At 36.0% G+C, this 105,864-nt stretch overlaps 4 protein-coding genes across 5 annotated transcripts; 1 reads left to right on the forward strand and 3 right to left on the reverse strand.

Annotated features, from left to right (window-relative positions):
• Positions 1-4,150: 4,150 nt before the first annotated feature.
• On the reverse strand, positions 4,151-43,417 carry LOC147069985 (WASH complex subunit 1-like). 2 transcript variants are annotated; one of them, XM_085949505.1, is made up of 6 exons: positions 38,102-39,048; positions 23,368-23,824; positions 21,518-21,832; positions 11,957-12,399; positions 7,635-7,752; positions 4,151-6,949 (listed from the first exon to the last, which is right to left on the reverse strand). In XM_085949505.1, the coding sequence occupies exons 2-6, from the start codon at positions 23,746-23,748 to the stop codon at positions 6,749-6,751; spliced, it is 1,458 nt and encodes a 485-aa protein (XP_085805631.1). In that variant the 5' UTR covers positions 23,749-23,824; positions 38,102-39,048; the 3' UTR covers positions 4,151-6,748. The 2 variants fall into 2 exon arrangements, with proteins under 2 accessions (XP_085805631.1, XP_085805630.1); XM_085949504.1 differs by lacking the exon at positions 38,102-39,048 and adding an exon at positions 43,328-43,417 and having other exon boundaries at positions 5,932-6,949.
• On the reverse strand, positions 28,922-31,161 carry LOC147069986 (cytokine receptor-like). The gene is made up of 2 exons (XM_085949892.1): positions 31,015-31,161; positions 28,922-30,937 (listed from the first exon to the last, which is right to left on the reverse strand). The coding sequence occupies exons 1-2, from the start codon at positions 31,159-31,161 to the stop codon at positions 28,922-28,924; spliced, it is 2,163 nt and encodes a 720-aa protein (XP_085806018.1).
• On the reverse strand, positions 38,102-43,136 carry LOC147069987 (cytokine receptor-like). The gene has a single exon (XM_085949503.1). The coding sequence runs from the start codon at positions 42,621-42,623 to the stop codon at positions 38,505-38,507; it is 4,119 nt and encodes a 1,372-aa protein (XP_085805629.1). The 5' UTR covers positions 42,624-43,136; the 3' UTR covers positions 38,102-38,504.
• A 166-nt stretch (positions 43,418-43,583) lies between the features above and the next one.
• l(2)k05819 (transmembrane protein 94-like protein l(2)k05819) lies at positions 43,584-104,972 on the forward strand. The gene is made up of 25 exons (XM_085949339.1): positions 43,584-43,761; positions 46,876-47,129; positions 48,306-48,413; positions 49,888-50,036; positions 51,774-51,926; positions 52,975-53,189; positions 54,144-54,357; positions 59,801-60,040; positions 60,934-61,118; positions 66,519-66,642; positions 70,884-71,018; positions 71,723-71,868; positions 72,528-72,664; positions 72,777-72,853; positions 73,171-73,370; positions 80,825-80,975; positions 83,459-83,614; positions 86,363-86,571; positions 90,192-90,315; positions 93,919-94,041; positions 99,454-99,621; positions 100,349-100,682; positions 101,784-101,877; positions 103,416-103,589; positions 104,790-104,972. The coding sequence occupies exons 1-25, from the start codon at positions 43,643-43,645 to the stop codon at positions 104,860-104,862; spliced, it is 4,062 nt and encodes a 1,353-aa protein (XP_085805465.1). The 5' UTR covers positions 43,584-43,642; the 3' UTR covers positions 104,863-104,972.
• Positions 104,973-105,864: the final 892 nt, after the last annotated feature.

Here is a 105,864-nt window from a genome sequence, read left to right on the forward strand (position 1 = left end):
TCTCTTCTAACCAAGAAGAACCGTTGAAGACCATCAGACCATCCTAGTAAGGAAATTTTGATGCTTTGGATTATTATAGATGTTTATATTATGTAAAACTAATGATCAGGTAATTTTTGAATACTTACATTTTTCAGTCATACATTTGTCAAATTTTTCATATCATTATTTTTAGAGATTAAATCAATGAAGGAAAATAACATATTAAAACAGTTAATTTCATTCAAAGTTAATCCTATATGGATGGACGTACGGCAATTACAATAAACTAGCGTGTCTTTACGACAAAAGTCCCAATCTAGGGATACTGTCTTGACTTAGCCATACGTTGTTTTTAATACTTTTTATTTTTGGACTTGCTTGGGATAAAGGTCTTTTATTAAAGCCATCAAACATCAAAATCGGTTTAGTGGTATTCGCATACCTAATTCCAAGTATAATACGAATTAAAGAAAGCACTGGTGTACCTTTTTTACCATGTCCGATCCTAAGATAATATATATGAGAAATGAATGTTAGTCATTCGCTCAACCTATAAGGTCCAAACACATGAATTTGTCAGACCCGTTATTTGAATTCGGGACCCATGACATACGCTGACACAGTAACCGCTCGGCAGAATATCAACAATACAGAATACCAACCTTACAAAGAGCTGCCCTGAGAATGATGATGTATTTACACTTATCAACATATTCACGCCACACACAGATATGTTATAAATATTTAAATTATGTGCACACATAATTCAGTCTTAATACACTCACCGCACATGACATATCAATATTTATCTTTTATTTGAAAATAATTGTGCAAACATCAAAATACACATTCGTTTTACGATATACGAAAAATATGTAGGTACAGATTGATTGTAAGGATTAAAAATAAATAATACACGTGGTAATATATAATTCTGTATAATTAAATGATGAAACTTATTACACGATGAGGAACAATGGTTGTACTTGAACTAAAATGATAAATAATGGATGATATTTAATAGATTTTTTTGTATAATATAAAATGTTTCCATACAATAATTTCATTCGTTAAACTTCTCCGACGCAGTCCCCGTCCCCGCCCACAGTTGATTAATCGTCACACTAATTAATAATATTAATAATTAATTTAAAAAAATGGTAATCCTAATAGTTAAGAGTGGACCAGGCACATATCTATATAAGCACTAAGGCGTTATTGTATAATAACATTCATAATCAGCTACCTGATGATAGTCAAGTATTCTAGAATTCTTCATAATTATTCCAGAAGTATCAATCTATCGTGGGTATATTATAAAGTACAATAAATTTTTCTATTATAACCAGTACTGGTTTATACAATTGAAGCATTATCAACTGATGAATAAAATCACATAATATTATGTAACGCACATTTTAAAACAAATCAGATATATTTTCTAAAAAGCTTTCGAATACTTTAATTCCTTAAAATCTCAGTTAAAATAATATGAAATCGAAGATGATGAAAAAAAACCTATTTCACACTTCAACAATGAAATTTATTTGTCAATTTGTAGGGCGTATGAAAAGACAATCTGTCGCAATTGAGTAGATTCGCAGCCAATTACACAACACTTCGTCATTGTTATTTAGTTAAAATAATCCTGTAAAATTGTTTACATATGAATACGTAAACAGTATACACAGCAAAGAATTTTGACTATAACTAGAATGGGCCTTATACGTTATTTCTGGTACGACGTTTGAAATTATTTAGCAAACGCGTAAGCATGGTTAAGTTGGTAAACAACACAAATAATAAAATCACTCAGTTTCCGCTCTATTTTTTTATTCACATATGGCGGTGAAATTTTATGTTCATTATGATCACTTACTCGAGTGCACTTATAATTATTAATGGTTTTACACAAATTTTACAGGATTTTTCAATTAAATAATACTCCCTAAGTTTAGTATTACTGTATTATTACTGCTTATTTAATCATCGTGGCGGACTGTCTTTTTCAACGGCCTGTAAATTGGCAAATAAATGTGATATATCAGTAGTGTAAAGTTCTTTGCAAGTGAACGTGCAATGTGAAGTCATTTGAAGCTAACTTGATCAGTAGACCAGTGGTCCCTTTTTTTCTGCTTCGATTTAATACATTTAGGCTCCATTTCTGAAGGTGGTTTTCAATATCTTTCATGCACAATCAATAATCAAATAATAACAGAAAACATTAAAACAGAATTAAATCATTCATAGGCGTATTAATTATTGCATGCTTGAATATTTCGTGAGTAAAATCGGTAATTATTATCAGTTTTAATATAATACAAATAAAATTACATTCATCGGTATCAAATATTAGACCGAAATTAAAAAATACCCCTCTGTCGGGTGGGCCCCAATCCAATGTTTTGCAGTCTAACAATGAGATAACTATTGCCGCAGGGTTGTTCTAACATTTTAGTATCACTTCATAATGCTTCAAAATCAAATCAATTTTAACACTGGACATTTCGATTTTGAATCTGAATAACATATATTATTTTTCATTCATGGCATTATTATTAATATGGACCGGCAGAGATGCATTCATCACTAAACTAACTACATACCTAGGTATAACAATACAAGAATCATCTCCATACCATAATTAATTGACATTTATAACAAATATTCAGACAAATACATCATCACTTCGTTTCGATAGCTTCAATATCATTCTTAATTATTAATATTCACTTTCGAGAAACATCATTACAAAAATATACACTTAAAATAATCAGATTTCTCAAACAAGTAAAGATTATGTTTATTTTCCTAGTATACAATAATTCATTTTAAAATATTTTAACAATATATATTTATTTATATTATTATTATTACACAATAAATAAAACATAGCATTGAGGGTTACTTGGTATCAGGTTTACAATGGCAATAATAAATGAGGCATTGATGATTAAACGAGTATACGTGCGCGGGTGGCGAAATGAGTTAAATCAAGTTCAAAAGTTGAACATGCAAATTTGTAATTATACATAACTGTTTTGAACATTTTGTTAATAAGGCCTTGTTGCTAAGTGATTTTTTTTTTTGTTTTTAGTGTTTTAAGAAGAACAAGTAATTTATATGTAACATTTTAGAAACAAGAGTCCACCGAACGGAATCCAATGTTGGGATTAAACCGCTCTATAACTTTTCATACAAAACCGTCATATGTTTGAATACTGCATAAATAGACATTATATCATGGGGTTACTGCCAAAAGTTGGTAAGTTCATAATTCAGGTATTTAGAGTTAACAACGGATTATGTGTCTATATATAAAAATGTATGCTAGAAAAAACATTCAAGGTCATCCGATGTATAGAACATGCACATAAATCACAAAGAAATTAGTATTATGCCTGATTTTGGAGGACATGTCCAAGTTTCAAATTGTAATTACTCCATAACATGATTTCGACAATTACCAACTTTTGGCAGTTTTGGATATATAGCGGTGTGAACACTTGAATTTTTTTTTTTTAATTATACACTTAAATTAGTTTAATCTTCAGACCCTCAATTATTAATACATACGATTTTTGTTTAAAAGTTACCAAAATAATATCGAAAATGTTGTATCAAACTCTGAAATATTGTTTAATCAAATAACTGTATATGTGTATGAATTAAAAAAATACTATCGATTTCATGTAACCTTAACATCATCATTTTAATTAAAACTTTTAAATAGTAATAATTATTTATGCGTGTGAAAATTTAAGCTCATGTAATATCAACTAAAAACTATCAAATGAGTAATGTGCATAGCTATAGCTATCAGTTATACACTAAAACTGTTGATTATTTTTACCGAAATCGTTTAGACAATTTTTTTTTTTATAATACATATTAATATTATAATATTATCAAGTTATTCTTGACATAAATGACATCTATCTACATTTCGATAGGAATATATAAAAAGGCAAGATAACGGGGAAAATTACTATAAAAATGGTCTTTGCAAAAATATAGGAAAAAAATGTAAAAATTTCTTAATCAATTTCGCTTTCAGACTAATTAGCATGCATTAAAGGTCCCTATACATCACGGGAGTGGAACTAAAGTATATAAACCACAATAATTCGTAAGACACTTATTTATAATATAATATATTTTTTCTATTCTGCAATATTTACAAATCGGTCAGAATTTGTGACAAGTGTCAATTTGTTAACATCCGGGGAACATATTATCACAATACGGTGTCAATTCGCCAATCTATTAATGAAGTTGATTTTGTATAATATTTTAATCCATGCCGTCTTAAACTGACAAGCGGTTATTTGAATTTTTCTACATTAAAAATTTAAATAACACTTTGGGGTAAAAAAAATTAAATGCTTTTAATACACACAATCTAGAGGGATCGAATCACCATCGCTTGTCACTATTCAGTCTCTCGATACTGTTCCCACATTTTGTTAAATCGCAAGCAAGATTGACAGCACAACATAATTATGTACAAAAAAAATAATACTTCAAATCGACAGAGACCCACTGTGGCGACGTATTTGACAGCATAACAGCACCTGAACACGTGCATGGATATACTCCTAAGTGATGACTGTCTCGCCAATGGCATTTTTTAAGTATAAGGGAGACGCTTTGTCGTTGTGTGGTGCTACTATTTGACATGTCAAAATGCTCTGTGTCATTTACTTTGTATTTTTTCAGGGCAGGTTTGCCACTATTGTTGTACTGCGCCACGTGAAAATTCAGACATCCATGAATGCAATCTTACAACTTACATGCACGATAAAATGTGTTTACATTTGCATTTTATTGTTATGGTCATGACAATACGTACTGCCGGCAGTAAATCCATGCATGTGTAAACAGGCTATAACAGGACACAAAACATGATTTCAATGGTATTCAGATAAGACACATTTCAAAGTCTAAAACTAGAAAAAAACTTATCAGGCTCTATTGACATATAGAACTGAGACAAAACATCGGGCTAAAGTGCTTTGCTAATTCTTAATAATTTAACCTAAGATAGCTGTAGTGAAAAATTTGTCTTTATTGAGAGAAAGCTGAGATATGGCGAGCAAGGTACAACCAGGATCTATCAGTGTCAAGGATGGAAGTGTGCCAAGGATGAAAGACACTCAAAAGTCTTCTCATCAATATACCGGAGCGGTATAAGTCTGTCGGGAGACAAAAATATGCAGAAAGAGCCACATGCTGATGCTAAGGTGGAGCTAGCAGATATAAGATGACTGGAGACGTCTGCTGTAAGCAACCGAGACCCACATTGGCTTGTAGTGCATATCATGATGATGACAAATTACTTTGCTTGAAAATAGGATGATACTCAAAAACTTCAATCCAATTATTTCAATGGCAAACTTCTCGATTAAAAACTACTTCTCAAATCAAAAATGAATGTCAAAGAGCAAACGGTTTCAGATAACCATGGGAGTTATAAATTCAGGAACACAGCGAAATTGGAAAGTTTCAAATGCCTTGCAGTTACAGGAAACCCATGGATGCTGTTGGCAATCAAACATCTATAGATGAAGACTGTTTATTTCTGTTGCTATGGTAACCGAATCACAAATCTGACTAATATTCAGTTTGAAGACATCTCAACAGTCTTGCCTTTGCTGTGTTCCTTAGCTTAATCGTTAATTTATGCATATATTTAGATTATGTTAGCGGTTGTTCGATATTATCAAATCACTGTTGATGAGATCAATGAGAGAAATTGTAGAATAAGATTCGACGAAGAGTTAATATGAAACTCAAAAGATAGGTCACTTCCATTAATTATACATCACTATGCACAGAACAGGTCACATTATTTTGAATGTTTAAATGAAGTCAATAATAAGCCAGTTACTACTCTTTACCGAAACTAAATCATTTTGGGTTTTCAAGATTTTAAAGTAATTTATTTTTATACTTTCCAAGTGACGATCTCATGGTAGAATTTATGTATGTCAACCATTTATGAGATAATTGCACAAAACCACTTTCGTGACACGTTTATCAAGACGACAAAAATTCGGCGTGATTACAAATTGTCGATTTTGTGTATGTGACTCACAAAACACATGTAACTTAATGTACTGGCACACACAGAATCGATACACTAATATTTGTTAGAAAAAAAACAACTATTCGCTCTTGCAACAAACTTGGAAATCGCAAAATACACAGAATTCATAGCGAATTGGCTGCCTCCCCCGGTCAGGTTTGTCAAATTACACAAAGCACGAAAATGCTTATAGTCGGAGAGTGTATAATCGATTGAGAAATATATTTCCAATAATTGAAACACTGTGCATCGAGTATATTTCTAATTGTTGATGGATTCACCAAACATCTCCACGTATACTTTTCTGAAGTGCCAATACAAAAAAAACACTTTCGTCGTTTGATCAACAATGTTTAGCTGATTTGAATATTTGACAGTTTTTTGATACTGTGACTACAAATGCGTGGGCAAGAATGCAGTTTTGTTGGCTTTTTAGAGTTTGGATTAAATTGATGTCGCGCCAAATGCCTGTGTGTCTGAAACCCATCATCCTACAACACAAAATACACACATTCTTGCATAGCTATCCCTTAATTGTAGCCAGTACAATTATAAGAAACTCTTCGACTATGACATAGTGTAAATCCGGAGAGATTTTACATTCAGTCATCATTTGGCCCGGTAGACACGGAATGGTTAAGTCTAGGTAAGCAGCGATGCAGGAGAAAGTCGTTCCGATCAGTTCCAGTCTTCTTCAGCGGAAGAAGACAGGGAAGAGGAGGAGTGGCTGACGTTGTCGGCGTTGGATACAGGCGGAGAGATGGCATCCTGCAGCGCCTCCATGATGCTGCGGTTGCCCGAGATGCCTTTCCGCCGCATGGACAGGTTGGCGTAGAGGTCCGCCATTAGGTCACCGCCTCCTGAGCTCGCCGCTTTCTTCTGAAAGAGGCGGAGATTAATGAAACAAACAAATTTAAAAGAAAGAGAACATAAAGATACATATAAGAAACTGATATATTAGAAAAGTATCATTGATTACAACCTTGTAAAAAGTGATCGCATTATCTCGACCTATTGTCCTTCTCATTCACTCCACAGAATCAAATAGGCGCTCAACTGTTTGACCTAAATGATCTGTAGGGCTAATCTCGTTTTTTGCAAAACAAAAGGATTTACAAATGATATTGTCAACTCAGAAATTACCTCTATCTCAGGAACACAACAATACGAGAAGTGGGTTCTCTTCCGAGTGCGGCTATAAGGAGGTAAAATTCATGAGTGTGAAGAAATATGGGATAAACTTCATGTGCATTAAAGTTTGTCATGAACGAAATGTGCATTCAATATTGCTAATATTATGTAACATTTTGAAAACAGTCGGCGGGCCTTGTATTTCTTCCAGCATTAAGATATCTGGCTTTAAAGCTTTGTCTATGGTGACTAGGTTTCGTATTTCAATCTTAATAAACTGTTCTGCGGTCACATCCCTCATATCACATGAAATCGACCATATGGTCGTGATTAAAAATGGTCTGTAAAGTGCTACATCGCTGACCACATAATTGACGGTTAAGTTAATTAAAACAATAAAAGTGATATTATTGACGGATAAAAATAAAATTACAGTTTCTTCCGCGGTCTTGGTGGTCCTCAGCTTGGCTTTCTTGAGTCCGCCAGCGTTTCGAATATCAGCCATTAAGTCGGCTCGCTTATCAGCGGCAGGTGGCGGCACAGCCTTTGCACTGAAACAATAATAACATAGTATGTGAACATCCAGTTGAATTTCAATTTGTTATGGAAGGTTCGTTATTAGCAAAGACGTTGACGAATTTGGTTAATTTAGTTTATTTTTACTATGGAAGAATTTTACTGTAGGTGATCAACAATGGCCACGCAGCTTTAAGCATCGGACTATAGAGTTGTGGGTCCCAGGTTCGAATCCTTGGTCTGGCAAGTACACATATTGTTTTTCAATTTGTTTAGTATGAGTCAGAGTATGGACCTAATCGGTTGAGCAAGTGGCTGACATCCATTTCTCATAAAAACTGGTCTTAAGTAAGTACGTTAAGACCAAAACAATTCAATGCATACTTTAAATTGTCAATTCTAGTGTGAACTTTGATGAATGATGAGGATTATTGAATATTTTCTTTAGTCATTCTCCATGAAAGACAATCTACACGAAGGGTTTGATTCTGTAGTCATTAATCTACAATGTCCTCACTGCTCGCTTGATTTCATTATTATAAATTTCAAGAATTCAACTTCCACTTAGTTAATATAAAATATATTATTCCCATCAAAGATAACATCCTGACAAAAATAACTTGTTTTCATGTTAATTATACCACACCCTTCCGCTCCTCCCGAGAATTAGATATACTGTGAATTTATGTGAATTGATGAAAATAAATAACATTATGAAAACAAACATATTCAAATATTATTGTTTTTATTCTAAAACAATTTAGGTCATCATTAACAAAAAAAAACACAATGCTAAGAAGTGCGATGTTGAATATTATATCGAAAATATTTTGGAATTGTCTGCCAAATCAACAATGGCGCAGTGCATTTCCAAGGAGTTGTAAACCAACAGAGACTGCTTCAAAGAAGTCGTAACACGATACGGAGCCATTGTTCACAAAAATAAAATCAATAATAGCAATGTGGAATGCTAAAGGAAATGCATTATTGTTAAATGGAATTTCTAAGTGGTCCCATGCACTTTATTAGTGCAATTATTAGTTTTACGATCTGACACTATATTGCCATAATTAAAAATGTCAGGTTACCGATAAAAGTCTCACATAATACAAACCAGCGGCGAACGGTGGAGGTAGGCTGTGAAGATCTCACATAAATAGTGTACGCTAAACATCGTCAGATATACTTATTTGTTGCAGACGGTGTTAGTTAATTTTTAAACCCCTACTTAAAGCATGCTGAATGAAATTTCAACGGGATTTTTATTCCTAAAATTAGAACTATACAGAAATAAATGATTCCATTATGCGGTATTCTACTTTATTATCAACTATCCAGGAATATATCTCAGCCATAAAATATTTACAATAAAAATTGTAAAATTAACAAAATCTTTATTTCAATTTCAAAGTGTGTTGATATTTAAGTAGCTTTAACATGAATTTTAACATCAGCCATACACTTAACCCCTTTATATAGTGAGTAAGTAAGGAGCGGAGAGAAGATTGCAGTGGAGAATCTTGACATTTCCAAGTCATTTGTATTTCTTATATTTATTTTTTAATTACACTGGGTCTAGACTCTAGACTAAAATAAAATACCAAGAAGTTGTACTTATCTTATCTAGTATTTCTGTGAAATTTTAATATACTTACCCTTATCATAATTAATTACTATGAATGTTCGCTTCTTCACATAGTAAGTCAGAGAATGGACCATCTTCTGAGTAATTAGATTTGCATTTTATTTCAGATAAGAAATTTCCTCTAATGCAAAACAATAACTATGGTTGATTGTGAAATACATTTTTTTTTTAAATTTATTACGTTACGTAAATTTTTTTAAATACTAAGCCATTATGATTTGGTTTACGTAGGGCTTAATTTAATTTTAAAAACAAACCAACACTATCTGCAATTTGTAGTCTCAGTTCAAAGAAAACAAATACGTATGAATGACAAAGTTTAGTGTGCACTATTTATGTCAGATATTAACAGCCTACCTCCACCCTTCGCAACTGGTACCACTGTCGGTGTAAACTGCGCATACCATTTCTTCCTATATTGCCCCCAATGGGTCTATTCTATACTTATCGAACACTAAAGTAATAAATAGTATCAAACTTAGGGTAGGTTTGTATCAAAATATTAGCACTTATTGTAACAATTACACGAAGCTGGTTTTTATTGTTGCAATAAGTGCGATATTTTAACAGCAGCAAGATAGGTGCTGTTAAAATATAGCACTTATTGCAACAATAAAAACCAGCTTCGTGTAATTGTTACAATAAGTGCTAATATTTTGATACAAACCTACCCTAAGTTTGATAATATTTATCACTTTATCACTTTAGCGGTCGATAAGTATAGAATAGACCCACATAAGGATAAAGGCAGCTTTTTGACAAAAATCACAAAGTGTGCGGCTAATGCTCTATGTGAAATTCTGAACCATTTGACATAAAGTCAAAAGCAGTAGAAAATTAATTTCAGTATAAAAATCGACATTGTTTTTAATTTTTTTTGTGAAAACGGTAGTTATTCATTAGCAAAAAAACAGCATGGATTAATATATAATGGTTTTTGCTTATGCCATAAAACAAAATTAAACAAAAAAAAATTGAAAAAACGTGAATGTCTCATTGTCTCAAAATGTGACTTCGGCAGATAGCTGCCTTTTTGCTAATGGCGGCAGTATAGAAGTAGACTCAGCGGGTCAATATCGCCAAAAGTATTTGCAATGCTTCTGCTTAGTTCGGCCTCCTCCAGCTTTAATTGTTGCCAGAACTATCGTAACATTCTTACAATGTTTTACATTTACAGTATAAAATCAAATAATTGGATTACAGTGTTTACAGTATACATAGTCCATTTAATTGAATTTTGTAAATATTGCAGGCAATATTATATTCCCAGAAAATAGTTTCAGAAAGGAAATAATAACAATAATAAATAACTCCAGAGATGGCAAGAAGCTGCCAAATAAAATAAGATTCAAAATAACTCAACAAACATGGCACTAAATGTGTTTCAATCAATAACATAGAACATCAACACTGTTCAGATTAAAATCACAACCCCAATAAATTTGAATTCCGGTAAATTCTTATATTTTAAATGACAACATTGGCGGAAAGTTTTCTGGGAAGCCTACAAGTATTAAAATATACGGAAAGATTGCAGAGAATGTATACTTGGAGAGATATTTCAAAATTAGCGAGAATTTCACATCAATGTATTGAATATTATAATAATTATTTTATTTTCTGTGACCAGCGGTCTTCAAACATTTTAAAACAACCAATTTCAGATATAATGAAAATAAAATTACGGCTTTCATTCCACAAACTTATACGGGAACATGTGAAATTGATTTAACTATGTAATATATTATTATTGCAGCTACATCCTCAACATTAATTAAGAATTTCTGGTTATTATATGTACTTTGAAGATGGTTAGAATTGTCAATTGGCATATGAATGCAGGGGGCATAATGGCAGGTTGAGTAGTTCTGCGCGTAGGGAGGACAAACGATTCATATTCCCGATTTCCAAGATAGTTATCAACTCCCATGCAATGGCAAGAGTTCTCATTCACATTGAAGTCTATATAAGTGCTACGTAGCCAAATATAGAACCCTTCTAACTTTTATAGGTGCCTGTGATACCTCAGTTATATAAAACAATTACGATGACCAATGGACGGTCCCAGTTGCCTTACGATATGTTAAAAACTATAACGCGTCAAACCCACACGAATTTCATTTAAAGTCTTATCTATCTTATCAATTGCACAGCCTTCGTAGTCCAGTGCGTAAGGCGCTTTAAAGTCTATCCTATCAATTACACAACCCTCGTAGTCCAGTGCGTAAGGCGCTTTAAAGTCTATCCTATCAATTACACAACCCTCGCAGTCCAGTGCGTAAGGCGCTTTAAAGTCTATCCTATCAATTACACAGCCCTCGTAGTCCAGTGCGTAAGGCGTTAGCCTTTCATCCGGGGGCCCTGAGTTCTATTCTACATGAGGTCATAGTATATTTATGTGATTTTCTCATATTCTGGATGTATGTGATTGTTTCTCTTCTATTAGTAAATAGTATTGTTTAGTGAATACACTACTGTTTCACTACACAACTATTATTGGACCTCATCGCCTGTTGTAATGCTAAAATTTATGTAAATAAATAAATTTTAAGTGTATATTTTTATAATTATGTTGAAAAAAATGCAATACTCACGTAGGAGGTGCAGCTTTAGTTCCTTTTTTCCCCGAATCCGGTTCGGTGAGGTTTTGCATGGGCGGTGGGACAGGGATCGGCGGTGGAGGAGGAGCAGCCATTAGGAGAGGGGCAAGCGGCGGAGGCATTGGAGGAGGTGGCGGAGCTCCACTAGCTTCCCGCACTTGTCCCTGCTTCTTCACTGTGACAATTTCTTCAACCTTCTTCACAACGACTTCCGGCTGTTTCAGGACAACAGACTTAGTGACCTCGGCTTTCGAGACTGGGGTGACTTCTTGCGCGAACTGTGCGTCAGGCTGTTCGGTTTCCGGGAAAGTTTCTGAAGGCTGGACGGTGAGGGCCGCCGATGGGGCGATGGCTCTTTCAGATTCCGAGAGGAACTGCAAGTCCCCGGCCACACCCGGCAGGTGCGGTAGATCTTGTGGCACATCCATATCTGGCACCTGCAAAATTACATAATTTTTAATAATATTATTCTCATCTAATACAATACATCAATCATACTGTCTAAGTAAGGGTGCATACGGTGAAACCATCCAGAGGAATAAACCACCTCGATCTTTAATGAGTGTCAAATCAAAATGGCATAGGACGTTGGTGAAACATTTCTCTACCAAACAAAATCTAAATATATGAAAGTGAAGGTAGAAAGCAAACTTGCTCGCCGTAATTACACCAATTCTTACGTTAATTAACAGTGTACAGAGTAGTATCATTTGGAGCGAACTCCTCATTATAATTAGGGAGCGGATATATCTGCAAAAAAAAAACATGATTATATGCACGCACGTATGCACTTAAAATCAATAAAATATGCACTAAAACCGAAGAAATATGCAGTTAAAAATTGACATTTTTTGATTTTTTGTGGAAAAAAATTGTAAATACCGATTTTACCCAATATTACTGACAAAAAATCGAATAACTAGTTAATAATTTTTCAACATAATACGATAGCAGAACAAAATAACACAAACAATGAATATAAAGTTAATCAATTACAATTTTCAAAATAGTTTTTTCACAAGTACAAATAATTGAATAATAAATGCAATGTAAACCAAACATAACCTCAAAAACAAAAACAACACACTTAACTATTCCTAAATACTATTTTCGGTTTCTTTTATTTTGTTAACTGTCAATTCATGGTGGAACTGCATTGTATTGTTGTTTTTATTTAATAGAAACAACAATACTATTTTCGGTTTTTTGTCTGGAAAAAAAATTACGATATTTTTTTCAATATTATCTCTGACATTAAATTTTTCCGCATAGGTATTGTCATTTCCCTCCATTTTCGAAAGTGAAAAGGTGCTGTCACTTTGTTTCTTTGTATAGTTTTTCGTCTGGATTCGGGACTTGGAGGTGGACAAATAACACACCGGAATTGTGATCACAAACAACGAGTTTTATTTGGGTTAATATATACTAATGGTTACATTTTTAATAATTTATTTTACGGAGGACGAAATGTGCGTTTACGATTTGGCTGTTTGCAGCGTTCTGACACACCAAAAAAACGGCTGCTTACAAATCAATGCGGCGTTGCCAATATGAAATTTTGCCGGCAACCATGTACAACGTTGTTTGCTTATATGCGGAAAACGACCTCTCAACGTCCACAGAGGTGGTTGGGCAAACTTTAAATAAAAGTGCCCGAGTTGACTTCACTTTTTCTGATAAATCCATAGCTCGGAGATGGCATTAAAAATGCAAGTGTATCTAAACTATCTACCTTCCTAACTTAGTTATATTTCGATAAAATAATTTAAAAAAAAAACTAAAATTATAAATTCAAAAGCTCTAAAATATGCATTTATTTATTTGAAATATGCACTAATGTCTCAAATATGCTCTAAAGTCGCAAATATGTATTTATATGCACAATAAAATTTTATTTTTGGATTCTGTGTGTCTTCCAAAACAGATTTCGGTGTAACTCGCATAGCTGTGCATACACCCTAACAAAACATGCACTAGCATATCGTCGGTGTTTTGTAAAAAGGGCGAATCAACCATTTTGGCGAAATCGAGATTTTAATGAAAATACAATATGTATCTCACTAGCTTTGTTGTGTAAAAACGGCGAATTTTTATCTCCACAGGAAAGTACTTAAAAATGATAATCAACTAAAATTAAATTAATTAAAATTACGAAATAAAAAACAAATGTGACATATTAGGCCTTTTAAAATATTATATAATAATACCTATTATAATGACAGTATTCTTTCTAAGCTTTATTATAAACTTGTTAGATATTTATAATCATCTACAGGTAAAAAGCAAATAAATGTCAAAAGTTAAAAATCCTCCTCCTGTAAAGTAGCATTTTGGTTAATTCGCCCTTTTTACAAAACACCGATGATATAAATCCGGGCCCTAATTATTATAATCACCCTTATCTGTCAAACACTTCAACCATTTCAACACAACTTTAGAATCACTCAGTCAATCCCATAATGACTTATAAATGAGAGATCTGATGCAGATATTGCCAAGTGGCCCATCTTACGCCCACAATGTATTTGAACATAAAGCATGGACCTGATAGGTTGAGTAAGTGGCTAAGATCCATTTCTCGGAAAAAAAAAAAGTTACAAAAGCCCTTCGTGAAGCGGCTAAGATTCACATCGGATCTGTAAGAGTCAATTATTGAAAAAAAAAAATTGACCATTTCGAATATGAAACATGTGCGTCTTGTACCAAAACTAAAGCATTCACTAACTTACAACCGTCTGTGAAAGAATAGACAGCCAAATACATTGAAATATTATTATTTAGAATTATTTAAATGAAAATGAATCATAAAAAAATCGTATATGTAAAAAACCACCAAAGATTTTTTGCTTTGACTACCAATTCAACCACGCTAAAAACGTTTCAAGTGACGTAATAGAACAAATTCATAAGGCTCTGGCTCTGACTAGTTAGCATACCTACATAATTTGAAACACCTCAGAAGAATACCTAAGTGATTAACGATTGCATTGGTAGCATAATTGGTAAATCACAACACTCGGATTGTGAAGGTTGCAGGTTGAAACCACGTTCGGTACATATATTTTTAAATTTTCTTTCTAATAGGTATGTTTCTGAGGCGTTCCAAATAAATTATAATATATGTTCAATAAAGAATACTACATTTGAATAATGTAATCAATACTGAAAATAAAACAATTGTTGTGAAATACGCAATTCATGCGTAGGCAGAATACTAAAATAGTTCAACGTAAAATGCTAGATATGCAGTTTCACTAGAACTCTGAAGATAGCAAATAATATTACTACTATTATTAATTAGCATTGATACTAAATATTATATTGTTTCCGACCAGATACTTCGTTTAATCAATGAAAATCCCTACACCACAAAATTCGTCAGTAAATCTGACTCATTTAATTGTACGTAATAATATATTTAATAATAAAACTACTATGTGTTTGCCCTTTGATAAAGAATACTAACTAAATTTGTTATCAATAATCTATGCATGTTAATTGTTTTATTCACAAAACACGTGTGTTACTCAGAAAGCAGCCATTGCCACAAAGAGTTTTGAGATAACAGGCTTTGAGAGCCGTTTCACACGGGGCACCGGTATCTCTGGACACTGCATATACATATAAATGAACGCGAGACACTAGTAAGTGGCTCCGTCTGAACACGCATTCATCATTATTTTATTTATTTATGTGAATCTGCAGGGGCTAGTTACCAGTTAAGGGCTCCAATTAATGGGTCCATATTTAAGAATACTACGTACTAAAAAGAAAACAGTAAGATATTTAGATCATGGCTTAGTTTATCTCATGATGAATCCTAAAAGTTTACTTGCAATATGTATGTATCATATTATTATACTTGTCGTACTGAATTCTTTATAGTGTTGGAAGTAATTTTTCTTCATAAGAGAACCATTAATCAATCTCAATGTTGGCTGTTATATTTTTGCAAAGTCACAGTCCCTCTTTTAGCATACTATATACGAGACCGCAGATAGAAACTCAACAATCATAACTCATCTACTTTATCAGTCATTTTGTTGACATCCATTAAACAAATGTTACTTATAGCGCCTGTACACGTGCATGGATTTACTGGCAACAATAGTGTGTAAGTTCAATTATAAGATAATAACTGTTTACACGTAAAAGTGCTGACTGTCTCGCCAATTTCATTCTTCAAGGTGCTATTTGATAGGTAGTGAAAATTCATAAATGTCATAATGCTCTGCGAGGAGTAGTTCAAATTTTTTCAGGCAGGTTCACCACTATCGTCTTACTGCACAGATGCAGATATCGCACAAGTTCAAACCATCGCGTGAAAATGCAGAAGCCGCTGAACTTTTTTGATCCATGCATGCAATCAATCTTGCAACTTGCACGATGATATGTGCTTACATGTGCATTTTCTTGTTATGGCCGCGATAATACGTACTGTCAGCAGTAAATTCATGCACGTGTAAACGGACTATAAACGCAAAAAATCACAGGGTTTGGAGACACTCTTTCGCATAGTTGAAGAGACCAAAATTTCTATTTTTTCAAAAATTGATATATTTCAGCGGTAAGATGAATATTTTGCCGAATTATCGTTTAGTTATCATATGTTCAGAGGTTGTTTAAAAACCGTGTCAAACGAAATATCAAAAACTTGCGCTGAGAAATGTGATAGCAATATCATATTATTTTCTCCTTCGCTAAATGATCGTGTAATCACGCAATCTAAGCAAGTCCGCTAATGCGGCTTATTTGACGGATTTATAGAAAACTTTCAAAAATTTTATTAAAAAACTCTGTGCTTGAAGTTGAAGAAGAAAACATTAGTAGGTATATAATTCATATTAGACATATTAGGAGACATATTAGAGACACAGATTTTGTTTTTACGAGAAATGGATGTTAGCCACTTGCTCTACCTATTAGGTCCATTCTCTAACTCAAACACAAATTGAAAAACAATATGTGTATTTGTCAGACCCAGGATTCGAACCTGGGACTCACGACACCATAGGCCAGCGCTTAAGCCGCCCACATTAGAATCAACAGTTATTAAAGCACGAACGTGACCGATAAAAAAATATGACTATTTACTTGAAACACGATTGCCAAAATTTTTACATTTGTGCATTTGGGTCCATTGAAAATGAGCATTATACTAGCCTCGGTCGATTGTTTTAGATAATATATTATACACACACTGCCATCTCTTAGAATCATAGTGAAATACTTAACCGAAATACAAATCTTAATTGATAAGTATACTTTTAAAATGTCTCCAAAAAAGATATAGAAAATCGCACTCCGCAAGGAACCACCATGTTAATGGGTAAAAGGCCCAGGTGCTCTAATCGGTTTAGGTCTCTAACATACTCTTCATTGTGCCACCCGAACTTCTAAGCCATCTCGCACGTACTAAGTGGAGGCGACCGCAACTCACCAGCTTTATTCGTTATAATTGACATTATTTCTTCCGAGTTGTTTGTTATTCATGTGAAGGCTAATAATTAGAGCATTATCTACAAATGAAAATTTTTTATTTATAGATTCCTACTGTTCTTTGGCGCCATTTCCGCAGGTCAATTTGCATAGATAAACTTTTGATTTTCTTGGAATAGCAAATGAAAAATATGTTTGTAAATGTTTAAAGATAAACATGCCAAATGTTTAAAAAACATTATATTCATCATACGTCATGATATATTATTAAGAAGTCCACAATTCAAAATTTGAGACAAACCAATCAAACCTCGATTGCAATAAATATAAGCAAAATATTAATTATTTATATGTTTTTAATTTATCAATTTCTGTGAGCTATTGAGATTTAAAAGAAATATCATATGGTTTTGATATGTTTTGGAAGTTATCCACTACATATTGTGTGAAATTAGATGTAGCATAATATTGTGTGTAATTTTTTGCTAGATCTATGGATGTTTTACTCTGAGCGGTGTTCGCTTTTGCCAAATGGAGTTCCGCAGACTGGTCGAACGCGACTCAACTGCCATCAACAAATCAAATGCTTCTCGGGCTGTGAGTCAAAGACGCCAAAACGCATTCAGACACCTACGAATTGGTCATTCCTATACCGGCTCGCCGCATCAAAAAATCTATACGTTACAAGAGGTTACATGCGACCATCGCAAGGTAGATGTGCGCGGTCTTCATATCCAACATAGGATCGACGTTCCTAGAAGGTTTGATTTATGGCTGTGAGACAGACGAGGCGAGTTTAGATGTGAGAGCCGGCTAACAGTGCACTTCACTATATTATCTCTTCAGAATTGGCTCTGCAATAAGCCCAAAACGTAATGTGAAGAAGGAGGAAGAATACACGGTGATAATTTAAAAACTCAAAGTTTATACATCAGAAGCGGAATAATTCGAAATCCTCAGCGGCAAACAAAACTAAATTTAATGTTATCCAAAGATGTATCCAAAGGAGCCTAAATGTATGAAATTGAAACAAAAAAAGGTCCACTGACTTCGCATCGCAAGTTCAATTTCAGAAAACTTCACAATACTGCTATGACATTTATTTGCCAATTTGTAGGATGTGTGAGAAGAAAATCTATCACAATGAGTAGATAAGGAGACAATTATTATGATTTAGACGTTTATAACTGCACTCGAGTAAGTAATCACAGTGAATATAGAAAATGGCAGCCATTCTGTGAGTGAGAGGATCAGAATGCCAACTGAATGTAGTTAATATTTGTCGAGTATACCGACTTAACCATACTTAATGCGTTTGCTTTTGTTTCTTTCATTTGAGTTCAGTTCCTTCTTATTGGAGGCATTATTTCATCAGTGTTATTAATTAGACAAGTCATGGTATGACAAATACAGTAGTTTTAATATTAATACTATCGACCGAAGGTACTTGATGGAATTTAAATTCTAATGAATTTAAGTTTTGCACTATTCCATTTGAGTCGTTTTTTTGCGACCCGGGTTTCGCGTTTTGGCATCTTCAGGCACTGTGTAGAGTGCAGGGGCGGGTCTAGCGGTAAGCGGACTAAGCGGCCGCATGGGGGCCCCGAGATCTTGGAATTGTCTTACAGACGGATTTTGATAATTTCTGATAATGTTTGGATAATTTCTGTGATTGGGTGCAGTTCATCGTTTACTTTATTATGGTCTTGCTACTAAGTCTTAGTTTCTGAACAATAAAAAAATGCACCGAATTTAAGAAAAAAAGGTACTATAGTGGAGGCTTCTTCACTATGAAAAAAAATGGACAAATACAAAACCACCCTAATGACAGTGATTTGGAATACTATATTACAAAGACTAAATGCTACTAGTAAATCACTGCAAACAGTGGAATGCGAACTATTGAAAGGATCCTACTGAAGTCATAAGAAAGTTTCATCAATAATTTCCGAGAAGAATATGAAAAAGTTGAAAAAGAGGCAACTAATTCATCAGGATTATCCTTTAATGATGAATATGGACAAACTCGCAGACAACAAAAAAGAAAAATGTTTTTTGATGAAAACAAAGAAGTCAGACATGAATTTAAACTAGAGAAGATTTCAAAGTAAATTCATTTTATGTCATATGTGATAAGACCAAGGCAAAACTATCGCAAAGAAAACAAACATATGAGATAGTTATAGAGCCTTTTCGATTATTTTTTGATTGGAATCTATCAATGGAAGAAAAAAAGAACGCGAGAAAAATGTTCATGGATATTTACAAAGAGGACATTGATGTTTGTACTTTTGAAGATGAATTCGACCATTTTTAAATATTTCTTAAAGAAAACAAGGATACTATTAAAACCTAACCAGACATCTATCGAGCCACCAAAGCATGTAGAAATATTAGTGAATTTTTTTTTTAACAATCCCCTTATCTAATGCAGGTGATGCATGTCAGGTGAAAGATTGTTTTCTGTTTTAAAGCGTGTAAAAAATTATTTGAGAAGTACTGTGGGAGAAGAAAGATTAAATAGTATGGCCATTTTGTATATAGAGCAAGAAATTTTAAACCGAATTGACACTGCCAAAATAATTGACGAATTTGCAAGAAATAAAGCAAGACGAAAATTTATTTAAAAAATGTTTTTTTATTTTATTTCTATTACCTTTGTTATATTTTATGTTAATAAATTAATGAGAGTTTCTATGTATAAAACTTTTTTTTAACTTGAATTTGGGGGCAACAAAATTTTTACCGCTCAGGGCCTCCACTTGACTTGATCTGCTACTGGTACAGTGTACACTCACCTAAAGGCAAATAAACACTGACACCGAATACTTTAACTCTAACTTATATAACAAATCTATACAATAAAGTAGGTAAAAACTCCATTACCTACCTACCTATCAAGTCAAGGGTCACAATAAAAAATATAACAAACAAATTATGAATAGTTGAAGTGTTCATAAAAGAAAACCCCTACCCTATCAATAATAATACAACCGTCAAAACCTAATAGATCATAAGTAATTATAAACAATAAAAATACTACACTCAAGAGGTGTAAAATCATCCATTCTGTGAACAATGGTAACGTACTGTGAATTAATGGAGTTAACTAATCGCCAAGATTTTCCAAACCCTGTTCTATAATATTAATATGCATTTATGTGATATTGATTTATCAAAGCTTTCTAACGAAGAAATCCACCGCAAGTCTATTCCGAGTACTATGGAATATACATAATACTAATAATTCAATTGTTTATTATTCTTTTACGGGATTATTGATTCAAATAATTCATTTGATTTTCGTTGACGTCCGAATAATTCCATATCACTTCACCAAATTTAAATGACATACTGCAGCGTGCATGTTTCCATTTTATGAATAATTCATGTCTCTATCAATCATTCAGATTCTGTCGTTTTGCCGACAATAGTGACAAATGTATTTTTCACGGAATCGAGAAAAACAAACAGGGCACGATGAGTTTTTTGAACTCATACATGACCGTTAAGTGCACACTTCGAATGGATGCAATGTGGTCACTTTCCAGAGCTTTCCAACCAGTATGACACGACACACCAGTGTGCCACGAGCGATTGGGCAGTGATGTAATTTAAAAATTTATTAACCAGAAACTACAAGTAGCTCTTTCAAGCATCAAGACATAAAAAGGTTGTGTCACTTAAACAAGCGTAAGTATTATACTGAAAGAATTGATTAATGATCATTTTTAATGGCAGTCCATAAAAAAAATCTGGTCAATTTAAATGTCTTGTTTTTTTAATCTATATGTATTTTCTTAGCTTGGGATGTTATATTATTATGCTATTACGAAAAAACCTTTATGAAAGACAAAATATGTTAACAGGTACAAGAGTTTTAAAAAAGTTATAAGAACCTACTAATTGCTAATGTGCTGAGAAAATAATATTAAGGTATATTTTTTATAGTGTGCCTGACGTGGAAAAGATTGATAAGCACTGACACATAGATGAAGGGTACAATTTTGTGTGGGGAAGGAAAATGGCAATGAGGACTCATGAAGGACTGTAGACATAATGACTACTTTTTAGGAGAGCAAAAAGAGAAGCATTATCTATCGAAAATGTGCTTACCTCTCCCATTCCCGGCGAGTACATGTATGGCTCGGCTGCCTTTCCCGTTCCTTTCTCTCTGCTGGACATGGAGACAGGTGCTGCATCCAACGCCGCATCTGCAGTGGCTTGCACCAGCGGCAGTTGACCTCTTGCATGTCCGGGGGCCCGCTCAGTAGCACCGTAAACTGTTTCCCCGGTGCCGTGGAGGAGCAGGCACCCAATGGAGGGAGCATTCCAAGGCAGCGGGCCTAGGCCTTTCGGGGGACGAGATTCCAGTAAGGCTCGGCGAGCATCCGGCTGGGAAATCTTCACGTGGTAGAATTCCAACTTTTCCTGAAATACGGAAACACGTAACTAAAAATTCCTGTGTAATAATCAAAAAGGTTTGACTACTTCATATTGAACAACTCAATATTCTCTGTGTTAGAAGCACAGTTACAACAGTATTTCTTTTTATGCATTCCTCAATAATGCACCATGCAAAAAAGATGAGAGGAAACCGGACATTCTTGAAATGAAAATATTGCGAATGGTCTTCAAAGGCGCAGACAACAAAAATAGCATGTGTCAGGAAGGTACAAACATCAAATAGACACATTGTACAATGTGAAAGGAGGGAGACTCAGTTGGGCAGGCCATATTTCAAGGATGGAAGACATCCAACCACCCAAGAAGCTTGTTCTTGTATTGAACTTATTGTATTGAAACAATGCAGCACCCGTACAGAAAACAATGAAATGGAAAAAGAAATGCTAGTAATACAAAAATAGAGCTTCAATATTTGTCTATGGTCGATTATTATTGTCCCCTCTAAATCAATATGAATATTATTGTTTTAGTCTATGTCAGAAAAACAACAAATAATCCTGTATCAATGAAAATAATATGATTATAACAGGAAAATATATTTCATTAAATGGAAAATTCGTTGATGTTTATTTGAAATCGGCAAGCAGGTTAAGGGTTCACCGGTCGCGAGTTCACCGCCACTAGTTTAGGTTTTAAACTATTTTTTTAAGAAATCCAAGACTGATCGCGAAAAACTATCTATTACAAGCAAATCATAAATATTTAAATAGTGTTGTCGCAAATGCATCAGTAAGGCTTGTGAACCAATGTGATTATTATATTTAGGATGTAATATGATAACACAATATCGTCTCTGTTCTGGCAGAACACACTAACTGGAGAATACTAGTTTTGAGTAATTTGACTTTGAAGTTGTTAAAATGTTTGAAATGGTCTATCATGTGAGTTTATTAAGTAATCGTAAAAAGGATGACTTTAAAATAAACATTGTTTATTTATTAAGAAGGTTTTCAGACGGTAAAGTTTGAAATAAGGAACATTTTGGTATAACTAACTCAATGTCATTTTTTCGAATTAGTGTCTTCTGCCAGAACAGTGACGATATGAACCATTTGATTTTTTAATATTATATTTTTCACAAGCCACCGTTGGTAAAAAGTTTCTCTTGAATACTCATAGATGCCATTAGGCCTATTTTGATAAAAAAAAAAACTAAATGGCGGCAGTTCTTGAAAGCAGCAAGGAACTCCTTTCAAACTCATCATGCCGGAGAGTAACAACGTATTGATGAAGTATATCGTACTCTTAGCCGGCTCTCACATTAGAATTCGCCGTCGATGTGACGTCATCGTCATCTACATTGCAAACATTGTCAAATGGAGTTCCGCAGATTGGTCGAATGCGGCTGAAAAACATCTATGTTGTTCATATATTTAGATTAACGGAACTTGTTGGCCTACCGTGATCTCTCCGCTGTACGGACAGGTCAATCCGCCCCTGATAGCACAGAGAAGTATATAAAATTTTCAACAGTAAATTAAAAATAAATATGTGCTGACCTGATGCTCCTTGTCCATGGTGATCAACGGCTTGCTCTTGATTTCGCGGTCGGTCCGCACCATGGTGAGCGCGCCGTCAATGTCACTGAAAAGACCCTCATAGTTTTTCCGACAATCCATCCCGGGGTACTTGGAGCTGCTGAAGACTTTGGTGGCTTTGTTGGTTCCGGTGAGCTTATCCACTTTGGTGGCGCACACGGCGATTCTCCCGGCTATAGAGCGGCTCCTGACGATGTTGTCGTTTATCCTCTTGTCGATGCGGCCGAAAATGTCATCTATCACCCGGCTTAGATGCTCCAGCGTGTCGGCAATCTGTATTATGTTCTCCTCCTGGCGGAGGTCCTGGGCTATCGCGGGTATCGTGTACACGGAATCCATCATTCGCAGCGGGGTTATTGACTTTAGAATGAAATGTGTTGTAGGGATCGATCGATCACAGGACTATTTTTTTTGTATTCTGAAACGAACAGTGAAAAAAGCAAAGTTATTTATAATGTAAGTATTTTTTTCACTAATCTGCCCCAGAGAGGAAATGAACTCAGTGTGAAGCATTTTTGAGAAATTTTTATGGAGACACCGATTATTAGCCATTCATCCAAAGACGGTGAGGAAGACTTTATTCTATAGCAAGCATGTCACACTCTCCAATTGCCATTCTTCAACTTGAACAAACATATTATATTTGACTGATGACACTGAGACGGTACAAATTAAACAATATTTGTCTTTCAACTTCATAACTAACTATTCAATTTCCGATTTGTCATGAAAATAATAAGTGTTCGTCTCCTTTTGGGCACGCGTTGTACTCATAGTAAAATTATTATCCTACTATGCAAAGAGCCTACTGCGCGATGGTAAGAAGAAACTATACCTAGTTTAAAGCGGGGAGGCACATCTTCTCTTTCTCTCACTCCTGCGGCAGTTTGAGAGTGATTCATTACGAATCAAGTGATACAACTAGGCCATGTAGGCCTTCCTCATAGTTAATGCTTCCCCTTCAAAATCTCAATGAAATCATAATATTACACAACTGGATGTACACATCGAGTCAAGCATCTCTGATGGTGGATGCGAGAAAAACAGTGTATAACCAAACTCTAGTAATAAGTTTCTTGTCTTCCCAATTATTACAAATACATAAAGGTAAGGCATAAAGCCCACCAAAAAAGCGCTCAGTGCGCTCACTACTGAGTAGGCCCCCTCCCACCCGCGCATTATCCTTCACCTATGTAATAAGGGGCCCAAGAAACACAAAATAATTATTATTATCAGTGTCTCTCATAACAAAGCAATAAAAATATTATATTATTTCTCGGGGCTTGTAATTAATATTCACGATGACATCATTCTACCAGCGAAATATTGGACACGCAGCAAACTAAACAATGGGTTCACTGTTATTAAATAATGGCTTCTCGCCCGTCTATCGACGACGCTTCCAGGAGCGTGATTTTGCTTGCCGTGTTCAATAAATGGACTACGTTGTATTTTCGTTAATTCGTATCGCTGAGAAGCCAAAAAACGATGAATCTTGGGGCACGCGGGCACAATGCGTCGTCAAATCCAGTGTGCGCTGCCGTATTTGATTACGTTGTATTTTCGATGATTCACATAGAATATGCGCGAGCGCCCCGCAAGTCCGCTTTAGTGGACTTTATGCCTAAGAGAAGGACAGAGGATAGCCACATTAGAAATACAGACAAACGATTTTTTTCATCAGTGAACTTAACATTGCCATTGTGTTTGCCGACGTCGAATTTTCCATGTTCCGATTTTTTTTATCATATAGATCAGTGATGGCGAACCTGTGACACGCGTGCCAATATTGGGAATGTTTTATATTAAAGAGAAAAAAATTGAAATTATGTACTTATAATAATTTAAAAAATATTTTTTTTACAAAAAAGTTTTACAAATATATTACTTAAGTAGGTATATGTATAATATAAAAAAATTATGACGATATAGCCTTGCGTATATTCTTCGGTTATTAATAATATTTTTACCAATAATTTTTACCAATCGATGCGCAAACATAAACGACGAAATTCATGCTTTAATTAAATGACAGATCGTATTGTAAAAAAATATTGGGCAGATACTCTTCAAGCATAAGCATTACGATTTATTTAAATTGCATAGGTTAGTCCTTAGGCTTTATGCATCACACATGATATTATCGCACTGACCTCATCAGGCGGCGGAGGAAGCCGCGCCGCGAACCTCTGATTTTGATCGATTTACAATCATTTTACAATGCTTGAGACCACTGTAGCTATAAAATGCCTTATCTTTACAATGTGTGTGTAAAGATCCAAACTAAGTAATACAGAAATACCTAAGAACTCAATTATAATTTTTAAACTTTTTTATAATTCTTATAACTATTTTTTTCCCCATGAAAAACTGCTCGGAATGTCAGTCAAAAAATTGTATTTGGAAAATTTTGGCACGCTTACGTAAAAAGGTTCGCAAACCCTGATATAGACTGCAAAGAAGACGATTCTGTCATGTGGAAGATCGGATAGGACGAGGAAGAGTTCTCCCTCCAGATTAACACCCCAAATCAAGAGTTTTGTTACTGATTTACTGGCGAAGTCGCGTGGATAAGGCTGACAGACTGTCAAATCATCCGAATCATCATCAATTTAGGAAAACCTTTATAGGTCTCGCGCAATTTAAATGAATTGTATAAAACTTTTGTCTGCGGATCGGACCTTCGACAAGCCTGCATTTCAAACAAAAGTGACTCACAATTTAATTCTTCGAAGAAATTGAGATAGGTACATACCATAGATTGTTATCGTATTTTTAGAGCATTACACGTTTTTTTTCGACTAATTAATTCGTTTACAAACCAATGGCAATAACCGGTGAAGATTGGTTATTTTTGGTATGGAAAATGGTTACATGTAAATTGTACGTATTACATTTCACCGTAGCACAGTTCGCCGTGTGCTTTCTTATAGGAAAGAGATGACCGCATAGTAAACGGTCCAAAAATAACAAATCTTCACCGGTTATTGCCATTGGTTTGCAAACGAATTAATTAGACAAAAAAACGTGTAATGCTTTAAAAATACGATAACAATCTACGGTAGGTACCTATTCTATCTCAATTTCTTCGAAGAATGACCTATAATATACGGTCATCTCTATAACACGCGTTGTTCGTGGAGAATCGCAGACAATAATGTTCAAAATTTATTAGATCCTAACCCAACCTAACAAATAATCCAGTATATCGGCTATTTTCAAAATTTGTTTGCCGCTGGTTTCCTGTAAACCGACAATAACTGTTTTATTTAGACATGAATTTTATCTCAGTACTATACGACCCAAAGAGGTTGGACGGCCTTTAATATACGACCATATATCGTCACTGTTCTGGCAGAAGACACTAATTCGAAAAAATGACATATTGAGTTAGTTATACCAAAATGTTCCTTATTTCAAACTTTACCGTCTGGAAACCTTATTAATAAATAAACAGTCTTTATTTTAAAGTCATCCTTTTTACGATTACTTAATAAACTCACATGATAGACCATTTCAAACATTTTAACAACGTCAAAGTCAAATTACTCAAACCTAGTATTCTCCAGTTAGTGTTCTGCCAAAACAGAGACGATATTTCCGATACAACATTTCACGGTGAAGTGTGATACGGCGAACTGCATACGTACAAATTTCCGGAGACGATGAAAAATTGAACGGTTTTTTTCGAAATTCTTTACTAGTCAGAACCCAGAGTTATAGATTAGACAGAACGGAATTGGGAAATAGGGCGATGGGCCTTCAGATGTACAGGCCAAAGACCAAACTAAATGGGAAATCGTACACGACTTTGTATATTTTGACTAGTATTAGTCAATAGGAAATTGATTCCCAGCCGGGTGACAATTTAAATTTGCAACCATTTTGGTTATAAATAAACAATGTATCATTTTGAAAATCGTGTCCTAAAATAATATAATAATTACAATAGCGGGTGTGAATGAAGGAATTCAGATTTCAGTAATGAAAGTCACCGCCTACTACGCACTGCTCATTCTATGTCTACAAATGCATTTGTTCACGTTACAAAGTGAAATCAGGTCGGGCATTGTATTTTTTCAAAGGTGTTATCGAGTCATGTATGTTCAATAACATATGGAATGTTACATTCTCAAATCTTGTGAATTATTATTCTTTGAATGAAAGAAATGGTTTATTAATTACAAAAGTTGTCATGTCAATATAATTCGCGATTGCACCATATCTATACGAAACAATCGCACCTTATCAAAAACACATTGAGCGAATGTTTGTGCGCGTTTTGTTTTAGGTATGAAACAGGTTTTACGAATGACAGTAGGTACACAATAATTTCTTTAATACGTGAAATGCATTGCTACAGTATGCTCCATTTCAATATAAAAAGTCCACTGAATTGATCGGACATGTTTTCCATAATAAATCAGACAACTGAGAAATATTTTCAAAAACCTCCCCTATTGCTATGTAGTTAAGAGTTAATTTTGAATTACATGCCATATTATGTACATATTAGCAAAACATTACAATGTGAATATATAACCGTACGTTTGAAATCCTTTTTGTTTACATCGATTTGAGCTTTGGTATTGAGTGTTTCAACAATTCATGAAACATTAATAAAAACAAAAATATGATTGAAATAATATTTATTCATGATAATTTACATCGAAAAACATTAATATTTATTACAACTGGTGTTACATTATAATTATTACCACAGTAGAACCTCGATTATCCGGACTCTCTTCATCCCTAACCAGTCCGAATAATCGAGGTTCTACTGCACTAAATAATTAACTACTATTATTATTATTATTATTATACAATGCCATTTATTGACATAATGATATAACTAGAAAATTTGATCGCGAAATCCCGTAACAAGAAATAATCAGAAATGGCGAATCTCGAATCCAGAGAAATAAATTAACGAAATTTTGAGAATAATTCTCATTTCTCGAGAAATCAACAACGATAATCTCGAAAATTCGAACAATTGTTAGGTACTAGGAAAAAATAAGTAAAAAAAAAACTAACAAAGGGAATTCGAAACAGAAAAAGAAAAAAAAATAACTGATAATAATATCATATTATATATTATATATATTGCCAGTATATCGATATAACAATATACTGGCAAGAATGGCAAATTCGGCACTTAAAAAGTTAAAATAGGTGTCGATTATGAACCAAACGGAATTTTCTAAATTCGCCGATGAAAGAATATTTTGGCAAGAAAAGCTTTTAAAAAGTCTCGAATTTTATCTCAAACGGATTCGCGGCTGACAAAAAAATTGGACCGGATGAAATAATGATATTTCTCAAGATTCTCGAGAAATTAATAAACCAATCTCGAATTCTAGAGGCAAAAAAAAATGAATTCGAGAACTCTCAAAATGTCAGAAGTCGATAAATCGCTAATAATTATAACGCATGTAAACAGCGAGGTTTAATAATATGGTCTTGCACTTTACATCCCGCTACGAGGATATGAGCATCAGGTCCATTTTTCCTATAGTGTCCTCACCATGATCATCTCGGAAGGAGGAGAACAAGATACCGTGCAGGCTTCAACAGATATAGTATAGTTAGTGTGGCTTGTCAGATTGATGAGCCTTGCTTCGGTGAGACTTTCAGTGCTCTCTACGTTGACAGAGCCGACATTGATGCCGTCACAGTAGTTAACCTGATAATTACGAAGAACTCCATTGATGAAAGTGGGCGAGTCCCAGGTAACGAGCATTCGTGTTTGGGAGATGTCAGTTATTCTGACGTGGCGAGGGGCCGAGGGCGCTCCCTCAAGCGTCGTGTTGTAGAGAGCGTCGCTAGAAGCCTCCTCGCCGAATCTGGTGATGGCGGCGATGGAAATGGCGTAGGTCGTGTATTGTTTCAGGCCTGTCACATTGCTGTAGACGTTTTCAGGTGGTCTCACCACAGTCTGTCTCTGCGCCGGCTCTTTGCAGGAAAGGTTGCGCAGTCCGACGATAGGGCAATAATAAATTCGGTAACTTTCGATGATACCTATTCTGTCAGAAAAATCCAGCTTCCATCCGACTTCTATGTACGTGGAGCCGACTCTGTTAATCCAGACATTCCTCATTTTGCCGATTATCTTATTGGGGATGACGGTGCACGACGCCCACACCATTCCGCTACTGAGACTTCCGCGATTCGCGGATATCGCGAATTGGTAAATTTTGTCTTCAGCCACTGTTATGTTTTTAGTGTCGACAGATGCCGGCACCCTTTCCCACTCCATTTGACCGTCGCACTGGAAAGGTCTGTCTCGTGAGCTGTCACACCAGTAGATGGTAAAGCTCTCCACCTCGATATGCTTCGCACTCTTGGACTCGCGCCACGATAGCTCATAGATATTTTCTTCGAACGCTATTTTAGTGAAGGCCGAAGGCTCCGGTAACAGATTGCTCTGCTCGGGCACGACCACTCGAGAGCTCTCCGCGGACTCTCCTTGGTCGGAGACGGAGACGATCGTGAAAGTCACGTTACTGTGGGGAATCTTCTCGAAAAGGGCGTAAACCTTAGTGCTGTTGACTGACTGAATGGGCTTCGAGGATCCTTCTACGTGTGCCGATACCATGTATTTGAAATTTTCACCGTTTTGTTCATCAACATTTATCTGCTTCCAATAGACGTACACGTCTCGATTTTCGATATGGTTAATCACTTCGAAGCTGCCATTGTCCGTCTGGGGTGGACAGTCTGGACGCTTTCCCAGAGTTCTGAAATGAGTGGAGGCAAAATCGGACCACACGTCTTCGCCGACGGCCAGTTTTGAACGAATACAGACACGCACATCGTACCGCATATTTGCGTATGCCAGAGGTACGTCATAGACATAGTGAGCGCCTCTAGTGGGCAGAGACGACACGTCGGCCTCTTCCCACTCGTCCTTGGGATCAATTTCGCAGCGGTATCTTATCCGGTGCACCAACCCTACGGGGAAATGTTCCATAGGTTCCGGGACACTCCAGCGGAGTATGACGCCGCGATCCGTCTTGTTTGTGGCCAAGAGGCCGACCGGCCTCGAAGGCTTCACACGTTCGAAATGGTTCAACTCGAACGTCTGCCGCTCGCTGCCGAAATCGTTAGAGGACGTCAAATTAAACTGGTAGAAAGCCGGCGCTCGACGATAGTGCGGTTCTGTGTTCTCGTCCCAGAAGCAACTGTAGGTGTTGTGCGGTTTGAAAGTCATCGTGGGACATTTGAAGAGGTAGTTTCGACTGGCTCGCCCTTGCAGCGTATACGTCAGCGTGTACGATGTGGCGACGTAGTTGTGAGGGGAGGTCCACGTGCAAGTCATGTTATTCCAGTTGAGAGACAGGCAAGTGAAATCGTTCACCTTCTCCGGAACTGTGCCGATGGTGACGGAGTTCATGCAGACGACCACCTCGACCCGGGTTTCGTTTATCAGCTTGCAGGTGTACCAAGATTTATGAGCGGGCGACTCGTCAATGTGCAATTGCAGCGCGGTGTCGTTGACGATCGTGAGGTACTTCCGATCGACTGGCTGGGTTCATTGTAGAATTGCAAATTCGTGGAATTGTATCCGGAGGCCATGTGATGAGAGGGATCCAGGACGCATACGATGTTTAGAGGGGTTCCCGCTAGCAGGGTGATGTCGCCGCGGGGGAAAGTGGCCCCGGGCGATGACATTCCCGCCATGCACTGCGGATGGTCTTCGGCGGCGACGGTCCACACCGCAAACATCAACAACAACGTCAGATCGACCATCTTCTACTTCCAGTCTTGATGAGAAGACGCGACTTCACAATCACTATAAAATATTAATACTCCGAGACGGTATTAGTCGACAGAATACGAAATTAACTTAAGTGACCGACAGAATATACTACAGAATATAAGATAATAATAATATATTGCTCATTACGGCGCAAAGTATCCAGTACGACTAACGAGACAAATCATTGGCTGGTGATATTTATTATAAATTATAACACATATATGTGTTACACCAAATGTGCGAAATTGACTATTACATGAAACAGGCAAAATTTTGGCTAATTCATGTAATAGTCAAGCCTGTTGCCTTATTCATGAATTAGGTAAATTTTCTGATGAGTACATGAATTCGCCAGGGTATGGAATTCTTAAACCGTCAACATGACAGAAGAAAAAGTAAATTTAATACGGATGGTTTTATTAGTTATAATTGGACATAATATAATATTATTATTATTAGGTTAGGTTAGGTTTTGTAATTCTGAATTAAATTATTCAACTGAATGTCCATTTTGAGGTTAGCTAACAAGTGTCAACAAACTATCACAAACATACAATCGACCATCGACCGAAATCGCGAAAAATAGTTCTAGTTTTTTTTTGCGCATAGTAAATGGATATGACGTCATTGTAGTTATTGATTGGTATATTTTTATATTATAATCAATGACATTTGACACATTTGGTTAGTTTGATTAGTTGCAAAAAACACCACCGGAGCGCGATCATCTATTTTGACCATAGATAATATACGTACATTTTGACCAATGCATGAGCATTTGACACATTTAGTTTAGTTGCAAAAAATACCACCGTAGCGCTATCTAATTTATCCAATGCATGAACTAGGCAGAAAAATTACTGCCGAATTCACGCAATCGCCAGATATTTTGTCTAATTCATGAATAAGGCAATGGGCTTGCATTTTTCATGATTTAGGCAAAATTTTTCCCATTTCATGTAATAGTCAATTTCGCACATTCGGCGTAACATATGCATTGCCAGTGAAGACCGTAACGAACCATAAAGGGTATTTCCCCCAATTAATTATAAATTAATTATCATCATCATCATCATCATCTGACTGAATCTATCCACTGCTTGATGAAGGTCTCTCCAAGTTGATTCCACTTTTCTCGGTCCTGTGTGTTGCGTTGCCACGTACTTACTTCCGCAGAACTTTATCGTTCCATCGATCCAGCGGCCTCTAGGTCTACCTTGCGCGGACGTTTTGTACCTCTTGGATACCACTGGATGACTGGATTGTCCAACGATTGTCTCTTCTTCGAGCCCATCTTCATTTGAGGCTTTTGATGAACTCTATCACATCGCAAACCCTTGTCTGCTTCCTTATCCACTCATTCATACTAAACTACTGTCGGCACTTCACATCACCAATTGAAGGGTCCCGTTATACTCTTGATTAAGACCGAAGGTGGTGCGGGGCGGGTTTGGTGGAGGGCTTTTAACTTCATTGTCGGCACGGAGACCAATACATAATATATATTGCACGTTGAAAGAATTTCGCAATAAGTATTTGTCATGTATTTAGGTATGTGTACTGGCGTACTACGAAGTGGAAGCCTGGGCGTTAAAGACACGGATCATCCATCAGAAGACTGGAGACCTTCGAGATGTGACTCGCGTGACGAGCGGCGTAGGGTGGTGGTGTTAAGTTGCGACATAAATATTGCACTTTAGACTTTGTCAGTCATACGTATTTGTTTTTATTGAACTAAGACTAGGGAATCCAATCCCGAGCCAAAATTCTGATCCCGGGATTTCGGGATTACAATTTGACAATCCCGGGACTGGTCCCGGGATTGACATTTTTTTCCATTGTTAATATAAAAATTTTATATTTACAAATAACATTTATAAGATTGGTCAAAAATAAATCTAGTATAATTTATAATATTTAAGACATTTATTGTTAATATTGTATACGTTCAATCTTGGAAATACATAAGTTTAATGGAGTAAATAATATTGTAATATAAATAATAATAGAATTTAATATGATTGCTGTTTCTGAAATAGTAAAGAAAATCATGGTGTACTCATGGCCTTTCCACTTCATAAATCTAATTAGTCAGTCAAATATGAAACTGCCGTAAAACGTATGAGATCATGGTGGAATTAGGTACTTTGTTAATAGTGCTAAGTATTGTTTTTTTCCAATCTTTCTCATTTTTATTAATTTATGTGAAAAAATAAAATGAATCGGCAACTTACACATGGGTATAAATCAAAGTTCATTCAAACTCAGTTTATTTCTAATGTACTTATATTTGTTATTAAAAGTATTTTTTCTGTTATATTTTCGTTTTTATTTTATTTTCCATAAAAATTGATAAAAACTAACCAATACCGTCTGTAAATTGTAATCTTAATTCAATAAACACAAATACGTATGACTGACAAAGTTTAGTGTGCACTATGTATGTCTGATCTTAACAGTCTACCTCCACCCTTCGCCACTGACTACCTACCTAGTGCAATTTGGTCGCCAACCTTCGGTAGAAGTGTGAATTTTAAATGGTAAACATGAGCATAAAATAATGACATTTTAAATGTCTGTAAAAATAAAGTGACCTATATGTATCAGTTTGCCTTAGGAAGATAGACCACCCTCCACGTAACCTTGCAATTTGGAATAGATTTTTTTGAATTATCTAATGAAATCAGCCCTATCGGGCGCCTGGCATTTACTAATACATTAATACGCAGTGCGTATTACACACAAATCTTGTCACCAAAGAACAGATAATAATTATTTCTGAGTTCCCTGCTTGTCACTGTGTACAATTGCAAATTTACGTGGAGGATACTATAGGAGACAGAGAAAAATTAAATCGAATATTGGCATAAAAAAAAATATTATAATCACCCAGCACGTGACCCGAGTAAACTGAGTTCCGCAGAATTTGTTTTGCGAGCGATCGAGGAATCGAACTGTTTTTTTTTATTTTCCACAGTTCGAAGAAATCAATCTATTTTTAACAAAAATATTCTTTTTATCTCTCCCAACATCATTAAATAATAAATTACGATACACGTAGGGTTTCTAGATAGGCGAAAACTTTCTAGATAGGCGAAAACTTTCTAGAGGCGGTCATTCATGCATATTACCTACCAGTGACGAAGGGTGGAGGTAGGCTGTTAAGATTCGCCATAAATAGTGTACACTAAACTTTGCTGGAATCGAACCACCATCTCTTGGGGTTTTTTCTATTGGTTATAATATTTCTCAGAAGTGTTTTTCAAAATTATGTATGTTCAATAATTAGAGTGGTACATTCTTAAATCTTGTGAATTATTCGTTGAATAAAATAAATAGTTAATTAAAATTATTAGCAAGTTCAAGTAAGTTACGACAAAAAATCTTGGAGAAATCCGTGGCGTCGGTTAGTAATTAAAGTAGTAGGTACCTACTTTGATTTAATAAACAAAAACCGATTGCCAAAGTAGCTTGATTTCGAAGAGCGCTGGTGAGCAGGTATTAAAAAGGCCAATAGTTAAAATTTGTCGCAATTAGTACGTCGTCTTGTAGCATAGAGGATAACGCGCGGACGGGCGGGGCGTAAAACCAAGAGTTTGTTCGCTGTAGAGCTGGTTCGATTCCAGCCGGGTGGCTTACTTTTTTCAAAAAAAAAATTCTATTGGTTATAATATATTTTCTCAGAAGTGTTTTTCAAAATCATGTAGGTGTATTATAGTTTGGTTTAGGCAGGGCTAACTGATTTAAAAAAACGAATTAACAATATGAATGTGTAATAACACTAATAACTATGTATTCTTAATCCAACGAAAGTAAATAGGTATGAATGAAAAAGTGTGCACAATTTTATCGTATCGCCCAATATATACCAAAACTATTATGGTTTGGTTTAGGCTGAGTTTAATTGATTTTTAAAAGCTAACCAACACCATCTGTAAATAATTGTAGTCTTAGTTCAATTAAAACAAATACGTATGACAAAAAAATATTAATGTGCACTTTTTATGGCGGATCTAAACTGCCTACCTCCACCTTTCGCTACTGTTACCTACTTACATAAGTTTACAAATAATACCGTTTAATGAACAAAAATAACGTAGGACGTCGATAGGTACCGAAATATTTTCAATGTTTCACTAAATAGTTTAAGTATATGCGGCAATCAATTTCTAAGGTACACTCTTTTTACGTGGATCTATTTGTCAAATTAATATCAGGCTGCAGGTAATTTCACTTAAGTATCTAGTAGGGTACAGTGATTCCCAACCGTTATCACGTTACGGCACACTGAAAAATGTACATGCGTAGGTACCAGAGGCGAAGTGTGGGGGTAGGCTGTTCCGATCTGACATACATAGTACACACTAAACTTTGTCAGCCATACTTATTTATTTTCAATGGACTCGTAATACAAATTGCAGACGGTGATGGTTGGTTTTTCAAATTCAATTAAACCTTGCCTAAACCAAACCACCGTAATCCACACAAATCAAATTTCACAGAGGCACAAAAACGTTTTTGTTATGGTTTTCGGTAGAAGTTAAAATAGACACCACCTTCAACAAGTGCATGATAATTAATAATTTGGTTTTTATAACCTTAATCTGATATTCATTATTGCGTTAATTAAAAATCAAACCAACAGAAATCATGATTAAGTCGTTTTTCCCACGTCATTTCTTTTTTTTTTGGTACTGTTCGGTAATACGGAATACAGCGGAAAACGCATTTTGAAAACAGCCGATAAACTGGATTATTTGTTAGGTTAACCTAACCAAACCTAACCTAAACTAACCCAAACTAACAAATAATCCAGTTTATCGGCTATTTTCAAAATGCGTTTTCCGCTGTATTCCGTATAACCGAACAGTACCCTTTTTTTTAGTTGCCAGCTAAATTTAGATAATAAATCGGCATTTGCAGCTTTCATCCTTTAGACACAAAGGGCATTTTTAGTCGTGTACAACGTTATTATGCAATAGAAGATATTTTGAAAAAACTGGGGGTTACGGCCTTTTTCCTTTCTAAGGTCGATATGATGCCCCTAAATAAATAAATAAAGCATGATTTATCGACCCTGCACTGGACATCACTGTCGGTATTCAGTAAGAGTAAATGATAATCTAATAACTAATAATTTGATTTTTTCTCGGATTTTAAAGTATTTGCAATAATATAAATCAATACTTTTTTGTACATCACTGTAAAGCTAGCGTACACAATATTTGAACCGATTTTACAGAGAAACTAAACATACAGTGAATAGTTAGTTATGTATAATAGCTACGTGCATTACCAACCACTCAATTCGTCAATTTGTATTGCAATAAATTTTGACTCTATCAAATAAACCTCTTGCTAGGCTGTTGGTACTTATTTGAAAAGATATCTACATATCTCAGTCAGTGGCGAAGGGTGGAGGTAGGCTGTTAAGGTCCGACATAAATAATCTACAATAAACTTTGCCAGTAGTAAGTATTTGTTTTCATTGAACTAAGTCTACAATTTACAGATGGTGTTGGTAAGTATTGTAAAATTCAATTAAAAACTGCAAAACCAAGCCATAATGGTTAATATTAAAAAAACAAACGTTTATCTATCAAAAATGATGCCATTAAGATTAAACTATACATAATGTTGGATATTTTATAGATATAATAATAATTCTATCTACTATGGTTTGGTTTAGGCAGGGCTTAATGAATTTAAAAAAAAACTAACCAACAACATGCGTAATATGTATTCTTAATTATTCATTGAAAAAGTATGAATGAAAAAGTGTGCACTATTTTCTTGAATCGCCCATAGCATACATAACCTATTATGGTTTGGTCTAGAGCATGGGTGGCCAACCTGAGGCCCGCTGGATGTCAACTTGTGGCCCGTGGAGCAGTGAGAAAATAAAAATAATATCAAATGCTGCCGCTAGATATACTAATTTAATTACAAATTGAGATTCGATATTGGCTCAAGATTTTAAAAAGCACCGTTTGCTTTTTGCTGCATTTCTACGCCATTCTCCGTAGACGAGAATTTATTACTGGGAAATTTACAAATGGAACATTGTGAATTAATTAATATGTTGCGATGAACAGTTAAAGGAGAAATTTCATAAGGTTGGTTAGGAAGAGTTTTACAAAACTCATTTGGACAAGGAGAAATATCCTGCATTTTACAAACATGCTCTAAATATGACTTCGCTATTTTAGAATCATTTACATGTGTGAACAGCTTTTTAGTCGGATGAAGCATATTAAATCCCGAGTGAGAATACGAATAATTACTGATGTGCATTTGCAAAACTGTTTGCGTGTAGGAATAACCTCACTCGATATCGATATTGATGCACTTAGTTCTGCCACACAAAATCAAAATTCTCACTAAAATTTATTATTTTTATATTAGATTCTCATTTTTGTTTTATTTTATTAATATATATTTCTTTTTTGTTTTGTATAATAAAAAAAAATCGGTTGCGCGGCCCGGTGGGAAATCTCTTTTTTAGAATCCGGCCCGGCTGCTGAAAAGGTTGGCCACCCATGGTCTAGAGGCAAGGTTTAATTGAATTTAAAAAAACTAACCAATACCATTTGCAATTTGTAGATCAATGAAAAGAATCAAAATGAAACACTGTGTATTGCGATTTTTTGAGATCGTTCAATTAACGCAATGCGCCGCAGCATACACTCCCAATCATCTCGCCTCGAGGAATCTCAAGAAATAATGAAGAAATGTGAATCTCAAATCGGGAAGTTGAAAACGGAAAAAAAACTGCCGACCGGAACCGGAATTTTAAAAAATCACCGTTGATTTTTTTTGCTGGCAAAAAGCGTCAAGTGTCTTGACTTTGAAGCGCAACGTATCAATGAATCAATATCACAAACAAGTTATAATGAGGAAAGAAGTGTAAAAATAATGTAATGTTCTTACCTAAGCATATGATTTTGAGAGGCGGCCTTCCAATGATACCATGTTGTGATGTCTCCTTTTGAATTGTCTTGTCTTACGATAAATCCACTGTCTAATAATTGTCTAATGTCCACGAAAACTAATTAATCACGTTAATATTCTTAGCTCCTAATAAACTTTTCACAAATTCTTTACAACGCTTTTGTGTTATGTAAACATAACAAATACGTCACAGGTTAAAAAACGTTTTTATATAGAATAGAATAACGACAGTCATATTATAATTTAAATCCAGTTCTATCACTTTTATATTTCGTTGCGAGTTTCAACAATGAATGATTAGTCAATCGGTTGAAACTTTTGTTTAATTTATTAATATTAGATCCGACGCTATTAGATTTAGTTTCGATTTCAGCAAACACGTTCAGCGTCTGCCAGCGCGAATGTTGCTACCGTTATTACTACTGTATGGCAAATATGAGTCGACATTGGACATGTCTTCGAGGGCGACGTCGTCTCCGGCCCGGCTGAAGTCGAACTGCTGCGGGGAGGACTTGTTCAGTCCCAGCCGGCAGTAGGACTCGGGCGAGAGGGACGACTCGGCGGATCGGGGACCTCCCGATTCCGCGTCGGACAGCTTCGGCGAGATGTAGTTGTGACTTTTGGAATAGTCCGAGGACCTCCTGTCGTTCGGCATCTTCTCGGTCATGAGAGGCGGCGCGCTTATCCTCATGGAGGGGACGTTGGCGTGCCTGACGTAGCCCGGGCTCGCGGCCGCCTGCGGTACCGCCGCAGTAAACCTGGCATCGTCGCATTTGACGTATCCCGGATCGACGTCCGGGCGGACGGGGGTCGGATCCTGCTGGCGTCGGACGATGGGGTCGTCTATGCTGACGTAACCCGAAGGGTTGCCGACGGCGGGAGTGTCTCGGAGGAGCGGTCTGAACGCGACCTCCGGGGCGGTTTTCACGTATCCCGAAGGCAAGTCGACGACGGGTCCGAGTCCCGCCAGTCGACGGGGCGCCGTCTCCTTCGGGCTCATCAGGGTCGACATCTCCGGGATGGAGACGTATTCTCCGGCGCCCCTGTCCGGAGCGGAGTTCACGCCGAGGGCGGCGAGATCGATATTCGGATATTCGCCGTCCATCTGAAAGCCGACGCTGACGTATCCTTCCTTCGGAGCGGTCGTTTCGAAAGGAGACGGCGGATCGCTCTTGATGAGGTAATCGCCCGGCATCCAAGCTCCGACGGCGGAGTAGGGTCCGATGGCTGACGCGGACTCCCGGACGGAGTCGCGTTTCGTGTAAGGAGAGTTCCAGGTCGGCGGGTCGGACGAAGCGGCGGAGGCGGGTCTCGATCCGCCCGAGCTCTTGTTTCGCAGTCTGAGGGAAGAGTCTGCGGACGGAGAGCCAGAGTCGGCGGGGGCCGAACCCTTGCCGCCCTCGGAGGAGGGTCTGCCGGACGACGTCAGGGAGAGGGTGGTGCCGTCCGTGTTGACGCTCAGGTCGGCGGCGTCGCCCGCGTTCGGCGAGACGCGATGCGAAATTTTTCTGTTGGGCAACAGGGAGACTTCGTCCGCGGACGACGCCGTGTACGACTTGTCGTGGTCTTTTCCGTGCTTCGGCTGATGAGTCCAGCCGCCGGAAGATAGTTTAGATTCTTTTTCGGGCAGAGGAGTCTCCAGGCCGATGGGCAAGCACACCGCTATGTTTTTCATCTTCTTGTAGTGAGACCACAGGCGCCTCGAGACGAAGGCGGTGAGCAGTACGACGAAGAAGAGGGCGACCCCGATGGCGAACCACGCGAAGAACGGCATGTCGGAGTGGGCGGACGTGCAGATATTGTCGGCGGCGTTACTCCACGGGCTGGCGTACGCCACGACGTTCGTGTCTCCCGGCGGTCGCCTGTTGACGGTGACCGCCTCGATTCGCGTCAGAGCGGCCGCTCCGTGGTCTTCCGCGCTGTCTATGTTTATCGCTCGCACGCTGTACAGGTTTGATTTGGCGTTTTCAGATTGGCACGCCGAATGCGGCACGGTGAATTCTGTGGCGGTCGTGTTGTAATCGTGAGTGACGTTCGTCTGGTCCATGGCGATTTCCACCACGCGCACTTCGTACACATCGATGGGTCCGCCCGGTATTTCGGGAGGCGCCCACTTCAGATGCACGCCATCCGTGACGTTGTTGTCCCCCACTACGGAAGGTTTGGACACCGGACCCGGATTCCCTATCGCCGTCCTGACCATGATCGTCTCGGAAGGACGAGAACAGGTTACCGTGCAGGCCTCGACGGATACGGTGTAGTTAGTGTAGCTTGTCAGATTATGGAGCTTCGCTTCCGTGAAACTTTCAGTGCTCTCTACGTTGACAGAGCCGACAGTGATGCCGTTATAGTAGTTGACCTGATACTTACGAAGAACTCCGTTCATGAAAGTGGGTGCATCCCAGGTAACGAGCATTCGCGTATTAGAGAGGTCTGCTATTCTGACGTTGCGAGGGGGTGACGGTGCTCCCTCGAGCGTCGTATTAGTAAGAGTGTCACTCTGAAGACCATCGCCGTGGCTGGTGATGACGGCGATGTTGATGGCGTACGTCGTGTACGGCTTGAGGCCCGTCACGTTACTGTGGATGTATTCAGGTGACCTCACCACAGTCTGGTTCTGCGCCGGCTCTTTGCAGGAAACATTGTGCGGTCCGACGATCGGGCAGTAATATATTCGATATCCTTTGACGACGCCTATTCTGTCAGAGCACTCCAGTTTCCATCCGACTTCTATGAACGTGGAACCGACTCTGTTAATCCAGACGTTCTTCATTTTGCCGATTATCTTATTGGGGATGACGGTGCACGATGCCCACACCATTCCGCTACTGAGACTTCCGCGATTCGCAGATATCGCGAATTGGTAAATTTTGTCTTCAGCCACTGTTATGTTTTTAGTGTCGACAGATGCCGGCACCCTTTCCCACTCCATTTGACCGTCGCACTGGAAAGGCCTGTCTCGTGAGCTGTCACACCAGTAGATGGTATAGCTCTCCACCTCGATTTGCTTCGCGTCGCGCCACGACAGCTCATAGATATTTTCTCCGAACGCTATTTTGGTGAAGGCCGAAGGCTCCGGTAACAGATTGCTCTGCTCGGGCACGACCACTCGAGAGCTCTCCGCCGACTCTCCTTGGTCGGAAGCCGAGACGATCGTGAAAGTCACTTTACTGTGTGGAATCTTCTTGAATAGGGCGTAAACCTTAGTGCTGTTGACTGACTGAATGGGCTTCGAGGATCCTTCTACGTGCGCCGAAATTATGTATTTGAAATTTTCCCCGTTTTGTTCATAAACATTGATCTGTTTCCAATAGACGTACACGTCTCGGTTTTCGAGATGGTTGATCACTTCGAAGCTACCATTGTCCGTCTGGGGTGGACGGTCTGGACGCTTTCCCAGAGTTCTGAGAAGAGTAGAGGCGAAATCGGACCACATGTCTTCTCCGACGGCCGGTTCTGAACGAAGAAAGACCCGCACATCGTATCGCATATTTGCGTATGCCAGAGGTAGGTCATAGACATAGTGAGCGCCTTTCGTGGGCAGAGACGACACGTCGGCCTCCACCCATTCATCTTTAGGATCAATTTCGCAACGGTACCTTATTCGGTGCAATAGCTTTTCAGGGAAATTTTCCATCGGGCTAGGGACGTTCCACCTGAGTTTGACACCGTGATCGCTTTTGTTGGTGGCGATTAGGCCGACCGGCTTTGAAGGCTTCACATGCCCGAAATGGTTCCACTCGAACGATCGCCACTTGCTGCCGAACTTGTTGGAGGACGTCAAATTAAACTGGAAGAAAGCCGGCGCCTGACGATAGTGAGGTTCTGTGGTCTCGTCCCAGAAACAACTGTAGGTGTTATTCGGTTTGAAAGTCATCGTGGGACATTTGAAGAGGTAGTTTCGACTGGCTCGCCCATTCAGCGTATACGTCAGCGTGTACGATGTGGCGACGTAGTTGTGAGGGGGGGTCCACGTACAAGTCATGTTATTCCAGTTGAGAGACAGACAGGTGAAATTATTCACCTTCTCCGGAACTGTGCCGATGGTGACGGCGTTCATGCAGACGGCCACCTCGACCTGTGTTTCCTTTATCAGCTTGCAGGTGTACCAAGAGTTAGAAGCGGGGGGTTTGTCAATGTGCAATTGCAGTGCGGTGTCGTTGATGATCGTGAGGTACTTCCGATCGACCGGCTGGCTTCCATTATAGAATTGCAAATTCGTGGAATTGTATCCGGAAGCCATGTGATGAGAGGGATCTATCACACACACGATGTCCAGAGGGCTTCCCACCAACAGGGTGATGTCGCCGCGGGGGAACGTGGCCCCGGGCGATGACATTCCCGACATGCACTGCGGATGGTCTTCGGCGACGACGGTCCACGCCGTAAACGTCAACAATAGCGCTGTCACTGTCAGATCAGCCATCCTCGACTTTCGAGTCCTTCTAGGAGATCTAATCAGCGAATGTTTACAACTCACTTTTTCGTTTTCACTGATCATATTCACTGGTATCTCTTTTCACTCGCGCATTTCTCGAAAACGACTTGGGAAATTTTGAAATTCGCCGAATTGCCTTATAAAAAACGCGACGACTTCTCTCGATAACAGAACGCGAACGTCATCGAATCCGAAAATCGCTACACGAGGAATACGCGCTTCCTAGGGAGGATATGTTTAACATCGCACCCTCGCCGCGATTGGAATCTTTTGGGTTGACATCGTATCACTGAGCGGGCGAATACTTTCTTTATTTTTTTTTCATTGTCCTCGAATGGCGTTTCCGATAAATGGGAAAGGCCGACGGAATTACTTTCGGTAACTCGCGAAATCCTAGCGCAACATTAGTATCCCGCCCGATTGACGGGGAGACGCGGTCACACAATCACCGTATTAATCTTCACACGCGAGTTTTATTCGCCCGTTTATCGACAGATCGCAAAATATTATTCAACCGAGATGATTTTTACTAGTGAGCCACGGTGAGCGTTGCCAACCATTCAGTGTAAATTATCAAAATATGTATTTCCAAGAAATCACAACACGGACATGTCTACCAACGTAATAAAATGCGGCGATATTATTGAGAAACTTACAAAATGGGAAGAATGAGAAACGATAATATTATAAATGATTCAAAAGTAAAGTTAATACAATACATGGATGATGAATATTGGTCAATTGAAATGATCTCGAAATATGCTTACCTTGTTTCTTCCCAAAATAATTTGACAGTTTACAACAGCACCGAAAAATAATCCTGCCTTATTATGACGTTTATAGAGATACACCTCGGTGCTAACTTCATTCTTATAGGACGACATGTTTTCTCAACCAAATTTCATGTAGACACTTTCATAGAGCGACACTGTTATCTATAATACAGGTCCATGTATACCAGCTTTAACACTTTGGCGACACTTTTGACAGTCAGTGGTTGTTTCATAATAATAAATAGAAAAATAAAAGTAATTCTACAACTGACATTTCAATAATTATTTCATTTTACATTTTATTGAAGAATGGGTAATAATAGTATTAATAGTGAACGAATTGGTTTAATAACACAAGATGCTCTTAGGCAGTTAAAACAAGATATCAGCGCTGAATTGACGAGTTTTGAATCTAACAAAGTTTCTAGGTTAGTTTTAACATTATTTATTTTTGCATTTGCTTATATTTATTTGTCTTCTGTGGCTGTGACACAGAACATAATGTAGTGTCTGGTTAGTTGCACACTGATTGTATTTTTTTGTATTACAATATTAAATCTACATAATATTATCTTCATTCCTAATTAAAACATTTATATACAAATCGAGCTTTTCATAATAATTATGCTAGCTGGGTGTCTGTGATAACCAACCTTTTTAGAACCATCTCTTTAGCTAATAGATATTATGGACCAGAGAGATAAATTATAAAATATATACGTAAAGCAGAAGGCATTGACACACCTAAGTAAAGTGCCACTCTTAGGCTAAGGCCACATAGGTAGGTGCTTTGTTAGTGTTGAGCTATGTGCTATTCTTGTCTACTAAAAACACTACTGCCACATTGCACGCTACGTGCTTAAGCCGCGTTGACACGGTCCAAGTACGATCCAAGTACACTTGGATCGAATGCCATCCAAGTGACAGCTTCATACTATTTATGCCTATCCAAGTGCACTCGTATGAGACATCTTCATACTAATTGTTCCTATTCAAGCTACTTGGACCGTGTCCTACTCATCCGAGTTAACTTAGATAGGAATAAATAGTATGAAGCTGTCACTTTGATGAGACATCTTCATACTAATTATTCCTATTCAAGCTACTTGGACCGTGTCCTACTCATCCGAGTTAACTTAAATAGGAATAAATAGTATGAAGCTGTCACTTTGATGAGACATCTTCATACTAATTATTCCTATCCAAGCTACTTGGACCGCGTCCTACTCATCCAAGTTAACTTGGATAGGAATAAATAGTATGAAGCTGTCACTTGGATGAGACATCTTCATACTAATTATTCCTATCCAAGTCTACTTGGATCGTACTTGGACCGTGTCAACGCAGCTTTAGGTACAAATTCATTTGACATTTGGGAGCACTCAAGTCAACAACGATGTCACTCTCAAAACTAACCAGAAAGCTACTTCTCACAGAGAATTTTAGTTTAAAATTTCGAAAGTCTCAAATTCGAACTTGTGGGTGCATAATGTCAATTCATCCCATGCGTCATTATTCATAACCTCAAAATATGTGGTGTTTGACGTTTGTCATACTGAAGAAACATCCACCATCTTGCAAAATCACTAGGTGACACATTAAAAATAACTAACACATTTGTTCGCCGGGAGACTCACTAGGTGACTAATAATCACGTAGCGAGGCGTGAAGCGTGCAGTTTTGCCATTGTGATAGTATAGTGTGTCCGTTCGCTAGGATATGTCACCTAGCACGTGGGCCACCAAGCAAGGCACCTGCCTATGTAGCCTTAGCCACCACCCCTTTCAATGTATAGTCTCAAAATTTATCTATATTCGTAGCTAGTAAGTATAACATGACTGTGTAAATTTTAACCCTCTTTCTCCATATCGCCAAAAATATACTTGGAAACAGGCATGTAATTCACATTTTTCAATGAAGAAATCAAAAGAAACATACCTATGTAACACCAATTAATATTAATAAATATTATTATCAACTGGGGGTCAGTGGCTCACCCAAGGGGGGGGCCAAGGGGCCCTGGCATCCCCCAAACATGAAAATTATCGGAATGATTTTAAACATTGAAATTGAAAGCCAATAAACTATACCTTTGGGCTTAGACAAATAAAGACACGGCAAAAAAATGATTTGTAATAATTCTCCAGCACCCTTTTTAGAAAAATCTCTTAGATTTTAATTTCTAACACAAAAATTTCAAAACACTTATGTCAGGTTGTTTTAGAAACACAATCCCTAATTGAACTATCAAAAAATTCTCGGTGTCCACCCGAATTCCGGAGTGGTGTAGGTCATGGCTGGGGAGGGCTGACAGGGCTCTAGCCTGGGGGCCCGGCGTGTCGGGTTGACCAGATAAGTGAGATAAACACACATCATAAATTAGCTTTAATAGTAAAAAAAAGTCGCTTGCGGCGCTATTATACTTCATGGTCATGAACATTTTCAATTTCTTATATAATTGTGCAATATGTTTTATATACTCAGGTTTACTATATTTAGATACTCGACAGCTCCATTATTAAAGTAGACGTATTAAAAATCGCCAATAATCCCCTGTATAAGTACCCTTAATTTGAACTAAAACACAATTTGAAAAACCTTTAATGTAGTGTTTCACACTACCTTTAATCTTAGCGGTAGGTAGGGGGCCCGCCAAATATCCTAGCCTGAGGGCCCGTTTCAGGATGTGGGGATCAGTGTATAGGTACACCGAGTGCAATAGACAAAAGACGAAAAAGAGCCTATGGGACTAATTTACATTCTCCTCCTTGGCCCCCCCAATATTAAATCCTGCGTGCGCCACTGCTGGGGGTCGATGCACTGCTGGATGAAGGCATCCCTTAGCCCCGCCCTTTCGATACATACCTACTTATCAACATTTTTTTTTTCCTTTTTCCTTCCTGCACTTATTATTATATTATGTAATGCGATATCTAACAAAAAATCATAAATCTACTTCAATTTTAACAGTGGTCACAAAAATATTTGCGAAACGTCACCGCTCGCGAAACCGCAGTTGGGTATCACTGCTCTAAGTGGATAATAATCTAACAAATAATATAGTAGGAATCCCTACTAGTAAATGTGACAGAATACACATAAGAAAAGGTTGCCGATTACTAGCACGCCTAGACTTTCTTGTAGACTGTGTCCGGTATAACCGTAATGTACCAAATATTCTTATTCTAGAGTTAATATATCGTCACTGTTCTGGCAGAAGACACTAATTCGAAAAAATGACATATTGAGTTAGTTATACCAAAATGTTCCTTATTTCAAACTTTACCGTCTGGAAACCATCTTAATAAATAAACAGTCTTTATTTTAAAGTCATCCTTTTTACGATTACTTAATAAACTCACATGATAGATCATTTCAAACATTTTAACAACTTCAAAGTCAAATTACTCAAAACTAGTATTCTCCAGTTAGTGTGTTCTGCCAGAACAGAGACGATATGTTATATGATGCATTCCGGTAAGGAATCTCTTGTTTAAACAATAAGTCAATATACAATAATGCAACTTTATGTTTTTTCTCAGGTCATGGAAATTCAAAGCGATCGACCCTTCTAATCAAAATGCCCTTATTGTATGGCCGACGATGTGCATCGCCTTGCTGTACGGCTGCGCTCTCTACCTATCGTTCTGCGTGTCAAACTTTGACAAGATCGACTACTTTTTACCAATCGAGGCCACAATCCTATGGATATTGGTCTTTCTCAATTTATATTTAGTGTTTAATGAAGATAAGTTAAGCAAGAATGAAATTCCTCGGAGGATAAAGCATTCACTCGGTGAGTAAGATTAATATCCCGTTTACGCATGCATGGATTTACTGTTCACAGTAAGAAAATGTATGGGTAAACATGTATTATCCTGCAGTTGGCAAGATTGCGTGCATGAATCAGACAAGTTTGGAAGCTTTTGAATTTTAATGCGCAAGTAAGATCTGCGCCTGCGCAGGTAGAACGATACTGGCGAACCTGCCGGTAAAAAAACAAACTGCTCATTTTGAGGTTAACTGATTTTCAATACGTCCTGTCAAATATTATTATAAAATGACAACATCGCGCCTCGCTTACTCTTGAAAAATGAGATTGGAGAGACAGTCAGCACTTTTACGTGTAAACCGTTATTGTCATGATAGTTTAACATAAGCACTATTGCCTACAGTAAATCCATGCACGTGTACAGGCGCTATTAAACACACTAAAGCGGTGAAATCAAATATAAATTATTTTTTTTTAACGTTTTTAGTTTACACGTGCATGAATTTACTGTTGACAGTAAGTAAGTATTATCGCGGCCATAACAAGGAAATGTACGTGTATTATCCTGCAGTTGCAAGATTGCATGCATGAATGAATCAAAAAAGTTTGGAAGCTTCTGAAGTTTCATACGACAGTTGAGAATTTTTCGATCTGCACCTGCGAAGTAGAATGATAGCCGGCAAAAAAACGAACTACGAATGAATTTTGAGGTTAACCGATTTTTACTGTCAAGTAGTACCATAAAATGACAAAATCATGTCTCGCTCACTCTTGAAAAATGAGATTAGAGAGACAGTCAGGACTTTTGACATTGCTGCCAGTGAATCCATGCATGTATAAGGCGCTATTATACGTAGGTGTCATAATGTAAAAACATTCACCACTATAAAAAATATTTTTAAGAGATTCACCGTTCACTTTTTACATTTTTTATGATAATTTATAAAATGCCACGCTTTAAAACAATTTAGTATATCCACGAAGTTGAAGAAAATATATTATATATATGAATCAATCATAACGATGTCGAGACGATCCAATTGTTGCATGTAATTGCCAATCAAGGTTGACCATTGCTCACGACTAAGTCGTATGTAATCCTAACAGTACTAGATTGTCATTAAAATACACTATTTGCCTCTGTTGTCGGATTGACAAGGTTAGAAACTGTTGAACGTATTATGTTTCTTGTCACGGCAGATGAACTGGAGCGTGCGGCGCGAGAATGCGGGTGGAATGAATCAAACTATCCGCACCTGTGCGCTCCCTTCTCCCCTTGCGTCACTCTGCAGTGGACGTACAGGGATGGTGAGTAACTTCTAAGTAATTACACTCCACTTCACATTCTTTTAGATTCCCCAGGTATCATACTTACATGACTCCCTAATTCAGGGGTTCTTATTGCGGACGCAGGCGCATTTGAGATATAGGGTAATAGTAGCGGGGGACGCCGGATTTCTAAAAAAAAAAAAAAATTATCATGAATATTATGTGTTATAGGTCGCGCAATGAAAATTGAGGCGATCACAGATACGAAAGATTGTGTGTATTGGTGAATTTCTGAAGAATACAGTATTCTTTTACAGGCTGTTCCTTTTTTGATTAATTCAATTGCCTCTGTATGAGTATTCTGATCACCTTAACTCTAGTTGTGCTACCTATACCTATACCTACATTAATTGTTAAATTTTAGGTCAAAACTATTTCACCAATCACTTTTTTCATCTTTGGTAAATGTACAAGAGAATTTTTCACCAAATTATTTATCCAAAACTGTATTTTAGCTTTGAAAGGTATTATAGAACTTTCAGCAATATGTTTATTTTTTCCCTGAGGTTACGAAAGTTATCTAATTGTTTGAGTGTGTGACCTTTTGAAATGAAAATTTTTTTAATCTCTTCCAAAAGATCAAAAATTCGACCATGAGGTTTGTCCTTGCTTAACGCTTTCGCTGCTGAATAGATAATGAGATTTTAATTGCCCCCTTTAAAATGCACGTTAATTACATCGATCGGCCGCCTGGTCATTACGCGCCGTGTGCGTCTTCCGCGTCCAAAGTATTAACCATCTTACATCTGTATATAAAATAAGGGCATCTTGTTAGGAATAACATTTTTCAACGAGGGCTTTAAACATTTTGCTTGATTTAAGGGTAGAGTGCGAAAATTATAATTTGAAGTGTCATGGCCGCCGTCGTGGCGCTGCGATATATTATGAAAGGATTGTCAGTATTGTAGTTCTCGAAACAGCCACTTTTCACGTTAAACTTGCCGCAGTATATGTTCGAACATTGTTGATTATTTTCAGAACGACATTCATGACATCTTCAAATGATAATATATAAAGTGTGTGAAGGATTCATTTCCCTTGCAATGAGAAATGAATCCATTGCTGGAGCACCATCAGTAATAATTATTGCTGATACCTTGGGCGCATTAAAATAGCTCCGCGGATGCACATGCACACCTGCTTTAATTGATAGATTTTCAATATCAATTGATTTCATTTTATCTCTATATATTTCCCCATAAAGTGTTTGTTTCCCAAAAATTGGTATCTTTGTTGGTATGTATGCATAAGATTTGACATGGATATGATGTACTAGCAGGTTACCAACGAAATACATAGATACCACTGTACAACAACAAATCACTATTTTTTTTGTTATCTCAAACTATTCACTCTCTTCTATTCATGAGCCATCGTAAAGTGGTTGTGCCTTCTTTTGCATTTCACTGAATGAGAGAGGAAGGCTTAAATTTTGGCTGTAAATTAATTTCAGGGAAGGTGGTGAATCTCCCGTGGGCTCTATTGGTCCGCGGTGACATCATAGTGATGCGACCCGGCCAAGAATCGCCCGCTAGGTGTGAGTCAGTCGAGGATCCGCGAATGGTTATGCTGCCAAGGCAAATCTACCAACCGTTCACTACCGTGAGTTGTTACTTTTATCTACTAAAAAATATGTAATATGAATACAGCAATTTCACTGGTAGAGTGTATCTGGTTGATGGCAGTGGCGATGGGTGGAGGTAGGCTGTTAAGAACCGACATAAATAGTGTACACTAAACTTTGTCAGTCATACGTATCTGTTTTCATTGAACCAAGACTTCAATGTGTAGATAGTGTTTGTTAGTTTATATAATCCAATTCAACCCTGCCTAATCCAAGCCATTGTTTACATCTGTAATAATATTATGTATTCTTAATTCAATGAAGACAAATAAGTATGACTGAAAAAGTGTGCATTATTTTTGTCAAATTGCCCATAGCATACCTAAACTATTATGGTTTGGCTTAGGCAGGGTTTGATTGAATTTTAGATCTAATCAGCACCATTTGCAAATTGTATTGTTAGTTCAATGAAAGTATGACTGACAAAGTTTAGTGTGCACTATTTATGTTGAATCCTAACAGCCTTTCTCCACCCCTTCGCCACTGATATTACCTACTTTGGGTATTTGTCTTTTACGTACAATCGAACTCGGTTATTACGATCTCGGACATAGCGAGATCTCGGATGTAATGAGGAAACATTCGTTGACATTTTAGTTTATGATTTTCTCCCTACATTTATTCACTGTTATAACGAGCAAGTTATCGGATATACCGAGCTACAATATTGTCAAAATTTTCTTAAAACTGCTAATGTGTCGATCGTTTACAAACATTTCAACCCTATAGCCTCAATTACATTGAGCTTCTTTACGAGCTGTTTATTGGCGAATTTAAAAGTGGGCGATTCAGCTACTGCGATTTGATGATTACACACAAAACTTTCCATTCGCTGAGAAGCCACAAGCTAGCGACTATTTTGACGAAACGTAGTTCGTTTTTTTACCAGGAGGTTGCTACTGCGCAGAAGCAGTAGGCCCACACGCCGGCGTGTAGCGTGTAAAGTTGACCGGCTTTGAACTTTTCTCGGTAGAGTGTTTACAACCTGCTTATTAGCTTATTCGATGATTACACTGGGTGACTTTACAGGCAGATTGTAAATTTGCCAATAAACAGCTCGTAAAGAAGCTCAATGTAATTGAGGCTTAAGCAATAAAATCCGATCGGACTGGATGCCACCGGGGTCAAATTACGTTTATGACACTAGTGAAGTGTCTAAGTACGTACCTAATTGGTGTTTTCGCCGACAATAATGAAAAAGTATCCACGCATATGGTTGAAAAATCCAAGGTTTGTAAAGTCTGTAGGTACCTACCAGCGTTCATTACAATAAACAACTTCTTTTATGGTTATGAATGCCATCCTTGTTTCGGGGATTTTTATGATGGTTTTCAGATTTTTTATTTTCGTCTTTTTTTCGACTTTCTGTGTAATGTGACCACTCATTTATAAATACCTATTCTCTGATATAACGAGTCACGCTTATAACGAGCAAATTCAGTCGGTCCCATCTTCCTCGTAATAACCAAGTTCGACTGTGTATAGATATGTCAAAAAAACTATGTAGTATATAATATACTGAGTATCTTTGCGATTACGCGGATAACCTTAGTGGAAGAGAAGATGGAATAGATTTCAGTAATGGCAAGAGTACCATGCACAGTTGTCGTCATCTCATTTTAAAAGAAAAATATACTCCACTAACGGTGAACAATTTTGAATGATTTCTATTGAATTAGGTCAATTAGAATGTTAATAATTATTATTGGTAGCAGGGCAGAGAGACGTTCAATACTCCGAGGGTAACTCAGCCGCACAAGAACCGTCTTTTCAAGTTAACGGAGACCCCTTACATCTCCAACTTGAAGCTGACGCTAGATCAGGCTCTCAGCAGACCGGTCACTGTTCACAACAAACAGCGACACTTGGTAAGTCTAGTGTTTTGTTTTTATAACTGACCTTAAGGTGGCGATGTCTTTAATGCATCCTCCGGGAATCTTCGAGAATGTGCTCCGAAAGGGAAGAGCTTTTTTAGCTTTGGTTTTTGTACTATATAATAATTATTAATTAGAATCATTTATCTTTGTTAGCTCACCGTGCTCCTCTCTCCCATGGGCATTTTTTATTAGAAAGTCTCTGTAAACTCAGTCAATGCACACTTAAATGTTTGCCGACTTCAGTCGTGGGTATCTGCGGCCGAGTGATTCCCAGACGTAAAAAACTGCTGATGCTTCAAATACAAATGTAGGGCTTCGTGATACGCTCGATTAAAACCGAGTGTGATGAAAAAACCGACAGTCCAGCGAAGCAAGCGGCTTGTTTTGTTGCAATGACGTTACACGGAAATGATACGAGACAGTTGCCTCCTGTATGATAACTTCACTTCTCTATATGACCGTCAATACTAGAGGTGGCAAACTTTTTTGAGCTTGGATGACCAAAAATATTTGTAATAATGTAACGCAATCGTCGACGCACTGCTACATGGGCATGAGTGTCGCCAAACTGCACTCTACTCTGAAGATACTGCGACAGCATCAAAACTGTATTCTATAATATGTTTAAAAATAGTTTGTATTACAATTATTGATAAACCTCATTAGTTAAATTTAGCAGCGTCAAATTAAAAGTGTACAGTTGTACTTCTTTCATCGGTAAATGTATCTACGACATGTCTACATGCACGAATCTCAAACTTAGTAGATGAATAAGCTACCTAAATCAAAACAAACCTAATTTCAATCACTCGCGTGAAACCGTGATCTATTAACGAAGGCTTTACTACCATATTCATATTAGTAAGGCGTAGTATAATGTATGGCGACTCGCATCCTACAGACTCCATGTAGCTTGAAAACCGAAAAATATAGTCAATTTTCAACGAAACCGCCCTTCGAGTTAAAGTTGTTGCATTTTAATACTATTTAGAAATCAACTCGGGTTACATAATTTACTAATTGAATTGAATGAATCCAGGTGATGATCAGATGCATTGAGACATATGCTCTGCCGGCGACGATGTTCATCGCATTCCTGGCTATCAGCACTCGCCACTTCTACCTGGACCACCTAGTGGGCAGCTCCCATTGGAGCAAGGCCTTCCTCTTGCAGATCGTAGCCACTACCCTGCCGCTGCTTCCCACTGTCTTCCCATTTGTCTGGACCGCTCTCAACATCTACGGCATGTCTAAGTAGGAACATTCAACAAAATAATATGTTATTAATTTTACTTGGTAGAATTCGGTTAATTATATGATATTTGAATTATGTTGATAGTTGTTTTGGGTTATAAACCATCCTCAAAATGATCTAAAGATGACTCATCCTAAAAACTCACACAGTGAAGATCTCTGTTAAATTTATCTAATTCACGCATTGCACACAGCAGTGGCTTAGATTTCATTTGAATCGGTAGGGTGAGTTCGAACAGTTGTGAATAATAAAAAACCAATCCTCATCTATTAAGAAACGTCCACACTTTATATATCAGGATGCTCTGTCTGAAAGTGGAAGTGTTACCTTTTATTATTTACTGTTGTTTATATATTATATTAATAATGACCGATGAACCAAAATACTTTCATTAGGAATAAATAAGCTTAATTCTAATGGATTTAAATTTTGTACTATTCCATTTGAGTCATTTTTTGCGACCCGGGTTTCGCCTTTCGGCATCTTCAGGCGCTGTGTATACTCAACAAAAGGCAGACACAAACTGACAACGAACACTATTAACTCCAACGTATATAATAAATCAATACAATAAAGTAGGTAAAAATTTATCAGATCCAATAAAAAATTATATATAACAAACAAATTATGAATAGGTGAAATAAGCGTATAATAATTATTCGTCAAACCTAACAGTATCATTAGTAATTATAAACAATAAAAATACTACGCTCAAGAAGTGTAAAATTGTCCATTCTGGGAACAATCGAAATTAATGGAGTTAACTAATGAGATATATCTATGATATCAGTCTTTGAAAGTTATTAGTACAACAATTACGCCAAAACATTAGCAAAAAACGACTCAAATAGAATAGTACACAACTTAAATCCATTAGAATTTAAATTCAAATTCCATCAAGTACCTTCGGTCGATAGTATTAATATTATAAATAAGCCGGTTTCCCGTTTCAGATTCAAACACCTACTTCAGAGTTCAACAGGGCAGCCGGTGCACAAATCCACATCGCTGTCGGAGGGAATGAGCAATCCTCTCTTGAATTGCCACGAAGATAACTCCAGCACTGGTGACACTCACTTATGGAAGACCTTTGTTAATATTCTTCTTGGACGAGAGAATTTTGTCACCCGCTCAGCCAATATTGTACAGGTCCTCGGATCAGTTACCGTGAGTCACTCATTAATGCTCATAAAGCGAGAATCAAATTGAGATGCATGTCGCCTACTGTCACGTCGCGGTGACAAATTTAGTCTGTGGTTTCGTCATCATGCTAATTTCAATTAATTTTAACACTTTCTGCGTGTGCGTACGTTAAAATTACTTGCGAGATGACATCCATAGATAATATTTTGAACAGAACCCAACCTGCAGACGATAGATAATAGACAACATTCTTATAGAAAATACATAGTACCAACCGCTAAAAACAAGAAAAAGTGATTTTGACACGACATCCGAAAAGTGTAGGCATGTAGAAGATGATAAAAATGTTCATTGAGTCTTGCAGGTGTCGATGCAGTGCAGTTCAACATGAGATGAACTCATTGTTGTTCTGGTGATTTTGGCAGATTTGGCCAACTGACAATGTTCGTTTAAAGATTCAAAATGTGCTACGGGATGGGAGCATCAGTCTGATAACATTTTAAACACCAAAAAAATGACATTACACCATTTTTTCCCATAGTGGTAGCTTACTGTGATATCACGTGTTAGTAGGCGACATGCGCCTCAATTTGATACAGTATATTATTATTTTTTTATTTTATTTACTCATTTAAAAAAAAAACAATAATGTTACGCAGTTCATGATTTTAGTGCTAAGTGCTACGTTGAAATAGATCTGCTGGGTTTTTTAATACATCTTTTGGAGTAATATATTGTTATTCGACGCTTTTCTAACGGTGCTGCTTTACAGTAGCGAATCATGGTACTTTACGAAGGTTCAGAACAACCGTATACTGAACTTCGAGAAGAGATGTTTGCGATAGATAGTGGGTGTGCGGCGGTATGACTTTAGGAGTAATAAGGATATAAGTGGAGAGTGAAGAAGCGACGTTGGACCTGGCTCGGCCACGTATTGCGAATGCCAGAACAGAACGTCAACCTAGCTTGTCTTTTTTTCAAGCCAACAGAATTCCGGTGTCCTGGTAGGCCGCTAAATACTATCTATAGAGTGTATACGGCTGAGCTACAGGATGCTGGTATGATCTGGAACGATGTAAGAAGACTGGCTAGCGACAGGGATTCTTGTGGTATCCATATGCTCCAACTAAGGGGCGTATATGGCCGAAGAAGAAGACATCCTTACTTTTTCTTTGTTTCCATGATCATAAAGTCAGACGAAGAGACATGCGCTAAACAAGATGAACTCAGCGAAGCAAGCTACGTGCTAGGCCAGTAATAAAGTGTAATGTCTACCAGAGAAGGGCTCGACGAGCCACCATAGTTTATCCCCGTAGTCTTTTAACTCCGATTTCCATAAACATTGAAATTGCCAAACTGCCTCAATAAATTGCTCCATGATCGCTTCCTTCAAGTGACGATGCAACACTACATTCGTACGAGATAGCGGCAAAGTATGGGAGGTGGAGGCCAGCTTAGCTTCGTTCGAAACTCGCAACCGACCGGGTGACGGCAAACCCACTCGACTTTGTTTAGCTTTCATTGATCATGGTGGAGGCACAATGAAAAAGACCCTTTGCTTTGTGAGTGAAGCTAATCTAAATTACAGGAGATCATCATTATCGGAGTATTCGTTATCCGAGTCCCCGCAGTTACGAATTTGCTGGTAAATGCAAAAAAACTGTAAAAGCACAAGTGCAATAGCTCACAGTCGTCAACTGTCATTTTCAATCCCACACACCTACGCTATTTCTGTCTTGTTCACATGTCTTTTTCTTTTCTAAACGTATCCCAATTAAACCCATTTACTAAGTAATTTTGGTCCCCGTTTTAAGCGGATTCGCTTAAGAGGTATTTTTTCGGTCACAATTAACCTCGGATAACGAGAATCCCCTGTAGTACTAACGTAACTTGGTTCGCGGTGGAGATTCAGCCTAAAAATTCTCCGGTATACTCATCTCAATTATGCAAGCCTTTATTTGATTACTCATCTTCTTCTTCGTCGCAAACATCTGTTTTCGAAGCTCAGTATACGGTTGCTCTGCGGGTCAGAATGCAAGCGTCGAATAGGCGTTATTTAATTTTGACCATTGGCGGCTCTTTGCTAGATAATTTGGGAGGTCAGTTTTAAATAATTTTATATTATTTTAATTTGCCTTTTCGTTGTACACTTAAAAGACGTATAGCAAATTGGCTTTTTATACATTATAAAAGAATTGCTATAAATTGTTAGATAGTTAGATTAAAAAGATAGGTGCCTACTTACCCTTCAAAATAATGTCTATTTTCACATCAAACAATCAAAAATATTTAATAAAAACTCCGTAGCTTTTTAGCTTCATTTTTCATTAAACTATCACTATCAGAAAAAGTGTTGTGTACTGTTATGAAATGGCGGGATCATTTATATATAAACACTTTTTATATGTCCACTGATTTTATTAGAAGGTAACTTTTATGATTGATATAGCAGATTACATTTTAAAGGGTAACATTTATACAATGGTTTAACTGTTTAACACAATGAATGCAGTCGATGCGTTTTAGTCAAAGGTTGTATTTAAACTAAACTAAAAAGCTATTTTTGGTTGAGTACTATAATATTACAAAACAAACAATGACATTGCATATGAAACTTTCAGACAACAATAGGAAGTTTGAAATAATAAAAATATAAAAAGGTTAACCTGATAAAAATAATATGGTTGAAACAATGCTTGGTAGGTAAAACAAAACATGCTCGATGAAATCGCGAGGCAATAATAATTAATAACAGAACAACGTTTTATACCTGTTTCCTTTAACACACTGAAAAATGTATTGTTATCTCTTTCTCGGACAATGACGAAAATCTTGCCTATGCTGCGTCAAAACAAATTTAAAAAAAGACTGGCGAAATGTGTGCTTTCTCCGTTTCACATATGGAAAATGAGAGAGAAAGAGAAATATTTAGAAATATTTTATCCCGGCGTATTCCCAAATGACCCAAAGTATAGCGACCGAGCGGATTCCATTTGTTTGAATTTTATACACACAGTTCGTCCGTCCGTGTGCATCTCGCCTTGACGTGTTAGCCGATAATTATTATAATACATTGTACCTACATCTTAGATTATAACCTACATAGATTGTAAGATGTTTATTTTTGGAGGGTCATTGACCAAATGACCTAATAGACCAGCCGCCATTGGTTTTGACTGAGTACAATCGTGAGTCTCGGACACTCCGCATCGAGTTGAATGTTGCTCCAGCCATTCCCATTTGGATAGCGAGTTCTCTCTGCAAAATGCCATCCCCAGGTATTTGAAGCTGTCGACGCTCTCAATGTTTTGCTCGTCGCTCATCAGAGGGAATTCTGGATGGTGCTGTTGCATAAATAGCATAGATTACTCATCACTTGAACGATAATCCTTATCTCCACAAGAGAATAGACAACTCCGCTTGTCTATACGAATAATATTTTATACCAGGTATTATCATGCGATGAATGTTTTGGTTGAAATTACATACAATGTCCTTTGTATATTCATTAAGAGATTCAAATTGGAGTGAGCATTTATTGATGATTCAATTATATGTATTTGTACCAATTGCCTCAAATCACATTGCAAATAGCTTCACCATTGTTGTTCATTCAATTTTATAACAATAGAAATTATTTGTAAGAATGTTATACCAAGAAAATCTAAACTGCTTCTGAGTGATATTGGTGGAATTACGGACACCAAGTCAGAATAAATTATCAATTCTGAGATTTCAGGATAACGATGGTCTAATGTTAATACCCCGTATCTGACCTATGTGACGAAAATGTCTTTTTGATGTACTAAAAACAACAAAAATACTGCCCATCGACTGCGAAATTCCTGTATCTATAGTTATTTAAAAAAAAAAATCATACAGCCAATTTAGTAATTTCCCGTATCTGAACATTGCAGGAATAAACCTGTAATGGCCCGTATCTTGCCTCTAAGCTGTCAGGCGTGTTGCATGACGTGTGTTGAATTCCGCTTCAAAATGTCACTTTTGAATTATTTAAAAGGTAAAACAGTAAGTAATGTAACAAATTTGGATGTTTATCTCTATATATATGTCACATTATTGGATGTTATCATTATATTATGCGTTATATGCTTTGCTTCACCACTTTTTACGTTACGGGTTATTAGCATGCTATGTAGTTACAACATGTGTGAACTATTAACAGATACGGGATATAAAATATTTAGTTTTTTTAGATTCCTGATCAATTTGTAAAAAGTCACTTACGGGATATTAACATTAGACCATCGATAACCATCGTTTCAATACAGTGGAACCCCGATCTACCGTTCTTGCATAAATCGTTTGTTTTCCCGCATGGATCGTTCATTTTTGAAAGTCCCGTCAAACATCCATAAGAGCAATGTTAAATAATCCCGCATTAACCGTTCTTCGATTTATCGTTTTCCTCGATCTATCGTCTAAATATTATGGTCCAGTCACAAATATTACCCCGATTGACCGTTTTTGTTGAATATTTTTCATTTCGCTTTCGTAGAATAGTTTATGATACATACAGACCTTTCAGTCGCGTCGCTTTGTTTGCACAGTTCAATCGACGCACAGGCTTGCCATACGATTTTATAAGTCGCAACTAAACTGCCCCCCATGAAGAAAACTAGAACTCTAGCTGAAAAACTGAAAATAATATAAGATGTCGAAAAAAATCCAAAACCATAGAATTGGAGGTTTCACTGTACAGGGTTTTAACATATGAAATCCAGCGAATTTTTTTCTCACCTCTCCTTCGTGCCAACATTATTCTTTTTACTAGTTTAATATCATTCATACGGTACACGTGACCTAACTAGTTCAGTCTACCAATATTGATTGATTGAACTGCGAAAAAATCATTGTACAGACCATGGAACTCAGCATTGTATCTTCCCCTCCAACTGTCGCTGTCCTTAATTGGGCCATAGGTTGGCAATAGTCGTGTAAAGTGTTTTTAAAGACGAAACGAATAACGGCAGTTATAAGAAATGATAACACTATTTACTTTTGATACAATTTATTGTTCCTATCATCTTACACCATTTCTTATTCGAAATTAAGTTAGTGCAAAGAATGGTAAAATGTACTGAGTTCAGGAATACGTGATCGCAAACTTCAAAGATAACTGAGAGATTAATTCCGGAATCGCTCACGTCGAATTGCACGTGCACTAGGTTGCAGTTGCGTCGCTCGGTGTTGTAATATACTGGTATTGTCAATGTTGACTTGCCACACATGCTTTTAGTTCAACGCTATAGTAGATGCGACCTAAGATGTTTTGATAACCAAAGTTGAATTAAATTTTTTATACATTGTTATTAAAATTATTACTAGAATGAGTGAAATGCAATATTTCGGGACTTCTCTTTCTGTAGGATAGGCATTTTTAGTGAATTTCTTGAGTACTAAAAAAATATGAAAAGGATTGAGTTGATAGTGTTGTTATTTTCAGGCACTATGCTGTGTTGATAAGAAAGGCATCCTGTCATGGCCGAACCCCACTGCGGAGAAAGTTTTCTTCCTGAGGAACTCCAGCAGCATATCGCGCTCCTCCAGCAAGACCAGCTTCTCCGATTCCGCCAGCCACCTCAGCAACGGGAACAACCCTGACTCCGCCCACGGGGACACCTTCAATAAGCAGTACACTTCTCTCAACACCATCAATCACCTGCATCCCACCACTGTTGCCGAGGCAAGGGTCGAATTGAATTTTTAAAACTAACAAATACTATCTACACATTGCTCTTGGTCAATGAAAACAAATATGTTTGACTGACATAATATGTAAAAGAATACATAGGCTCAGTTCAAAACATATGTACAGTAGAACCTCGTTAATAAGAACACGGATAATTCGAAATTCGCCGTAATTCGAAATTTTCGCGAAAAAAAAGTCCCTTGAACATTATTTTCATATAAAAAAACCATACCTTTAATTCGAATTTCGTAATTCGAAATTATTTCAGAGTCCTGGCATATAAAAATATTCAATAAATCGTAATAAAGTGCACTATTTCATGAGCCAGTGATTGAAAATTGTGACAGATTTTTCTTAAAACATCATAAATTACTTATTTTAAGATGGTAATAAAAATAATCCTGACATTTTATGACCCATTAACACACACGGAAGTGGAAATTTGGTAGGCACATCTATGATCGTAAACAATATTGATGAAAATCAAAAAATTTTTTTTTTTAAATTTTAATATTTTAACATTTCATAATTCGTAATTCGAATTTTTTTTCGATTTTCGATCCCGTGGAATTCGTATTAACGAGGTTTTACTGTATAACTGACAATTTTAGTATGCAGTATTTATGTCGTATTACACAAAATACATATAATATGTAAATATGAAATTCTCTCTGTAGAAAGTTAACACTCCACAGTAGATTATTCAACACTAATTTAAACACTAAGACACTGATTAAAAATGAATTTTGCACCATGGTCAATAATAGTTGACAACACCCTAAACACCGTGCGACTGTCTGATGACAATCTGTATTATAAAAGCTCAATCTATTTTGGAAGGTCATCTTTTATTGAAACACTCTGTTACAGGTAACACTCTGTTACAGGTATTGGACTTGACGCACGATCAGAACGTTCCCTTCCAACTGGAGTTTGACGATCAGTCGTGGAAGAACCACATGTCGTGCCTTAAGCCTCTGGGTCTCGCTATCCTCGTCAACACGTGCAACATGGAAACCCAGGAACATTATTCACACTTCTGCTCTCATCTTACATGTGAAGCTACTCAAAGGTAAAAATTTTTACATACAATATAAATGGTCTCCCAATTATTTGAACTAAACACCGTCCATAAAATTTCCTAATTTATGTTAGCAATAGATTTTAAATTTTGGCAGTTCTTCTTTTTTTTAATTTATGGTTAGTGTAGGTATATGACTTTCAATTTAAAAACTAAGGGCCGTATGCATAATAATCTTTTTTTTCTTCTTCCTCGACGCTACATCCCAGGAGGGCGATTTCCGAATGAAGCACTGCAAAACACGTCACCGAACCGCATCAACTGAAGCACGTAAAATTTTTAGTTTTACAGGAGATATTGTGTGCGTGCGAGTGAGAAAACATTCGGCACGCTTATACCTCCTGTCAATGCATTAGAGTAAGATGAAAAGTAAACATGTCATGACGGGACTCTCATGGAAATTAAATAACATTTTTATCCATTTTGGTAATGACTTCATATTAAATCAGTACTTACCCGTTAACGTTGCATTATTAAACCACTCATTGTTGAAGTAAGTAGCCAATTAATCTTTAACCCTTTCAACGCGAGCCATTTTCGCAGGAATTTATTTTCAGTCAACTGATCTGACGGTCACTACAGCTAAAACAGATCGATTTTTAAATTAAAAAATAGATTACTAGATGAACCATATATCAGTTATTCCAAATACACCAAGAAATAAACTATATTCGTGACATTCTCACTAAAAAAAATCGAAGAAAATGTAGACGCTAAAAAATATCCAAGCTTTGGCCGCGCGGTCAATATGCCGGCCGTCCAATGTCACATACACAATTTTTAACACATACTAGCGAGCACTCCGCCGCGTTTGTATTTGTAATACACAGGGCTGAGTACATGCTGCCAGAGTTGGTTACGGTCTATGACAGATATATTACTAAATCAAAATCACACTTGTGGAATAATCAGTGGGTTATCTTATCGCATTTAGTAAGTCGTAAACGTAGTACTGTTTCAAATTATGAACCTATATTTATTTTCGTTGCCATAAAATAATTTTCGTCATCGTGACACTTACTCATTACATTAGGATGTTTTGGAGAATAAAACAGTAAAAATAATTACCCCACTGCTAAAATACTATTATAATATAATTTATGAGGCGCCGTCGGCTTTTTCATTGTACAAAGGGCCTGTCGAAAGATCGCCAGGCAAAATACGAGCATCTAAACAGAGCTAACACAGTTTCGTGGCACATAAAAAATAAAAATTATTACCCATTATAATAATGTAAATGGGCATTTTCGCCAAAGTTTGAACATTGCGTTTTTGGCATGTCCCATGACTTTGATTGATTTTTTCATAGTTATTATATTATAGAATATTGGAAAGTTTTATGTATTTTTAACATGCAAATTTATTAATTTACTTTATTCGATCAGTTAAATACAACTGTCTGACCTGTATATATTTTTAATTGATTATTTAGATCGAAAGGTAGTGTGTTTTTACCATGTCCCACCCCTAAATTCAAATAAACAAAGTCTGATTTCGTCATTAATTTTGAGTGTGTAAAATTAAATTCGAAGTGTCTTCAACAGCTTACATTATATATTTTTGGAAAATATACAGTTTTTCCGTAAATTTGGAGCAATATTGAAAAAAATCACGTTTAAAGTGTGTCCCAGGATATTTGAAAAAGTGGAATTCCACATTCCGTTACCACAATTTTAGCATGAAGGCGAAAAATTTCCACTATAAATATGTATTTTTTTAATGTAGCAACACTTTCGTATAACACTGATCGCCATTTACAATTTAAATTGTTGGTGTGTGTCGGTATCGCTATCGGAACAGGTTGCTTTCTGGGTTGGTCATTTAAGAAGTTCCACTACTGTTACCACGATTTGTAAGGTAAGAAATCACATATTTCCATTTCACATACTATACATATGGAGTTTATCTTTCATACTACAGATATAATAAAACATATCGCAGATTTAACAATAAAACTAAGCTAAATTTTGGCTTCAACCACTTCTGAACCAGAATCCGTTACTTCCATTCCGAAACTAAATTGGTGGTAATGTATATGTGGAATGTAAAAGTAACGAAATGGAATGCATAAAGTTGGGTTTACATTGTGTGTTTCGTTCTTCATGGATTATGAAAAGTTTTATTTTGTCTGTTCGTATGAAAAACAAAAATATTTTCATTAAAAAATATAGAAAATAACCTGACTATATAATAAAGATTAAAAAAGTATGTGATATGTCTGAATACGCAAAACTAGCGCAGATAAAAGTATGGAGAGATAAAAAAACAACAGAAAGAAAAGAAAAAACACCATACTGAAATAATTGCGAGACAGGCACTGGCTCTGTCATACTCTTTCTGTTATACGCTACCAAAATTTTAAAACTTCTCCATACATTTTAGGCATAGAAATTTATAAAAATGTATGAAAAAGTATTTTTTTGTCACGTTTAACAGAAATGTGTACCCTATTAGATTTAATACCTGGAACTGTAGGTATTCGCGAAATGTCAGAAAAGTACGTCTTGATTACAATCAACCTGTATAGCTACATTTTATGTTGATGAATACAAGTAAATTTCAAGACAACATACAGTCGAACTTGGTAATTACGAGGAAGATGGGACCGACTGAATTTGATTGTTATAAGCGTTACTCGTTATATCAGAGAATATGTATTTTTAAATGAGCATGTCACATTACACAAAAAGTCGAAAATAAAAAATTTTGAAACCATCGTAAAAATCCCCGAAACGAGCATGGCATTCATAAACTACAAAAGAAGTTATTTATTGTAATGAACGTTGGTAGGTACCTACGGACTTCACAAACCTTGGATTTTTCAACCATATGCGTGGATACTTTTTTATTATTGTCGGCGAAACACCAATAAGGTAGGTACTTAGACACTTTAATAGTGTCATAAACGTAATCCGACCCCGGCGGCATCCTGTCCAATCGGATTTTATTGCTTAGGGTCTAAATGTTTTAAAACGATCGACACATTAACAGTATTTTAGCTCGGTATATCCGATAAGTTGCTCGTTATAACAGTGAATAAATTAAATGTATGGCGAAAATCATAAACCAAATGTTTCCTTATTACATCCGAGATCTCGCTATGTCCGAGATCGTAATAACCAAGTTCGACTGTAATTATTTTCGTAAAAGTTATATACTCCGTGCCGCGCTAGGACGTCTAGGCGTCTGAATCCCTTGCTGATTTAATTTTTTTCATATATTGTTAATTTGCTTTAAAATATTTTTTATCTGAGTTACAAATAATATAAATGCCAAATAAAAGTTATGGTAATGTATAGTGTGTCAAAATTATTACCTACCTTATTTTACTAGTATTGTGAAATTTATTATAAAATATGTCCATTTTAGTGATTAAGTTTGATTTGTTTTGTTATTGTGACGCACGTTGAATATATATCTGACTATCAAAAAATTCAAAAAAATTTCATAAAACAAAAATTTGTTTTTATGGTAATATGTAACTTTAGCTTTACAAATTACATTCCGTTACCATTCCGTTCCATTCCGAAAATGTCCCCAAAAAAGTTGAACGTTAACTATTTTTCATTTGATTATTAAATAACGAAACTTATGTATTTTTCCAATAAAATTTAGTAAAAGTGATTACTGTCCTTAAAAAAATAGCAGAACGAACATTGATTGGTTTTTTCAAATACTAAAGGGAAAATGCTCTGCCATTATAGACATAGGGTAACGGAGTGGAACGAAATGTGCCCAAGAATTAAAATTCAATAATATTTTTTGACTATTTGTAGTTTTATTTTTAAGTGTATGGCTTTTTTAATATAATAGAGCTCTTTTAAGTGATAAAAAGTGTCTCATTCATGTTTTATAAGCTTAGTTTCCTAGTCACGGAACGGAAACTTATTATGCCAAATTTCATAATAAAAATGATATAAATATTGTATTAATCAATATTTTGCTGAAAAATTGCTATCACCAATTCAGCAATAGAACAAGGAATCTGCTAGCTATATAAAAATGGTTAATTTGAGTGAAAAAATAATATTACCCAAATTTCAAACATGTACAAACTTTGGCGAAAATGCCCAAATATCAAATATGGAACAATGAACAAAGCCATACAAATTTACTGGAGAGCTGTGCGTAGCCACTATGTGGTAGTGACATTTTGGCGGGTGAAATAATTATTTCACATATATTTATAATGACAAAAAATACAAAAACAAATCGTCAAAATGTTTCTATCGAGGTCACAAATCACACTAACGTAATCGTAATAATTAATTAAAAGGTAAATAAAAATAATATCGATGTACACTTTTCGATGTATGACCAATGTTTTGTTTTGATAACCCTGGTGACGCATTGAGTACACCCGTCTTCGCAATGGCGCGCGATTCAAATGATTGAATAACGAGTGTCCTTTTCAAAAATATATTTCCTTGTGTTTTACTTGACATTTTTATGATCTGTTGCCTGATATGTCTACCCAAAGGTTTGAACTAATTTTTAAAGCATATTATCCACAAGTGTCTCTTCTAGTTTGGTCGAAAATACGAGATAAAGTCTATGGCATGTTTACATGCCATACGCAGTGTAAGGGTTAAATAAGCTAGTTAGGTACGTCTCCAATATAACAATATTACAACACGGAATTTCCGTTGTATTTTGCAAACAAACATGTGTGTTTCTATATTACAAAATCACAATAAATACTTAAATGAGGATTTAAACACAAAATAACACTTTCAACGGTAATAGTTATGTAAAAGGCAAAACACAATACATGTATACAAAGCTTTCTACGATATTACGTTGACATTAGATCTGACGTTTACCGTTAGCGCCTCTAGCGACAACGCATGTAGCTCAATCTCACCCGCAGTCGACAGTGGCAGTGGACTTTTAGTATGCTACAGTGAAGTAGGTTGGCGTAATGTTTGCGCAACTGGTCACTTGTGCTTCATAGTGCTTTATTCAGAAATTGGGGTCCGGAGTGGGATTTGGCCTCTTCCACAAGTGCCATCCACTGGCTCCCATCTCTCACTAGTCCTCCCTAGCTTCCAATTCCCGCTCCAGTCCTTTTCCACACAGTTTCTCCACATTATTCTTGGCCTCTGGGTCACGTCTGCTAGGGTAGGGTCTCCCATACTATGTTCCGTGGAACACTAGAATGGTTTTATATGCTGCAACGGCTGCAACAAATTCAAACATGTTTGACTTCATATTGACAGGCGAGTGAAAACTGGTAGGTAAGGACGATTCCTGGGTTCAGAATCCATTTTCCGTAACAGTTAAGCCAGTAGGCCTAGTGCAATTCCAATTCTGGAGCGACACACTGTAGCAATTGAAAGTTCAACACAACGAAGAAGATGCAATATCTAAATCTATTTTTGTTTTCTCTAGTGAGGATGCTGTCCCTGTAACAAACAGGCGTTGCCTCTGCGAACTGGCAAAGCAGATTGGTTTCGTGGAGGAAGCAAAGAATGTATACACCCTCCAAAACCACCTGGCCACCTTCAGACACTTGGTAATTGAACTATACATCTTAACTCTCTTCCAGTGATATAACAGGGAAGTTTTTGTTATCTTTCTATCTAGATGTCTGTTAGAAGGACACTCATAATATCAAGTGACCAAGAAAGATTCTTTTTAAAAGGTTGCTTTCATTTGAATATTTCAAAGTAAATACTTAAAAAAAACTAAAAATACTTTTAAAAAGGGTAAAACATAAGCTTTTTAGATTTAAAATCATTTACAAATTCAATTAAATGGTATTATGCAATGACATTAATATGGACGAATCATCTGGGAATAAAAATGACACTCATTTTTTTGTCGGGTCTGCCGAATGGCATAATCTGTTCTAACGCCATTACAATAAAGGTGATATTGCTATAAATTCCTGATGCTTTTAGTCGGGTCTGCCGAACGGTTCGGTTCGAACGGGTCCGCTCAAATGAACATTGACACTAGAAACACTATTCTTACGCCATTACAATAAAGGTGATATTGCTATAAATTCCCGATGCGTGATATCGCATAATGGAAATTGCGTGACGTCTACCTATACATGTGCGAATGCCGCTGTGCGTGAATTTAATTGCTAGCTGCTGTATTGAGTGCGTTGTCCATTAATAATGTCATTGGTAGTATGTGATACTTGTTCCACATAACGATCAGCGAAGCTATTCTATATACAAGACGGCTATCTGTTGCGTATCTTAAAAACAGTTATTGCAAATATAATATATAAACATGTATTATTATATGGATAGGATAGATAGGGTATGACCCATATACTATTTCTGAGATCAAAGAATGTTTCAATGAGAGAAAATAAAACTCATACTTAATCATATTTAGAATGTTAAGAATTTTTATTAACATTAAAAGAAGGCTTTGATAATATGAAGGATGAATCAGATGCATTTCGACGAGTTTGTTAATATCAGGCTCGAATTCATTGCTATCAGAAATCGTTGAACAACCGACCATAACCCAGCATTAACCTAGATTCCGTCGGATTTTTATAGATAGAATTGGTCTGCCGTCGCCACTCTAGATTTCCTTAACGCCCCCTAATTTTCTTTGAGCCTTCTACTGCCCCCCTGAAAGCCACCAGCACCCTCAAGGGGGCGTTATCGCCCACTTTGAGAAAGACTGATCTAAAGTGTCAAAAAGTGCTAGGTTTTAACCCCTCTTGGCTGTGATAACTTTTAAAGCGAGATGGACAGTTTTGACAGCTTAGATCAGGTGTTCACAAACTTTTTCGTCAAAGAGACAATTTTGCAATCAAAAATATTTGGCGAGCCTGCCCTTTCATTTGTAAATATCTTGTTTTTAAAAATATAAGGCATAAAAATTCATTGTGTAAACTTATATTTTTAACTAAATATGTACTCTTATTCATACTAAAAAATGATATTAAAATTTTTTCACCATGTGATTTATGCAATTGTTTGCTTGAAACCAAATCCTGCAATCTACGCTCAAATTTTGTGATGTGAATACGCAGAACAGATGCTATATGCTTGTCTGTTAATTTTGATCTTAATTCTTAGCACTCTCTGGGCCAGACAGTCTGGCCCGAACAATTCTAGTAGGGAGCTCTAGTGGCCAGTGGGTTGTTTTACTTATTTTTTATCGTAAATATTTCACTTTAATAATGTCGACATAAATTATACTGATGGTTTTATAAATGCGTTTAAAAATTAATAAATGTAAAAAATCGTAACACCACTGCACATTTATGTACTGAAATATGACTATATTCAAAACATTAGAGCGAGAGGTTTAAAAGAATACTATTTTTATGTAAAAAAAATACTTTATGCAGTCATCAAATGTTTAAAATAAATATAAAGGATAATAAGGCTTCAAAATTATGTAAATAGATTATCTACAACGTTTAAGGAATGTCCAGGATCATGCTTTGAAAATAGAACAAAAGCTCCATTTTGACCTACGCTGAGTATGTCCCCCCTTGAGAGAATAATTAATTAACAATCACCATGGAAAACACAAAAAAGGTCATACTTTAAAAAAATATTCTGATTAGAGCAAAGCTACATTGGTTTAAAGTTTAAATCGTAAACTATTTTTATTGTTATAACAACATTTAAAATAAATATCATTAATTAAGTGCACTGTAAATGTTATGTGTTAAACACCGTGTACAGTGATCAAAACTAGTGGAATAGCTTGTTTATACTTTCTACCCAAAGATACGCCCCTTTCACGTAAGTGACATATAAAAAATTAATACAAGACGTCATCTTGAATATTACAGCCAATTAATAGTTTGCATGCGAAAGAAATCGCAATGAGTCACAGGATAATTAAAAAGAAACTGCTGCAAGAATTTAAGTACCATGTACAGTTATATTAGTTGTGTTCTGAACTATTCACATAATATATTGATAATTAATATATGACTATACAACATATTAAAAACATATGTATTACTTTTAGTAAATTTAAGTCCCATAAAGCATTTTTTTTTTGCGAACCATAGCAAAAACCAATAGCATCGGTAATGGTCATACGAATCGTCAAACACGGTGTCCAAAATCTAATGAAGTTTTTTTTTAAATATCAAATTTAGAAAAAATAGTTTTTCTTGTATATTCAGGTACTACAGACAAATTTATTGACATTTTTCACTCGCTGGATCAGTATTAAGTTATTATTTGATATAAACATCACAAGTTTTCTACTTTAAACTTCTACAAGAAAGTCCCGAATTTAGATCAGAGTAGCTAATACGTTTTGAAAAAAAATGATCAGAGTGAAAAAGGTTATGTTTGATTTTATTAATGCTCATTGTGGAAAATGTTTTTTCACAAATATCTCTTCTTAATCGTGCACTCATGGCTGAGGATTGTGACCACATTTAAATTTCGCCATCCTTTGAGCGACCAAGACTTTCCATCCTTCTCGATCTTCCGCTTCTCTCAGGGCAGAATGGATGGTGCCCCCAGTCAGCTCTTTCACTTGGTCGCTCCATCGCGCAGATGCTCTTCCTCTGCTTCGCCTTCCCTGGAGGCTACCCAAAACTACCAGTCTCTCCAGGTTGTCCGGTCCGCGCCTGACAATATGTCCAAAAAACTGCAGAATTCTTCTCAGACATATCGTCGAGAGCCGTTCCTTTATCTTCAGTCTCTGGATGACTGACTGGTTCGTCCTGTGCTCCGTCCAAGAAATGCGAAGCATTCGGCGCCAACACCACATCTCAAAGGCATCAATTGCCTTCCGTTCTCTCGCCTTCAGGGTCCACGACTCGACTCCGTATAGAAATACCGAGAACACTAATGTTTGCACAAGCATTATTTTTGTGGCAATCGAAATTCCCCGATCCTTCCATATAGTGGTAAGGCCTGTCATCGCATTTTTTGCAATCTGTGTGCGCCTTCTTATTTTCGCTTCGCATCCGCCCTTTCCACTGATGGTCGATCCAAGATATAGGTACTTCCAAATATGGAGGCCATTTACTTTTATATAATATATAACTAATAATATATAAATATTACAAAAAGGATATTTAATTTTCAATGTAATTTTTAATATTCAATATGAAGAATAAAATATAATAGAGATTTAACATAAATCTCGCGGGACACATCAAATAGTTACGCAGGACATAATTGGCCCGCGGGACACACTTTGTGAACTCCTGGTTTAGAAGGCTAACTTATTGTAACAATTACCGCCTCAATACATAAATATGATAAAGTGATAATATTGATCACTTTAGCCGTCGATAGCCGCCTTGTGTTTAGAATAGAACCTCAGGGTCGGTTCCATCCATTTCATTAGGATCATTTGAGAACATCCTATTGAAACATCCGAAACTGGTTGTGGTCATTATTAATTTATGTTTAACAGATATGTATTGTGTTGTATTTTAATTAATATAAACTATTAATTGTCTCATTATTATGTCGTTCACTTTGTCCTTGTCTCCGACACCCTTAGACTAACAGTACAGTACTTCTATGCCATTTATGTTTACTTGGATTTGCAATCCCGAAATCCTGTGATTGGTTATGTTAAAATCTCGAAAGTATTTCTGGTTGTTATAAAGTTACTAATTAGTCGCTAACATATACACATAATGCGGTGACGTGAGGCAGGTATCCGTGAAATAACAAATCTATAATACTCGATAATGTTCCTGAATAAATGAAACACCTGTCGAATTATATGTGGCGAACATAAAGTGAAACATACGTAATAATTTCGTTTATTCATAAAGTAATTGTTTTGTAGCAACCAGATGTAATACGTCGTGACACAAGATTCGCCCGGTCTTTACACCTGAGTACCCGAGTGAAGGTTCCTTTGCCTCACATGCTGGGAGTCATCATGAAGGACCAGGCCGGCGGACTACAACTCATGACGCAGGTTAACTATAAACCTATAATTTGCTTTGGATTATTGAAGTAAATGCGTGAAAGATCCACATAGACTGATTAAATATTATCAATTGTAATGTATAATAGTGTGACTAATATAATATAATACGCTCATGATGGCCGCACGGCATAAGCGTCGGCCTATAACATCATGGATCTCAGGTTTGAATCCTGGGTCAGGCAAGTACACATATTGTTTTTCAATTTGTTTATGAGTCAGAGTATGGACCTAATAGGTTGAGCAAGTAGCTGACACCCATTTCTCGTAAAAACAAAATCTGAGCTCAATGCTTACGGGACGCACAAATTTGTGTTTTTGCTAATCGCTTTTCAAATGTAAATAACACGTTAATTACAAAATTAATTAAAAGTGCCCGTACTCTGTGGAGGCCCATATGATCGGACATGATATGGTAATATAATATTGTATCAGTCAGGAGTGTGAACTATGCTTATGATTTATTATGATATTTATTTGACAAAACTCATTTCTTTTTTAAAACTTTATATTTTTCATGTCAGTAAAAACAAAGTTTCACATAATTCTCTAAAACAACAAAATGGCCATGGGCCAGAAACACGGCTAGAACATATAGTGGTCACTGGTAGAATCTTAATTATTAATCTTAGACTAAGCATAAAGCTAAGGCATAAAGGCTCCATCCCCATAGAAGGTGTTTTTTCAAATTATAGGGTACTGCTGACATAATTCTGGACTCGTGTATTGAATATTGGAACGGACAGGACCTGTGCGCTCTGTCTCCTTCTGACAGGAAGAAAGTTCAAGATTTTTATCAGCGTAGCTCTCTTACCGCATACTGCTCTGCTTTCGCGTACAGGTATGCTGTGATTACTTCAGCGTTTACTTGGTGATAATTCATGTTAATGGTATTTACCACAAATGAAAATGGTTTTACTCACATGGTGAGCTTTATTTAGACGAACTCATAAAGTTCGGTGGATATACGTGGCAGCGAAGAATTAGTGACCGAGAAGAGTGGGAAGGAGCTATGGGTAGGCTTTCATCCAGCAGTGAATGGACCACGTCTGATGATGATAATAATAATTATTGTCAATACTGTATAGTGGAGATAGAAAAGAAGCTATGTAATGTGGGAAAGAGATAGTTTTTTATTTTGATAAAGTTCACTGTGTGCGTGAAACACAATATGTTATAAAACAATTTTCGTATGTCGTGAATACTATGTGATAAACACACTTTACAAATGTCGAAGAATAGAAGGCAGTTCGATTTTTGAATTGGACAATAATCCTACCTATGCATTTCTCGCATGTCGTTTTTAGCTGCCTACATAAAATTGAGGCGTTCCAAATTTATATTTAATTTTTAATATGGCAATATGTGATATGCAGCGAAATGTCAAATTGAAGTTGAATTTAATTATAGACTATCAAGACCTATTTTGGCAATTTACTTGTAGCTTCATCTCTATAGAAGAAGGCTTCTAGTTAGTAATTATGATGGTATACTTTGCAGGCCCCTGACCCGAGGAGTATCTCCACAACTTTCGAGCCTGTTTCTGGAGTTGCCTGCCGACTGCCGATCATTGTACCCGCCCTCCGTCTCCTGGAACGAACCTCAGCCGCCTCTCACCAATCATTACCACTCCACTGGTACCCCACCATTCATTCATTAATCATTTTAAAATTAGTACATCTGACCACCTTTGAATCCTTGATTTTTGTAACAGTATATTTTTAATTCTATATTTTCATGATGTTTCAGATTCTTTATTGTTCAGCGACATCAAGGATGATGACGTAACTGATGTGGAAGGCTGTTTTGACGTCCAGTGCAATCAGGTTGGTTGAACATTTATTTAGCCGTTATATATTAAATACTAACCATTTAAACTCTGTACTAAGTTTAGTGTGGGAAACCTTTTTTGGTTTACCAGTTAGAATTAGTACTGAAGAATTTCTCAAGAATGTTTGCTAGCTTTTGACAAAATTATACACATAAAAACAGTATTCTGTACACAATATAATTGAAATCTCATTGCCCGAATGGCTTTCTATCGATCAAATGCTAACCTGACAAATATAATTAATTTAAAATTCATAAAACACTTATGGATTCGCACAAAGTAAATGTTGTAAATGCCTTTTTCTTCATCAAGGTTTTTATCGGCATGGTGACGATGCAGTATCAAGCACAGAGTGACATGGTGGAACTCATAGAGAGGCTGGACCGCGCGTGCATCCGATTCGTTCACTTCAGCAAAGAAAATGAATTGAGGTCTCGGGTATTCAGCGAGAAAATGGGCCTTGAGAGCGGTTGGAATTGTCATATATCTCTGTCCAGTGATAGCAGCAATAGGTAAATGATCAATTCATACAACAATATATCCATTATGATAATAACATTATTGCAGGAAACGAATATATCATTATTATTTAGGAATTTTAAGGTGGCGTCATCGCAAAGCTGTAATATTCAAAGATCTAAATCCACAACGTATCACAGAGACGGGACAATAGTGATACTGTTGCGTAAAGGCGTAGTGTTGTCGCGCTTGAGCATATAGATCGCCACGTTGTACTGTCATCTATCTCTGAAACTTTTAGAACTGTTAGAGAATTATGCTTGAAATGAGTGGGATACGAACACACATCTATTGCATGCTGGGCATGTGTCAGTAGCTTGGTAAAAGCTCTCATCCGGATTGCAATAGATATGTGTTCGAATCTCATTCACTCTTAGATTTTTTTAAATACTACATAAAGCCGTATTTAGACCAAGCGAGCGAATATTTGTTTTTCTCCCGCTCCAGCGAAATTCTCTTGACTTAAACGCCTTTTGTTGAGCGAGCATAAAAATTTTGCTGGAGTGGAGGAAGAAAAAACATTCGCTCGCTTGGTCTAAATACGGCTTAACCATGTTCAATTCTAAGACGATCATGTAGACCTCCACAGAGTGAAGGTTGTATTAACAGTTTTTTGTTTTTTACGAGAATTGTATGTTAGCCACTTGCTCAACCTAATAGGTCCAAATACAACATGTGAATATGGCAGATTCTGGACCCACGATATTATAAGGCGACACGTTATCGTTTGGCCATCGCCAATATTATGGTGTAATTAATCCCAAATGATGAAGAAAACCTTCTCTATTAGACGGAGCCGAAATATTTGAAAGTGAAACTAAAATTATCTGCAAGTCGTTTAGCATTGCAGATCCACTTATTGTAAACTTCGCACTCGTGATCGTCCAAATTTATCAAAAACTGCAAGCATTTCAACACAATTTTAGAGTGAGTGAGATTTTTCAGTCAAACGGTCAATTCCATTAATTATTATTAAATGTTCAGCTGTTGCCGAGATTCACCCTGAAACTTAAATTTGTTATTGTGTTATTAATTAAATCCAGTTCTAGACGATGGCTATAAAACGCAGTTCATGTTTCAATGTGACAATTGAACGACACAAGTGGCCATCAATTCTACTAGATTAAAGACCTTACATAAATGCTATCAATTGCTGTAATACTAAAAGTTCATATGGCTCCCTCTAGTATTCTTCAAGTTCTATGGTTAAACCTCTAAAATGTTTATAACGTTAATAACAATATTGCTTCTTAATCACTTCAGCAGTCGTAGTTTAAAAATGTACAATTGAGCCCTTCTTTGGATAAAAAGCATTATCGCCATAATACTATTTTTCTGAAAATTAATTCAATTGACGTATATACAGTGTTCAAAACAAAACTCAAAAATTACCTCAAAACAAAGATTTCAACGTTATGCGACTTTTCTTAAGAAGGGCTCTAAGGGAATTAATAATATGGGATCGGCCATAAATGAAGTCACACGATTGTCACACTCCCCCTTCCACCGTAATCACACTGTCAGAAAATTACTTTACTTCCCCCTGTTTAAATTATAGCACATTTTTCAACCCCCCCCACCCCTGAAAATTATCAATTTCAATAATATGCTCCGATGGCAGTGGCGAAAGGTCATCGTCAATTTGTATTGAAATAAATTTTGACTCTATCAAATAAACCTCTTGCTAGGTTGTTGGTACTTCTTTGAAAAGATATCTACATATCTCAGTCAGTGGCGAAGGGTGGAGGTAGGCTGTTAAGATCCGACATAAATAGTCCACAATAAAATTTGTCAGTCATACGTATTTTATTTCATTGAACTATGTCTACAATAGACATATATGGTGTTGGTTAGTTTTGAAAAATAAATTAAACCCTGCCGTGGGTCTCAGGTTCGAATCCTGGGTCTGACAAGGTACACATATTGTTTTTCAATTTGTGCGTGAGTCAGGGTATGGACCTAATAGGTTGAGCAAGTGGCTGACGTCCGTTTCTCGTAAAAAACAAAATCTGTTAATACAAACCTCTACTCTGTGGAGGCCCATATGATCCTATTAGGATCGGACATGGTCGGAAAAAAAAAAACTAAACCATAATAATTTTGGTATATTTTAGGCGAATGACAAAATTGTGCACAATTCATTTATATTTATTTGTTTTCGTTGGATTAAGAATACATATTACACATATTGTTGGTTATTTTTTTTTAATTCATGAAGCCTTTCCTAAACCAAACTACAATAGATAAAAAAATATTATTCTATCTATAAAATATCCATAGTTATGTATAATTTAATCGCATAATTTTAGATATTTTATAGACAGACGAGTATTTTTTAACTATTATCTATTATGGCTTGGTTTTGCAGGGTTTAATTGAATTTTAAAAACTAACCAACAGCATCTGTAAAGTGTAGTCTTATTTCAATAAAAACAAATACATACGTATGACTGACAAAGTTTAGTGTGCACTATTTATGATGAATCTTAACAGCCTACCTCCACCCTTCGCCACTGTCTGGTGGAAAAGTAGGTATGCTATTTTTAGAGTTTATAGATATTGTTGGTTTTGTGACATCACATTTTCTACAATCCACCTAACCCCATCATCACAAATCATAACAATATAATCAGCGGCGGCTGGTCTAACATCATACAAGTGCACTGCACTGCTTGCATTGCTATGAAACATCGTTCAACATCGTAAATCATATTTTTTCTTCATAGGTTTTTAATATTATCGCTCACTTATTGTAATGCATACCATAAACCGATGTGCCCATATTGTCAATAGGCGATAATACAGGCACTATGCACCGTATACGTCATCCTCACTAAAATCATTTGCGCCCCGGCAATATATTTAGTTTACTTAAAATGAACCCAAAGCTTCGTATGAACGAAAGCCATTAAAAAACGACTTAAACCGTGCTAATAGTTTTCGCCATGCGTATGTTCCAGAATATCGTGCGCCGACCAGGTAAAATGACATCATATTGGTCTGAGTAGAGAACAATTACAGATTTGAATTATGGTTTGTTATTATAGACGCTGTAGCTTACTGTTCACGGTCAAATTATGTTTAGTATCATATTTAGCAATCTCGTATGTAAAATGCCTGTAAAACTAAAAACAATAGAAATCATTATTTTATAAATTTAAAATCGGTAAGAAATACAATATCGGTAAGATATTTTGATTTATGTGTACTCCAATTTAAATCAGTGAAGATAAAAATAATTTTGCTACCTACCGCATTTCTGGAAAATTAATATTTCATTATCCTGTGTGTTGACTAAACGCGAAATGATCTCGGTTATTTATAATATAGAAAATTATTAATTCATGAATTCTAGTGATGAGCTAATAAATCTTAATATTCTTTCACGAAGTGCAGTTTCATAATAATCATTATTCATACAGTGTACAAATTGCTAAAGATACCTAATGTACTTATATAGAATATGATGGCTTCCGTTAAAAGTAATAGGTATTTATCTACTATACGAGATACAATCGTTTCTTAAAACTAATCCAATAAAGATTTAAGTAACTTGCATCATGTTTTATTAAAAATATAAAATATACAGGTAATTTCCCAAATGTCAATAACCTTTTGTCAAATCAAAAACAACGCCGAATTGATTTCATTTTTCAATAAGGTAAGTTTCCAGCGCACCCTCAAAAATTACAATCCAAAAAATTACCGGCCGCCACTGAATATAATATCACAACCCCTCCTCCTCTTATGGCGTGACGTCATATCGCACCCTCGCAACTAAACTGCCACAATCCAAAAAACGTCAAACAGAGAAAATGAGCTTTGAAGTTTTTACCTTTCGCATTTTTGTACTGTGTTTTTGAAATATGTTTAGATATTGAATGAAGTTTTGAAGTTTGATGACTTAGAGATATGAAATTTTCGGTACATATACTATGAACGATAGACAATGAAACGTAGTAATTAACTCAAAACACGTAAATTTGTGGCGGTTTAGTTGCGAGGGTGCGATATATGGATGACTCCTATTATGGTTACAATCAGGACGATAGTTTTTTTCAAAAGCCCTCTTTAACTCAATGAAATCTGTTATATCTTTTTAATAGGTACACTTCATGGTTAACAATCTAAATTACCAATTGTATTATTATAATTTATGTGTAATATTTCCAAGTGTGTGTTGTTGTTACATGCCTTCGCTCTGCAATTTTTGTTAGTAGAACAGTAATAACATAGTAATACCCATTAATCATGACAGCTGCTGTCGACAGCTGTTTTCTAATCTAATACCTACACTATTAATGCCGAGTTCAATTCAATATTCTCTACCACAGCTTCTTTATATTCTTAGTTGGAGCATATGGACACCGTGTAGTCTCCAATATTATTGATGTATAAGGGAGTCCAATATGAATCTTATTACTTCACTTAAAGAAACGTATAGCAAAGCTACAGCTTGTAATATTTTTGATAGTAGGGATGGCTTCCATATCAGTTACAAATTGAAATTCTTGTGAAATAGTTACGACAATCACTTGTGGGTGCGACAGATCGCAACGTCTTGAAGTTGGGAGTGGTTTTAGATGCCGGCCATGTGTTCATTGCACGGGCTGTGGAATGGATTTGAGGAATAGATCGTGGAAAATTCGGGGGTTCCGCTGGGGGAATAAAGCTATATCAAAATGTTCTAAGAATATTATACTAGAAAATGGACATGGAATTATACTAGATGTAAATTTCGAAAATGTATCAAATCATTATTTCTTTATTCAATACATAATACAGTAAACTCCCGATTATCCGGGCTAATGGTGGGGAGAGGAGGCACGAATAAACGAAAAACATGGATAATTTGAACAATTTTTTTTTTCTTTTTCAAATACTACAAATTATACATTTTTTAAGCAGACCAATATTTTAACATGTTCAATACTCATTATTTATTAAAAAAAACTTGGGATTTTGGTTTGTTTGCAGGAATCTTTTAATGATTTTCTAATATCAGTTTGAATTTTCCTAAGAGCTATTCTATCGTTGTATACACCGTATCGTGCACGGATAATCTGCACACAAATAATTGGGAATTTACTGTATATCCGAAGTTTTGAGCTCCATTTTATTATTATCGAGAATACATATTTTGAAAAACTTTGGAATTTTAAGTATTTCTCAAATAAGCATTGTTATTAGTAAAGATACGTAAGAATCATAGATGGATCGATAGCTCTAACGATTATGAAAATTATGAAAATTTATCTTTGGTGCCAGGTGTAAAATGTTAAAATAGTGGTAAAAGTTTTAAATAAAGAATATTTAATGGAACTCGGATATTTATGTATTCTTATGGCAAAGTTTGTCATTGGCAAATGAATAAATTCACCGGTGAATAGGTACACCATTACACAAACACACACACAAAAATTCCTGTTTACACTGCCAAAATCAGGAGATTCAGTCCCATTATTTAACGTTATTTCAAATTGGTAGTTTCACCATTTTCAATCGGTAAATCGGAAACAGCGACATATACTTTCCATAACACCTTTTTATGATATATGCATACAAAATTATTACCCAAAGAAAGTGAAGTTTTATATTGGCATTTGACACTGTACACGAACGACTAACATTGATGATACTAACCATCAGGCCCGCTTCCCCGGCCACGTCTCAAACCTTCCCGACGCCATCTTGCTCGGAGAAGGCGTGGAAGTCTAACCAGAACACTTTCGACTGCAAGGCCCGGCACGCCAAGGCAACCAATGAGAGGGGAGACAGCTGCGAAGAAGAAATTGTCTTTGCCCATAGGTTGGTTGGCACTCCATAAAAAAAAAACCTCCGAACCATAGACACGATATTATATTACCATTCATCATCGTATGACCCCTTTTGCCCCAAAAGAAATATATTATACGAATTTCTGAATTAAGCTAGGACTTCTTTGGGAGAAGTATAATACTACTCACATTTTATTAAGTGAAGTTGCACATTAAAGATACAATTTAAACTGCTATATATTCAGTCTTGTATCTTTTATGTATGGTCATGGATACTATCCAAAAAAAGGTCGTATAAATACAATTCGACACAAAAGCTTTGTTTGTGGCAAGTAAATCTTACTCTATGCTTTTGTCTTTTATGCAATTTACTTTCAATAACCATATAAACGAATAACCGTAATACTAATCCTGTTATCTTTACTCATACCCGAATTACACAAGTGTACTCGACGACTCTCACCAACCGTATGGCTTGATCAAAAAACGTCATTTTGAATCATTCCATCGAGTCATGAGTGAAATCGAAGCATTTCATTTATAACCCAGTGTATTAACTTGACAATTGAGGTGACTGCAATCAATCTTTGGTTTAATACCCCGTTTACACATGCATGGATTTACTGCTGACAGTACGTATTATCGCGGCCATAACAAGAAAGTGCACATGTATATTCGACTCATTTTGAGGTTAACCAATTTTTACAACCTGTTTTATAGTACTATAAAATGACAACACCGCGTCTCGCTTACTCTTAAAGAATGAGATTGGCGAGACAGTCAGCACTTTTACGTGTAAACAGTTATTATCGTGATCGTTTAAAATACACGCTATTGCTGCAAGTAAATTCATGCACCTGTACAGTCGCTATAATACCCCGTTTACACATGCATGTTTTACTGCTGACAATATGTATTATCGCGGCCATAACAAGAAAATGCATGTGTAAACATGTATTGTGCAAGATTGCATGCATGGTTAAAAAACGTTTGGAAGCTTCTGAATTTTCAGGCAATAATTGGTACTGTAGTGGCGAACCTGCCGGAAGAAATACGAACTACAGCGCACAAAATATTTTTACGTCTACCGATTATCTTATTATTTATTATTATAAAAAAATATAATAAAGTAAAAAATGGACGTTAGGTAGAACTGTCTTTGAAACTAACAGCCCCATATTTAGTTTTTGTTTTGGTAGCTGGATTGATGCTCTCTCTACCTACCCTGCATAATCAGCAACTTCTTAATTGTTATAAATACCTTGTCCGATAGTTAGCGGTGACATTTTGAAGAAAGAAAATATTTTGGAAGAAAGTTTAGTGTAGGCGCCTAATAGATATTTTTGGGTTTACTTATAAATTTTTATACTAGCAAAGCAACTTTACTATGTTATGGACCAATCAAGAAAACGTTAAGATGATCGAATTGGTACCTGAATCGTTGCGTTTAATTGTTATTTAAGATTGAAGATTGGTATGTCATCGAGTATGCTCGTGTAATTTAAAACCTTTTTCATATTTGATGTCAAGATAGTCATTCAAATCAAACCAGCACTCATTTCATTGACCACGGACCGGCGTTCTTTCATTCGAAATTTCACTTTCCCGCATGAAAGAATGTCATGTTTACGGGCTTCTAATATTTAATTACGAAGTAATAAATTTTGTAGCTCACTAGAATCGTCGAGGGCGTTGAGTAATTCAGCACCCGGCGCAATCAACCTGGATCATACGACAGTGAAGTTCGACAATGAGACCAGCCACGTGCGCTACAATATGAGGAACGATTCTATCGTATCGCAGAACAACGCAACCAACCAGGTCGGTTTAAGTCATTATATTAGTAAATAAGCTACAGTCGAACTCGGTTATTACGATCAAGGACATAGCGAGATCTCGGATGTAATGAGGAAACATTCGTTGACATTTTAGTTTATGATTTTCTCCATACATTTATTCACTTTTATAACGAGGTACTTATCGAATATACCGAGCAAAAATATTGTCAAAATTTTGTGTCGATCAGTTTAAAAACATTTTCGACCATAGACCGATGCCGCCGGAATCGGATTACATTTATGATAGTAGTTAAGTGTCTAAGTACCTAATTGGTGTTTTCGCCGACAACATTGAAAAAGTATCCACGCATATGGTTGAAATTGGTTGAATTGATATTTATTTTTTTTATTTATGTTTCATTTCAGTCCAATTCAGCAGGTACCTACCAGCGTTCATTACAATATACAACTTCTTTTGTAGTTTATGAATGCCATGCTTGTTTCGGGGATTTTTATGATAGTTTTCAGATTTTTTATGTTCTATCCTTAAATAGAACGTGGCGCGAAAAATGTTATATGACAATGTAACGAGTAATGCTTATAATGAGCAAATTCAGTCGGTCCTATTTTCCTCGTAATAACCAAGTTCGACTGTACTTTTTTTCATTCAACGAATAAGACACAAGATTTGAGAATGTAACATTCTATATATTGAATATACATAATTTGAAAACATCTTATCCATATACATACTAGAAAAATCATTTTGTACACTATTAGTTAAATTGTCGTAATGCCTGTAGCTTAATTGGAAAAGCAGATACAGGTTTGAATCCCATCGGGTGTCGTATTTTTTTCTACAAATGATTTTTTCTATGTGTACATATATGCATGAGATGTTTTCAAACTATGTGAATTTATTATTTATTATTATTATCTTTTATTTATTATGATAATTTTTCATTGGGGTTTATGTCAATTATCTCGATGAGTAAATTGACAACACCCATGTTTTTTTGCATTCCCATCTGGAAATTGACCACAAGGAATAAATTGGTGAAGAAATCAGTTAGATAAGTAGCACTAACAAAAAAGTTGGTTTACTTGGAATTTTATAGGAACCCCCGCGTTTACATTTAGTTAATAAGGGTTTTAGTATGTAGTAAAAAGGGTTCCCAACTTGATACGTTGAATTTTATTTAAGGTGCTTTTAAACGATCGGCAAGTACACATATTGTTTTTTTTTTTTTTCGGCAAGTACACATATTGTTTATTTGGCAAGTACACATATTGTTATTTGGCAAGTACACATATTGTTTTTTTTTTTGGCAAGAACACACATTGTTTTTGGCAAGTACACATATTGTTTTTTTTGGCAAGTACACATATTGTTTTTTGGCAAGTACACATATTGTTTTTTTGCCAAGTACACATATTGTTTTTTGGCAAGTACACATATTGTTTTTGGCAAGTACACATATTGTTTTTGGCAAGTACACATATTGTTTTTTTGGCAAGTACACATATTGTTTTTTGGCAAGTACACATATTGTTTTTTTGGCAAGTACACATATTGTTTTTTGGCAAGTACACATATTGTTTTTCAATACTGTGTGAGTCAGGGTATGGACCTAATAGGTTGAGCAAGTGGCTGACATCCATTTCTCGTAAAAACAAAATCTGTTAATACAAACCTCTACTCTGTGGAGGCCCATATGATCCTATTAGGATCGGACATGGTCGAAAAAAAAAAAAACGATCAGTTTTGCTACCCAAACAGTCTCTGTTTCAGTCGAGCTGTCCGTTAAACTGACGTGTAAATGCAAAACTGAAGCGGCCGACTGAAATCAAAATGGAGACGAGACAGGATGGATTTTTTATCAGTTATCTTATCTGTTTTTAGAATTGCCAGTTAAATTGATGTGTAAATTAGTATGTTGCCATATTTTTAATAATACTTTTCTAATTTGGATTGAAATATTATAATTTTTTAAATATAAGTACTGCGTTAAAGCAACCAATATGTTTAGAAAGTAATTATAAAAATAATATTCATTTTTAGTGGATAAAAAATAAGTAAATATACACCGCCGATTCCGAACTGTGAAAAAGTGTGGCTAGTGAAACCTCGACTGAACGGACAACTGATCTTCTAAATACAACGCCGTTTCAAAATTGAACGGACCAAAATGGAAACCTGGACTGAACGGACAACAGAACTGTCGTTTAAAAGGACCTTTAGTGAAACTGAGTGTATTAACAAAAACCCAAAAAGAAACTATTCATGTAAATTATTCATGTAATCTATATGAACAGGTTGATTTATGGTGATCAGTGGTGATAGATGGAGGTAGGCTGTTGAGATCCAACAAAAATAGTGCACACTTTGTCAGCTTTTTTTTGAACTAAGCCTTTGTATTCTTTTAGATATCTATTTGCTGATAGATAGATATGTAAAAAATACAAAAACCGCATATTCCAAAATTCGTAGAAAATGAATCTATGTAATTGTAATTATGCTTACAGGAAACTCCGATAGAGGGCTGTGAATCGCAGGACTCTGTTTTACTTGGCGGATGGGAAGAGGCAGATGGATCGCCCGCTGACGGCTGTCGATCGCTCTCCTGTCTCACCGACTCCACAGACCACTCTGCCCCTGTTAATTTCGACATGCGCAACAGGGTAAACAAATTACCTAAATACCTAAGTAAATCGTAAAATTAGCATTATTTAATCGTCAAATATGCTCTGATTACTGCTAATGTCCGCAAGAGGTACTAGAAGAAGAGGAAATTTAATATACAACATAATATTATTACAATACAGTAGGTTATAAAATAACCTCTAAAAACTGGTTAAAATAACAAAAAACCTTTTGAAAGAATCTTAGGTATTCCTTTTTATTTATAATACGTTGGTTATAAAAAATATGTCTCTTGAAACCCTGCGATATTTTGTGATGTGTTCTTTTCATCATCATAAGTGGCCCAACAACCCTGAGTGGATCCTAGCCTCCTCCAAGAACTTCCTCCAACTCCCCGTATCTTGAGCCAGTGTCCTCCAGGTGTTTGCGCCGACCACTCTAGCATCTCTGTTGACACCATCTAACCACCAGAATCTGTGCCTGCCAATCGACTTCCGACCTTGCAGTCTGGTATCCAAGATTCCCATCGGCGGTTGAGCACCGTACATTCTCGCTGCAGAGCCTGCCAAGTTTGACGAATGCGGAGATGTTTTCTTTTAATAGAGTTAATACAAATAATGATCACTTTAATAGTACATACGTATAATATAAGAAACTTTCACAATTGTTCGTTATCGTAATTTACTTTTGGATTGTCACCCTGTGTTCTTCCCCCTTTCTTTCCGCAACATTTCTGGCTCATTGCAGTGACATTTCTCAAGAGATAATGTATTGTATGTATGGAATCCAATCCCGAGCCAAAATTCTGATCCCGGGATTTCGGGATTACAATTTGACAATCCCGGGATCCCGGGATTGGCATATTTTTCCATTGTTAATATAAAATTTTTATATTTACAAATAACATTGATAAAATCGGTCTAGTATAATTTATACTATTTAAGACATTTATTGTTAATATTGTATACGTTCAATCTTGGACATACACAAGTTTAATGGAGTAAATAATATTGTAATATAAATAATAATGTGAATTTAATATGACATTGCTGTTTCTGATAGTAAAGACATAATGAATGGATTAGCGAGATTTAAAATAGTAAAGCAAATAATCATGGCGTACTTATGGCCTTTCCGCTTTATAAATCTAATTAGTCAGCCAAATATGAAACTGCCGTAAAACGTATGATATCATGGTGGAATTACTTTGTTAAAAGTGCGAAGCATTGTTTTTTTCCAATCTTTCTCATTTTTAATAATTTATGTGAAAAAATAAAATGAATCGGCTACCTACACATGGGTATAAATCAAACTTCATTCAAACTCAGTTTATTTCTAATGTAGTTACTTTTTATTAAAAGTATTTTTTCTGTTATATTTTCGCTTTTATTTTATTTTCCATAAAAATTGATAAAAAAATCAATCCCGAAATCCCGGGATTATGTTTATCAATCCCGGGATTCATAGGTATCGAAAATAGCTCGGGATCCCTAATTGTATGAATGCGAACACCACTCTAATTGTGTTGAAAGCATTGATTTACCATATAGGATAGGCCTTTAACTAAATTTACATAGATTTGATACATACACATTTTTCTGATGGTTTGTAAAGCATTAGTAGCCATTCATTGGTTGGCGTATTGCTATTAGGGCGATGTCTTTACCTACGAGAGGCACCTAGCGGAAAAATACTAGGTATTAAATATATAATTATTTAGTATGGTCCCAATATTGAAGCTAGATTTGATATAAATAAAAAGGATTTCAAGTTATACACATTTATATTTTTATAAAAAATTGATGTTTTTTAAAGTAAATATAAAAGTTATTAAAACTATGAATTACCTAGTCACAAATCTCTACGATAAAACATAGAAAACTTAATAAACAAAATTTTAATAGTTAAAATGAACATTTAATAATATGTAATAATAAGATGGGATCCTTTAACAAATTCACATTTTTTTACAATAATTTTAAGTTTATCTTTGACTTAAATATTAGGACCATACCTAAATAAAATTTGATATAAGTAAATAAAAAGGATTTCAAGTTATACACATTTATATTTTTATAAAAATCGATGTTTTTTAAAATAGGTATGAAAATATTAAAACTATGAATTATTAGTCAAAAATCTCTTAGGCGATGCTTAGAAAACTTAATAAACTAAATTTTAATAATAAATATGACCATAAAATATATGTAATAATAAGATGGGATCCAATTCAACAAATTCACATCTTATTACATTTTTTACAATTGCAAGTTTATCTTTGACTTAAATATAGAATATAAAATATTTTTCTTTTTAATGTTTTCAGAAACATATTTATTAATTAATACAGTTGAAAATGTGTATTATCAAAAAAATGTCTCAAATTACAAGCTTCGTATTTTTCCGCAAGGTGCCTCTGGTAGGTAAAGACATCGCCTTAAATTGTATGTAGCCAATGATCGAATGTATCGACTGATCAGTATGGAGTGGTTTTCAGCCAATGAGATTTTATACAGGATTTGCTCAAACTGAAGGTGGGCAATATTCGATTTTTGTTTCTAAGAATGTGTTTATGAACGAAGCGAAAATATCAAATCTCATTGATCGAAAGGGAGTCTATGGAAACATTGATTAAAGAAAGAGGAAGGATATGCAGTGACAACCCAATAATCTATCACAACTATAATTGTTATTAACATATCACAGACAAGTGTGTAAACTTTGGATACATATAACCTACTTTTATGGATTAGTATTCATTGTGTATCTAATTAAATAAATTGCAGGCCAAGCTACCGAGGGGCATAGACAACATCAGGCCTCACATAGAGCAAGTGGACAATGTGCCGCTCCTCGTGTCTCTATTCACGGACTGCACTGCAAACACAGCGTGCAGGATGATCGCCATCATGCAGGATTACAATGAAGTCGTCTGCGTTATGGGCTCTGCAGCCAACAAGGACAACATGGAAATATTCATGCAGGCCGATGCTAGGTAATGTCCAAATTGTCTAGTAATTCTGTTTTCAACGTTGACCTAAATATAAGAAAGTGAAAGTGTTAAAAAAAGACTGCTGAGATTAATAATTAAATCAGCTGCAAGTGATTTCGAATTACAGATTCATACAGTATCAAATCGGCACCTAAATGAAGAACTATTAATTCTATCTATCTATCTATATAAGATGTTGAAAAAACCTTCTTTTATAGAGATGGAGCCTAACTGTATGAAATTGAAGCAAATACTAAAGGCCTACTTCACTTATTATAATCAAAAACCATGTTTGGTCGCCATTTTTCCAAGATGGCGTTGTTTGTACAAGGGTGCCAAAGTGACACCTGGCATCAGAAAAAAAACTGATTCATAATCAGTCACAAAACCTATGTTTTTCGACATTTCCATGCCCCCCCTCTGGCGAACAGATTAATAACTGCCTATGATAGGACAATATTTTAGTTTTACATGCACAGACAGTGAAATATATAATATTTCATTGGCGAAGGGTGGAGGTAGGCCGTTAAGATTCGACATTAGTACTTTGTCAGTCATACTTATTTGTTTAACAGCCTACCTCCACCCTTCACCACTGTAATATTTAGATTACATGTACAAAATGTCAATAGATAATATGAAGTTTCGGTACAGTTCGGTTCGGTTATGAGGAATACAGCGGAAAACACATTTTGAAAATACACGAAATACTGGATTATTTGTTAGGTTGGGTTAGGTTGGGTTAGGTTAGGTTAGGTTAATCTAACAAAAAATCCAGTATATCATCCATTGGCGGCCCTAGGCTTGGACACTTAGTGGGTCATTTTTAAATAAGTAATAACATTATTTGAACTTGGCTTTTCGTTGTATACTTAAAAAACGTATTGCAAATTGGGTTTTCATACATTATAAAAGAAGTGCTAGAAATTGTTATAGATAGGTACCTACTTACAATTCAAAAAATGTCCATTTCACATCAAACAATCAAACACATTCAATAAAAACACCGTAGCTTTTTAGCTTCATTTTTCATTCAACTGTCACTGTCAGAAAAAGTGTTGTGTACTGTTATGGAACGGTGGGATCATTTATATATATAAAACACTTTTTATATTTCCACTGATTTTATTAGAAGGTAAATTTTATGATTAATATAGCACATGACATGTTAATCGATAACTTGTATACAATGGTTTAACACAATGAATACAGTCGATGCGTATTACTCTAAGGTTGGATTTAAACTAAACTGCATACAAACATTGAAATTGCATATGAAAATTTCAGACAACAATAGGAAGCGATAACAAATAAGTATAAAAAGGTTTACCAAAACAAAACACGCTCGCTCATTTTATACCTGTTTCATTTTAACACATTGAAAATATACATCTCTTTCATTTCTGGCAATGACCTAAATGACGCCTAATGTGGCGACAAAATAATATGAAGAAAAAGAAAAAGGATTTGTGCTTCTCTTCGTCTGACATATGAAAAATGAGAGAGAAAGAGAAATATTTATAAATATTTTATCCCGGCAGATTCTGAAATGTCCCAAGGTATACACTATACGGGTCTAGGACGATTTGGCACCGCGAACTGGCTTCCGGCAATTGGCCTCCGGTAATTGGCCGCCGACCCAATTCGACGCCGACCCAATTGGCCTCCGGGAGGATTGGACGCCGCACAGTTGAATTAAATGCGCAAAGGAATAGACGTACGTTACAGTTTGTTGGAGTAAATAAGCAAGTCAGTTCAATATGCTTCTATCTTCTCAGTAGTAGTACCTTATACATTTCGCGCTTGCCACATTTTTAATATAGATTGAGAATAATTATTATGCCTTATGATGTTTATTAAAAGAAAATAATTATTTCCTCGCTAAAACTTAAAGATGTGCATAATCAATTAATTTATTGTCTATACATGGGTACTTATTTATATTTACAACAAATATTAAAAATAATGTTAGATGTTAGAATGAAAATAACATTATATTTCAGCGTTTTATCGACTAAATATTATAATAAAGCTTAAACATGTATATTATTATGCATAAATGCGTATTTTAAGATAGTATGAAATTACAAACAAAATATTAAGTAAGTTATCTGTTAAGTATAAAAATGTTTCAGTAGTTTGATTGATAAACTACTTAGGTACTGGGTGCCGGACGAAATCCCGAAAAATAAAAAAATACAAACATCAATAATTGCGCAATTTTTGCAAGAGACACAAAACCCATTTTTTGTGGAAATATAAAAAAAATGTAAAATACAAACATCAATAATTACGCAATCGTGAATTGCGCAATTTTTGCAAGAGACACAAAATACATTCGTTCTACAAAATGGTCTCCCCTGAAAAAAAATTGCGCAATCGGAAAACCCATTTTCCACGTCTCTCTTTCAAAAGTTACGCAATTCACGATTGCGCAATTATTGGTGTTTGTATTTTGCATTTTTTAATATTTCCACAAAAAATGGGTTTTTGTCTCTCTTCCAAAATTTGTGCAATTATTGATGTTTGTATTTTTTTATTTTTCGGGATGTCGGCCTTCGGGATTTCGTCCGGCACCCAGTACCTAAGTAGTTTATCAATCAAACTACTGAAACATTTTTATACTTAACAGATAACTTACTTAATATTTTGTTTGTAATTTCATACTATCTTAAAATACGCATTTATGCATAATAATATACATGTTTAAGCTTTATTATAATATTTAGTCGATAAAACGCTGAAATATAATGTTATTTTCATTCTAACATCTAACATTATTTTTAATATTTGTTGTAAATATAAATAAGTACCCATGTATAGACAATAAATTAATTGATTATGCACATCTTTAAGTTTTAGCGAGGGAATAATTATTTTCTTTTAATAAACATCATAAGGCATAATAATTATTCTCAATCTATATTAAAAATGTGTCAAGCGCGGAATGTATAAGGTACAACTACTAAGAAGATAGAAGTATATTAAACTGACTTGCTTATTTACTCCAACAAATCATAACGTACGTCTATTCCTTTGCACATTTAATTCAACTGTGCGACGTCCAATCCTCCCGGAGGCCAATTGGGTCGGCGTCCAATTGGGTCGGCGTCCAATTGGGCCGGCGTCCAATTGGGCCGGCGCCCGATTGTACCGGCGGCCAATTACCGGAGGCCAATCGCCGGAGGCCAGTTCGCGGTGCCAAATCGTCCCATTCCCACACTATACAGCAACCGATCATGATTCCTTCTGTTTAAATTTTATACACACGGTTAGCATGCGTCCCGAGTTGACGAGTTAGCCGATAATTATAAGACATTGTACCTACATCTTAGATTATAAACTACATAGATTGTAAGATATTTATTTTTGGAGGGTCAATGACCAATTGACCTAAGGGAGCAGCTGCCAATGATATCATCGGGTATTTTCAAAATGTGTTTTCTGCTGTATTCCTCATAACCGAACTGTACCGAAGTTTCTTATATCGATAGAAAAGTATCGATGCTTGTTATCTGTATCATATTAATATTAGTATCGTATTAGAAGAAAATTTGAAAGAATCATATCGTAACAAAAGGGGATTTCAAGCTCATTTCATTATTTGATTGAATAATTCACAGTGTGGCGGTGGAGCCTTTGTACCCAGTTCTGTGTCAGAAGATGCCTCCGTATGAAATGCCAGAGAAGGGAATTGGACCCATCGACCTCGCACGCATACTGAACTCTATTCCCTGCTCCATATCTGTAAGTGTGCCGCTATCATATTATGTTCAAAATGGTGTGATTTTAGTATCATATGGCGCCTACTGCCGACGCCATTTTGAATTTAATTTTCGTACAACCAGCTGGATTTAGGTAGCAACTACTGAAAATAATTATTTACAAGCTACATTAACTACTTACAGGAACTGTGCGCTAGAGGTGAGTTGGAAATACTGTCACCAGTTTGTGTACTCAAGTTTCGGATGAAACTTTCCATACTCAGTATGTGTGGCCCAGTAAACTTATTCCAAAAAACTTGTGATGATATCATCGCGAGTCGCTGTTCTGTGCACTCGCCAGTTGGTAGACTTTCAACACTATTGACATTAAATGCGCACCTCTTGAATATAGGTACTTATATTTTAATTTATTAGTCTATTGCGTTCAAATTTCATTCTTTCTCAAATTTTGTGTCGCAGCACAGTAGTGAGATGACGCACAGGCATAGACTTGTTAATATGACTGCTCAAAACATGATTAAAATTTAAAAAAAAATCACTGTTATTCATTTTTGTTAACAAGAATATTGTAACCTAACAGAAAAACAACTCATAAATTTAAAATGTGTTTATTACCTACATACCTATTCAGTAAAGGAACAGTATAAAAACTATTTTTTAATATTTTGAATATTTGAAGTGTTTGTAAAAACCCATAGAAAATACCTTAGATACCATTAATACATTCAATAGATAAGTGAAACCGGGTCGCAAAAAATGACTGTACAAAACTTAAATTTATTAGAATTTTAATTTAAAATCCATCAAGTACCCTCAGTTGATAGTATTAATTTTATATTTTAATAACATTTATATCACACAACGCTACACATTCACACTTATAAAACTTGGGTACTAATGTTCTGTAGCCTGACTATTGCAAAATTGTAAATAGTTATGAATGAAACTGTTTTGTTCGCTTGCCTCCTTTAAAACTCTAAATCTATACACATTATTTAAAAATTGAGTAACCATCGTTGCCCAACACAGGTTAGAAACAGGTCCCAAAATTGGCTTTGAGACCTAGGTACTGGGTCAGATTAAAAGGTACACCGAAACCCTGCAATATTAAGCCGGGTCTCACATACAAACTCGGCTCGACTGGAACATGTCAAATCTGTCGATGTGATTTTGTTAGTATTTACATTTTTGCATTCTGTTGCTGCCTCTTATTGGGTGTAATTTCAGTGCTGTAATTCACATGAATGTTATAGCTTTGTGAACAGTGACCTTTATAAAATTTACAAGAATTGTATATAATTCGTTTTTCATTTTGTGCACGCTTCCAAAGATTGCCAACAAGGTAAAAGGAGCCCATCTTAATGATGATGAGCAGTCCAAGGTATAATTCATTGTATTTTATATATTTGACATTGGCAGTGACATTTTGATTACAATCTGATATGTGGTTAAATATTTACCAATGCATTTATGTTGATTTCCAAGAACACTTTAAACCAGCATTGCCAACTTACCGTTTTTCTTGCCAGATCACTTTTGAATAAGCGCATCTAACTTGCAAAATTTGCATGGGATGATATTTAGCGTTTTTCGACACCGTAAACAGCTTAAAACTTAGAAGACCAGATTTGCTTGAAAATCAACATGCTGGTCTTTTGTTCATTACAATCTGTTCCTGTAAACTTATACTTTATAAATGTTAAGCGTCATACATTGAGCTACTTTACGAGCTGTTTCTTGGCGAATTTAAAACCAGGCGATTCAGCTACTGCGATTGTGATGATGAAACACAAAACTTTCCATTCGCTGAGAAGCCACGAGCCAGCGACTATTTTGACAGAACATACGAGGGTGGGTCAATAAGTCCTTAGAAAAGCCGACAGGTGGCGCGACTAGTACTGTAAGCGGTTTGTTTTCATGCAGCGGCACTACCGATTCAGTATGCTGCGAAGTTTCAATCAGATTGGTCGGGTTGTTGTGTGTTTCTCGTACATTTAAAAAAAAAATTTGCTTGTGGAAAATGGAAAAATGGAAAATGGAGAAAATTGAGTTTAGAGCTGTTATTAAACATTTTAATATAAAAGGGTTAACAGCAAAGGAAATAAAAAATGAGTTGGATTTAGTTCACGGCATATCTGCTCTTTCACTTGCAACTATTTATAACTGGTTAAATGAATTTAAACGTGGTCGTACATCAGCAAAGGATGAACCACGCTCAGGACGTCCTGTAGAGGTGACTACACCAGAAATGATCAATAAAATCCACGATATGCTGTTAAGTGACCGAAGATTAAAGTTGAGTGAGATAATTGAGGTTACAGGGATCTCAAAAGGTAGCGTCATTTCTATTTTACATGACAAATTGGGCATGAAAAATATTTCTGCAAGATGGGTGCCGCGTTTGCTCACAGTCGACAATAAACGCAATAGGGTGGTGGCCTCTAAAGCCCTGTTGTCGCTCATGCAACGCAATCCGGATGAATTTTTTCGTCGCTTTGTGAATGTAGATGAAACATGGATACACCACTATACTCCCGAGACAAAAGAACAGTCAAAGCAGTGGATTGCGAAGGCAAACCATGTCCAAAGAAGGCGAAAACCGTAAAATCAGCTGGTAAGGTTATGGCTACTGTATTTTGGGATGCACGTGAAATTATTTTCGTTGACTATTTGGAAAAAGGAAAAAAAATAACAGGGGATTATTATGCATCTTTATTGGACCAGCTAAAAAACAACATTGAAGAAAAACGGCCTCATTTAAACAGGAAAAAAATCCTCTTTCATCAGGACAATGCCCGTGTTCACACATGTTTACGATCAATGGCTAAAATTGAAGAATTGAAGTTCGAATTGGTCGACCACCCACCGTATTCGCCAGATTTAGCCCCCAGTGACTTTTTCCTTTTCCCAAACTTAAAAAAATGGCTAAGTGGACAACGTTTTTTTTCAAATGAAGAAGTCATCGATCGGACAAATGCTTATTTTGAGGACCTTCCGAAAACTTATTTTTCTGACGGTTTAAAAAATATTGAGAAACGTCTAACCAAGTGTATTGAGCTCCAAGGAGATTATGTTGAGAAATAAAAAAAAAATACAAAAATAAAAACTGTTTTAATGCTTTTTTCTAAGGAATTATTGACCCACCCTCGTAGTTCGTTTTTTTACCGGGAGGTTGCTACTACGCTCTACTGCGCAGACGCAGTAGGCCCACACGCCGGCGTGTAGTGTGTAAAGTTGACCGGCTTTCAACTTTTCTCGGTAGATTGTTTACAATCTGCTTGTTAGCTTGTTCGATGATTACACTGGGCGACTTTACAGGCAGATTGTAAATTCGCCAAAAAGCAGCTCGTAAAGTAGCTCAATGTAATTGACGCATTACATACAAAATAAAGACTAAATGTCTTTAGGCAGGGTTTAATAATTGAATTTTAAAATCTAACCAATACCGTCTGCAATTTGTATTCTTATATTAATAAAAACAAATAAGTATGTCTGACAAAGTTTAATGTGCACTATTTGTGCACCTACCTCCACCCTTCACCACTGGTAGATAGTATGCATTATTATTTGAAAATTGAATTTCTTATTGCAGTATTCCTTGTAATGGTTTCTATATACATTTCAGTTGGCCCGCGAAGCAGATGTATCACTGTTCTCTCTGGTGACGATGGCTCGCCACTTTATGCTGTGTCTTTGGAGTTCAGCTCAGTTCTGGCTCAGTGCATCCTGTTCACTCACCCTTCTTCAGGTAATTGATTCAATCACTGGCTTCAGAAAATATTATCTTCTATCTTAGAGGAAAGATCAAATTAAATGAATACAGGAGGACCTCGACTTTCGCACATAATTGGTTCCTGAAAGTGTGTGCAAATGTTATATGTTCGAAAGTAGAGGGAAGTAAAAAAAAAAATCATATTGTGTATATTTTAAAATATTTATTTATCAAGTAAATATAATATTATACGGTAATAACACTGTAACTTTTTTATTTGATTACCAAATGACTGGAAGCAATTCTTTATTTTTCCCTTTCAATGCTCTGGAATTTTCTGGTTGATAAATTAACATTGGCATCAATTTTAAATCACCAGCTAAGTTTCCACCAAGAAGCAATGTCAATCGGTTTTTACAAGGTTTTTGCCCAGGGGCAACTGATCCTTCCTTAGATGAGAATGTACGACTGGGCATTTTTTTCCAAAATAAACCTGTCTCATCTACATTAAATATTTGGCTTGGGGAATATTCTCCATCTTCAATAATTTTGGATAATGAGGAAATAAATTCTTTTGCAGCATCTTTATCTGCATCAGCTGATTCTCCAGTGAATTTAATATTATGAAAAGAATACCTCATTTTAAAATTGTTAAAAACCAACCGTTACTTGCTTGAAAAATCGTGTTAGAACCTTCTTTTAATCTAGCCTTCCAATCTTTGTGCAAACTAAGAGCCTTCGCTTGAATAATTGAAATACTCAGAGGGACACCTTTTTGATGTTGGTCATCGATCCATGATGACAAGATTTATCCATTTCATCCATAACTATGCCGTGTCTTTTGGAAACAATCTTTAAATATATATTTACACAATTATCACAACATATCGTAGACCTGTTTGTATCATACGAACGTCCGATTGATGCAAAAGATTCACCACTATCAGGACGTCTAATAATTTCCATCATTGTCTCGATCGTGTGAAGTTTATGAGTCCTTGATTTCTTTTTGTTCGTATCGACACTGCAGTTTTTCCGTTTCTCACTCATGTTTATAAATTTTTAGGGTGAAATATTTGAAATGAATAAAATTAGCAAAACGCACAACACAACACGCCTGCACGCGCTCCTGCGCAAGACTAAACCTATCCTAGCTAGCTCACAAGCAAAGTGACGGGTGTGAGCAGGATTCAAGTGATGCAAGAAATGCACTTGTTTGTGAGCGAGCCAGAGGGGGATATCTTTACCCCACAGCGCGACGTTTTAAAAAAAACGATGTTTTTTAAATGTGCGAAATAGCGAATTGTGTGAAACTCAAACGTTCAAAAGTCGAGGTCCGTCTGTACCTGAAAACATCACTTTTATTTTTTCGGCTGTGTATAAAAGACAATCAAATTTATTGATTACAATCTATTATATCCAAAGAATTTAAACCATATAAGAGTCTTTAAGAGGTCTGATTATGTCTGATTATCTGAGGTTGTAGGGGGACAAGAATCACTTAGGGGTGACAGGGGTAGAGATGAAAGTCGAATTGAAGGTTGCTCTGATAAATGGAGGAACGAGAGTTTATTGCTGCGTAACGGTATACTGTTGGTACAAGAGTAAATGATACGGGAGTTATGTTACTGATCCGAGGCTCGGTGGAAGTATGCTGTAGTCCCGGGCACGGTGAGAGAATACTTCCGGGTGAGACGTGGCGAGAGAGTGCGCTGGTCGGTAGAAGAGATGCTGTGCGGAGTGATACTTAGACTGAGATCTGACTGACACTAAAATCTGACTTAGGTAACCCATCAACTATGACTCTCTATTTATATACATGAATATTCTTTATGAGTCGTTGTTGATGTTGTTTCCAATTGGGAAATTTGCTGACCTCCACATTGTTGCAAATTCGAGGCGTTTTGATGACCAAGCCTGAGGTAGTCGAACCCCATCGAAGTATGTCACACCTGTAGAATAGGCTGATTCTTACATTGTCGAAATAACGTTGACAAGTCCCGAGGTCGTTGCCTTCTACAACTTACACACTATTTGTTTTATGACATTTAAACGCATTTACCCCAACGCATGGTTAAGTTGGTAATCTGCATATTGTGTTTTAGCTGTTTACTTACTGGAGTGCAGTTACAATTGATTTTACAACATTTTTCAACTAAGTAATAATGCCAGTGTTTTATTATTGGCCTCTTATCTACTCATCGTGAGTGATTGTATTTTTATACATGCTGCAAATTTGGCAAATAATTCTCATAGTAGCAGCGCTTGGAATGGAGCAGAACGCACTGGAGTGCCGTTCCGGTTCGTGAATTCCTCGAGAATACCGTTCCGTCTCGTGGAATCCTTGAATATACCGTTCCTTCTCGTGGAATCCTAGAAGAGAGCAAGATGTCTCGTAAATTCTCGAGCCTCATCAGAAACCTATTACTAAGCTTAAAATAATACTTATAGATATTGCATATTTAAAAAAGAATGTATTAGGCTCTCATAAGACCCTGCAGGTAGATTGTTTATGAAAAATGGAAATGCCTTCTAGAATTTTTACCTATTTATTACCAAGCTTAAAATAATATAGATATCGCATATTTAAAAAAATGTATTAGGCTCTCATAAGACCCTGCAGGTAGATTGTTTATGAAAAATGGCATTGCCCTCTAGAATTTTCACCTATTTATTACCAAGCTTCAAATAATATAGATATTGCATATTTAAAAAAATATATATCAGGCTCTTTCTCATAGACCCCTGAACGTAGATTGTTCATGAAAAAATGGCAATGCCTTCTAGAGTTTTCACCTATTTTACTAAGCTCAAGATAATATAGATATTGCATATTTAAAAAAATATATATCAGGCTCTCATAGACCCCTGCAGGTAGATTGTTCATGAAAAAATGGCAATACCTTCTAGAGTTTTCACCTATTTTACTAAGCTTAAAATACGAGGGTGGGTCAATAAGTCCTTAGAAAAGCCGACAGGTGGCGCGACTAGTACTGTAAGCGGTTTGTTTTCATGCAGCGGCACTACCGATTCAGTATGCTGCGAAGTTTCAATCAGATTGGTCGGGTTGTTGTGTGTTTCTCGTACATTTAAAAAAAAATTTGCTTGTGGAAAATGGAAAAATGGAAAATGGAGAAAATTGAGTTTAGAGCTGTTATTAAACATTTTAATATAAAAGGGTTAACAGCAAAGGAAATAAAAAATGAGTTGGATTTAGTTCACGGCATATCTTCTCCTTCACTTGCAACTATTTATAACTGGTTAAATGAATTTAAACGTGGTCGTACATCAACAAAGGATGAACCACGCTCAGGACGTCCTGTAGAGGTGACTACACCAGAAATGATCAATAAAATCCACGATATGGTGTTAAGTGACCGAAGATTAAAGTTGAGTGAGATAATTGAGGTTACAGGGATCTCAAAAGGTAGCGTCATTTCTATTTTACATGACAAATTGGGCATGAAAAATATTTCTGCAAGATGGGTGCCGCGTTTGCTCACAGTTGACAATAAACGCAATAGGGTGGTGGCCTCTAAAGCCCTGTTGTCGCTCATGCAACGCAATCCGGATGAATTTTTTCGTCGCTTTGTGACTGTAGATGAAACATGGATACACCATTATACTCCCGAGACGAAAGAACAGTCAAAGCAGTGGATTGCGAAGGCAAACCATGTCCAAAGAAGGCGAAAACCGTAAAATCAGCTGGTAAGGTTATGGCTACTGTATTTTGGGATGCACGTGAAATTATTTTCGTTGACTATTTGGAAAAAGGAAAAAAAATAACAGGGGATTATTATGCATCTTTATTGGACCAGCTAAAAAACAACATTGAAGAAAAACGGCCTCATTTAAACAGGAAAAAAATCCTCTTTCATCAGGACAATGCCCGTGTTCACACATGTTTACGATCAATGGCTAAAATTGAAGAATTGAAGTTCGAATTGGTCGACCACCCACCGTATTCGCCAGATTTAGCCCCCAGTGACTTTTTCCTTTTCCCAAACTTAAAAAAATGGCTAAGTGGACAACGTTTTTTTTCAAATGAAGAAGTCATCGATCGGACAAATGCTTATTTTGAGGACCTTCCGAAAACTTATTTTTCTGACGGTTTAAAAAATATTGAGAAACGTCTAACCAAGTGTATTGAGCTCCAAGGAGATTATGTTGAGAAATAAAAAAAAAATACAAAAATAAAAACTGTTTTAATGCTTTTTTCTAAGGAATTATTGACCCACCCTCGTAATATAGATATTGCATATTTAAAAAAAAAATGTATCAGGCTCTCATAAGACCTTGCAGGTAGATTGTTTATAATATAAATATAAAATTATCATAATGTAATCTACTTTTCAAATATTCACTACATTCTTATCAATGCACTTGAAAATCTATTCGGCACTCATACACTTATGTAGTTGTATTGCTTTATAATCAATTAAAGAAAATTGTTTTTGATTTTTTTTTAATAGTACCTACACGATAATAGCAATTTCTTTTATAATTTTCGCATTCTAAGTTTAAATAATGAATAATGATATTTTCATACTAGGCGAATGTATTAGGTTCTCATAAAATCCCTGTAGAGTGCAGGTAGTAGATGGTTTATGAAATACAAAAGTAGGTATCATGATACTATTTACTTTTAGAATATTCTCTACATTCTTATTAAGGCACTGGAAAATGTCTAGGCACTCATACAACCTATGCAGGTATATTGTTTTTTGAAGTTATACTTCTTTTGGCGCGTTTGGAAAATCAGATCAGAGTGTATTTTTGGCGTGTCACATGTAACACATAATTTATTTTTTCACACGAAAAAAACGCACTCGATTGGATTCGAACCACCGATTGTTCGGTTATCAGCCGAACGCACTACCTTTACGCCACAGTATGATACTGCAATCGTGACGATTATACAGTATAATATTATAGTTTAAAATTGTTCAGTTGCCTAGGCAGCGAAATTTAATTATTGTTACCGACTGCTCTTACATGAAGCCTATTGTATCGTTTTCTCTCGCTTGCCTTCGCTGTAACTACGTCATATTTTCTGTCAAAACTATCGAACTTCACGCTTATGTGGTATGTTTATAATATGTATCCTTTTTATTGACTATTGTAATTAATACTTTTTATGAGTAAAAACACTAGGTGATGCCGGTTGTTCTGCCACTATGATACATTTTCCACTATGACAAAGGAAAAATTGCATTCACCATTAAATTGGCAATTTTAATTGACTTGTAAAAGTAGTAGAATCAAGAATTTCTTGCATATTATAGATTATCTAGTTTTTAGTCAGTATAGGAATATAATGAAAATTTTAACAATGTCGTAATGGTAACATTCCTACATAAAAGCAATCTTGATATAATGTTCACTTGAAACCCATTTGCTCTGCGATTACTGTATTTAATTAATGGAATGATACATATTTCATTGCAGCTTCTGTCCATTCTGTTGGTTTTGCCGATGATTCTCACAGTGGGCCAAGTGTTGTGGCTATGCGTGGTGGTCATTCCGGCTATCAGCGTTTCGCTGGTTTTCTGCCCCGTCGATCCGGAGGTCATGACCAAGGCGACCAACAAACATCAAGGAATAATCAATGTCAGGGTATGTTCATCCTGTTATGTATCCATAACTCCCCCCTATATCATATCTCCCCAATGACAATAGATTATCTTTTGTTTATTTCATCGACACCCTAAGTCATTAATTCTGTACCATTGTTAAGAATATTTTTTGATCGGTATGATTTGGACTATTGCAATGTATTGATCAACCCTATTTTATCCACCCTATCTAGCAGTGTTACTACACACATATAAACTCTTGTACATGAACTAAGTGTCACTAATATTACTTTATATTTATATTTATACCATTGTTAATAATACTAATATCATTCAACTCAGACAATTCAACTTGTTCAAACTTAACTCAGCTCGACTCTCCAAGTTGTTTCACTGCAGATCGAAGTCTCCTGAGTTGATTCCCTTTCATTTACAACATGTAACTGTACTTTGAGACCATGACGAATAGACATCACTGAAGATTAACATCCATCTGAGTCTTCTCACATACACCTTCCACCGGACTACGTGAAGGATTGGTAACGATTTCTGTAGCCAAAAACATAACAATCCAGTCATTCTCAACTCATGCAATTATTATCTGTATCCACCAAGGAGTCCAGAATACTCTAATGCTCTGTATTACAACACTTAATAGCGATTCAAAAACATTTTTAGAATGGTTGAATCTGTAACATTGTCAAATTGTAAACTGCAAAGTTTATTTAATGAAAATTAAATCATTTTTCCAAATATTTGCCTTTCAGATGTCTCTATTTGTGATGTGGTGCTACGGTTACAAATTCCTGCCTTCCATCGTAATCGTTCTCATCTCGTACATAACCCTCCTGACCAACTTCTGCAATCAGATCGTCACCTCGAACAATGCCACCGAATGCATTATGATGTACCCCTCCATGAAGGTGGTGGAGATGATCAATGGATCTATGTACATGCCTCTGGACGACGTGGCTTACAACTTGAGCATTAACGCTGCCAAGGACTATGTAAAGATGGAGTGGGGCAGCTGGGGAGACGTCCACATCGAAGGCTATATCATCGCACAACAAATATCATTCACCCTGATGAGCCTGTTGATAAGTGAGTCGATTTGCTTATGACTAATTTTCCTTAGTTCCGTTGAGTCTGGAAGAGTAACTATTGTTATCAATGGATCCCTATAAATTTCACGAAATCCAGCTCATCATAGACACTATACAGTTCGGAAGAGTAGCTGCCATTTGTAAAATAATGTCAAAGACTTCAAAAAACAACACAATATTCATCAATAAAAGCGGGGAATGCCGTAAAAACTGTCTTTTACTAACATGTAGGTTTGTAAAATTTAACCTACCCCCTTTCACATCTATTCTGTCGGATGCATCTAAAGTTGTGATTATATTGAGATACACGTCACGTACTGTTACGCTGTCACGGCGACAAATTTAGTCTATGGTTTCATCATTTTACATTTTGAACGATCACCATCCCTGTAAATTATATGATGGAAAGTGCCAACTGTATTAGTATTTTGAATTATTATTTATTATTCATGCTAATTTCAATTAATTTTAACAGATTCTATGTGTGCGTACGTTAAAATTACTTGCGATATTATATCCATAGATAATATTTTCAACAGAACCCAACCTGCAGACCATAGATAATAAATAGACAACATTCTTATAGAAAATACATAGTGCCAACCGCTAAAAACAAAAAACACGCAATTTTTACATGAATCAAAAATGTGTAGGCATGTCGAAAATGATAATAACCATTCATTGAGTCATGCAGGTGTTGATGCAGTGCGGTACAACGTGAGGTCATCTCATTGTTCTGGTGATTTCGGCAGATTTTGCTAACTGACAATGTTCATTTAAAGGTTCAAAATGTGCTACGGGATGGGAGCATCAGTCTTATAACATTTTTAACACCAAGATAAAATACATCACACACTTCATTCCCGAAGCGGCAGCTTACTGTAACGTGGCGTAATAGTACGCGACGTGCATCTCAATATAATCACAACTTAAGATACAATCAATAATCTGTAATGCAATTCATCTTACGTTGGCCTGAAGATTAAAATATAATCAGTTCGTTTTCATCATACTTTTTACAGAAAATTCATCCTTTTTTCAAGACAGAAAAAAAACCAGTGAATCACCTTATAACATTGTTTTTATTTTTGTATTTCAGTTACAATCTCTATTTCTTTCGTCCACCGAGAGTATTCTCTGTGGCAGAAGAGTGTTTGGTCAAACAAAATCTGGCTCACTTGCGTTATAATATTGTGAGTATTTAAGAAAATATATTTTTTAACGCAAAGGCAAATGCACAAATCTAAGAGCGGAATGCACAATCTAAGATTTTGATCCTAAGGATAAGTCGCCGAAAAGCATGACTTAACTATAGACAATCCTGAGTATAGAGTTAAGGAATCCTTAACCATAGAGTACTTTTGTTATGAACACGCCCCCTTCTGTATTACCATTTACCACTGACAGCTGCTGTCAAAATAAATTCGCATGTCTATAAAACAGTCCATACACTCATTTTCATTTAACAATGTATCTCAATATGGATATTGATAGTGTTAATTCGTTTGTCATGTACTTGCAGAATATTATTTTACTTTTATACGCCAGCCCGCAGAAATACAAAATGCCAGGTGAAGAATGACACTTGACGCTAGTGTTACCATGTTAAAAAAATATCTTCTGTGCCTGTGGAATCACGTATAATGACTTATAACGGAAACATAAGAGTATTATAATTAAATATTAATATGTATTTATAATTATTGCATTTATAAAATGCAGTTGTCATATTTTTGTCATCGTTTAACAATTATAAAATAATTTACCTAAACTATAGGAAAGAGAATTTTTAAATATGGTATTATTTTCAATAGAAATGATCTTAACTAAGGACAATGTTTCTGCATAGTGTTTCCTGCTAAGGAAATTTTAGTTATGACAAATGTTTCTGCATTCCGCTCTAAGCATTTAGGCAATTGACACATACCTGTTATCAACAGGCTTTTCTTGATGTTTAAAAATATTAAATAAAAGCGGGCTGAACCGCTACCCTGATCTCTATAAACAATTGAATAAAACACCTGATCTGGTTCCCTGCTCAACTACGTAAATATTTTATTCATAGGTAAAGGCCTTCGTCCGGTGCATGACAATCACATACTGGGCGGAGTTGTAATTGAGATAAATTTTAAAGTATAAATGATCATGGATGAAAGAGATAATTTTAAGACTAAATAAAATATATAAATAAGAAATAAAATGCTTAGTTATAAGGTTTAAATGAAGTAAATTCAAATTGTTTAATTTTGCCGCGCATTCCGCAACGCTGAACTCGTCATGCCCCGGCGCTGAGGGCCACCTCGTGATTTGTCAAACCAAAAGATCATCCGATCGAATTTGGCCGACCACGGGGGTTCCTTCAAAAAGCTGGCTTGGGTTGAAGAGTCGTAAAAGAACCCTGTGGCAAGCAGTGAGCATCTTTTGTTCAAAGCATACGGACCTGATGACTGTAATTGTAAAAACCCGAAAATAAACTTGTAAAACTAAAGACGAAAAATATAAGGCCACGTTGCAAACAAGGAAGACCCTTTTTTTTATTTAATTCCTTTCGTTCAATTTTCCGTGAATCCTGGGTTCGATCGACACCTGAGCTAGCCACTAGAACCCTGGATATCTCAATCATAATGTTGTTTCAAATAATCATTTTTAATCATAAATCTAAACTAAACAAAGTTTTTTTTCGTCATTTTTGTGACGGGACATCATTTGTAATGTTTTTGACTTTTTTCAGGACTTCATTGCAGTGCATATATTCATGTCTGGTACTGTTCCTGCCGACCAGCTCTGGGAACATTTTTCACAATTCCTTCCTCTTCCGACTGACTCTACCGCATATCATCACAACCGTAATGGCGCCGCTTATCATCTTGTCCACCAATGAATTCATCAAGTGGCAGGAAATTAAGTAAGTAGAAAATTATTTCTGGAAACCCTAATATACTATTTATAACAAATGAAGGGTACACATAAAAAACAGGCTCATCGAATTTTTTTCATTTTTGAGATTTATATGCCAACAGAAGTGCTCAAGAATGGAATCATTAAAACTACCAAAATCGTTTTCATTGTTTCATAAATGAAGGGAGACGAAAGTGAAGTCAAGGCCCAAAATCAGCTCATTGTGTATAAATAAAAATGCACAAAAACCTGGATATATTGTTTTTAATACTTTTTTTCATTTTTATTGTATTTCAAAATAAATGAGAAATGAATATAGGTACAGTACTCTTTCAGTAATCCGCCACCCCAAAAACCAGACAAGTGTCCAATTAGTGAAAGCGGCGGATTATAGTGCATAACATACAAAATATGGTAAAAATTAAAACAGATACATATTTCATAAAAATGTTTTTTTGAGAAATTTGTACTAGAAAATTACGGCTTTGTTTATAATCAAAATCAAGTATTTACTAAATTATACATATTTATAAACTCAGGGCCGTATGCATGACACGCACACTTTCACACATATTTACAATTTCAAGATTTTAAATTAATGATCGGGGAATCAAATTTTATAAGTTGGCCATTATATGGACGCCATGACGCTTATGACGTCACAATAGTGACATCGATAAACAACTGATTCCATTTGCACCTATGCATGCAAACTGACTTATTTAAGCTTCAAGGTGTTTTGGGAAGTCATGCATACGCCGGTAAGTTTATTAACTAAATATTAAACAGTAAATCACTAGACACAACCAGTTGTTCAGTGAGGCAGATATTCTTGAATGGCTTAGGATTCCTGGCTTTCCCTATGACCAAAAGCTTTATTTTGTGTGTCCTGGTTGCGTTCGAGCACAGCATAATGGTGATGCGGTCCTTGGGCACTTTCCTTCTTGGTACATTACTTTCTTTGCGATGAACGTACATTTTACGAAGGAGAAGTTTCCAAAATAAACCCATCTCATCTGCGTTGTATACTTGTACGCGGCAGACTACTGAATTTGACAATCGAATATCGGCGAATTATAGAACTTGATTTTGTGCTTTTAACTAGTAAAAATAACGGCAGATTATAGTAGTTGTCGGATAATCGAGCGGCGGATTACTGAGAGTGTACTGTAATAGTATATTATACTAATGTATGGATTATTTTCAGGGCAAACTTAAGATACCAAAGAAGAGCGAGACTTGACTTCGGCACAAAGCTGGGAATGAATTCGCCATTTTAAATATGACATTTTTATTTTTATGTAGATAATCTATAATGATTTTTCTGTCTCTAAATAAGCCCTTTTATTCTGGGATGATTCAGGATTAAGTTTGTGTCCTGGTGAGTTAACATGACAAATTTTTTATTAACACAAATGAGATAGCCTGTAATATATTTTATATGTCGTATATGGAAATATTTGAAACCAAGAAATTAGTTCTCACTGTTGCCACTTGTAACAGTTGAAGACTGAAATTTATTTGTCCAATATCTAAGAACTGTAGAAATATTTGATGATTGGCGTAATGTTTTTAATTTATTTATAAATGACATTACGAGGGTAGTTTGAAAAGTTGGGTATGCATTTTTTTTCATTCTAAAAAATAGTCTTTCTCGAATTCTGTAAAATTTGGCGAATACATACAATAAATTAATTGAATAATAAATTCTTTAATTAGAATAAGTTGCATCGACGCAAAAAGTCTTTCGGATTGCTATTAATCATTGCCAAACACTGCTCTGAAATGTCCATTTGAGTGCGTTTTTGGTCGATAGTCGTTAATTACGCGGATAGACTTTTTTGTGAAGGATATTGTACATGTATTCACTTGATATGCCCACAGTTTAAGCAATCACATGCTCTCGTGTGGTCTCCCATTACAATACCATAGAGTTTTTTAACAATTTCCTCCGTGATGACCTCAATTGGTGCGATTTATTTTCAGTGCTATTACAGCCAAGTTTTAAACATATTTTTCCAAAATTAAACAATCATTAACGCTGGTGCAGAGTCCCGTAAATTTCATTCAACTTTTACTTTGATTTACACGACTGTTTACTTCTTCAGATAAAAATATTTGTTGATAGCACGGAAGTAATTTTTTCTCCCCATTGCTGCTACAAATATTTCTAACGTTGACTTTGGCTGAAATTTTGTCATTCAATTGTTTGAAGAGTGTCATTTGCCAGCAGTCATTTTACTTAACAGTGTGGTGCCGCCATCTCACAGAAATTTATCAAA

Source organism: Rhyacophila brunnea, unplaced genomic scaffold (genome assembly GCF_057557595.1).
Source record: "Rhyacophila brunnea isolate RB1 unplaced genomic scaffold, BYU_Rbru_1.0 scaffold_22, whole genome shotgun sequence".
Lineage (NCBI taxonomy): Eukaryota > Metazoa > Arthropoda > Insecta > Trichoptera > Rhyacophilidae > Rhyacophila > Rhyacophila brunnea.

Coding starts and splice junctions, on each gene's coding strand:
- LOC147069986 (XM_085949892.1), bottom strand. CDS start 31,161: ATGGTCGATCTGACGTTGTTGTTGATGTTTGCGGTGTGGACCGTCGCC. Junction 30,938..31,014: donor CGGGAACCCCTCTAAACATC/GTATGCGTCCTG, acceptor CAATGAACCCAG/CCAGTCGATCGGAAGTACCT.
- LOC147069987 (XM_085949503.1), bottom strand. CDS start 42,623: ATGATCAGTGAAAACGAAAAAGTGAGTTGTAAACATTCGCTGATTAGA.
- LOC147069985 (XM_085949505.1), bottom strand. CDS start 23,748: ATGATGGATTCCGTGTACACGATACCCGCGATAGCCCAGGACCTCCGC. Junction 21,833..23,367: donor CCATGGACAAGGAGCATCAG/GTCAGCACATAT, acceptor TCCGTATTTCAG/GAAAAGTTGGAATTCTACCA. Junction 12,400..21,517: donor ACTCGCCGGGAATGGGAGAG/GTAAGCACATTT, acceptor GTAATTTTGCAG/GTGCCAGATATGGATGTGCC.